This window comes from Hevea brasiliensis, chromosome 14 (genome assembly GCF_030052815.1).
Source record: "Hevea brasiliensis isolate MT/VB/25A 57/8 chromosome 14, ASM3005281v1, whole genome shotgun sequence".
Classification (NCBI taxonomy): domain Eukaryota; kingdom Viridiplantae; phylum Streptophyta; class Magnoliopsida; order Malpighiales; family Euphorbiaceae; genus Hevea; species Hevea brasiliensis.
In genome coordinates, this window is record NC_079506.1 from 13,089,058 (window position 1) to 13,233,236 (window position 144,179).

General features: G+C 29.5%; 8 protein-coding genes and 1 pseudogene across 15 annotated transcripts; 6 read left to right on the top strand and 3 right to left on the bottom strand.

Moving 5' to 3' along the window:
* Positions 1-5,383: 5,383 nt before the first annotated feature.
* On the top strand, positions 5,384-9,427 carry LOC110666532 (phosphoribosylamine--glycine ligase). Its single transcript, XM_058135813.1, has 4 exons — positions 5,384-6,148; positions 6,698-7,071; positions 7,296-7,826; positions 8,762-9,427. Exons 1-4 carry the CDS (start codon positions 5,869-5,871, stop codon positions 9,176-9,178), a joined length of 1,602 nt encoding a protein of 533 aa, XP_057991796.1. The 5' UTR covers positions 5,384-5,868; the 3' UTR covers positions 9,179-9,427.
* Positions 9,428-10,244: 817 nt separating this feature from the next.
* On the top strand, positions 10,245-10,893 carry LOC110666533 (translation initiation factor IF-1, chloroplastic). Its single transcript, XM_021827046.2, has one exon. It carries the CDS (start codon positions 10,375-10,377, stop codon positions 10,807-10,809), a length of 435 nt encoding a protein of 144 aa, XP_021682738.2. The 5' UTR covers positions 10,245-10,374; the 3' UTR covers positions 10,810-10,893.
* A 21,071-nt stretch (positions 10,894-31,964) lies between these two features.
* On the top strand, positions 31,965-89,556 carry LOC110652551 (KH domain-containing protein At1g09660/At1g09670). 3 transcript variants are annotated; one of them, XM_058133342.1, is made up of 9 exons: positions 31,965-31,976; positions 83,091-83,216; positions 84,165-84,250; positions 84,736-84,875; positions 86,823-86,957; positions 87,029-87,145; positions 87,401-87,439; positions 88,751-88,894; positions 89,000-89,556. In XM_058133342.1, the coding sequence occupies exons 2-9, from the start codon at positions 83,113-83,115 to the stop codon at positions 89,156-89,158; spliced, it is 924 nt and encodes a 307-aa protein (XP_057989325.1). In that variant the 5' UTR covers positions 31,965-31,976; positions 83,091-83,112; the 3' UTR covers positions 89,159-89,556. The 3 variants fall into 3 exon arrangements, with proteins under 3 accessions (XP_057989325.1, XP_057989324.1, XP_057989326.1); XM_058133341.1 differs by lacking the exon at positions 31,965-31,976 and adding an exon at positions 82,830-82,991; XM_058133343.1 differs by lacking the exons at positions 31,965-31,976; positions 87,401-87,439 and adding an exon at positions 82,830-82,991.
* On the bottom strand, positions 40,911-48,319 carry LOC110651473 (shaggy-related protein kinase kappa). 2 transcript variants are annotated; one of them, XM_058133340.1, is made up of 13 exons: positions 47,991-48,319; positions 47,033-47,274; positions 46,675-46,767; positions 46,508-46,567; positions 46,146-46,418; positions 45,404-45,478; positions 43,562-43,618; positions 43,341-43,481; positions 43,152-43,202; positions 42,405-42,500; positions 41,759-41,842; positions 41,549-41,651; positions 40,911-41,305 (listed from the first exon to the last, which is right to left on the bottom strand). In XM_058133340.1, the coding sequence occupies exons 2-13, from the start codon at positions 47,177-47,179 to the stop codon at positions 41,217-41,219; spliced, it is 1,269 nt and encodes a 422-aa protein (XP_057989323.1). In that variant the 5' UTR covers positions 47,180-47,274; positions 47,991-48,319; the 3' UTR covers positions 40,911-41,216. The 2 variants fall into 2 exon arrangements, with proteins under 2 accessions (XP_057989323.1, XP_057989322.1); XM_058133339.1 differs by having other exon boundaries at positions 46,675-46,791; positions 47,991-48,272.
* Positions 69,082-78,678, bottom strand: LOC110652111 (regulator of nonsense transcripts UPF3). 5 transcript variants are annotated; one of them, XM_021807624.2, is made up of 14 exons: positions 78,534-78,676; positions 78,249-78,400; positions 77,450-77,556; positions 77,128-77,223; positions 76,888-76,986; positions 76,641-76,720; positions 75,984-76,091; positions 74,204-74,351; positions 72,906-72,979; positions 71,175-71,625; positions 70,788-70,886; positions 70,560-70,675; positions 70,417-70,468; positions 69,082-69,891 (listed from the first exon to the last, which is right to left on the bottom strand). In XM_021807624.2, exons 2-13 carry the CDS (start codon positions 78,386-78,388, stop codon positions 70,430-70,432), a joined length of 1,557 nt encoding a protein of 518 aa, XP_021663316.2. In that variant the 5' UTR covers positions 78,389-78,400; positions 78,534-78,676; the 3' UTR covers positions 69,082-69,891; positions 70,417-70,429. The 5 variants fall into 5 exon arrangements, with proteins under 5 accessions (XP_021663316.2, XP_021663317.2, XP_021663318.2 ...); XM_021807625.2 differs by having other exon boundaries at positions 71,193-71,625; positions 78,249-78,678; XM_021807626.2 differs by having other exon boundaries at positions 71,175-71,604; positions 78,249-78,676.
* A 2,200-nt stretch (positions 89,557-91,756) lies between the features above and the next one.
* Positions 91,757-94,416, bottom strand: LOC110652597 (uncharacterized). Its single transcript, XM_021808213.2, has 3 exons — positions 94,175-94,416; positions 93,192-93,469; positions 91,757-92,083 (listed from the first exon to the last, which is right to left on the bottom strand). The coding sequence occupies exons 1-2, from the start codon at positions 94,257-94,259 to the stop codon at positions 93,231-93,233; spliced, it is 324 nt and encodes a 107-aa protein (XP_021663905.1). The 5' UTR covers positions 94,260-94,416; the 3' UTR covers positions 91,757-92,083; positions 93,192-93,230.
* Positions 94,417-112,644: 18,228 nt separating this feature from the next.
* LOC131172780 (secreted RxLR effector protein 161-like) lies at positions 112,645-113,112 on the top strand. The gene has a single exon (XM_058134306.1). The coding sequence runs from the start codon at positions 112,645-112,647 to the stop codon at positions 113,110-113,112; it is 468 nt and encodes a 155-aa protein (XP_057990289.1).
* Positions 113,113-123,375: 10,263 nt separating this feature from the next.
* Positions 123,376-124,149, top strand: LOC131172781 (high affinity nitrate transporter 2.5-like; annotated as a pseudogene).
* A 12,071-nt stretch (positions 124,150-136,220) lies between these two features.
* LOC131172782 (secreted RxLR effector protein 161-like) lies at positions 136,221-136,796 on the top strand. The gene has a single exon (XM_058134307.1). It carries the CDS (start codon positions 136,221-136,223, stop codon positions 136,794-136,796), a length of 576 nt encoding a protein of 191 aa, XP_057990290.1.
* Positions 136,797-144,179: the final 7,383 nt, after the last annotated feature.

Genomic DNA, 144,179 nt, shown 5'->3' on the forward strand with positions numbered 1-144,179 from the left:
ATGTGGCAAAAGGAGTTGGCACAAGGTGTTACGTTGCGTGGGAGGATTTATTTTTGAAGAAAAAAAAAAAAATATATATATATATATATATATATTTGTAAATTATAATTTTTATCTTTAAAATTTAATAAAATTTGTTATTTAATTTATATTTTTAAAATTAAATAATTTAATTATTATATTAAAAAAATTATAATTTTATTCGTCATTTGATTTTTTTATTTAACATATTATTCATTGTAATAAAAAATATTAAAATATCTTAATTTTATATATTTTTTAATTTAAATAATTAAGTCTTTAAAATTTTATTCTAAAAAAATTATTTAAATTAAGAGATTATTTTATTTTTAATATTCAAATTAAAAGACTATTTTATTTACAATATAAAACTTTAAAAATAAATTATTCAATTATAAAATATATAAATTAAAAATATTTTAATTTTTTTTTCATAATTCATAATTAATTAAATAAAAATAAATAAATTAAATTATAAATTTTATCAAATCCCTTACATTAAATTACTTGAGAATACTATCAGATTTTGCTTGTAATTTACATATGAAATATCTGTATTTACCAACTCTTGAACCTACAACAAGTGGGACCCTCTTGCCGCAAACGATGAGCTGGCCCAGCTATCAGCATTGTTTTTAGCATGATCTTGGGCTGAGAGGGCCCTCTTGGGGAATTACTTACTTGGGCCTATCTAAAAGCCAACCAACAAATCCCAATGTCTGGAAAAGGCTTATTTGGTATAATTATTATAATATGCTGTTAATAAAATAATTTAAATTAATATTATGTGTTTATATTACATAATATAAAATTTTATTATTTATGAAAAATAATTTATATATAAAAAATATATTTTATAAAAATTATTTTTTAAAAAAATATGTATTTTAATAAAATTATTTTGTAAGAAAATATGAAAAATTATTTTTAGACTAATAGTATATATTTTATGTCATAGTTTTATATAAGTGTTGTTACATTTTAATATAATTGTCAAATCTTAGATAATAAATTTTTATTTTTAAAAGAAAAAATTATCTTCTTTAAAAATGATTTAATTTTTTTATTAAAAAAATATTTTTCGTTGATTTATTTTCTAAAATACACCAATGTTAGAAAATGTGAAAAGTACTTTTCATAAAACAAACAGAGTCTAAGTATTTTTTATATTTTAATAATATTATTTTTTCATTTAATAAGAAAAATATTTTTTATTGATCAATTTTTCAGAATACCTCAAATATTCAAAATAGTAAAAAATATTTTTTATGAAATAAATGAACCTTAGTTATAATAATTTTAAAATAATTAAATATTTTTAATAATATTTGAAATAATATATTTATAAAATAATTTTTTTCTCCTCTTAATTCAATTCCAAACGAGCTTAATAGAAAGTATTATCATAGGAGGTGAAAAGTAAATAATTTTTATTGATTGATTAGACTCCTCTAATTTCAAAATACTAATTACATAAATAGGATATCTAATTAATATATTTTAATTAAAAATATAATTATATAAATATAAAAATAGAAAATTGATAGGACAAAAGCATAAAACCAAGAAGAAAAAGGAATAATGAAGCATAGGTTCTGAAACACTGAAAATGACTAAACAGAAATAATATATAAGATATGGAGTATTGACAAAGAAGTGAACATTTTCTGTTTGAATTGTCCTTGAGGACACACACAAATTATTTAAAGAAAATTAAAAAAATTGAAAAAAAAAAAAGAAGCTCACCCTAATAACTTAGAAAAGTGAGACATGTTAGGCAAGTTGGCAGGAATCATAGGCAGAAGGTGTTGGGCAAATTGAGAAATCCAGCTTGGAATTTTGTTTGCTTTATATACTCTACCAAAACTTGGAGTGCCAATGCAAAGGCATCCTAGGCAATGGGAAATTAATACTACTAAATGTTGATCCAATGTATTCCCACTTAGATTTGGATTTTTTTTTTCTTTTAATAATTAATATAAATGTATTTTGAGCATGTTTATTAGTTTTAAAATAATTTATATTATAATTTTATCATGTTGACACTAGCGAGGATAACTCAGTGAGCTAGCATTCTGTTTAAATTCTTTCAGCCCATAATACTTAAACTGCTATGATATAAGTTGTGCTTTTGTTAACAACTTAAATTTTTTATATAGTACTAAGCGCTCGATTTTATAATTAATATTAAAGCCGAAGTCATTTAACATTTAATCCTTATTTTTTAACCTCCTAAAGTAATATGTGTATGGAGGCCTCAACTTTACATGTTATGACAAACAACAAGAGTTATGTAAGTAATAATTGGGGAAAAAACAGATTTAAGAGAATATATTATAATTTGATGATGAACATTGGAACTGTGTAATATGCATAACTGCTCCTCATCAAAAGAATGGTAGAGGATGAAAAATAAATCACACAAAGTCAGAAATATAACAGTAGAACCTGCCCTTTATGCACCACAAGAACACAAAAGTAGATTTATTGAATAGATACAAATCTCTACTTGTTCACTGCTATCTTTCAAGCATTACAGTTTCCAAAACTTTACTTTTTTTCTCCAATCAACAACCCAATAATTCAAAAGCACAAAGGAAAGTAATGTAATTCAACATTACAACGCCAGGGGAATTTCTTTTCTTTTTTTTTTTTTTTAAGTAGACAAGAAAGTTACAATCCAATAAGTTTCTTACAGGCTCTAATGATTCTGCCTCTGCTTTTCTTTCTCTTCACAGATCTTGTTGGAAAACCATCATCTTCATCATGTGTTGGTGAAGGTAAAGCTAAAGATTGGTCATGGATCCTACAATACCTCTCAGAAACAGAGGAGGATCTTCTCATAGAGAAAGCATTCTTAACAGCAGAATGAAGTGCAGAAGCTGAAGAAACTGAGGAAACTGAGGAGTTCCTCTTCAGCTTACAAGTAGTAAACATGATCTCTGCATTACTGTTTTCTTTATAATCATCTTCAGCTTGTAGCCATGAAACTGAATCCTGCAGGCCCTTGATGTTGTTGCTGTTGTCGGTGGTGGTGGTGGTGGTGGTTTTAGTACTAGTGTTGTTGTTCTTGAGGTTCTTGAAGCTCTGCAGCTGGCTGGCTATTTTTTCTTGGGGCTTTATGTCTGTGTCTGAGTGAGAATTGGCATTTTTGGGTTCAAGAGAAGTTAAAGGATCTGAGAGGTCCATGGATCTTGATCTGGCAGAGCGAGTAAAGATTTTGATCTTGGAATACCCTTTCATTTTGATATAATTCTATTTTCCTGGAAAAAAAGGATAAAGAAAACAAAAGGTCGGTCTATGGAACTAGGGATTTGGCTAATCTTGAATGGTTTAGAGATGGAGATTGGAGGGTGATATATATGTAAACACAATGAGAAGTTTATGAAGGTGGGACCTAGTAATCTCTGGTCCAAGACTTTCCAAGAATGGGACACAAATGGTTTATAATTACTCCCTTGGCCTTGAGGAACACATGGACATGGTGTGGCTTTAGACTATTTGCAATGAGGGTAGATGCAGACTCAGTGGAAGAAGTAACAAAATTAACAAAGTGGATCCAAGAACAAGTCAAATTTATTGAACTATGCAATGGTAATACATTGTTCTTATCAACTTCTATTGATAATATACTTTATTGCAATGAGAAATTATTATATATTCTTATAGTACATACTCATTTTATATAAAATTATGAATCCCACTTCTTATTAATATGAAAATAATAAAAATATATACAGTATATTAAAATTTAGTGCTCCTGATAAATTATATAATCAGCCTTTTTATAAATATTGCTCTTTATAGAACAACCTTGTAAAGTATAAATTGCACATAAAATTTTGTTTTAGATAATTTTTCTAATAATAACATATTTAAAAATGTGTTTTTTTTCCCAAGAATAATTTCAACAGTAAATGAAGGTGTGATTTTGATTTATTTTAGAAATTTTGCATATTCCCAAGTCCACTATAAATCAAATGGCCTTAATTATAATGGTCTTGAGCATGATGGGATAGGACTATTTGCAGACTTTATGCTTACCTTGGCCTTTGAATAGAAGGAAATTTCCATGGCAATTGCAGCCCCAAATCTCATCCATTTCTTTAAATAAAAAGGAGGTTGAAGACAAACTTAGCAAGTGCTAGGACCATCTCTGCAAATAACAGTCCAATGGGACTCATCTGTCTTTAGCTACAGCAATTGTCACATGTGGCTTCAGCAATAATTCCCAATCATTTTCCTCTTATTTTCAGGACAAGAAATTTTCTCATCTCTATATTTAATTGAATGGGTCCATGTTAGAACAAAGGATGAGAAAATTTTCAATAGTATGAAAAGAGAACAAAGAAAATTGAGACCCAAATGCATGCTTTTTTCTAACATTAGACCTTAAAAAAAACAAAACTCGCATGAATCAAAATCATCAAAAGTCCAAAATCCTTCTGCTGCTCTTGCACGAGGACGACCTAAACCTATGATCTATGAAAATAAGTCAACCTAAGGCCAAAACACAAGCGACCCAACCCAACCCAACCTTGGGGATTTTAAGGGATTATTGGGTTGTCTTCAAGTACGTGTCCTGCCCTCTTAATATAAATAAGAAAAAGTTAAATATTTATGTCTAAAAGATTATTATTATTTTTAATGCTATCAATGTATTTAATAATTTTTTTGATGTTTTAACCTTTAAATCACTAATTAAGAGATAATTTATTAGTTTTCATTATTTTAAAAGGTGAAAAAAATAATAAAAATATTAAATTTAAAAATATTAAATTTAAGTGTTTTTATTTATTAATTTTAAAATTTATTATTTTTATAGTAAATAATAAAAAAAATTGATACAATTTTAACTTCTTTAAAAAAAGCAAAGAGAACTTAGAATATAGGCTTCCCTTGTAATAAATCATTTATAAAAATAAAATTTAATTGAATTTTTATATAATTATGTTTGATTAAAATATTTTTTTATTTAAAAAATTAAAATTTTTTATTTTAAATATTAAAACTAATAAAAAATTAATTGAATCAAATGCTTAACAAATTCTGACTTTCAAACAGGAGATAGAGATTTTTTAAAGAAGGTAGAGACATATTGAGATTAGAGTAGTTACTTAAAATATTCTCAAATGTTAGAATATGAAATCTGTTTATTATAATTTAAAATTAATTAATAATATATTTATTTTTCTTGTGATTTCATTGCTTATTTTAAGATAAGGCTTCATTGATGTAAGTGGGTAGAGATGTGAAACATGTGAAGAGTTAATTTGCCTACCTTTCATTTAATTTCAAAAAGAAATTAAATTAAAATAAAATAAAATATATTCATGATAATTACAATACAACATTCCACAATGAATCTAATAACACTAGATCGAACTCGAGGATTAGACTATACCACCTCATCCAATTTATCATCAGGCCACCACTTTTCTTGAAACAAATGCTTAAGACACCATAAAATCAATAAAATTTTCTCTTTATCAATGCCCAGTGACCTTAAACTGCCAGCATGGTCATTCGTCACCCCGGAATGGATCGGGCTGAGAAGTGAGGACCACAACATCAGCAATCCCATTCTTCCATGGCCGCCCAAGCACCTTTCTAACGTGTTCTTGATTTTGTCTTGCATTTACTTGCCATTTCTTTCTCCTCCCTTTTATGCATACTCGTCACTCCCTCACTCGTCACTGCTCCTTTCTGGAGGTTTTGTCCATAAAAGGCCTTAAACGACAGCCTAAAAATCCATGTCTTTCTTTTTCCTTCTCGTCCTCCAAATTCTAGTGCCAGAGCTGAGAATTCTTGGGATTCCAGGGGGTATTTTTTGAGGACAAAATAGAGATGTCTTGTGCTACTGTAAACCGGATACCTTCTCTGAAACTCAATGGCAACTCCACCAACGCCAACTCTTTGCCATTATCAAACAGTCTCTCTTGCTTCTTTGGCAACTCCTCTTCTTCTTTCTTCTTTCCGGGGCCCTTGATTTCCAGTCACAGCAAAAATCATTGTTATTTCCGCCATGTAATCAAGGGCTATAGGTCGTTTTCCTCCGTGTTTAAGTGTGTTTCCCAAAAATCAGAGCCGTCAGTTTCGATTAATGCCCATGGAAACGGTGCTTCTGGTAAGAACAGGGATTTTATTGTTTGGTATTTCTTTTGTTATTTTTACCCAAAAAATTGATTCTTTTAACTCTAATTCACTTAATTGTGGCAACTTTTATGGTTTTTGGTGTTTTGTGTGGGTCTTGAGCTTTCTGTTTGCAAGAGAAGATGAAAAATTTTGTGCAGAAATGTATATTCAATAGTACTTAGAGAGATGAAAGTGCATTGTTAAGAGTACGAGTTTTAATACTCTGAAGTCATTTGAGTATTGTTAAATTGCGAGGTGGTTCATGTTTGCTTACTTAAGTGGTTCCACTGATTATCTCATTAAGAGTTATATAATGAATGCAATTTGTGGAATTCTTGGTTTTTTCCAAATGATTGATTACATTGGTGTTTATATTTTTTTTGTCTTGGAAATGCACCACAGGAGCGTCTCTAGTGCACGAGGCTGCCCATAATTTTTTGTGTAGATTGATGGTATGAAGTGTTGGATTGAAGTGGTTGTGATGATTCTATCCCCTTATTTTGTTAATTACTGATAGTTATTTTATCTTCTAATGTTGCAGAAGAGAGAGTGATTGTGTTGGTTATTGGTGGAGGGGGAAGAGAACATGCACTTTGTTATGCATTGCAACGATCTCCCTCTTGTGATGCTGTCTTCTGTGCTCCTGGCAATGCAGGGATTTCCAACTCTGGGCATGCCACTTGTATTCCAGACCTTGACATTTCTGATAGCTCAGCTGTGATATCATTCTGCCGCAAATGGAGTGTAGAACTGGTTGTTGTTGGACCGGAGGCACCTCTGGTTGCTGGCCTTGCAAATGATCTAGTGAAGGCTGGAATCCCTACTTTTGGCCCATCTGCAGAGGCTGCAGCTTTGGAAGGTTCAAAGAACTTTATGAAGAGCTTGTGTGACAAATATGGAATTCCTACTGCGAAGGTTTTTTTCCCCCTTTACTTTTAGTTTTGATTACCATATGGTGCATGCTAAGAAAGTTAATTGCTTGTGCTGAATTCAACCAGCTGGGAAACATAATTTAGATTTTACTGTGCTCATAAAAGGGTCTTTGGTCAAACAAATATTTTTGAAGTCTTAATTTTCTCTGCATTCCTGTTTCTTTGTAGTAGAACCTCTCCTTTTGATGTTCTATTCTTTTGTTGCAGTACCAAACATTTACAGATCCATCTGTTGCAAAGCAATATATTCAGGACCAGGGAGCTCCTATAGTTATCAAAGCAGATGGATTGGCTGCTGGGAAAGGGGTTATTGTCGCTATGACGTTGGAGGAGGCATATCAAGCTGTGGATTCAATGCTTGTGAAAGGTGTTTTTGGTTCTGCAGGTTGCCGTGTCATTGTTGAGGAATATCTGGAAGGAGAAGAAGCATCTTTCTTTGCACTGGTGGATGGAGAGACTGCTATTCCTTTAGAATCTGCTCAGGACCATAAGCGTGTTGGGGATGGTGATACCGGACCTAATACCGGTGGGATGGGTGCGTACTCTCCTGCACCAGTGTTAACAAAAGAACTTCAATCAGCAGTTATGGAAACTATAATTCTCCCAACAGTGAAAGGAATGACAGCAGAGGGTTGCAAGTTTGTTGGAGTTTTATATGCTGGGTTAATGATAGAGAAGAAGTCTGGCTTGCCTAAGCTAATTGAGTATAATGTGCGGTTTGGAGATCCAGAATGCCAGGTTAGTTACAAACCCACAATATGCATTACATAATCTCTCTCTTGAGGGAGCTGGAGTGGGTAAAATTTACTTATTATGGAATTAATTAATGGCATTGCGAAAGCTCATGGGGGTATATCCGTATTTGGCAGACTCAGGTCACCTATGGCCTTCAATGAGTGCTGTATCTAGGTGCACAGTTTAATGAGGAATGGAATTTGGGACCTCTCATATAGCATAAATTAGTATTTTTTGAAATTCATATCATACATAGACAGTTATCTAGGTCCTTACTAATATTATTGGTCAATTAGCGAAGAAATCTTGGATTATCTAAATCTAAATTTAAATTAGTCAGTGAGATTAAATCTGTTTGAAGTAGTGATCCTGCATCTTTATGTAAAAGAGAATAAACAATGAAGAGGAAAGCCATGAGGCTTGTCCTCATCTTCGTAAGTATTCTGTAATTTGACTTTCTGTTTTCATATTCTTGTTCTTTCTTATTCATATGAATAGTACGAGTTGTATGTTTTATGGCCAAATATTTATTGCATGATCTCAAGTGCCACTTTTCTGTCCGCTGCCATGCTTCTGACATCTCATGTATCTAATTTTGTGTCACTGCTGCATGGTTTTGTTAGCCACATTTTATGTAGGAGAGTTCAAAGCTAGAATGTTGCTGCTATTCAGGCTGTGTAAAATACTTGATTAAAATTTTAACTAGAGATGTGGTTTCTGTGTCCTCTTCAAATTATGATCATACTGTCAATTGACATTATTGCCTTCGATGTACTTGGGGTTTAGACTATATGCATGTTACAATAAACTGGATGAGAATTACAGAATTACATTTTAGTTGTTGTGATTGTTTCTTAAATACTGCAAAAAATATAATATTTAAGTAGTTGTGACCTAAATTTTATGTGGGGTTTCTTTTGGTTCATCTTAATATACAGGTTCTAATGGTTAGGTTGGAATCTGATCTTGCACAAATTCTGCTTGCCGCATGTAGAGGAGAATTAAGTGGAGTATCACTGAACTGGTCCCCAGGGTCTGCCATGGTGGTGGTAATGGCAAGTAAAGGCTACCCTGGATCCTATGAGAAAGGGACTGTGATTGGAAACCTTGAAGAAGCTCAAAATGTTGCTCCAACAGTTCAGATATTTCATGCTGGAACTGCTTTGGATGCAGATGGCAACTTCATTGCGACTGGGGGCCGGGTGCTGGGGGTTACTGCCAAGGGAAGAGATCTTCAAGAGGCAAGGGATAGAGCCTATCAGGCAGTTGAGGAAATCAACTGGCCGGGAGGGTTCTACCGCCGGGACATTGGATGGAGAGCACTTCCCCAGAAGCAATTTGCTACAAGAAAATAAATTAACACTGAGGTAATGAATGCTGCCCATTTGAGAATGCAAACATATTGTAGGATGTTTTGAATCATCCATGGAATAGAAATGGTGACCCATCAGAGGCCATACAGGCATACCTTAAATTTGAAATAGTTCTATTTGTTAAAGGATACTCTTCAGAAATCTTTGTTTTCCATTGAACTGATAAAATGGTTACCTGGTTGCCATTTTTTTTTAAAGAATAACAACAGAAATCATCAGCTTTTCAGATCATGTACTTGCATGGATGGATAGATATCTCTAATTAATTGCTAATCTTAAATAATCTTGGGATTTTTAAATTTGAGGGAATGTCTATAATTGGTTTGTTAGCCATCGAAAACACCTAAAAAATATTATTATCTTTATAATTAAAATCAAATTTACAAAATATATAATGGACAAAAATGGACTAATGGACAAAAATGTTTTCAAGGTTCGAATTTCCGAGCCTTTAATTTTTCATATTACCTGATAATAATACAGATATTAAATTATTAATTTAATGATCAATAATTATTAAATTATTAATTCAATATCTACTAAATTATATTTTTTCAGCTTGGAAACACGATATTCAAACAAGAAAAGAATTTACCCAAAAAATACAAAAAAGTTATAAAAAAAATTAGGTAAATTACCATTAGTTCCTTTAATCTATTAAAATTATTTACTTAATCTATTTTTTTATAATTAAAACGTTTTTATATTTTATAAAATCAAATTTTTTAATCATTCTTTTAAAATTTTGTCAAAAAAGACATTAATCAATTTGTTTTAAGCTTATCAGAAGAATTAAATAGTGTGAATAATTAAAATTATATGGATTGAATAGTATAAATATTTAATGTTAAAACATGTTGATTAGTGTTTTCTTTGATAGAATGATTAAAAAATTTAATTTTATAAATTTTAGAGATATTTTAATTAAAATTTTTAAAAAATAGAGATTATGTTATTAATTTTGATAAAGTATAGGGACCTAATTGTAATTTATACAAATACCTTTGAAATAATCCCTTCAAAAACCAACTGCTTGGCTAGTTTTGGCTTAGCTATTCGGCAGGCTCAGTTCCTCCCTCTTTCCACCACACATCGCTCCTCTTCCAAAGCCTGGGTGTCTCCTCCTTCCCCAACTCTCTTTCCCTCCAATTTTAACTTCCGATTTGCCTCTCAAGAAGATGACCTCCACCACCGCCCAAGTCCACATCCTCGCCGCACCCGGGTTCTCTTCTCCGTCCTCTACAAAACCGACCACTCTTTCTCCGAGAACAGTCTTCTTTAGCCAGGGAATCGTCATCAAAACGACGCCGCTCAACCTCTCAATTTCACCTCCACCTCCAAGATTCGATGTTTCAACACATGCAAAGGGCAATCCAACTGGGGAGCAGAAATGGACCCATGAAGGTTCAGTGACCGAATCGCTCCCCAACGGTATGTTTCGGGTTCGCTTAGACAATGCAGATGTGATTATAGGGTATATTTCGGGCAAGATAAGGAAGAATTTTGTGCGGATATTGCCTGGAGATAGAGTTAAGGTTGAGGTCAGTCGATACGATTCCTCTAGAGGCCGTATTGTTTATAGAATGCGTAACAGAGATCCCAGCAATGATTAATTTGTTTCATTTTGCCTCTAATTTTCATGCAATTTGTGGGAAATTTGAAATCAAGCTTTAAAGTTTGCATCTTTTTTGAGTTTATCTTCTTAATTGTATAATTTTTAGTTCTTGTTTGGAAGGGTATTTGTGCATTTGATTGTGGGAAATGCTGTCTTTGAGCAGAATGCACCTTTGAGAAAGCAGAGGATCAATAAGACCCCTTGCATCCTTAATCTCACTGCATTAACTAATTAATTTATTAGCTCAAGGAATTGACTCAGACCAAAGGCAAAAAGATTCTTTTATATTATTCTTGATAAGAGGCCATTGGAGGCTGTTGTGTGTACTTGGAGCTTTCTGCATCTCTTCTACAAGTCTCCAACTTTATAAGTTAAATTCCTTTAACCATTACATTACATCCCCAATTTCTTTATCCCTTTATTAAATGCACAAAGAATCGTGTTTGCAACTTCTAATTTAGCAATTGGAAGACCAAACAAATCCAAGTGCATCCCAAACAAGCTCTAAGAGGGATCACATTACTAATCTTGACAACTACTTTACTTTAGGACTCTTGTAAAGATCACAAATGTAGTATGCATTTACAGTTGCTTAGAGCACTGCATAGAGAACCTGTTTGGGCAGTTGCTCATCCTGTTTTTGTAGTTGCTTATTCTTAGAATCCAGTAGTTGCTTAAACACTGTCTGCTGGTTGCCTGATCACTTCTTTCCTCGGCTGTTTCCCTACATAAACAAACTTTATAGCATGGCAGAAGCCAGTAACCAGTTTCTTGAGTGGCCAAAACAGAAGCTTTAAGGGCTAGAGGTATGACAATAACTACTAGCAACCCAACCCGAACACTGCTTAGTAAAAAGGAATTTCATTCTCAAGTCTTTCCTCTTTTTCCTGCTTTGGCCCTTCAACCAAAATAACTGAGATATGTAAGTGGAAGCCATGAAAATCACTGTGATACACATGGCTATAAGCATAATCCACATGGAAAACCTGTGTTTGAGAGGAAGTACCTCAAGCAGAAGGATTATGCTCAGAGATGCAGCGAAAGAGAGTGTTGAAGATGGCAAATTCTTGGCTGTTATATTCATCAATACATGTTATGTGGAGCTTGAATATCCATTTTCTGTCTATATCGAGTCATGAGTCATGAGTCATGTATTGTTGATGAAGCCAAAAAGTTGACATATCAAACCTGGTGGTGAATTTGATGCTATATTCCCGGACGTTTGCAGGAAAATCCTATGCTTTTGCCTGTTTATAATGTTTATAATCTAATTGCAAATTTCAATTTTCATTATCATTAGTTACTTTTTATTTATTGTGTAATTGCAATTAACCATCAATCGACTACAATATCAATTTGAAAGCAAAGAGAGAAATACTTGTACAGTGAAAATAGAAAGATGACAGTAATGAAATTGAAAAATATGAATCCTATGTGTTGTAGAGTTGTACCGGTGAAAGAAAATTGACTACCTAACCTCAAACCCCTATCAAAACCTTTATTCAATACAAAGGACACAACCAAGCCACAACTATCACAGCCATGCCCATCATGTATATCATGCCCCTTTTCTTCTTGTTGTTGTCGAGCTTTTGGCGGCGATCCTTCGTTGCGTGCTTTTTCTTCTTCGAAATTCGTTTAACGGGAAGGGTTTGCTCTTTCTTTTCCTCCAAAACCCTGTCACAATACTTATCGACGAGTTTCGATAGGTCCTCGCCGTCTTCATCAGCCAGGACAGCGAACATGTTTTCTTCCGGTTGTGGAGCCATGTCTTCATTAGCCAGGATAGCGAACATGTTTTCGTGCAGTTGTAGAGCCATATCTTCATCAGCCAAGATGGCGAACATGTTTTCATCCAGTTGTAGAGCCATTATGGAAGCTTTTGATCGTAGAGTTGAAAAAAGAAACAAAAGCTACACTGCAAGAATTGAAGTGTATAGATGCATGGTGCCTTACATAGAGAGACGTATATATATATATATATACTGGGAGACGCAGTTTGTGTCCTATTCATAGTTTTAAAAGGATTTTGATTTGGAATTGGAAATCCTGTGAACTTGAGAAGTCTTGACTATCAATAAAATCTCAGTTAAAAATCACTGCGTACTATTATTAAAATATATATTTTTTATTTAAATTATTAATTAATTAAGAATCTTAATTTTATTGACTAATTTTATTAATTTATTTCTAAAAATTTGTCTATAAATTTAGAAATAATAATTTTATCAAATTTAATATTTAAAATTAGTTTCACCAACTAAAAAATCTAATTTTTTGGCATAAAAATTATTTATTTATTTATTTATTTATTTATAGATTTAAAATTTTTAGTTATTATTTATTATAATAATTATATATTATTACTTTAAAATATTAATTAATTTAAAAATATCTATACATACACTTAAACTCTTAAAATTTAAATTTTTGTTTTTCTATAACAATTTAACACTTTAACTTTCAAACCCTAAATCAAATTCTCTAAAAATTAATCTCTAACAACTAAAAAAAAATACTGCAATGAATATTAATTATTATTTGTGAATATTTTATTAAATTTTTTTATTATTTAAAATTAATAAAATATATTATCTATAAAATATAATGAATGTGCTGATTATTATTTTTTGATAAATTTGTAATTTGTAAATTTTTATTAATTATAATAATTATAAGATTATTTATATTTTGACCACTTAATGTACATACACACATACAATGAGGGCTGAACTTGTGAACTGAGTAAAATATTCTTTAACTTTTTAAAATTTTAATGTTAATAATAGAAATTTTTGCTATAATTTTATTTAAATATTAAAATTGATGGTTGTTATTTTAATTGAATAAGTAATTCTAAATTTAATTTTAAAATAAGTGGATTTTTTTATATTATTTATGATATTAAAAAATATAGTTAAGCTATAAATTTTAATTATGTAAGCATTTAGGTTATATAAAACAAGAGAAAAAAAAATCCTATCCTAATTTAATTAAATAAATAATATAAACAATTATAAAACAAATGAAATTTTATTTACAAATAAAATTTATCAATTTAAATTTATATTCGTTAGATTCGATAATTAATTTTGATTGCAGCTGTTTTTGGCTTGTGGCTCACAGCATTTCTTTGCTCGAATTAATTTTGATTTCAACTAATAAAAAAGTCAGACGATTCATTAATTAAAATTATAAGATAAATATAGTATAATATTTTTATAAAAAAATAAAAAATACAAAAATATTATGTTCAAGATCTATACGGAAAATAATAATCTTTTGAGTAGTAATTGATTATTTTTATTTTAGGACTTTCTTTGTCGATGATAATTTGAAAAAGTAAATTAATTAATAATAATTAAATTTAATAATAAATATTCATATATGTAAATTTATGTAAAATATACATGGAATAATCACAAATTATAAATTTTTAAAGCTTATATTCTATAAAAGTGATTAATGAATCATAATAAAATTTATTTAAAATCCTTATAATTAGTTTATAATCATAAAAGTTTAATCTAAACCTAATAATAGAAGAGTAATGTATTTATTGTAAATTAAATATTATTATATATTACATATAAAGATTTTGGATAAAATATCTCAAATTAAATAAAAAATATTTTGAATCGAGCAAAATATTTATTTACTTGATATTCAAAAATTTTAATAATAATAATAATAATCAAAATAAATTATATATTTTTATTTTTAATCAAAATAAAATTTCATGAATTATATATATATATTAAGGCCATACTCGATAATACTATTTATTTTAGTAACCGTTAACTGTTAAATGATAGATGTTAGTGGTTAGCTATATAAAGAGATTATTATATCGCTAACCCGACTAAAAGTTCAGTAAAAATAACTGTTCATTAACAGTTAAATGTAAAAATAGCGATATAATCTTATTAATCTTAGTCAAAATAATCTATCAACCTCTAAAAATTAAGAGAAATAATTTTTCATGAATTACTATCTTAATATCTAAATAGTAATATAAACATTTATAAATAAAAGAGATAATGTTTTGACCCGCTCAAAGCTACTTCAAAAGCTACTGTCCATCAAAGTGTTAATTGCTGAAGCAGCAGAAGTCCACTTCTTCACAGCATCTCTCTCTCCATTTATTCTCTGCAATCTGTTTCTTTCAGCTTCTCAGCCGTAAGCCAACGGTTAACTCTCCCCATATAAGCATCTGATTTCACCATCTTGGCAGTATAATTAGCAGGCCTAAGAAAAGGGAGTTCTGTTGACTCATGGCTACAAGCATATTCCACATGGGACACCTATGTATGAGAGGATGCACTACTAGCAGAAGGATTATGCTTAGAGATGCAGCAAAAAAGAAAGCGTTACGTTGAAGATAACGAATTAATTCTTGGCTGTTATATTCATCAATACAGGTTATTGTGCAGCTTGAATATTCGTTGGCTGTCTATATTGATGCAAGAGCTACATGAGTCATGTATTCTTGACGGTGAAGTCATCTCAAAGTGGCGTCTTAAGAAAATAGGTCGAGTTTAACCTAATTTAAGGAGAAGGAGTATCTAAAATCATATAAGGGCACATGCTTTTATTCTAAATCAATATTGGATTTTAGCACATCCTTCTCATGTCGAGAACCAAATACGTAGAGTGTAAAACACTTATAGAATGCCTAAATATTATTTGAGAGGCTCTAATATCCTCATAAAAAAAATAGGTCGAGTCTAATTCAATCTCAAAAGTTAATTCAAGAAGGAGGAATGATTGAAACCATATAAGAGACGCATTATTTTTATCCCAAACCAATATAGAAATTTCAACCCATATTCCTGGAGGTTTGCCGGAAAATCCTATGCTTTTGCTTGTTTATAATCTAATTGCAAATTTCAATTTTTAAAGTTTATTATCATTAATTACTTCTTATTTATAGGGTAATTGCAATTAACCATCAATCAACTCCAATGTTAACCTTTTTTTTATAAGCAATAATAGGCTTTATTGAATTAAGAGACTCCAACAAGAGAAAACAAAATAAGGAGCACGATTAAAATAAATCAGAAAATAAAAGCAAAGTAAACCCAAAAGCAAATGTGTAAAACAAACAAACTGCTATGACTGAAGCAACAGACAAAATTGACTAGCAGTGACAACAAAATTGACTACCGTATAAAAAATCCCAATTAAAAATCCTACAGATTATGACTAAATAACCCTTATTCAATACAAAGTACACAACCAAGCCACAGCTATCACAGCCATGCCCATGACATATATTATGCCTCTCTTCTTCTTCTTCTTCTTCTTCTTCTTCTTCTTCTTCTTCTTGTCAAGCTTTTTTGCCATCTTTCTTTGCACGCTTTTTCTTCTTCGAAATTGGCTTAAACAGAAGGGCTTCTCTTTCTTTTCCTCCACCACCTCCAAAACCCTGTCAAGATTTATCTCCTCAGCTTGCACCGCTTTATTTACCTCTTCCAAAGCCACAACTTTTCCAAGAACAACTCCTTATATTCTTGAATATTACCTTTAGGTACTTTAGTCACCTGAACCCACTCATCACTGCCTTGGCGCTTGTTATGGCCATTCTTGAATTCTTCCTGCTGCTCCTTATCTCCACCATGATCAGGGAGAACCAAAGGCTTTGCCTTAAATATCTCAGCACTGATCAGGCCATCAGCTTGTTCTTGTTTCTTCTTTGGTTGTTGCCGCTTCTGCTTGTTCTTCTTCTCTTGAGGTGGAGAAGCAGTGGAATTTGCAAGGTACTTGTCGACGAGTTTTGACAGGTCCTCGCCATCTTCATCAGCCAGAATAGCGAACATGTTCTGATCCTGTTGTAGAGCCATTGGAAGCTTTTCATCGTAGGGTTGAAAAAAGAAACAAAAGACGTAGTTGGTGTCCTATTCACAGTTTCATCGTAGCGAACATGTATTGTTGATGAAGCCAAAAAGTAACATCTCAAACCTGGTGGTGAATTTGAACCTATATTGCTGGAGGTTTGCAGGAAAATCCTATGCTTTTGCTTGCTTATAATCGAATTGCAAATTTCAATTTTTATTGTCATTAATTACCTTTTATTTATTGTGTAATTGCGAGTAACCATGAGTCAACTACAATATTAATTTGAAAGCAAAAAGAGAAATACTTGTACAGTGAAAATAGAAAGATGACTGTAATGAAATTGAAAAATATGAATCCTACAGATTTGAATGTTTTAGAGTTGTACCAGTGAAAGAAAATTGACTACATAACCTCAAAACCCTATCAAAACCTTTATTCAATGCAAAGTACACAACCAAGCCACAACTATACCAACCATGCCCATCATATATATCATTCCCCTTTTCTTCTTCTTCTTGTCAAGCTTTTGGCGGCCATCTTTCTTTGCACGCTTTTTCTTCTTCGAAATTCGTTTAACCAGAAGGGTTTCCTCTTTCTTTTCCTCCAAAATCCTGTCGCGATATTTATCAACGAGTTTCGATAGGTCCTCGCCGTCTTCATCAGACAGGATAGCGAACATGTTTTCGTCAACTTGTAAAGCCATGTCTTCATCAGCCGTGATAGCGAACATGTTTTCGTCAACTTGTAAAGCCATGTCTTCATCAGCCAGGATAGCGAACATGTTTTCGTGCAGTTGTAGAGCCATATCTTCATCAGACAAGATAGAGAACATGTTTTCATCCAGTTGTAGAGCCATTATGGAAGCTTTTGATCGTAGAGTTGAAAAAAGAAACAAAAGCTAAACTGCAAGAATTGAAGTGTATAGATGCATGGTGCCTCACATAGAGAGACGTATATATAGGGAGACGCAGTTGGTGTCCTATTCATAGTTTTAAAAGGATTTTGATTTGGAATTGGAAATCCTATGAACTTGAGAAGTCTTGACTATCAGCCAAATCTCAGCTAAAAATCACTACGTACTAATATTAAAATATATATAATTTATTTAAATTATTAATTAAAAATCTTAATTTTATTGACTAATTTTATTAATTTATTTCTAAAAATTTGTCTATAAATTTAGGAATAATAATTTTATCAAATTTAATATTTAAAATTAGTTTTACCAACTAAAAAATCTAATTTTTGTGGCATAAAATTTATTTATTTATTTATAAAGTTAAAATTTTTAGTTATTATTTATTATAATAATTATATTTTATTATTTTAAAATATTAATTAATTTAAAAATATCTATACATATACTTAAACTCTTAAAATTTAAATTTAGTTTTTCTATAACAATTTAACCCTTTAACTTTCAAACTCTAAATTAAATTCTCTAAAAATTAATCTCTAACAAATAAAAAAAAATATTGCAATGAATATTAATTATTATTTGTGAATATTTTATTAAATTTTTTTATTATTTAAAATTAATAAAATATATACAACTAAACTCAACTCAACTAAGCCTTTATCCCAAAAATTTGAAATCGGCTATGTGGATTCGCTTTCTCCACTCTGAACGATTTTGGGTTAAATCCTCAGAAATGTGTAATGTTTTTAGATCATGTTGTACTATTCTCCTCCAAGTCAATTTAGGTCTACCCCTTTTTTTCTTTCTATCCTCTAACCTAATGTGCTCTACTTGTCTAACTGGAGCCTCCGTATGTCTACGCTTCACATGACCAAACCACCTCAATCTCCCTTCTTTCAACTTATCTTCAATTGGCACCACTCCTACCTTTTCTCTAATACTCTCATTACGGACTTTATCTAGTCTAATATGGCTACTCATCCACCTTAACATTCTCATCTCTGCAACTCTTATCTTAGATGCATACGACTCTTTCAGTGCCCAACACTCACTACCATATAACATAGCCGGTCATATGGCTGTACGGTAAAATTTTCCTTTCAATTTATTGGGAATCTTACGATCACATAAAACTCCCGTGGCACGTCTCCACTTCAACCATCCGGCTTTAATCCTATGACTAACATCCTCCTCACATCCCCCATCTACTTGAAGGACTGAGCCTAGATATTTAAAGTGATTACTTTGGGGCAGTATCACTCCATTCAAACTACTCCTTCCCTATCACCGGTTTGGCCTTCACTGAACTTGCAATGCATGTATTCTGTCTTCGTTCTACTTAACTTAAAATCCTTTGACTCTAGAGTACTTCTCCAAAGTTCTAGCTTTCTATTGACTCCTTCTCGTGTCTCATCTATCAGAATAATATTATCCGCAAACATCATGCACCAAGAAATACTCTCTTGTATATGTTTCGTCAGTTCATCTAAAACTAATGTAAAAAGGTAAGGGCTTATGGCTGATCCTTGGTGTAATCCAATTGAGATCGGAAAATCTCTTGTGTCCCCTCCCACTGTACGCATAATAGTAGTTGCTCCTTCATACACATCTTTCAATACTTGTATGTACCTAATAGATACCCTCTTTTGTTCTAACACATTCCATAAGACCTCTCTTGGAACACTATCATAAGCCTTCTCCAAATCAATAAAAACCATGTGTAGATCTTTCTTCACATCTCTATATTTCTCCATCAAGCTTCTAATGAGAAATATCGCTTCCATAGTTGAACGACCGGGCATGAAACCAAATTGATTGAGAGAGATAGAAGTATCATGACGTAGTCGATGCTCCACAACTCTCTCCCACAACTTCATAGTATGGCTCATGAGTTTAATTCCCCTATAGTTTGAACAACTCTGTATGTCTCCCTTATTTTTAAAAATAGGTACTAAAATACTCTTCCTCCATTCATCAGGCATTTTCTTTGAGTTTAGAATCTTATTAAATAATTTAGTTAACCATGCCACTCCCATATCTCCCAAACACTTCCACACTTCAATTGGTATTTCATCGGGTCCACAGGCTTTATCCACTTTCATTCTCTTAAGTGCTTCCTTTACTTCTAAAGATATAATCCTTCTAGTATAATTCACATTCTTTTCTATTGTTCTATAATCTATATTCACGCTATTACCATTTTGACATTATTAAAGAGATCATTAAAATAATTTCTCCATCTTTCTTTAATGTCCTCATCTTTCACCAACACTTTTCCTTCTTTATCCTTAATGCACCTAACTTAATTGAGATCTTGACATTTCCTTTCTCTCCTCCTTGCTAATCTATAAATATCTTTCTCCCCTTCTTTAGTTCCAAGTTTCTCCTATAACTTTTCAAAGGCCTATGCTCTTGCTTGACTAACTGTCTTTTTTGCCTCTTTCTTTGCTATCTTGTATTGTTCATATGCCTCATTATTATCAAATTTAGGTAATTTCTTATACCATTCCCTTTTTCTCTTCACTGCCTTTTGTACTTCCTTATTCTACCACCATCTCTCTTTTGAGGGTGGTCCATGTCCTTTAGACTCTCCAAGTACTTTTCTAGCTACTTCTCTAATCTTTGATGCCATCTGTATCCACATATCATTGGCCTCCATATCCAGCTTCCATACTTTGGACTCGAGAAGCTCATTTTTTAACTTCACTTGCTTTACTCCTTTGAACTCCCACCACTTTGTTCGAGCTACACTATTTCTTCTGACCTTACTTGAATTGTTCCTAAACTTGACATCCAAGACCACCAGCCGATGTTGACTTGTTAAAGCTTCTCCTGGAATGACCTTGCAATCCTTGCATAGAGCTCTATTTGTCTTCCTAGTTAAGAGGAAGTTGATTTGGCTTCTATGTTGCCCACTTTTGAAAGTCACTAAATGTGACTCTCTTTTTATAAAGTAGGTATTTGCTAGTATTAAGTCGTATGCCATAGCAAAATCCAAGATGCTTTTTCCCTCCTCATTTTGACTGCCAAAACCAAAACCTCCATGAACATTCTCATAACCTTGTCTATCACTTCCTACATGCCCATTCAAATCTCCACCAATGAAAACATTCTCTTCATTCGGTATGCTTTGCATTAAATCATCCATATCTTCCCAAAACCTTTGTTTACTCTCACTGTCTAGTCCTATTTGTGGGGCATAAGCACTAACTATATTTATTGTTTCTCCTTCTAGTACTAGCTTTACTAGTATAATTCTATCTCCTACTCTTTTCACAGCTATTACTGCGTCTTTCAATGTCCTGTCTATGATTATGCCCACTCCGTTCTTGTTTCTCTCCTTTCCTGTAAACCACAGTTTGTACCCTGAATTACCTACTTCCTTACTTTTCTCTTCTACTCATTTAGTCTCCTGAATGCAAGCAATATTCACCATTCTCCTTTCCAAGGTATCCACAAGCTCCATTAATTTTCCTGTAAGTGATCCAACATTCCAAGTACCAACCCTGATCCTCCGCCTATCCTGTTCCTTCCTAATTGGTCTCCTTCTATGATATCTTCTATTGTTTTCTATCTCTATCTTGTGTTCTGTTCCACTATTTATTCTACTATCTGTCCTATGGACTAACTTCTTTACCCAGACCGGTCCATGATGTGGGAACCCTTGCTCACTTAACACCACACCCGAGCGCCAGCATGGCGCGTCGCTTTCGGTGAACGCCCTACACCCTTGCATATTTCTCACTACACCCGAGCTCCGATGTAGCGCGTCGTTAGTAGAGGACGCCCCAACGTTTATATCATTTGAATCCATATCATAGGGTGTGACGAAATTTTTACGCTGGTTGTCACCTACCGCAACCCTCTTCCTTTATCCGGGCTTGGGACCGGCTAAGCGCAAACTACCTAGGCGGAGTTAAAATTAATAAAATATATAATCAATAAAATATAATGAATTTGTTGATTATTATTTTTTGATAAATGTGTAATTTATAAATTTTTATTAATTGTAATAATTATAAGATTATTTATATTTTGACCCCTCAATATACATCCATACACACGTACAATGAGGGCTGAAGTTATGAACTGAGTAAAACATTCTTTAACTTTTTAAAATTTTAATGTTAATAATAGAATTTTTTTTTTGCTATAATTTTATTTAAATATTAAAATTGATGGTTGTTATTTTAATTGAATAAGTAATTCTAAATTTAATTTTAAAATAAGTGGAATTTTTTTTTATTATTTATGATATTAAAAAATATAGTTATGCTATAAATTTTAATCATGTAAGCATTTAGGTTATATAAAACAAGAGAAAAAAAAATCCTATCCTAATTTAATTAAATAAATAATATAAATAATTATAAAACAAATGAAATTTTATTTACGAATAAATTTTATCAATTTAAATTTATATTCGTTGGATTCGATAATTAATTTTGATTGCAGTTGTTTTTGGCTTGTGGCTCACAGCATTTCTTTGCTCGAATTAATTTTGATTTCAACTAATAAAAAAGTCAGACGATTCATTAATAAAAATTATAAGATAAATATAATATAATATTTTTATAAAAAAAATACAATATATAAAACAAAAATATTTTGTTCAAGATCTGTACAGAAAATAATAATCTTCTGGAGTAGTAATTGGTTATTTCATTTTAGACTACTAAAAAAATTTTCTTTGTCAATAATAATCGGAAAAATTAAATTAATTGTTGTGCACTGCGGAAGCGTGTAAACTGTAAAAAAATAAAGCAAACATACAAAATATCAATGTTTACATGGTTCACCTTATTAACATAGAGCTACATCCACAGGCATGTTATCTTCCACTATCATCAATAAATAAATCATCATTACAAGTTCATAGTTATACTATCCATCAACCTAATTATATCTAAGAGAACCCATACAACATCAAACTGCTCATAGTAAATATATTAGTTAGTATCTTTCAGTCTCCTCTAGACATAACCCAATATATTTACTATTACAACACTATACCACAAAAAGTGTTTTCAACTATATGGGCAAGATCCCTCTCACCAATGGATAAGAATTTATTTCGATTGAATTCTATGTCCTTACTCCACCTTAGGCCGAAGTCTCTCTCCACTGCAATAGACAAATGCCCCTCGTCAATGGGCAAAGCAAAATCCTCAGCAATTGGCAAGGCCCCTCTTTACAATAAGCAACAGCCTCACTCTATGAACTGAAATCCAAATAGCTTTTTTCCACCATTCTCCTATTTATTGTATTAATTCCCTCAATCCTAATCTAATTAGAAGTCTCACTCAATTTAGGAATAACACTAAAACAAGAATTCTACTCTATATAGAAAATATTCATCTATAGGAATATTTTTTCTACTCAATTTAAGAAAAGGTCTCTTCAAATCTTATTAGGATTTTGAGTCATAATTCTAACATTGATTAATAATAATAAATATTCATATATGTAAATATATGTAAAATATACATGGAATAATCACAAATTATAAGTTTTAAAAAATTCTATTCTATAAAAGTGATTAATGAATCGTAATAAAATTTATTTAAAATCCTTATAATTAGTGTATAATTATAAAAGTTTAATCTAAACCTAATAAGATAAGAGTAATGTATTTATTGTAAATTAAATATTATTATATATTACATATAAAGATTTTGGGTAAAATATCTCAAATTAAATAAAAATTATTTTGAATCGAGCAAAATATTTATTTACTTGATATTCAAAAATTTAAATAATAATAATAATAATAATTAAAATAAATTATATATTTATATTTTTAATCAAAATAAAATTTCATGAATTATATATATATATATATATATATATATATATATATATATATATATATATATTAAGGGCATGTTTGACAATATTAGTTATTCTAATAGTCATTTTAGCAGCCGTCAGCTATTTTACTAATTGTTAGCTGTTAAATGTTATAAGTTAGTGATTAGTTATTTATATAACTACTAAGGTCAAAGTGTTCGATAAAAATATCTGTTAAATTAATGGTTAAATGTAAAAATAGTAATATAATCTTATTAACTCTAGTTAAAATGATCTCTCAACCTCTAAAAGTTAGTTAGAGAGCTAACTTTTCATGAACCACTCTCTTAATCTTTAAACACTAATATAAATACTATATCACCAAATAATATAAATAAAAAAAATAACGTTTTGAACCTGATCGAAGCTGCTTCAAAAGCTACCGTCCAACAGTATCTAAGTGTTAATTGCTGAAGTAGCAGAAGTCCACTTCTTCACAGCATCTCTCTCCATTTATTCTCTGCATACTGTTTCTTTCAGCTTCTCGGCCATAAGCCAACGGTTAACTCTCCCCATATAAGCATCTGATTTCACCATCTTGGCAATATAATTAGCAGGCCTAAGAAAAGGGAGTTCTGTTGACTCATGGCTACAAGCATATTCCACATGGGACACCTATGTATGAGAGGATGCACTACTAGCAGAAGGATTATGCTTAGAGATGCAGCAAAAGAGAGAGTGTTACGTTGAAGATAACGAATTAATTCTTGGCTGTTATATTCATCAATACAGGTTATTGTGCAGCTTGAATATTCTTTGGCTGTCTATATTGATGCAGCAGCTACATGAGTCATGTATTCTTGATGGTGAAGCCATCTCAAGTGGCGTCTTAAAAAAATAGATCGAGTTTAACCTAATTTAAGAGAAATGAGTGTCCAAGATTATATAAGGGCACATGCCCTTATTCTAAACCAATATTGGATTTTAGCATATCGTTCTCATAACGAGGACCAAACATCTAGAGTGTAAAACACTTATAGGATGCCTAAATATTATTTGAGAGGCTTTGATACCATCGTAAAAAAATAGGTCGAGTCTAATTCAATCTCAAAAGCTAACTCAAAAAGAATGAATGATTAAAACCATATAAGGGACACAATATAGAAATTTCAACCTATATTCCTGGAGGTTTGCAGGAAAATCCTATGCTTTTGCTTGTTTACAATCTAATTGCAAATTTCAATTTTTAAAGTTTATTATCATTAATTACTTCTTATTTATAGTGTAATTGCAATTAACCATCAATCAACTCCAATGTTAACTTTTTTTTTTATAAGCAATAAGAGGCTTTATTGAATTAAGAGACTCTAAAAAGAGAAAACAAAATAAGGAGCACGATTAAAATAAATCAGAAAATAAGAGCAAAGTAAGCCCCAAAAGCAAATGTGCAAAATAAACAAACTGCTGAAGCAACAGACAAAATTGACTAGCAGTGACAAGAAAATTGACTACCATATATAAAATCCCAATTAAAATCCTACAGATTATGACTAAAAAACCTTTATTCATTACGAAGTACACAAACAAGCCACAGCTATCACAGCCATGCCGGTGACATATATTATGCCTCCGTTCTTCTTCTTCTTCTTCATGTCAAGCTATTTTGCCATCTCTCTTTGCACGCTTTTTCTTCTTCGAAATTGGCTTAACCAGAAGGGCTTCTCTTTCTTTTCTTCCACCACCTCCAAAACCCTGTCGGGGTCTATCTCCTCAGCTTTCACAGCTTCATTAGCCTCTTCCAAAACCACAACCTTTCCAAGAACAACTCTTTATATTCTTGAATATTACCTATAGGTACTTTAGTCACCTGACCCACTCATCACTGCCTTGGCGCTTGTTATGGCCATTTTTTAATTCTTCCTGCTGCTCCTTATCTCCACCATGATCAGGGAGAAAAAAAGGCTTTGCCTTAGATATCTCAGCACTGATCAGGTCGTCAGCTTGTTCTTGTTTCTCCTTTGGTTGTTGCTGCTTCTGCTTGTTCTTCTTCTCTTGAGGTGGAGAAGCAGTGGAATTTGCAAGGTACTTGTCGACGAGTTTTGACAGGTCCTCGCCTTCTTCATCAGCCAGAATAGCGAACGTTTTCTGATCCTGTTGTAGAGCCATAAGAAGCTTTTGCTCGTAGAGTTGAAAAAAGAAACAAAAGATTAACTGCAAGATTAAAGCGTATAATTGAGATTATGTAAGTGGAAGCCATGAAAATCACTGTGATGCACATGGCCACAAGCATAATCCACAGGGAACACCTGTGTTTGAGAGCTAGGAAGTACCTCAAGCAGAAGGATTATGTTCAGAGATGCAGCGAAAGAGACTGTTGAAGATAGCAAATTCATGGCCGTTATATTCGTCAATGCAGGTTATTGTGCAGCTTGAATATTCATTGGATGTCCACATTGAGTCATGAGCCATGGGTCATTTATCCTTGATGAAGCCAAAAAGTAACATCTCAAACCTGGTGGTGAATTTGAACCTATATTGCTGGAGGTTTGCAGGAAAATCCTATGCTTTTGCTTGCTTATAATCGAATTGCAAATTTCAATTTTTATTGTCATTAATTACCTTTTATTTATTGTGTAATTGCGAGTAACCATGAGTCAACTACAATATTAATTTGAAAGCAAAAAGAGAAATACTTGTACAGTGAAAATAGAAAGATGACTGTAATGAAATTGAAAAATATGAATCCTACAGATTTGAATGTTTTAGAGTTGTACCAGTGAAAGAAAATTGACTACATAACCTCAAAACCCTATCAAAACCTTTATTCAATGCAAAGTACACAACCAAGCCACAACTATACCAACCATGCCCATCATATATATCATTCCCCTTTTCTTCTTCTTCTTGTCAAGCTTTTGGCGGCCATCTTTCTTTGCACGCTTTTTCTTCTTCGAAATTCGTTTAACCAGAAGGGTTTCCTCTTTCTTTTCCTCCAAAATCCTGTCGCGATATTTATCAACGAGTTTCGATAGGTCCTCGCCGTCTTCATCAGACAGGATAGCGAACATGTTTTCGTCAACTTGTAAAGCCATGTCTTCATCAGCCGTGATAGCGAACATGTTTTCGTCAACTTGTAAAGCCATGTCTTCATCAGCCAGGATAGCGAACATGTTTTCGTGCAGTTGTAGAGCCATATCTTCATCAGACAAGATAGAGAACATGTTTTCATCCAGTTGTAGAGCCATTATGGAAGCTTTTGATCGTAGAGTTGAAAAAAGAAACAAAAGCTAAACTGCAAGAATTGAAGTGTATAGATGCATGGTGCCTCACATAGAGAGACGTATATATAGGGAGACGCAGTTGGTGTCCTATTCATAGTTTTAAAAGGATTTTGATTTGGAATTGGAAATCCTATGAACTTGAGAAGTCTTGACTATCAGCCAAATCTCAGCTAAAAATCACTACGTACTAATATTAAAATATATATAATTTATTTAAATTATTAATTAAAAATCTTAATTTTATTGACTAATTTTATTAATTTATTTCTAAAAATTTGTCTATAAATTTAGGAATAATAATTTTATCAAATTTAATATTTAAAATTAGTTTTACCAACTAAAAAATCTAATTTTTGTGGCATAAAATTTATTTATTTATTTATAAAGTTAAAATTTTTAGTTATTATTTATTATAATAATTATATTTTATTATTTTAAAATATTAATTAATTTAAAAATATCTATACATATACTTAAACTCTTAAAATTTAAATTTAGTTTTTCTATAACAATTTAGCCCTTTAACTTTCAAACTCTAAATTAAATTCTCTAAAAATTAATCTCTAACAAATAAAAAAAAATACTGCAATGAATATTAATTATTATTTATGAATATTTTATTAAATTTTTTTATTATTTAAAATTAATCAAATATATAATCAATAAAATATAATGAATTTGTTGATTATTATTTTTTGATAAATGTGTAATTTATAAATTTTTATTAATTATAATAATTATAAGATTATTTATATTTTGACCCCTCAATATACATCCATACGCACGTAAAGTGAGGGCTGAAGTTATGAACTGAGTAAAATATTCTTTAACTTTTTAAAATTTTAATGTTAATAATAGAATTTTTTTTTTGCTATAATTTTATTTAAATATTAAAATTGATGGTTGTTATTTTAATTGAATAAGTAATTCTAAATTTAATTTTAAAATAAGTGGAATTTTTATATTATTTATGATATTAAAAAATATAGTTAAGCTATAAATTTAAATTATATAAGCATTTAGGTTATATAAAACAAGAGGAAAAAAATCCTATCCTAATTTAATTAGATAAATAATATAAATAATTATAAAACAAATGAAATTTTATTTACAAATAAATTTTATCAATTTAAATTTATATTCGTTAGATTCGATAATTAATTTTGATTGCAGTTGTTTTTGGCTTGTGGCTCACAGCATTTCTTTGCTCGAATTAATTTTGATTTCAACTAATTAAAAAGTCAGACGATTCATTAATAAAAATTATAAGATAAATATAGTATAATATTTTTATAAAAAAAAATACAATATATAAAACAAAAATATTTTGTTCAAGATCTGTACAGAAAATAATAATCTTCTGGAGTAGTAATTGGTTATTTCATTTTAGACTACTAAAAAAAATTTTCTTTGTCGATAATATTCGGAAAAATTAAATTAATTATTGTGCACTGCGGAAATGTGTAAACTGCAAAGAAATAAAGCAAACATACAAAACACCAATATTTACGTGATTCACCCTATCAACATAGGGCTATATCTACAGGCATGTCATCTTCCACTATCATCAATAAATAAATCATCATTACAAGTTTATAGTTATACTATCCACCAACCCAATTATATTTAAGAGAACCCATATAATATCAAACTGCTCGTAGTAAATATATTAGTTAGTATCTCTCAGTCACCTTTAGACATAACCCAATATATTTACTATTACAACGCTATACCACAAAGGATGTTTTCAATTATATGAGTAAGATCCCTCTCACCAATGGATAAGAATCTCTTTCTCTTGAATTCTATGTCCTTACTCTACCTTAGGCCGAAACCTCTCTCTGCTGCAATGGGCAAGTGCCCCTCATCAATGGGCAAAGCTAAATCCTCAGCAATTGGCAAGGCCCCTCTCTACAATGAGCAACAACTTCACTCCATGAACTGAAAGTCAAATAGCTTTTTTCCACCATTCTCCTATTTATTGTGTTAATTCCTTCAATTCTAATTTGATTAGGAGTCCCACTCAATTTAGGAATAATACTAAAACAAGAATTCTACTCTATATAGAAAATATTCATCTATCCTATTGAGAAATATTTTTCCTACTCAATTTAAGAAAAGGTCTCTTCAAATCTTATTAGAATTTTGAGTCATAATTCTAACATTGATTAATAATAATAATAATAATAATAATAATAATAATAATAATTGTAACACCCCTTACCCAACTACAGTGTAGCCGAGCAAGGCATGTCACACTCGGTGCCGGAGCACCCTATTTTATCTTACTTTATTCCTTTAAAAATTTTGTTCTCGTTATATTTTAATATCAATTATTTTTCTATGGAGAAACCAGCGGAGTTTCCCCTGTTTCTATTACCATTTGGCGTATTTTAATATTCACCTGCTTGAAATTTCAACAATATTTTCACAGTAAAATCGCATCCATACTAATCATAATTATCTCATCACACATTCAATTCTTGCAACTCATTTGCATACATGTCCATTCATACTCAATTTATGTATCAAAATTCTCAAACTTTATAATTTACATGATTTACAATCTAATTTCATAAATTCACAATTTACATGATATACAATTAATTACAATACCATAATTTACATTACAATTAATAACTAATTATAAATACATAAAATAAATTTTGTGAGCCCTATCTACATGCATTGCTGAGGAGGTGACAACTTAAATACTTCTGACACTTCTGCAGATCTGGACTTAAAAAATCCCAGTCAAATGTCCACTAGGTTTTAACTTCAGTACCTACGCGAAGGAAACAAATACATCGCGCTAAGCATTTCTGCTTAGTGGTGCAATAATATAACAAGAAAATAATATATACAAATAAAGAAAGACTAAAGTATAATACTAAAGTATAATTTAGATCATCGGGTATCAATCAAATTTAGTATAATATTTCTAATATCAACTATCTTATATTCTATTTTGTCCCTCTTTAGAAGTGCTGAGTTTATACAATAATAATATTTAATATACAAATTAATTCTAGGAGTATTGTATTTTTGGTTCCTACAATTCTGAAAATTTCATTTTTACTACTTGATTCAGTTATGTTTCCATTGCTAATATTTTTTCCTCATTTCATTCAATACTTTCTAAAGTTTTTAATTACTAATGTTCTTAAATAATTTCAATAATTTACATTGCCCAGGTAACCTATTATAGGCTTACTAAACTGGATAATGGGTCGTTGGCACTGGACACCTCGGTGCCTCGGGCCGTCATACCATGGGACGCGGAACGTGTGACACCTCTTACCCGTCTATAGTATAGCCGAGCAAGATATGCCACACAGTGTACCGGAACACCATATTTTATCTCAATTATCTTTCTCGTGCCTTAATTTATTTCTTCATGGTTATGAAGTGCAATTTGTGAAATTTAACTCATTTAAGTCATTTATAGAAATTATAAATTCATTTGAGGTTCCGAAAATTTTATAGAAAATCCGGCAGAGTACCGGTTAAAAATGGAGAAAACAGTTCTTCGGAACCTGTGAAAAACACTCCCAAATATTCATCCATATTCTCAAACTCCAATAACCATCAACATGGTTTCAACAATTTTCAACAATTTCTCAAACTTTCCAATCATTCAATTCACATCATATTTATACTCAAATCATAAATAAATACTCAATTTTCATTTATGAACACCATTTGTAGATACTTTCATTAATACATAATCACATGAGTTTCAATAGACATGACAAAATAAAAGTTTAATTACAAAGTTTACAAAGATACAAAACACAAAATACAAAATGAAGCCTAGCATCCTACCAATGCACTGTAGCTGAGATGTTACACAGGACACTAGCAGATCTGGCTCTCACCCTGACTGGGGTCTACTAGGATCACGCTCCGTATCTCCAGTACCTACGCGTAGCAAAAAGCAACGCCCTAAGCAATAATGTTTAGTGGTGCCAATAATAAAATAAAAAGAACTAAAAGAAAATAAATATGTAGTGTGTATATTGATATCTCATGCAGATAAATTTTTGGTAATTATTTGTACTCTTATTTATTGGTACTTGTTATATCCATTATTTCATTAAATTTATCAACTTCCATTTTTGGTTGCCTAAGTAACCTATACTGGATGACTGGACTGGATAAACGGGTAAACTGGCACTGGGTACCAAGTACCTCTGGCCGTCACACTATTGGTCACATAGTGTCTCCCAGTGTGCAACAGAACAGCTGATAAGCTGTAATAACATTAGGCATAAGGTCAAGTATTATCATAATATCAGAATGGCTAAAAGCCATAAAATCACAGAATGGTATAATGCCATGTGCAATACTGCTAACTGAACCCTATTGGCATGCCAACCTATCAAAACCAATCTTACTAGGTGTACTAGGGCACATTACAAAGTTAATGATTAAATTTTTATGCTTTACATGTAAGGTTACTATTCATTTTACTATTTAGGTCAAATTATTGACTTTCCAATGCATAATAGCTACATAAGTCTTAATCACATAAATTTACCACATTTTGGTTCCCAAAAGTGTTGGTATTAGTTGTCAATCCATACTTCTAACCAATGATGAATAAATTAGAAATTTCAGTTTTGGGTGTTAGAGTTTACTATTCTATTAGGCCATTTTACAGTGAGAATTTGACTAAATGTTCTTTATCAAAGTTGTTCCTTATTGTGTCTAGTTACATTTCCTTTTTTAAATCACTCCATTTGGAGTTTTGTAACTCAAGTTATGGCCTAAAAACCATAACTGGCTGGATTGCAATTTTTCTAGATTTTCTGGGCAGAATCAATTCTGCAGTTTTTGTATACTGACTGCAGGTTAATTTTTGGACATGTTATGATCAAAATTCGGGTTTGTTTTCTTCATGAAAGTTGTAGGGCTATGTCTCAGCTTTATTGGTAAAAATTCAGGTCAATTGGACCTTTCTACACTGAGTTATGACCAAATGAATGAACACTGTTCATTTGGTCATTTTGCCCAGGCAGAATGTGTGTTACCCGGATTTGGTCAATTTTTAGGGCATCCTAAGTTTGGTTTCTGGACAGGGTTCCTTCATCAAAGTTGTGCCATTATGTGTCTAATTTTATGTCCAATTGGCCTTGCACCAATTAAACCTACACAACTCAAGTTATAGCTGTCCAACCTTGCTGGACTCCCATCCAGACCTGCAGGTTACTCAAGGCAGCACACCCAACCTCAATTCCATTGGCACAAATCACTTCAATTCCTCATTAATCATAGCCAAATGGTCACTAATTGACCATTACAACTTTAGTTTATGTCTATTTTCATCCACACCCAAAATTTAATTTCAAAACCCTAACCCTAATTGACCAAGCCTCAAATTCATGCATCTTACTCCTAATTTGCTATACTAATCATATAATTTATACTAGGGATAGCTAATATGTCACTTTAAATCAAAGAATTCTCCTAACCCTAACTCATGTCAAGGCTGCCAAAATTTCATGGAACATAATCATGCCTCATTAATTCAATTTTTATCAAATTTTCAACTTAACTTAGCTTAATTTCATGTTTAGAAATATGTAAAAGCAAAGAATATGGCACTAACCTTATGAGCAGAATTTTCCCTTAGCTAACTTCAATTTTTCTTCACTTTTTTCTCTTCAAATTGCTGCCTCTAACTTGTCCAAGGTGTAAGATCAATTTTTCATGAAGAGGTTATGAGGTTTTATGGTGTAGTTGAGTGAGAAATGGAGCTTAGGTGATGCTTTAATGGAGGAAGAGAGAGGGAGGTGTGTTTTAACAGGAAGAAGGTGATGGATAGCAGATTGTTGTTTTAAATTTTAACTCATTTTATCCCTTTTTAATTAGTTTATAAGGTGTGTGTTGCAATATGATTGGTGGAGGTTTTTTAATGACATCATAATGATGTCATAATTTGAGTTTTATTTCATTTTTTTTCTTTTCTTTTCTACTCATTTTCAATTCAATTTTTAGTAATATTTATTCATATTTTAGATCATAATAATTATTTACTTAACTGGACAAGTCAGTAAAAAATCATCTCTGAAGACGAAATGACCAAAATGCCCTCCGTTTGGCTTATTGAGCCAAAATCGTCTGTACCGATTAAAAAATTTTTCTAAGCCTTTTCATGGCATTCTAATGCCATAGAAACCTCAATGACTCTTCTCTGTAGTCCAAAAATTATTTCATGAATTTTCTCCCAGGTTTAGGGCTTCTAGCTGCGAAGACCGCAACTTCCTTCTAGATTACCCATCGCTAGGGTACCAGCTCATTTAACTTGGTTGTATTTTATTTCTAAAATTTTTCCTAAATTTTTCTTATTATTATTTGAGTTAATTATGGCTCCTCACTTTAGTTTAAATGTTTTTCTAGACGTTCTAGCTGTCCGGACCGACACCGATCACTGAAACAGTAGAATGTACAGAATTACTACAGTGATGGTGTTACAGAACGTCAACCATGTATGCAGTCAGTATGGCTAAAAAGCCATGATAACATATAATCGGGCATAAAAGCCATGAGTGCAAGCATATAGCCATGAGTGCGGGCATAAAGCCTTACGCAGTACTGCTAAAATAATACCCTATTGGCATGCTAATCTATCCAATCTGACACACATGTCTAGGCAATATAAGGGTACATAATATCATTAAATGTTAATATATTGTGTTTTATGACTTTATTATTTCATAAAAAATTTCATAATTTATACATTCATTTGATCATTCATATGATCACAATTCTCATCAATTATCCTTATGTGCCATTGTACTCAAAGTATTAGTCCTTTCTACAATAATGAGAATTAATGTTTCATTTATACATTAATATAATTCATTTATTCATTCATTAAATCATTCATATGATCACAATTTATAACAATTATTTCATTATATATTCCATTATATATATTTGTTATAACATTCTAAACTTTATTTCCTAGTGGAAATACAATATCTAGACTCATTTTCATCCAATACATATATTCATGAATTTCATTTATATAATTCACAATTTATCAATTATATCATCTATTTTTCCTTTATAATTCCTTATTTAATTTATTACATTATTTTACATGTCCCTAGGTTCAATATTTTCATTTATATTGATTTCTAAACAACATTTCAAAATATATTAACAATGTCTCCTAAGTTCTATTTGTGATAAGAATACAATTCCCATCTACCTATTCTCATAATTTAGGTATACATTAAATCCTTTAAGTGGGTACCATTGACCCCATTTGCAACTTAAGTTTTTTGGTAGTTACTATTCACTTGACCATTTCCCTTCAAAGATTGACTTTTTAATTCATAATATATACACAAATGTTTGATACATATTTATACGACATTTTGGGTTCTAAGTTTGTTGGCATTGATTGCCAATTGCAATTCAAAGCCTCCTAAAAGTATTCTCAAAAATTCAATTTTTGTATCTTATGTTTACTGTTCCATTGGTCTAAGCTACAGTGAGAATTTGGCAAACTTTTCTTCATCAACGTTGTTCCTTTGTGTGTCTTCTTTAATTTTCTTTTTGAATCACTCCATTTAGAGTTTTGTAGATCAAGTTATGACCATTTTACCATAACTGGCCGGATTGACCTGTACCTAGAATTTCTTGGCAATTTGGTTTTGCCAGATTTAGTGTCCTAATTTGGACTAGCAATTTGAATTGGTTAGGTTCAGAATTTGAGTTTGTATTCTTCATGAAAGTTGTTCTAAATTGTTTAATCTTTCCATTGATATAAAATTGAGGTCATTTGGATATTTCTACACTGAGTTATGGCCAAATGAACAAACACTGTTCATTTGGTCAATTTTCCAGGGTAATATGTATGTTACCCAGATTAGGTCAATTTTTAGGGCAACTTAGATTGGTTTTCTAGGTCAGGTTTCCTGATCAAAGTTATGTCATTTTATGTCTAGTTTCATTCCAATTGGCCTTGAACCAATTGGAGTAACATAGCTCAAGTTATAACCCTAGGAATACATTGTACTCAAGTCTAGTATTCTGGGACAATGGGGGTAGCATACCACTTTCAATTTCAAGGCCACGAGTACTTCCAATTTAGGGTCAAACTTCATCAAATGGTTACTAATTGACCATTAGAACTCCAATTAACCATTCAAACACAACATCCCCAATTTTCATACTAACCCTAATTAATCAAATCTCAATCTCATGCAAACTCAAAAAGATTCAACTCCATTCAACTCCAATTCATATGTATACATTAACTGACATTAATATATAAACTTAATTGCAACTAAACGATCAAAACCCTAACCCTCTCTTGGCTGCCACAATTCATACATACTCCTACATAAGTGTTTTGTTCAATATCTTAACAATTTCTCATTCACTTTTACTTCCTAACATGAAATAAAAAGAGAGATGTAAGAGTTAGCACTAACCTTATGTTGATCACTCTTCCAAGCTTGTAAAAACTTCTTAATTTCTTCTTTCAATTGCTGCCTAGAGGTGGTTTAGGGCATAAAGAGGAGTTTTAATGAAACAACCTTTGGAATTTATGGTGATTTTTCGAGAGAATTTCTAGTGAGAAGTTTGCATGAAAATGGTGTGAGGAGAGAGAAGGGAGAATTGGCTGAATGAAGGAGATGAGATGCAGATTTTTGTTTCATTTAATCCCATTTTATCTCTTTTTAATGACTTTAAATATGCTTGTTGTGTTGTGATTGGTGGAGGCCTTCTTAATGACATCATAATGATGTCAAAATTCAAGTTTTTTTTTCATTTTCTTTTCTTTTCTTTTCTTTTCTTTTCTTTTCTTTTCTACTCATTTTCAATTAAATTTTTAGCAATATTTATTTATATTTTATATTATAATAATTATTTATTTAACTGGACAAGTTGGTCAAAAATTATCTCTGAAGACGAAATGACCAAAATGCCCTCCGTTTGGCTTAAGGAGCCAAAATTGTCTGTACCGATCTTAAAAATTCTCCTAACCTTTTCTTGGCATTCTAATGCTACCTAAGGCTTCGTAACTCTTCTCTGACGTCCCAGAAATTATTTCACGGAATTTCCCTCGGGTTTAGGGCTACTAGCTGTGAAGACAGCAACTTCCCGTTAGGGTCACCCATCATCGAGGCACCGGCTCATTTAACTTCACTGTATTTTATTTTTAAAATTTTTCTTTAATTTTTCTTATCATTATTTGAGTTATTTATGACTCCTCACTCTAGTTTAATTATAGTTCCAGATATTTCGACTGTCCAGACCAACATTGGTCACCAGAACAGTAGAACGTATGGACTATCTAAAGTGAGGGTGTTACAATAATAATAATAAAATTTAATAATAAATATTCATATATGTAAATATATGTAAAATATACATGGAATAATCACAAATTATAAGTTTTTAAAAATATTATTCTATAAAAGTGATTAATGAATCGTAATAAAATTTATTTAAAGTCCTTATAATTAGTTTATAATTATAAAAGTTTAATCTAAACCTAATAAGATAAGAGTAATGTATTTATTGTAAATTAAATATTATTATATATTACATATAAAGATTTTGGGTAAAATATCTCAAATTAAATAAAAATTATTTTGAATCGAGCAAAATATTTATTTACTTGATATTCAAAAGTTTAAATAATAATAATAATAATCAAAATAAATTATATATTTATATTTTTAATCAAAATAAAATTTCATGAATTATATATATATATATATATATATATATATATATATATATATATATATATATATATATATATATATTAAGGGCATGTTTGACAATATTAGTTGTTCTTATAGTCGTTTTAGCAGTTGTAAGCTATTTTACTAATTGTTAGCTGTTAAATATTATAAGTTAGTGATTAGTTATTTATATAGCTGCTAAGATCAAAGTGTTCAGTAAAAATATCTGTTAAATTAATGGTTAAATGTAAAAATAGCAATATAATCTTATTAACTGTAGTTATAATGATCTCTTAACCTCTAAAAGTTAGCTAGGAGAGCTAACTTTTCATAAACCACTCTCTCAATCTTTAAACACTAATATAAATACTATATCATCAAATAATATAAATAAAAAAGATAATGATCAAAGCTGCTTCAAAAGTTACTGTCCAACAGTATCTAAGTGTTAATTGCTGAAGTAGCAGAAGTCCACTTCTTCACAGCATCTCTCTCTCCATTTATTCTCTGCATACTGTTTCTTTCAGCTTCTCGGCCATAGGCCAACGGTTAACTCTCCCCATATAAGCATCTGATTTCACCATCTTGGCAATATAATTAGCAGGCCTAAGAAAAGGTAGTTCTGTTGACTCATGGCTACAAGCATATTCCACATGGGACACCTATGTATGAGAGGATGCACTACAAGCAGAAGGATTATGCATAGAGATGCAGCAAAAGAGAGAGTGTTACGTTGAAGATAACGAATTAATTCTTGGCTGTTATATTCATCAATACAGGTTATTGTGCAGCATGAATATTCGTTGGCTGTCTATATTGATGCAGCAGCTACATGAGTCATGTATTCTTGATGGTGAAGCCATCTCAAGTGGCGTCTTAAAAAAATAGGTCGAGTTTAACCTAATTTAAGAGGAATGAGTGTCTAAGATTATATAAGGGCACATGCCCTTATTCTATACCAATATTAGATTTTAGCACATCCTTCTCATGTCGAGGACCAAACACCTAGAGTGTAAAACACTTATGGGATGTCTAAATATTATTTGAGAGACTTTGATACCATCGTAAAAAAATAGGTCGAGTCTAATTCAATCTCAAAAACTAACTCAAAAAGAATGAATGATTAAAACCATATAAGGGACACAATATAGAAATTTCAACCGATATTCCTGGAGGTTTGCAGGAAAATCCTATGCTTTTGCTTGTTTACAATCTAATTGCAAATTTCAATTTTTAAAGTTTATTGTCATTAATTACTTCTTATTTATAGTGTAATTGCAATTAACCATCAATCAACTCCAATGTTAACTTTTTTTTTTATAAGCAATAGGAGGCTTTATTGAATTAAGAGACTCTAACAAGAGAAAACAAAATAAGGAGCACGATTAAAATAAATCAGAAAATAAGAGCAAAGTAAGCCTCAAAAGCAAATGTGCAAAATAAACAAACTGCTGAAGCAACAGACAAAATTGACTAGCAGTGACAAGAAAATTGACTACCATATATAAAATCCCAATTAAAATCCTACAGATTATGACTAAAAAACCTTTATTCAATACAAAGTACACAAACAAGCCACAGCTATCACAGCCATGCCGGTGACATATATTATGCCTCTGTTCTTCTTCTTCTTCTTCTTGTCAAGCTTTTTTGCCATCTCTCTTTGCACGCTTTTTCTTCTTCGAAATTGGCTTAACCGGAAGGGCTTCTCTTTCTTTTCTTCCACCACCTCCAAAACCCTGTCAAGATCTATCTCCTCAGCTTTCACAGCTTCATTAGCCTCTTCCAAAACCACAACCTTTCCAAGAACAACTCTTTATATTCTCGAATATTACCTATAGGTACTTTAGTCACCTGACCCACTCATCACTGCCTTGGCGCTTGTTATGGCCATTTTTGAATTCTTCCTGCTGCTCCTTATCTCCACCATGATCAGGGAGAACAAAAGGCTTTGCCTTAAATATCTCAGCACTAATCAGGTCATCAGCTTGTTCTTGTTTCTCCTTTGGTTGTTGCTGCTTCTGCTCGTTCTTCTTCTCTTGAGGTGGAGAAGCAGTGGAATTTGCAAGGTACTTGTCGACGAGTTTTGACAGGTCCTCGCCTTCTTCATCAGCCAGAATAGCGAACGTGTTCTGATCCTGTTGTAGAGCCATAAGAAGCTTTTGATCGTAGAGTTGAAAAAAGAAACAAAAGATTAACTGCAAGATTAAAGCGTATAATTGAGATTATGTAAGTGGAAGCCATGAAAATCACTGTGATGCACATGGCCACAAGCATAATCCACAGGGAACACCTGTGTTTGAGAGCTAGGAAGTACCTCAAGCAGAAGGATTATGTTCAGAGATGCAGCGAAAGAGACTGTTGAAGATAGCAAATTCATGGCCGTTATATTCGTCAATGCAGGTTATTGTGCAGCTTGAATATTCATTGGATGTCCACATTGAGTCATGAGCCATGGGTCATTTATCCTTGATGAAGCCAAAAAGTAACATCTCAAACCTGGTGGTGAATTTGAACCTATATTGCTGGAGGTTTGCAGGAAAATCCTATGCTTTTGCTTGCTTATAATCGAATTGCAAATTTCAATTTTTATTGTCATTAATTACCTTTTATTTATTGTGTAATTGCGAGTAACCATGAGTCAACTACAATATTAATTTGAAAGCAAAAAGAGAAGTACATGAAAATAGAAAGATGACTGTAATGAAATTGAAAAATATGAATCCTACAGATTTGAATGTTTTAGAGTTGTACCAGTGAAAGAAAATTGACTACATAACCTCAAAACCCTATCAAAACCTTTATTCAATACAAAGTACACAACCAAGCCACAACTATCCCAACCATGCCCATCATATATATCATGCCCCTTTTCTTCTTCTTCTTGTCAAGCTTTTGGCGGCCATCTTTCTTTGCACGCTTTTTCTTCTTCGAAATTCGTTTAACCAGAAGGGTTTCCTCTTTCTTTTCCTCCAAAATCCTGTCGCGATATTTATCAACGAGTTTCGATAGGTCCTCGCCGTCTTCATCAGATAGGATAGCGAACATGTTTTCGTCAACTTGTAAAGCCATGTCTTCATCAGCCGGGATAGCGAACATGTTTTCGTCAACTTGTAAAGCCATGTCTTCATCAGCCAGGATAGCGAACATGTTTTCGTCCAGTTGTAGAGCCATTATAGAAGCTTTTGATCGTAGAGTTGAAAAAAGAAACAAAAGCTAAACTGCAAGAATTGAAGTGTATAGATGCATGGTGCCACACATAGAGAGACGTATATATAGGGAGACGCAGTTGGTGTCCTATTCATAGTTTTAAAAGGATTTCTCTATAGTTTGGGAAGGATTTTGGTTTGGAGTTGGGAATCCTGTCAACTTGAGATGTCCTTACCATCAACAAAATCTCAGCTAAAAATCATTACGTACTCGTATTAAAATATCTATAATTTATATATCCACATGCAGCGGCTCACCGACGTTGTGCCATTCTTTTTTTCAAAAAAAAAAAAGGCCTTTAGGAATAATAATTTTATTAAATTTAATATTTAAAATTGTATAATTATAAAAATAGATTAACTATTGAAGAAAAAAAAAATTAATTTGTGGCATAAAAATTTATCTTTATTTGTTTTATTCACATAGAGTCAAAATTTTTAGTTATTATTTATTATAATAATTATAAATTATTATTTTAAAATATTAATTAATTTAAAATAACACACACGCTTAAAATCTTATCAGTGTGTTTAGATGGAGTGTAGGAAGATTTTTTAAAATAAGAAAAGATAATAAAAAACAAAGTTTCAACCCTAACATCACCATTTTTATGTCGAATTTTTAAATTTTATGTGGAATAATTATCCTGCTAATCAAATAAAGCGTGGAGAAATAATACAGCCATGGCACAGCAATGTTAATGCTTGTTCACAGTCCCTTCAACCCTAACATCACCATTTATATCGGGTATGGTCTGAAAGATACACCACTAGAAAATCAAGTGAATTCTTCCATAAACGATTATTTCATCTTGAGCTCATCAACTTTCTTTCAAACACCTCATTTAGAACACAATTCATACTCCGGACCATGGCCGTTATTTAAAAGCATTTTAATTTATCATTATATCATTACCATTATTATTTAACGAATTTTTACAATTAGAACGATAAACATCATTATGGCTATTATATAAAACAATAGATGTAAGCTATTTTCTCTCAACTAAATATTCATTTTGGTAGTAATAAGATTTGAAACAATAAATTTAATATTTTTATTTGATATATTTATGCTCATTATTTAGTTATACAACTTAGTTTTATCTATATCTTTAAATATTTTGTCTTTATCCTGTTATGATCGTTACATGCCTGTTTTCGTTACCCGCAACTGTAATTACTATTTAAAATCATGCTCGGGACAACCTTATTTCACATGATGAAATAGCACATATGTTTTTCCATGAACATTATAACATACGATTCATTATGTTGTATGCAGTGATGCAAAAAGGATTAAAAACTGTTAGGGAAGAATAAGTGTCAACATAAAACTACAGCACAGGTTGAAGATACATTATGTTCTCAGATATTTCACCTTACTAAAATCGCTCATAATAGAGTAGCTTTTATAAATATACATCATGATCTATTGTTGTCTTAGATAAACAACCACAAAAACACCTTTAGGCACAGCAAACTCAAAAGTCAAAACCTCAGGTTCCCAGAATGTCCTAAAAGAACTCCTCTTTGCAACATTCTCTCACAAGAAAGAAGATGGCAATGACAAAAGCAGAGAATTTTTACAATGTGTTGATACAAGACAATATAGCATAGAAGACGCTGCACATGCAAAGATTTTGGAACAGGCGCTAGGTGTGCAAAGCCATGAATAAGTTCTGCTTACGAGCATGGTCTGGAATAAGTCGATTGACAATGTCTGCTGGTATGCCTGACAGCTCTGCCAGATATAAGGGCGTGTGATGAGGCATAAATAGCAAAGGTAAAAATACTTCAGTTAAAATGCATACAAAAAAGATGCAGTGACAAGACAGGCTACTTTATTCTAGCAAGAAAGTTCCACATAACTTTTCTAAAGTTGAAAGGGCATGATAGTTATACCGAATCGGATCCTTCTTTCCATCATGCCTGTCTCCCAATTAAATGCACCAATATGTGATGGGAATGTCAATCAACAACTTACCTTGAGGTTTAAAATTAAATAGTGGAGGGAGAGGGCGGCCATTGGGAAGGCGAGTCTCTGGATTCCTCAGTTCATCAAAGAAAGGATGCACACAAGCTTCCAACTGCAGGGCCACCAAAGCAGATAAAATTGATTAATAAATGAATAAATTTGATTAATAAATGAACTTTACCTCTCAGGAAAATGAGGATGAAATAAACATATACTTACAGCAGTGCATCTCAAATTGGGAGAGTACTGGAAAAACCTACAGACAAGATCCACTGCTTCTGGGGGTAAACACTTTTGGAAGACCTAGCAGATGAGAATAAATGTCAGAATGAATCTCAAAAGCTAATAGAATTCTCAGGATTGTAAACAGTTCAATCCTGAACTGGAACTGGACCCAGCTATAGGGGACCTGTATCAATCCCCCCTCTCCAAACCCTGAACCAGTACCAATGGTTCAAACTGTAGGTTCTAGCATGAGTCAAACTATATATATATATATATATATATATTTTAGAAAAAGGTAACAGCTTTAAAGGGCGCCATGTGAACCAAACCATTTTTGAACCAAAACCGAAATGGGAACCGGAATTGAGCCGGATCAAAACCGACTGGAACCATGGCTAACCAGTCCAGTTCTGGTTCATCCCCTGGCCAGGCCTGGTAGGATTCTACCAAGGACTCTTTCTAAAAAGCTTAGGCCAGCCATTACTGCACTTCTTTGAAAGATTTTAGGCCTTATAAAATTTACATTCCTAATTTAGATCATAAGAATGCATTTATTTCAGCACTGTTCAATTCAAGCTCAGACAGAGGAACAGCACAAACATAAGCAAAGGATTTAAGAGCAAGGAGGAAGAGCATAAACCTTGTGCCATGGGTGAGGCTTTATTTGTGGAAACTTAAATTCGGTATAGTTTGGATTCATGCACTTTATCTCCTCCCTTGTTGGAGTTCCCAAAACCTGAAAAACAACTTACAGATTTGCTATTAAGCACTCCCCTAATGGCAGTTGAAACAAGCTGTCTGGTTTCAAGTTCAGCTGGGGTACTCAGGCGGATCAAAGATGAAACATGAGAAAGTTGAGTGTTTTGATGTGAATTGTATTCTTAAGAATTTAAGTTTCATCTCCATGCTTTCTTGAAATAGAAGAGCGATCTGTTAGTTTTGGGCAAAAATTGCAAAGGAAATAATATGAAGCTACATTTGGATACACATGCATTTGGAATGATTAAGGATTTGAATATGTGTTTCAAGTGAAAATAAAATGTCAAAATAATATGAAATTCAAATACCTCATCACTTGATATTCACACCTATACAAATGGAGTCTAAACTAATATTAAAAAATGCGTAGTCCAACATTTAGCCATAGACTATCAAAATATATACTTATCAAGAGAAGATATTAAATAACAGCACTTAATTTCATTTTCAGAACATCTGAATTCAACCCAGAAATAGAGTTTTATAAATGCCTTGCACATACCAAAGCTTGATAATTTGAGATGTTTAAACTTTCAAGGGTTAAAATATAACTCTCAAAATCACATATTAGGAAAACTTAAAATCAAGATATTTCCAAAGGCACATGAGAATCAAAAGATAACATCACCTTAATGATCTCAACTAGTTGGTCAACTCCACTTTCACCAGGAAACAAAGGCTGCACAAACAGTTGGTACAAGGAAAACAGTTAACATTGAGAAGAAACAAGAAAATGATGCTTATCAAACCAAAAAAGACGAGTGGCAGAGAGAAAATAAGCAACAAAGAAATGGTAATATGAAGAGAATCAAACTACCTTCCCTAGTAGCAACTCAGCCATCACACAACCTGTAGACCATATATCAATGGCAGTAGTGTATTCAGTAGCACCAAATATCAATTCTGGGGCACGGTAGTATCTTGAGCAGATGTAAGAGACATTGGGTTCTCCTTTCACCTTAAAAATAACAATGGGAATATATTCAAGCAAAGAAATAATAAATGATCATTAGTGATCCCTGTTGCATGAAAACTTACCAGCACTTTGGCACTCCCAAAATCACAAAGTTTCAGTTGATGCGTGCTTGGATTCACCTGGAAAATGAAGAATTAACTTTTGACGACAGTAAAAAAAAAAAAAAGGAAGAAGAAAGGATGGAACAATAACACTAGTAGCAAGAGCACTCCCTGACAACACAAACAAAGGAAAAATACAAGTAACAAGGAGGATTTAGATACGGATAAATCCTCTACCATTTAAGCCCCACTGACGCATAAACAAGTGCTACTGATAACAAGCTACAACAAATGAGTAAAAACCACAGATCCCAGTGCGACATCATTTCAGCACAAGGGCCAAAGGTCCCAAATGAGTGTTCTGATTTTGCTAGTGTAACATGGGTTGCAAGGTAACTCCTCAAATAACAATTCCTCTAGTGGACAAAAAAAATTAAGATATCAACAATGCACCAATCTCCCCACCTCCACTGATATAGAGTATCATAAAGTTTGTATAAGCATCTCAAGGTTAAAAGATGATGGGCGACAAGCCAGATATAAAACAAATGACATATAACTGATACACCTTACAATTTGAGCCCAGCAATAGCACAAAAGAAAGCATCACCATAAAGCTACTGATTTGTATAAGCTAGCAGCATTGAGGCACAAGAAGAGGGTAAGACGAATGTGCAATAATACCCTCTGAACTATCAACACCAAGTCAAAAACAAAAATTTGAAAGTTCTTTTGTGTTTAACAAATAGGAATTTTAACACTTTGAGTAAGTCAAGCCTCCAACATATCCTCGCCAATGGAGTTGACCCCCCAGGTACACTCATTAACCCCAATTATTAGAACTTAATCTAAACAAAAAACAGTATGAAATATATTTTTATTAAAAGAAAATAGAACATATTTCCGAAAGCGAAGCTTCCCATCATTAAATTCAACATTGTTCTCAAGGTTGACTGGAAGTCATTGAAACCACAATAAGAATTCTTGAAAATCTTGTTTTTCTCATTAAAATGCCTTGAATTTCAAATTGTTCCAAATAAAAATTTTGGTAACCTTGAATACATACAAACCAGTAGGAATTTGATGACTTGTTAATAAAACAAGAAAAATATTAAAGAATTAGCCATATTTGTAAATTTATGTACCAAAAATATGACAATCAATCCTCGAAATAACATGAGTTTCAATTCCATCCTTATTTTATATATATATATATATTATTCAGTTCATGCCTCCTTTAAATCTACCTTGCTATCTTGTGCTCTCTACTTTATCTAAGGGGTCCTTTAAATTTTTCTTTGTAGCAACTTCTTCAATTTCCTTATTCTCACATTTTACTTTTGGTTGACTCTTGTTATGACTTAGCTCATTTCTCCTCGAACTTTCAAAAGGTGCTACCAATTAAACTCTAATTCTAAAGTCTAATAAAGCTAAAGAGTTGAGAGCTTGAATTCCAAAATTACTTAGGAACAACTTGATCTTATGTCAACTGAAAGGAAACTATCATATTGACTGCTTAAATTTCCAAGAAGATAAGGATTTAGGAAGCATAACTACTTGAAGAGAACAAAGTCTGAAAATTAACTGTTTCAAGGAATCCAAGAAGGTGTTTTTTCAGATATTCCTTCTCTTAGTTCCTAAAAAGCCATATGGTATTACTATATATAGCATGCAGAAACCGCAATCAATTAACTACTTAGGAAAACACTTGATATAAAAAGGAACTGTAGCTAATTCCAATAGGAATAGAAGTACATATTTTAAAATATTCCATCAAAATTTTAAACCAAAAATTAAAACACTGCCATTAAAAATGTTAAACCAAAAATAAAATGACTGGAGTCCCTCACATAAATGTCTTACCAGTAAGTTTTGAGGCTTGATGTCACGGTGACAAATACCAATGCAATTGTGTATATAGGCAAGTGCCCTACAGATCTGCAACCAAAACAGCAAAACACGAAAATTTTAAATAATAATCATAATTACTATTGTTATTATTATTATTATTATTATTATTAGAATTGTTGGTGAGTTGTGCTATCCAAAGAATGCTATTTAAGCCATATTGGTCAGCTTTGACAACCTAGAGTCCCAGACTATATTTTCTGGTGTTGTTTGTGAAACAAATTTAGATATTTTAAAAGATAAACCTATGAACTTTTTATTGTCCTCTTGATCTTGAGTCGCCCCCACCCCCATATTCCCCCAAAGAATCCTAGGTGTAACATGACAAATTCATTTAAAATGTACTGCAAAAACAACAAAATAATAGAGTCAGCATGTTAAAAATCAATAAAAAAAATGTAAGAATAAGAGTGATAAAATCACCAAAAGGGGACCTATAGACCTAATTTGTCATAGACATTATATTTCATTAATTCCTATAGCACATGATAAAAATAAGTCCAACATGGCATTAAAAATCAATGGCATCCACAAAAAAGAAATTCCCAGTTAGGAGAACAAGTGATAGAAATTCTTGGTTCTAGAGAATTATATTGCCAATTATGTGAGCACAGTTGCCACAATCCATATTCTTACTTATTAAGCAACATCCATCCATTTGTGAACCAAAGAAGAAAGCTTACAAACTGATACCAACCTGATAGGTATAGAGTTTAACATATATTAAAGGCATTCTTTGGTTGATCCTGCTGTAGCTCCTTGCAATACGATTGACAGTTTCGGGAACATATTCGAGTACCAGATTTAGGTAGAGCTCTTCCTTTTCAGTTGTTGAAAAGAAACAATTCTTAAGGGAAACAATATTTGGATGATCCAACATCTGCATAATCTGTAACTCTCTATTCTTGTAGCGCTTGTCTTGGAGAACTTTCTTGATAGCGACAATTTCTCCAGTTTCCCGACATTTAGCCTGCAAAAAGAAATTTAAAATATTTAAACAATATAACTTAATGGAGAGAAAAAGATTTGATAACTAATTCAGTGAACAGCTCTACTTACTTGGAAGACAACACCAAAAGAACCAGTTCCAACCACATTCTCCGCTATATAACTTATTGTCTGTCAACCCAAATAACACAAATTGCAGAAGATGTAAATTATTCACTGATAAAAATACCTCCAATATAATAATTTTATATTCCAGATTTTAAATATAATTTTCCAACCTGTCTAGATTGACCATTTCGACCACCAATAGTGGTTCTTATGACATGTCCTGCTTCTGTACCCACACCATCAATTATATCTGGTTCACTATCCTGCAACAAGGAGGAAGTAGGGGCCTATACATATAAGCACAAATTTGTATAGTTTTACCCACTCTTAAAAACTAGAGAAAACATTTCTCAATCAAGTGATGCGCCCTTCTAAAAATCAAATCACAGTGGAACCACCTTGCCAAGGAGTTTCTCAATACAAGAGATACTCAAAAGAACAGATGCCAGTTTCAGGATTGTTAACAACAACTGAAAGGAAACTTTAAACATCAAAGCATAAATAAAAATTAAAAAGCCTCCAACTTACTCTGTCTTCATCATGGTCCGCCTTGTCCCTCAATCTCATCTCAAACATCTCTCTCCCCAGCCAGTCAACTGAGCTTGATGAACTCTTGAAGCCATTAACAGACCTAGAACTTCCAACTCCCCCATTTCCAAGGCTGGCAGACGCCATAATGGTACACGTTAGAAGTATTACAGTTGCTAATATTTACCAACCTTGTGATAGTTTGCAGTTCTGCCTTCCATCCACTCCAAACACCTATCTTCCTATTAGAATTACAAAATTCGAAGTCAGAAAATAAAAATGGAAAATAAATAAATTTCAAGAATTACAAATAAAAAATTTAGGAACTAAAAAAAAAAATCATAGAACTTCATTATTCAGGTAGTTTCAGATCATAAAATTCCGAAACAACACAACTATGCAGAAATATGACCAATGAAAAAAGCCACAAAAATATACAATGGGTAATTGTTTAAACTCGGTTATCAATGATTAAACAAACAAAGAATCAAATTCCATGTTGTTATTAAGTTACAAACAAGTCAGAACTATATCTAACACTGTTTACGTACAACAGAAAATTAATGTGTTTCTATTTACCAAAAAAAAAATTAAAAGTGTAAATTCAACTAAAATTCGCTGCTTCCAGCCGTGATCTAGTAATGACAAACAATAAGCATAAGTCTATCGTAAAAAACAAAAAAGCAAAAAAAAATCATGCACTAAAATTGACTTGAACCGTTGAACGAGACTGATCAGATCTAAGTCTAAATTAACAAAAATTTCCTAGTCAAAATAAGCCCAAATTCAAACTAAAAACACCAAAAATCTCTACTAATAAATATAAATAAGCAAAAAATTTCCAAAATAATCAAGTCATTCAACAAACAAACAAACATAAAAATAAACTCTGATTACAAATAGCACAGAATCAAAACAGATCGAGAAGCAATTATCTTCATCATGAAATCAGACTAACCTGGAAACGCTTCAAGACAAAGCGGAAACACATTTCTAGCATTTGAAGCTTCCAATTTCGGAACAACTTGATGCGAAACTGTTGCTATTGATCAAATTATTAGAACAAGAAACAGATGAGAAGATGAGGAAGGAGAAGGAGGAGGAAGGAGGAGGAGGAGGAGGAGGAGTGGAAGTAGTTGTTCTGTTTTGTGTGTTTTAGTTTTCTGATAATTGAAATTTGGATTTTTTTATTTAAAAAAAAAAAAGAAAAAGAAAAAAAAGAAAAATAGGGTTGGATTTTATGGTTTTTCTGCTTCGAGTAAGTACTGACAGTAACCTGACAATGTTCAATCACCTCTAGTTTCTGACATTAATCAATATATTATCCGCTGCTTTCCTTTCTCTTCTTTCTTCTTATTGGCCCTTCTTTATCTACATTTGTATTTTTATACTCTCATCTTTTTTTATATATATTCCTCTCATCAATTAATTTTCTTTTTCATATACATGTGGTTGGTGCTTACATTTTTTTAACATATATTACAAAAATTTTTAAAAATTTTAATTTTATTTTTTATTATAATACTATTAATTCAAAAAAAAAATTTAATGAAATTATTTTTTAATAAAATATTTTTATTTTTTTATTATAATTAAAAGCTAATAATATATATCAAATTTTAAAAAATAATTTTTTAAATTTTTCCGTTAAATTTTTTTTTTCAATTTCATTAACTTATTTTTTAAATTTTAGACTTCATTTATTTTATGAAAAATAATTTATATTAAAAAAATATTTTTATTAAACTATAAAAATATTTTTTATTATTTTATTATAATATTAAATTAATAATATATATTTATTTTATATATATAAATATTTATATTTTAATAAAATTATTAAAATTTAAAAAATAAAAAACGACTTCCTATTTTAAAAAATGAAAGTTATTTATTTTAAAAATAATTTAATTTTTTTCTTTGATCAGAAAAATATTTTATATTGATAATTTTTTTGCGGCTCTCAACTATTAAAAAATATAAAAAATATTTTTTATTTTTTTAATATTTGAAGTGCTTAAAAAATAAGTTAATAAAAAATATTTTTCTAATTAAAGAAAAATCAATAATTTTTTAAAAATTTGACTTTCCTGATAATTAAGCATTTTAAGTTTTATAAAGATAAATAATATAAAAATAATCTTAATTTTATTATAGAAAAAATATTATTAGTATAAAGAATTAAGTAGACAAAAGTTTGAAATCAATTTTGCATAAGGCAAATTTCTCACCAACAAGATTCTTAGTGTAAAAGAAAGAAAAATAATCAAAGATGTAAAAAAGAAAATTTATATTCATTTTGTGAATCAATAAACCTCATAAATTATGTAAATTATTTGAATTCAATAATTAAATTAAATTTAATAAGATTAAAATGAATAAAAAATATTTTAATTCAAACCTGACTTTTATTAAAATTAAATTAATTTAAAAAATTACAAAATAAATATAAATATTAAATTATCTGTATATTTAATTTATAAAACAATTTCCCTAATCTTTAATTAAGTAATTTAATTTAAATCTTTTGTAACTTTAAGTAATTGATTTCTGTATTATTTTTGTTGATGTAATACTTAATAAATTAAAATTTTAGATTTTCTCTCAATTAATTTAACACTTATTAAGAAAATTTTAATTAATAAAAGATAATATTTTATAATTAATTTCCTTTCCATTTTTTTCTCTATTATTCTTTAGTTCCAGTGATTTAAATTATATAATAATTTATGAAAATATAATTTTTTTAATTTAATATATATCATATTAATATAAATAATATAAAAATCGACTGCTAAAATCATAGTGAAACATTATATTACTTAAATTAAATATCATAAAATTTTATATTATAAATTGAAATTAGATATGTTTGTGTAATAATGCGATGGAGATTTTAAAATTTGTCGATTGAAACTTTGGATTAGGTAATAGAGAGAGTCTATTAATTAAAATATAAATTTATTACTAAATATAAATTTATCTCATTAATAAGTTGCATAAATATATAAAAATAAGTGAAATTATTAATTAAAATAATAACATTTTATGCTGGCATTAATAAAATTTATTATCTTTTAATTTGAATGGTTATATCATTCCATCCTTAAACTTTAATTTATATTATAAAAATTCTTGAATTTTAAATTAAATATTATTAAAATTTTTTATTTATTATTATCAACTTATGGGCTATCTATTATTATAAAGAAGGAAAAAAAAAAGTGATTGTCGGATGATAAAAAAAAATTAATAAAATAAATAAAACTAATGTTATAGTTTTTGGTGTGTCAATATTTTTTTTTTCTTACATCAGGGAATTCTCTATATTTATTTTATAATTCACAAAAAATTAATGGATTAAAATTTAATTTCACTCTTATACTTATTAGAAGAGTTCAATTTAATTTATTTTTAACTTTTTATTTAATTTAGTCAAAAAATTTCAATTTAAACTCAATTTAGCCTAAAAATCAAAAAAATCCTAAAAATCAAGAAAATAAATAAATTGAATTTCTCAATTTTTGAACTTAAATCAATAAATCAAAAAATTCAATCATAAAATTAAAAAACTGAATTTCTTAATTTTTGATTTAAATAAAAAAAATCAAGAAATTTAGCTCATCAATTTTAAGTTTTAGGCTAAATTGATTTTAAATTAAAATTTTTAAACTAAATTGAACAAATGTTAAAAAAAAAAAAACTAAATTTAATTTTCCCAATAAATACATGAGCTAAATTGAGCATTTTACCAAAAATTAATCCCTTCAAAGTTTAACAGTCCCTCCTAATAATGCCTTATTCAAGAAATAGAAATTGAGTTCTCCTTTTAAAAGTGTAATAAGTTTTATCACTGTAACCAATATTTATTGGTGGTATGTTAATATATTTAAGAAAAGCATACTAATAATTTATTTAAATAAAAATTTATTAATTAAAAAGTTAAACACATAATAATAAAATAAAAAATAATGTTAAAATTTAAAATAAGAATTAATTATGAATTCATATGCATTTAACAATTAATCATATAAATATGGTTGGTAAAAGGGCCCTTTCTTGTGTTCATTAAAGGGGGCATCATGAAGGAAATTTTTACCAACTCTCTTTAATTATTTTTGTTGATTTCGTAGGAATCAAAACTTGGATTAAATAGATTTACGTAATGAGAGGTCAGTTCATGTTTGGTATGAATTTAATTTTGAGAAATTTACTATTTGGTCCTTAAATTTTATCATATATTATACTTTAGCCTTTAAATTTTTAAAATTTAATTATTTAGTTTATAAGTTTTACAATATATTATAATTTAGTCTCTAAATTATTAAAAATAATTATTTAGTCTCTAAAATTTGACTATGTCACACTTTGGTCACTGTAATTTTAATATCAAAACAATTTAATTCTTATATCTATGGATAAAATTATTGTAAATATTAAAATTATAGGAATTAAATTATTTTATATATTAAGATTAAAGGGACTAAATAATTTATTTCTCAAAATCTAAAAATTAAAGTGTAATATAATGTAAAATTCAGAGACTTCATAATTAATTTTTTATAATCTAAAGATTAAAGTGTAAAATAAAACAAAATTGAGAAATCAAATTATAAATTTCTATTTAATTTTCATAAAGAGCTCACTTATAAAATAAAATAAAATTATTAATTAAAAAACAATGCAGGATTTTAATGGTTTAATAATATTGGAAATTTTATATATAAATATGAAAGAAAATGTAATAAATACCAAGTTTAATTATTATTATTATTATTATTATTATTATTATTATTATTATTATTATTATTTTAACTAAAAAGCATTAAAGGATTGCTTCAGCATATGTTGACTTTCAAATGGAAAAGTTTGACAACCACAACGACCTGGTGTTCATTTTTGACTATGTATTTGACTTTTTTTAATTTCATTCTTTGTTTTATCTTTGACTCTATTAAAAAAAAACTTTTTTATTATCTTCTAGATATTCTTTGAAAAATTAGTGGTTTTTATATTTTTATTTTAATTTATTATATTATTTTTCAATATTTATTAATTTTATGACAATGCTAAAATATATAAGAATTGTTATTTAATAATAAGAACATAGTAAAAATAAATAAATAAAGTAAAATAATTTAGTTTTTTACTGTATTAATATATGTGTAATAAATGGAAATATTTATTTAGTTAATAATTTAATAATTTTTCAAAAAAAAATTTTTTTTTTGAGAAAATCAATTAAAGTTACCATCATAATTTTCAAAATTTTGTTTAAGATGGTGCAAGGTTATTCAAGTGATGTAGAGAGGTGGGACTCAAGATGACCTGTGAAAATGGGTCCGAAAATATAAATGTGCCACGTGCCAAATGGAGTTGCTTTGGAAATGAGAGGTCATTAGCAATTGAACCTAGGTGCGCCCATGTGACACTGCTTTTGCTTACAATTGTGTGTGTATATATATATATATATATATAATTAGATTTTTTTCTGCTTTCAAAAAAAATTATATAAAATTACAAAATAAAAAAAGAGGAGACCCATGAAAAGGAGAAAGAAGGAAGAAGATGTTGAGTTTGAGCTTAGATATGGTCTTATCTTATACATGAGCAAATTAGAAATGGTAATGGAGATCAAGGTTAGGATGGGAGTAAGGATGCAGATGAATCAAGTCACTCGTAAGCTATTCAAAGTTTGGTTCGATAAAAATTTAGTTCAGCTCGATTCGATTTCTAAACAAGCCAAACTCAAATTCGAATTTTAAATTCGTTTAACAAACTAGCAGAGCTAGACCTCAGCAGTATTCGACACGAGCTTGAGTTTGAGCTCGGTTCGTTTATAAGCTTGCGAGCTAGCTTGTTGAACAGGCTTGTGAGCTAGTTCGTTTATAGGCTCGTTTACAAAAATATTTATATTAATTATTATAATTTTATAATATTATAAATATATTTATTTTGTTTATAATTATTTTTAAAATAATATATTCTTTAAAAATATGATATAAACAATTTATAAAATATATTTATAATTATATAGTTATTTATGCTTTAGACTTATTTTTTTTAAATAAGTTAATTTTTATATGAGAATAAATTTAGAATATTGGATAATAAATACATAAAAACTATTGTGAATTATTTTATCTATATTAAATTACTAAAGAAATTAAAATTACATACTTTTCACGTTAATGTGATTTGAAACACGAAGCATACATTTCTTTCTTCCTCTCTTCCTTCTCTATTAAAATTTTAAACTTTTAAAAAATTAAGTTTCAAAATTAATATTAATATATCTAATAATTATTATTACTTTCTTTCTATATGTAGTCTCACTTCCAATCTCTTGATTAATTTTTTTTTATGTGAACTTTAAACTTTTAAAATATTAATATTCAATTTTAATACTAAACTATTTATCCATTATTATTATTATTCTCTCTCTAAGCACTTTCTCTTTATACATCTTTTAAAAAATTTTCTCTTTTAAATCTTTTCATACTTAATATTATCTACTTATTCCCTAAAAATTAAATTGTTAATATGTTAAATTTAAACTATAATACTATTGAGTTTAGTTAAGAACCATGAAATTATATTTTGTGTGTGTGCATATATATATATATATATATATACACACATTTATGTAATTGAGTTTATTATAATTGTCATTAATATATTGATATCATATAATATATTGTATTTATATTACATAGTAATATTTTTAATTAAATCATAATAACATTGAGTTTAATTAGGTGTCATGATATTAGATTATGTGTGTATATACATACACATGTAATTGAGTTGATTATAATTATAATTAATATATTGCTATCATATAATATTTTGAATTTGTATCACAGGATAAGCTTTTTAATTAAATCATAATACTATTGAGTTTAGTTAAGAGTCATGAAATTAAATTAAGCATTTATTTTAATTAAGATTAAATATATTTTAATTGCAATTAATTTAATTTTTAATTTATTTTTATTTAAATTAAATTTTATTTTAATATAATTATATTAGCGAACTTGAGTCGAGCTTGAGTTTAGTTTATAAACGAGCCGAGCTTGAGTTTGGTTCGTTTATATTATAAATGAGTTTGATACGAGGCGAACTCCAATCGAGCTCGAGTTTAATATATATATAACGAGCCGAGCTCGAGCGTGAAAAAAAATATAACGAGCTGTGTAACACCCCAAAATTTTATTATTTATGAGTATTTTTGGTATTTTAATTTTATTTGAATTTTAGGAATTTTTTTGAGATTTTTCGGATTTTAAAAATCGGGTTCGATTTTCCGAAAATATACACTTTGATGATTTTTAAAAATTAATTTAAAGACCACGTGGCAAAACTAAAAGTATATTTGGAGTCTACGTATTTTTCTGAGTTTTCTGGAATTTTTTCGGAATTTTTGGACCTCGTTTTCGGTCCCGAGGCAGAGTAAAAATTCAAAATTTTGTATTTCGAATCGAACCGGCTGAATCGAATCGATCGATCGGACCGGCCGAATCGGACCGGTCTCTTCTCTTTTCTTCCTCTTCCTCCGCGCGACGCCTCTCCTCTCTTCTCTCGCTTTCTCTCTCCTCCCCTCGCCGCCACCGCCTCCTCGCCCTCCCCTCACCGGCGCGCCTCCCGGGCCCAGTCACCAAGAAGATCCTGCATCCACGGAACGCGCGCGATCTCCAAGGCCAAGGCCGCTGACTTCCTCGGCCAACCGGCCGATCCGCCACCGATTGGACCGGGTCTTGTGTCCAAAACCATCTACTCGGCGAGCTTTCCATAGACACCAAGAACGCGAAATCCATCGAGCGGATTGTCCGATTTTTGCTCGGGAAGATTTTAGCCCATTTCGACTTTTGGGCTAGATTTCAAAACCGTGAATCCACGAGAAAACCGAGGCCACCAAAGACGCTCCATTCGCCGAGAGCTTCGCAACGCGACATAAATTTCGAATTTTTCCGACACCATTTTTGGTGGGTCCCACGGAACTTCGCAGGTGTATTTTCGAGCATTAAATGAGCTTAGAAAATTCTGAAAAATTTATGTACTAACCCCGTGTTATGGGCTTCGTGTAGGTATCCTCGATTCGCGAAATTCGGCTTGATCGGTTCGCAAATTTCGCCGCATGCACTGCATCAAAAAGTCTCCGAATTGGGCCGAGGTTTTGGCTAGCCCCCATTGTCGACGCCCGAGCGCGTTCAAGTCGAAATCGGCAAAGGTAAACCCGAACCTAGTTTTTACGTAATTTTCTAGTGCTTAAATAGAATTAAAAATCCATAAAATATTCGTGTTAGCTTAGAAAATTTCGATTCTTTTTGCAATAGCTTAGTAATATTGCTAAGGACCGCAAGGCAAAGTTTTATAATTTTTAGAGCTTGTTTGGGCAGTTTTTGCAAAAATGATCAATAATAAGGACTAAATTGAAATTTTGCGTATTGTGATGGATGATTGATTTGATGGGCCCAGGAGGGGCTGTGTGATATGATTGAACTGTTGATGTATGGATTGTGAGTATAGAAGTGCGTTTTTAGCCCTTTTGCAGGTTGGGTAGGTCCTAGGTATAGGGGAGACTCTGCCGGATTTTCGGCACGACTTAGGACGTAATTGATATTTTTCTTTGTTTGTATTGAGTCAAATTTATTAAATAGATGTAATGTAATTATCAGGTGAGCCGGGACAGCCTTCTTCCTCCGCCCAGCCGCCACAGTAATTTGTCGTCAAGTTTGTGAGTAAAATATTAATTTTAATTATAATTTCGATATTATTATATGTTCAGCATGCCCATGCATCACTTATATGCATATATTTATGTAGTTAAACTCTAGGCACGATTTATGTTGCATTCATAACTGTTGATGTACCATTGATGTTGTTGTGGTAATTTGGAGCGGCGTATGGCGTTGGCGTGCGTGATGTGGTGTGGACTATGGATAGGACGGGTAGTCACGCTTGAGTAATTGGGACCCGTTCCTTCGAGGGGTAGTCACGGCTTGAGTAATTCGCTGGGACCCTCGATTTGGTTATTAAGTGGAAGTCCGAGCTTGAGTAATTCGCTGGCACCAGGTTGGATTTAAGAGAGCTGTATAGGGGATCAGCTCCCATATATTATGATTGATGTTACAGGGTGCGTGAGTGCTCCAAATTACCTTTTTGATATTATGATGTGAAAATATTGTGTATGTTGCATTTCACTCTACAGGTTGCATTAGTTTCAGATAGTTATAGAGATTATAGTTAAGATTGATATTTTACTCTCTGAGTCGAACGCTCACTCTGCTCAAAAATTTTTACAGCCACAGGAGGATATTTTGTTCAGGTTAACTCGCTTTTTACCTCGCAGGTTGTTTATCAATATTGTGTAATTTTAATTACTCCTAGAATTTCCGCATGTGTTAGCAGTAATTATTTGAATTTGGTCTGTAATATTATTATCATGTTGGACCTGTAAACTTAATATTTTAAGTCTGTTTTGATGGATTGGATGAGGGAGCTGAGCTCCCATTTATTATTATGTTGATGAGTATGTGGAGGGTTAGCTGAGCTCCCCAATGGATTGTTTATTGTGTTTACAGGTCGGGTGAGTCGAAAACTCCCCGTTGGAAAGTCCATTTTATGGCCGGACTCTGTCCGTTTGTTTTCTTGAAATTGGGCCCAAATGGGCCTTAGAGTTGGGTTAATGAATAGTTAAGGCTTACTACGGGCCTCGGGGGCTTTAGGCTGGCCCAGGTCCTAGTGCCGGTCCGGCCCATAGGTTGGGTCGTGACAAGCTGAGCTTAAACCATTCAAAGCTTGGCTTGGATCGGTTCGTTTACACTCCGGTGAGACTACCGGTTTTATTGCGATTTTTTTAATTTTAATTTATTATTATATAATATAAATTTATTTAATAAATTAAAAGTTTAAAATATAAATTTTAAATTAATTTTTGAACAGTTTATGAAGATCGAGATAATGAGACTTTCTCCTCATTCTATCATATATAATATTAAACTTAGGTGGGATTAAAAGAAAATAATCAAATTTTGGAGTAAATCGGAATGGGTTCTGATCAAGTGCCATCCTCTCAGAGCCAATTGTTCTCTAATTACCATACACATTTTATTTGATTGATTAAATTGTAGGATGGGATTATTATTGAACTTTAAAAGCAACCCTTAATAAGAAAAATCAATAAAAACAAATCATATTTGTAAATTATCACTATTAAATTTATATTGGATTAAGTAATTACTTGATTTATATGTATTCCCTATATCCCATAAAGATAGACTTGATTGTTGTTTGTTATAAATTATAGGTTATTTTCTTTTTTGAAATAATAATTTATTTATTAATATATAGTCTGTTATATGCATTTAAAATATAAAATCATTAAATAGAGCAATACAAATAAAGAGTATATTAAAAAAAAATACTAAATAAAATTCATTATTTTAATTATATTAATTATTTTTTTAAGTTATAAAAAATAGAAATAAATCTATAATTATTGTGATGAAGGGAGTATAACTTTTATAATAAAGATCACTACAAGAAAATAGGATATTTGAAACCGAATATTCAGTTTCAAATCAATGAAAATCGATTTCTAAATACATTTAGAAAGTGATTTAAAATTGAAAATTTCGGTTTCAAATTCACATATTTCAAAATAAATTAAAAATAGAATATGACGTTCAACTTCTAAAACCATTTTGTAATCAATATTCCGTTTCAAACTTTACAAATCACATTATTTTGGTTTTAAAATTTGTTTCAATTTAGAAACTAATATTTTCTGTTTCATTTTTTCTGAAACGATTCAATTTAAATTTAAGCTAATTAAAATTTAATATTTTTTTAAGAATATATATATATATATATATATATATATATATATATATATATATATATTATTTATAATTTACAAATCCAAGCGATTCGATATTGTATCTCAAAAATAAAAAATAAAAAATAATTTATTAGTCAACCAAGAAAATCAAATATAATAATGAGAATAATAATTCAACATAGGAGAGGCTAAAATTCAACATCTCTTGATTTCTCAATGTTTTAATTTACATATGATCAAGATTTTCATGAGAAACAAAATAACTTGTCAAAAAGATTATGTAATGGCATATTGCATTATTGAAAATTTAAATCTCAAATTTATATAATAATGCTTTGTCATAATTTGTCCTTATCCCATATATCAAAATTTACCTGTGGAAAGAGATGATAGTGATATAATATATATATATATATATATATAGAGAGAGAGAGAGAGAGAGAGAGAGAGAGAGAGAGAGTTACTTGTAAAAAATGTTCAACTTCTTTAATTTCAAAATTGTCAATAATGTAGTTGTCATTGGTAAGAAGCAATCATCTTAATTTCTTCAATTCTCTTATCTAAATGAAATTGTAGATCACCTAGTGCCTGAAGTCATATTTAAAAAAATAAATAAAATATGAATTTTTTTTATATAATGAATTTCCATTAAAATTCAAGCTTGAAATTTTATAATCTCATGAACAACTCTATTATCACTAAGTGCCCATTTGAAATTGAATTTAAAAGTCTAAAACTACTTTTCAAGAAAAAAAAAACACTACTTTAAATGTTGTTGAAAAAAGTAAATTACAAAAAATGATTTTGTTATTTTTGTGTTATTATAATTAAATTTTATCAAATTTAATTTTAAAAAGCTCGTTGATGAAATATTTTTGAATTTTTGTAATCAATTTATTTATTTATTTATAAATAAGAGAAAAAATTTGATTAATATGCTTCACATAAGTCATGGAAGAGGTAAGTCAAACAACCCTAAAAGGGTTTTGAAAACAATGAATGCCTAAAGACAAATTTGCAGCATGATTTTGCCATTCAATCGATACTAAAAATAGTTTTCTCTATAGTAAATATATTTTATTTCAATAATATTTTTATAATCTAAATATTTAAATAATTATTTTTAACAATAATTGAAATTAAAAAAAAAAAAACTCAACAAATACGTAAAACAATTTCTTTTTACATATATAAAGAAAAGAATAAATGACAACTTGGTTTGCTAATTATGGGCATGCTTCAAACTTAAATTATAAATAGTTCTTTTCGTCTCTTTCAAGAATTTCCTTCATTTGCATGCTTCCTTTTATATATATATGTTAGCTTCATTTTCTTTTAGGTATTTTGTCAAACTCATCAAGTTTTTTTTTTTTTTAAATTCATCGAATTGTTTTTTTAAATTTAATTTTTAAATCAACAAAATAACAACTAAACCTTAATTTCAAATTATTTGAAATTAGTTATATGAATCATTTTTCATTATTCAATTTTATTAAATATTAAATTTATATTAATATTCAAAACTTATAAATTGCTTAATACTATTTGTTCTTGCTTATATTTCTTACTCCTCCTATTAACCTATCATACTTAAAAAAAAAATTCAAGAATTCAAATTCTTGAATTCATCATTTCATTTTCTTCCTTTCAATGTTTCTTGCATGTTTGTGCAAATCCCAATTCATTATTAAAAAAGAAAGAAAGAGAAATACACATCAAATCTCCCACCTAATTAACTAAAAAAATATGTGAAGGTGTGATGTGATTTTTTCTTCTTCTCTTCTTTTAATAACTTTATCAACCAAACAATAATTAAAATGACACTCTAGCAAGAATTAATAAATCACAATTTCCACATATGTTTTCACTTTCCCAAAAACTATAATCCAAAACCTATAACAAGAATTCAGATACATAGCTGACATAATTGTAAAAAGAAAAACTTAGGTAGTATTTAGAATAAATGAATTTCATGAAATTTTACAGAATTCATTTGTAAATTTAAAATTTTAATATTTATTTTAAATGAAAATTCATTTCAAATTCTTAATACTCAATTCTATTTTCTATAGAATTTATTGTAACTAAACCAAATTCTATTAAAATTGATAGAATTTATAAATAAATTCTAAATTTAAAATCATATATATTTCAAGTGATAAAATTATATTCTTATTATTTATTATTTTATTTTATTTTATTTATTTTAAATATAAAATTTATTTCATTTGAATTGAATTCAATATTTAATATAAAATATACCAAATAAAGAAATTTATTTATAAATAAATTTTATCATATAATTTATTTATACTCAACTCAACTAAGCCTTTATCCCAAAAATTTGGGGTCGGCTATATGGATTCGCTTTTTCCACTCTGAACGATTTTGGGTTAAATCCTCAGAAATGTGTAATGCTTCTAAGTCATACTGTACTACTCTCCTCCAAGTCAATTTAGGTCTACCCCTTTTTTTCTTTCTACCCTCTAGCCTAATGTGCTCTACTTGTCTAACTGGAGCCTCCGTATGTCTACGCTTCACATGACCAAACCACCTCAATCTCCCTTCTCTCAACTTATCTTCAATTGGCACCACTCCTACCTTTTCTCTAATACTTTCATTATGGACTTTATCTAGTCTAGTATGGCCACTCATCCACCTTAACATTCTCATCTCTGCAACTCTTATCTTAGATGCATACGACTCTTTCAGTGCCCAACACTCACTACCATATAGCATAGCCGGTCGTATGGTTGTACGGTAAAATTTTCCTTTTAATTTATTGGGAATCTTACGATCACATAAAACTCCCGTGGCACGTCTCCACTTCAACCATCCGGCTTTAATCCTATGACTAACATCCTCCTCACATCCCCCATCTACTTGAAGGACTGAGCCTAGATATTTAAAGTGATTACTTTGGGACAGTGCCACTCCATTCAAACTAACTCCTTCCCTATCACCAGTTTGGCCTTCACTGAACTTGCAATGCATGTATTCTGTCTTCGTTCTACTTAACTTAAAACCCTTTGACTCTAGAGTACTTCTCCAAAGTTCTAGCTTCCTATTGACTCCTTCTCGTGTCTCATCTATCAGAACAATATCATCCGCAAACATCATGCACCAAGGAATACTCTCTTGTATATGTTTCGTCAGTTCATCTAAAACTAATGTAAAAAGGTAAGGGCTTATGGCTGATCCTTGGTGTAATCCAATTGAGATCGGAAAATCTCTTGTGTCCCCTCCCACTGTGCGCACAATAGTAGTTGCTCCTTCATACATATCTTTCAATACTTGTATGTACCTAATAGATACCCTCTTTTGTTCTAACGCATTCCATAAGACCTCTCTTGGAACACTATCATAAGCCTTCTCCAAATCAATTAATACCTTGTGTAGATCTTTCTTCCCATCTCTATATTTCTCCATCAAGCTTCTAATGAGAAAGATCGCTTCCATAGTTGAACGACTGGGCATGAAACCAAATTGATTGAGAGAGATAGAAGTATCATGACGTAGTCGATGCTCCACAACTCTCTCCCACAACTTCATAGTATGGCTCATGAGTTTAATTCCCTATAGTTTGAGCAACTCAGTATGTCTCCTTATTTTTAAAAATAGGTACTAAAATACTCTTCCTCCATTCATCAGGCATTTTCTTTGAGTTTAGAATCTTATTAAATAATTTAGTTAACCATGCCACTCCCATATCTCCCAAATACTTCCACACTTCAATTGGTATTTCATCGGGTCCACAGGCTTTACCTACTTTCATTCTCTTAAGTGCTTCCTTTACTTCTAAAGATCTAATCCTTCTAGTATAATTTACATTCTTTTCTATTGTTCTATAATCTATATTCACGCTATTTCCATTTTGACTATTATTAAAGAGATCATTAAAATAATTTCTCCATCTTTCTTTAATGTCCTCATCTTTCACCAACACTTTTCCTTCTTTATCCTTAATGCACCTAACTTGATTGAGATCTTGACATTTCCTTTCTCTACTCCTTGCTAATCTATAAATATCTTTCTCCCCTTCTTTAGTTTCAAGTTTCTCATATAACTTTTCAAAGGCTTGTGCTCTTGCTTGGCTAACTGCCTTTTTTGCCTCTTTCTTTGCTATCTTGTACTGTTCATATGCCTCATTATTATCACATTTAGGTAATTTCTTATACCATTCCCTTTTTCTCTTCACCGCCTTTTGTACTTCCTCATTCCACCACCATCTCTCTTTTGAGGGTGGTCCATGTCCTTTAGACTCCCCAAGTACTTTTCTAGCTACTTCTCTAATCTTTGATGCCATCTGTATCCACATATCATTGGCCTCCATATCTAGCTTCCATACTTCGGACTCAAGAAGCTCATTTTTGAACTTCACTTGCTTTACTCCTTTGAACTCCCACCACTTTGTTCGAGCTACACTATTTCTTCTGACCTTACTTGAATTGTTCCTAAACTTGACATCCAAGACCACCAACCTATGTTGACTTGTTAAAGCCTCTCCTGGAATGACCTTGCAATCCTTGCATAGAGCTCTATTTGTCTTCCTGGTTAAGAGGAAGTCGATTTGGCTTCTATGTTGCCCACTTTTGAAAGTCACTAAATGTGACTCTCTTTTTATAAAGTAGGTATTTGCTAGTATTAGGTCGTATGCAATAGCAAAATCCAGGATGCTTTTTCCCTCCTCATTTCGACTGCCAAAACCAAAACCTCCATGAACATTCTCATAACCTTGCCTATCACTTCCTACATGTCCATTCAAATCTCCACCAATGAAAACATTCTCTTCATTCGGTATGCTTTGCATTAAATCATCCATATCTTCCCAAAACCTTTGTTTACTCTCACTGTCTAGTCCTATTTGTGGGGCATAAGCACTAACTATATTTATTGTTTCTCCGTCTAGTACTAGCTTTATTAGCATAATTCTATCTCCTACTCTTTTCACAGCTACTACTGCGTCTTTCAATGTCCTGTCTATGATTATACCCACTCCGTTCTTGTTTCTCTCCTTTCCGGTAAACCACAATTTGTACCCTGAATTACCCATTTCCTTACTTTTCTCTCCTACCCATTTAGTCTCCTGAATGCAAGCAATATTCACCCTTCTCCTTTCCAAGGTATCCACAAGCTCCATTAATTTTCCTGTAAGTGATCCAACATTCTAAGTACCAACCATGATCCTCCTCCTATCCTGCTCCTTCCTAATTGGTCACCTTCTATGATATCTTCTATTATTTTCTATGTCTATCTTGTGTTCTATTCCACTATTTGTTCTATTATCTGTCCTATGGACTAACTTCTTTACCCATACCCGTCCATGATGTGGGAACCCTTGCTCACTTAACACCACACCCGGGCGCCGGCATGGCGCGTCGCTTTCGGTGAACGCCCTACACCCTTGCATATTTATCACTACACCCGGGCTCCGATGTAGCGCGTCGTTAGTAGAGGACGCCCCAACGTTTATATCATATAATTTATTTATAAATAAAATAAATTTTATCATATAATTGAACAAACATATACTTAGTGAAAGACTAGTGGGTTGTGAAGGACCCATCACATGCAATTTCTTTTCATTTTTGTAATTAATTTGCTTGTTGCTTCAAATGCAAAAGAAAAGATTGATCTTTGGCTTGGGCAGAACTTTTGAGTTTCATGTCATGAATAGAAACTTTAGGTGGCCCTCTGCTTCATGCAATTTTTATATTTTCAAATGATTAAAATAAAAAAAAAAACAGTTGGTCATTTTTTACAGGTATAAAATAGTAATCAACCCAAAAAAGGAAAGCTTTTCATTAAAGAAAAGGGTAAAGGCAATTTATATTTAATGACTATGTCAGTTGAAAGGGGAAAAAATAAAAAGATTTTTTTTTAGTACTGTTTAATTCGAATCATTTTAATTTAATTTAGTTTTTAAAGTAATTTAATTTACTTTAATTTTAGATTTTAAAAATTTTAATTATTTTAATTTTATTTAATTTAAAAAAGAAAAATCAATTGAATAGAATCAAATTAAATTATTTTATTAATTTTTAAATTATTTTAATTTTTATAGAGAATTTATATATTTTATATATTTTTGTATAGATAAATTATTTAATTTAATTAATTAATAGTTATCGATTCAAATTACAGTTAAAATCAAACTAAATAACTTCAAAATCAAGTATATATAAAAAAAACTAATAAAAACCTAAAAACTAATCGGTTCGAATCGAATTAAAACAGTTCGATTTGAATATATATATATTCTTTAAATAAATTGATATTTATAACTTAAGATATGTTTAGTATTACTATTAAAGTTATTATCAAAAATTAATTAATCACCATATCAAATAGGCACTTACCCAAAAAAATTGATTAAAGGGAAGTTCATTTATACTCCCTTGAAATCAAAGATGATGGTGTCATATTTATCATGATAAGATAAACAACCAATGAAAATTTAGTAGTGTTAAAATTATTTTAAATCTCATATTTGAATTTCAATAGAAAAGAAACAAAAATACAAAAATCATGAACCAAATGGTAAGTATCAAGTAATGAACAGAACTAGGTGGTCCTCTCCTCAAGTCTACTTGCATATAATTCAAAACCTAGGAGGCCATTGATGGTAAAAAAAGAAAAAAAATAGTGGTCCACCAAAAGAAAAAAAAATTAAAGAAAAGGGCAAAGGTAGATCTAATCATGACTGATTAACTGGCTGAAAAAAAAGAAAAAAGATTATGCAAGGCAACTGTGAAGGCTTTTGCCTTTTTTTGATATCTCAATTCAAATACTAGCAACTTGGAGGCCTTTTAACTCTCTCTTTCCTTCTATGTGCATGCGTGCATTGATGTGAGTGCATACAATCTTGCGCATGCATCAGTGCCTCTGTCCACTCCCATTCTAATTGAAAATTGCTAATGGGTGTCTCTGATTTTGCTTTCTCCAATCACAAATTTTTAATATTTTTCTTGTAAATTTAAGTTATAAGCTGAATTGAATTTGATTAATAGTCGGTAATTAGTGGTTAGTAGTTGAATAACTTAGTAGTATAGCTTCTCAAAATATCTATGTACTTGAGTTGTTCATCTAAATTTCGAATACTCGCATCTCGAATCATATCCATGATTTGGATTATATAGATAATTTAAACTATTGTTTAGTTTCACATATCATAACTCATATACGGTATGACTTAATCATAGAATTTTAATGGAAGTATAACTCTATCATATTCATGTGAGATTTCATATCCTACTTCTAATAAGAATTCATCGATTCATCTTACCAGCATTCCTAGTAGTAGGAGAAGTTTATCTAATACCTATATGAGGAACTCAAGACTGTTTTATTTTCTCTTTAATCCATTCAAAGATTGCTCTAAGTGCCATTAATGACTCTACATTGAAAAGAGTCAACTAAATTTTAATTTTTGTAGCCTTTATGATTTTTAAAAATCTATTCAAGTTTCATATTGACGAACGGTAAAATAATTATTTTAAATTTTTTTAACAATTTCTAACGTGATATTTAAAAAAAAAAATGAAAAATCAATTTCTTGTTTGAATTCTAACTAGTAGGATGGAATAAATGGTTCCATTCACATGTTGGCAATTGGCAGAGGCCTACAAGAACAGTATCTGAGGAAGCATTTTACAGTATCTTCTTGTGACCAGACACTGCTTTTAATTGAGAAATAATTATACCATGAGGGGAGAGTTTCCAGCCATTGTAATGTGAATTGGCCAATTGCAACTTGTCAAAAATAAAACCTCCTCTCTCTCTCTCTCTCTCTCTCTCTCTCTCGATTTATCCATCTTAATGCTTCATATACTACCGAGTGATAGTGTGATACCTCTCTTTCAGGCTTGTCAGGGCTAATAATTGCTGACACAATAAAATTTAAGACCAACCTATGAAAATGAGAATGATGACACTTGTGAAAAAAGGGAATTTGGTAGCTATCTGTTTGGATCTTGAGGGCCACACCATCTCTCCTCAACCTCTTTGCAGAACTTAGGGCTTGAATGGGAAGTGATGACAGCTTCAATAATAACAATGTGACATGAAACATGAGAATCCAAGAAAATGAAAGTAAAACTAAGAAAAAGGCTGCATGGTATTAATGAATTATGTAATTGCAGATTCATTCACTAATCCCTTGTAACTTGCATCATGATACATGACAAGCATGGAAAATATATGCACAACATCAGATATGATAAAGAGAGAGAGAGAGAGAGAGAGAGAGAGAGAGAGAGAATTAAAGAATAGAGATGAACATTAATTTGGCCAATTATAATCTAATGCATGAATGCTCTTGATGAACAAGTCAAATGCATTGTTCAACTGTAAGCAATTCAAGAGCACTTTTAATCAAGCATTTCCTCTGAATATGCATAGAATCTTTGGCAAACTCTACTACATATCCTTGGTTTGGACCTGATTGATAGTTGAAATTTCAACTTTCTTCTCTCAAATGTCAAATAGGAAACAACAATGAGCATATATACTCATGTTGGTTGAATCATCAACAATGATGGAGAATCATCAATTGACAGCATGATTTGCTTAATTTCTCAGTAGACAAAGGGATTTCCCTAGAAAAAGCGAAAAGTGCTTGGCTCCAAAGGATGACTTGTGTACTTTCGTTAAGCTCCATATACACTGTCACCTCTGTTGTGACAGCTAAAGATTTTTGGTTTCATGAATGGCACCACACAAAGTGAAATCAGCAGAATGTGAACACTGCAAATCAGTGAATCCTGGGGAAAAAAGTAGACAGGTTTTGGACTGGTACCAGCCTCTGCAGCTGCTAGATGAGCAGTGCTAAGGCGAGACAAGAAAAATGACATCACAAACTCTGTTGTCTGATAATCCTTCTGTCCCAAAAAGGCTGTCACCTTCATTTTCTCACACAGTTTAAGAAAACATAATTAATACTATGCTGCCTCACCTTTTTTTTTTTATATATATATATCCTTCTTCCTTTTATACCCCTCGTAATTTCCTACAATTTTTTTTTTATTTTTCTCTTTTCATAGAGTTATTTGCCTTTAAACTATCCAAGTTGCAATTAGTATCCCATTTTACTATGAAGTTAATGAACGGTAGAATGGGAAACCCTTTTTTTTTTTTCACTTTGTGAGAGAACCTTTCTAACTGTATTAGGAGTAATTATAATATTATATAAGATATTTTACATAAAATAATAAATAAATAAGAATTGAATATATATATGTTTTTAAAATTTAATAATTATTTTTACTTATATATCACTCATTTATTGGATTGTTATTCAATGTGATTATGTTTTCATAATATAATTATGTTAACATATAATTTCTCATATTAGGAGAAATTATTAATAATATTGTTGCTATGTAAGAATGGCAACGGATTGAATTGGGGTGGAGATTGCTCTTCCACCTTCGTTTCATAGGAAATTGGAATCAGGGTACAAGCTTCTTTACCAGGAAGTGGGGAGAGACTTTTATTTATTTAAAAATAGATTATAAGTTAGAAATATAAGTTTTAAATATAATTTTAATAATATATATATATTTTGTTAAATTATAATATTTAAATATATAATATAAAAATTAAATTATTTTAATAAAAAATAATATATAATACTATTCGAGACAGATTACAAGAATTCAGAGTTGGAGAATTTCTCTTCATCCTTGTTCCATATAATATCGGAATCTGAATTAGATGGACGAGAATTAATCATGTGGGGCATATTGAATCGGGTTGGTGAATTTTTGCCATCCCTACTGCTATGATTAAATGAAAGAAAAACAGGAAGCCTGTAATCAACAGTTTGGTAAAAAAAAACAAGCAACATTCAATACAGTGGATGCATGTGTCAAACCAAATGATTGGTACTTGTTTTGCTGTGTTGACTATGTTCACAAAAAAAAAATTGCTTGGTTGTGGAGAATTTACTTGTGTTAAGAAGCAATTGTCAATGAACTGGAAAAGGGAAAATTCATCAAATAATATTTATTTTCTCGCTTTACTCACTTCTGCATCAAAGCCCAAATGAATATGCATAGATTCAATGCTAAAATACAGCTTTTCTAGCATGTACAAACTGCAACACAACATAATTAGTATAGAAAAATCATTGCAGTGGTTTCTCATTTACAACTTCTAGATATTGGTGCGGATTTAGTGTTGTAGTTTCTCATTCATCACTTACCACTTCAAGAATCAAATATACCCACTTGGCCACTTCTCAGCTTCACTTCAACTGCTCTTTTGTTTTCAACATCAATCTTTTCCACATGACTTCTTAAAGGAATCTGTCCACCAAACTTGTGGACGAGAGCATTAACAACAGCCTACTTCCATGAAGAATGGCGTAAACCATTCTGGAGGGCTCGTTAAACCTATTTTGATTCATTGTTCTGGTTATATTAATATTGTAAAGTTTGGTTTCGATTATATTATTTTTATGTTTCTTGTGAGTAAAATCGGAGGGGTCAGAGACAATGCCATGGCCAAATGGGAAAGATAATCTATTGCCTTAGCTGAAAAATTTGGGTAAAGTAAGTAAATATGTGCAAAGATGAAGCATCAATAGGGAATGGTATAGCTATTGGCATTTGCAGCTCTCTCCAAAGGTTAGTAGTGTTGGAGCTATCGACACCTAATATAGTTTCTTTGGTCATGTCCTTTACAGTTACGCAGTGGGATATTGTATCTGATTGGGCATGAGACATGATTTGCAGCATCCCTGGTCCATCTTTTTTCTCTAATTCTTTTTTCATAGACAATTCTCTTTGTATTATTTTAATAAATTTTTTTTTTTATTTTTATATAAAAAACAAACCACGTAGACGAAAAAGATATAAATGTACCACCACGGCTCGCGCAACATATCAATATACTAACTGATATTAAATGCTGTCATCGAATTTAAAGGTCCAAAATTACATTTTATTAAAAAAAAAAAGTATTTTAAATGTTATTAAGAAATAGTTTAATAAAAATTATTTTATTATTTTAATATTATTATGACTAAAACTTATAAATTAAATTAGGACAAACGCTTTTCAGCCCAGAGCCTCGCCTCAGGATAAAACACAGGTTTGGGACAACATTGAGAGCTAATGACGTGAGCATAGCATTCCTGAAAATAGATTTGAAGAGAAAAGAAAATTAACATAAGTGGAATATAAATAGGAATTGCAATCACATAGCACCAAAGCAACTTTCCATTAACAAAAGTTTCACAGCCACTAACAAAGACCCAACTAGTTCCTGGCCGTCTCATAACATTCATCCACTCTTCTAAAAACACTCCATTTAACCATCAGTCCATTCACATACTCGAACTTCTACCATCACTACTACTCTCAGCACAGCTAAACAAAGATCTTCCCACCTTTTCTTCTCTTTGACAAGTGACAAGAACCCAATTATAGATAGCCCTGCAAAATACATGGGGCTATAAACAAATTCTCACCAAATCGAGTAATGCTAGACTGCTTAACAAGACGCATATTAAGAAACATGGGAAATCAAGTAAGGCTCTTGCTTTCGATACTTATATACAGTTTCAATCAGAGTGAGGGATCAACCTATAGAACTAGAATATCCCGATTTGCAGTCGGTCAAAGGCAACAATGAGGACATCAATGGCTTCCTCTGGTGAGTAGAACCCCACAAAGGGTCACCCTGGAGAAATCTGTGGTCCTATATAGGATTTATAATGAAGATATCTTTTTCCTTTTTTTTTTTTAATCTTTTTCCTTCCTTTCTTCCTCCTATTTTGAGCTGTCTTTGACTAAAGATCGGGATTTTCTGCAATCCACCAAGTATATAATTACACAATTATCCGGCATCATTGACATTATCTTTCCCTTCTAGGTTTCCCGAAGAAAACCCTTCTCTGCTGAAACTTCTTCACACCTGACCATCTGTTCAGTAAAAAGAGACAGCCAACCGCGTACAGCAAGTGCATGCTCCAAAATTTCATGGGACTATGCATTCCAATGCAAAATAATGACTGCACAGCATCATCAGAAAAACCAGAAGCAAAATAGTCAAAACATCAGGCAACTTCAGAAAAATGAAATGTTGAATCCGGGTACTGAAAAAATTCTTTTGTAAGAGTTGCAATGTCAGAGTGCAGAGATTATCTATTATGAAATAACATCACAACGCACACCAACTGATTATGAAATAAACAATGCCATAACTGTTCATTTTTTAATAATTTTTTTTTTAAAAAAATTAAAATTTATGTGGGGCCCACAATATAAAAAACAATAACTTCATCTTAATTAACTGCCACATAAGTAGTTAAGCACCCTAACTACAATTTTGAGCATCGGACAAAATTACAACTAACCTTTGAAATTGGGACTATTTAGCTAAAATTGAAAGGATAGAATATAATTGCAAAAACTTGGAAAAGTTTAGCTTTTTTAACCATTAAGAAGAAGAGTTGGTCACAATGGGATTATGAATAAGAAATGAATTTCAATCCAACAACATGCAAAAAAGAAATGAAAGCAGAATCTAGGCATACCTTTTCAAAAACTCTAAGAACCAGAATTTGGTTTTTGAACCCAGATTTGCTTCTGTGAATCCAGTGAACAAACCTTCAACTGATTAGTAAAAAATAACACAAACATGACAGAAATTTTAGGATTCAAATTTCAATGTTAGCACCTCATGGGAACCATAACCAGAAGCAACACCTCTCTTTGAAAGCTTCCCTTCACCAGATGAGCCATCCGCATCTCTTCCTGTATGAGGTCCCCTCCGACCAATATGTTTATGTGATCCTGTGTAAGATCAAGCATTCAAGTTGAGACACACAAGTTATATGAATGATCCATGCATGTGTATCAGCATGTTGATGTGGATGCAAAATCTAGATTTAGTTCCCAAACCAACCATTATCTAAAGAAGAGTGACCACCACGTCCACTTCCAAGGGTTTTAACTTCTCCACTCCTTGAATTTAATGGATCAACTTTTGTATCTCCAAGATTTCCTGGCACATCATAGACAGAAGAAATATCAAAACAAATTGCTCATGTATAAAATAAGCTGTAAAAAAACTTATGACAAGGTGGTTTTTCACAGACTAGGTGTCAGAATTATTGTACACACATGAATGTCTTCAAATATTTGGTTATTGAGACCATTTCAACTGGTCACGCAATAAAAAATACCATGATGTCCCAACAACTCATTAAACCAACATGTTCAATATTAAATTACAGCGTCCTAAACATCACCAATCCCTGAACATAAGTAAATTACATCAATAACGGTGTACCTTGAGAAGAATCTACACCTGATTGTGCAGATTGAGATGCAGATGACAATATGGATTCATCACTTGCATATGATCCATCCGATCGACGAAGAGGAGCCCATATACCACGATCAGGTCTATCCTTGCTTCTTGTGTGCTTTTCCTGCTTCTCACCAGAAAAACTATGCAAGTCATTACCCACAACCTTGTCATCTGAATCACCATTTGCATCCTTCAAAATCAGCTGCACATGCTGAGGACGAGGAGGGCGCTTGTCCTTTTCGAAATTTGAGGTTTGATTTTGCTGCTCAGACTGGACCCCAGAAGATTGGTTTTGACGTGAGTCCTTGTTTAAAAGTATGCTTCTGATTATCCTGCCACTGGCCTCGCGTCGCTGGCTCTGTTTGAGAGCAGGGCTAGTCTGATTTTTATCAAATGATGCTGCATTCTGCTGTGACATGCCACCAGACAACTGCACAATTAGTAAACACATATAATATAATCTTGGCAAGTAAAATGGCTATATACATAATTGCGGGAATTGGAGATGATCTACAGAAAAAGAGGTGAAGCATAAATCAACAAATGAGATCTAAGCATGCTTGAAGTATGGTTTTAAACCAAAAAAAAAAAAAATGAATATATCCCAAGGCTAATGCCTAAAATGAGACGAGGAAAACTAATAATCTTTATCAATAAAATGTGTAGGATGCACATAGTTAATTCAATGACTACTAAAAAGAAACTTGGATCATTTATGGTGCAATTGATTTGTGGAAAGCAAATGGCAGGAAAGTTAACTGCAGAACACTCTCCAAAAAGTGCTGAAAAACTGAGGCACTACTATAACTGCATTAGGATCTTTAATGAATTCTCTCAAGTTTCTATTGATTCCAAAGTCAAAAAGGATATTTACCAGGTGGCTTAAACTGTACTTTCCAACAAAGAGAAAGCAAGTTCATTGTAAGAGAAAGCTGTTGATGACCAGGAGAAAGTGACATATGTATTACCAGCAACAACCATGATAACAATGACACGGGTGGCAGCAGCAGCCCCAAAAACAACCCCGACGATAAAAGCATCAGGGTGAAGATGCATAAGATAGCAGTAGCGGTTTCTACAGTAAAATGACAACAATGCAGAGAAAAGGAAGCAGTAGCCTTTTTGCACTTTTAGAGTGGGGTTGGGAGTATTACAAGTGGCAGAAACAATAGTGGTCATTACACATTTGGCAGTGGTGGCAAAATTCATCCACAACATTCATTGGAAAGTCATAACATACACATCTTCTAAAAAAATAAAATATCATACACGAAAATATAGCATATAAGCAATATAAACAACTTTTTCATCAGAGACATACAGTAAAGATAGCATATCTCAGTTCACCTATTTCTCTTGGCCAGTTGGCATGTAAATTTCACTCACTTTTATTACCGCATTTCCATGAAGTTACCTTCAGAACATTAAACAAAGCCTTCATTTGCACAAAGATGCAGGTAAGTAACTTTTTCATACATGAGAATGTAGCATATAAGCAATATAAACAACTTTTTCATCAGAGACATACAGTAGAGATGGAGTATCTCAGTTCACCTATTTTGCTTGGCCTGTCAATTTTTCTCTCAATTTTATTACAACATTTCCATGAAGTTACCATCAGAACTTTAAAGAAAGCCTTCATTTGCACAGAGATGCGGGTAAGTCAACTAAAGAGCCAATAAAAAATGTAAAGAGGAATGCAAGACTTACTGTTGAAATTTCTTTCTCTTTCCCTTTCAGCAGCAGGATTTTCTTTTTCCTGGCATCAGCAATTCCAGAAATTCCTAAAACAAAACCATCAGCAACAAATCATGCTTTTACCAATGGAATAGCTAAAACAGTGCAGACAGTGAAAAGGTATATTGAGGTAAAAACATGGATAAATCATGCTAAAATATCAAAAGCAGATAATAAGAAGTTTGGCCTAAATAGATCATTAAGGACCAGAAGGATTCATGTAGTTGATTCGATTTGAAACTAATTTTTAGTTTAGTCAAGCTTAGTATATGCATAAGAAAATGCAAATTACACGACATAAATATCCTCAAAAGGAAAAAAAGATACATGTTTAAACATGCAATATTCTTTCCTGATTGCAAAATTTTGTATCTAACACATTATATATTTATACAAAACAAGAAAAAGAAATGCACATTTAAATATCCTATCCTAATTGCAAGATTTTGAATTTAACATCTAAAGTAAAGCAGATAATAAGAAGTTTGGCCTAAATAGATCATTGAACCAGAAGGATTCATGTCGTTGATTCGATTTGAAACTAATTCTTAGTTTGGTCAAGCTTAATTTATGCATAAGAAAATGCAAATTACATATGACATAAATATCCTCACAAGGGAAAAAAGATGCTTGTTTAAACATGCAATATTCTTTCCTGATTGCAAAATTTTGTATCTAACACATTATATATTTATACAAAACAAGAAAAAGAAATGCACATTTAAATATCCTTTCCTGATTACAAGATTTTGAATTTAACATCTACACTGGAGTAAATTGAAACACAACAATCTCAGATAAACATAGGGTAGCAAAAACAAAGTTTTCTTCGAGAATGATATAAAATCTTGCAGCAGATTAATCAAATTGACACCAAGTTAAAAGACAGTCTCAGTACTTAAAATTCACTCAGATTCACTAAATTCCACACTCTTTCTCAATTCATACAGAAATTTTGATCTCATAAAGGATGTAATAAAGGCCAGCATTCAGTAAAAAATAGTCCTTGTTATACAAGATGTTGTTTCACAGTGCACAATAACAACACTAACAGAATTGGCATCTTAGCAATGCCCAAATAATGAATGCCACACCATCATTTGAAATTTCAAATTCAGTTTCCTAAACCTAGTATCATATTTTATTGTGTTTCTGTGTCTGCATTAAATTACAAGTAAAACAAATGCATGCATAGTTACAATTGAAATGATCCAACAAAATAAGAAAATTGCACCATCATCCAACATTTTAAATTTATTTCCTAGCCATACCACTTTCATCTTCTAATACTTCAGTTCCTGATGCAGAAGCTAAAGTTACAGCTTTATCAGAAAGATGCTGATCATCTCGCTTAGGAACCAAAATGTACGTTGATTTTTCTTTTCCACTTGTGCTTTTCGCAGAGTCCCTCAACACATACTGCCATCAGAAAGGACAAATTATTAATATTCTCCAAACATAAGAGATATCAGCCTATAAAAGTTATGGCTTCTACAAGATAATTAAAAACAAAAATAAAAAATAAAAACCAATCACTTAATAAGCATATGAGAATCTAAGTGTGGGTTGTGCGTCATGCATAACTCAATGACAAGCTTCATGGAAAGAAGAATCGACCTATGAAATTCCAATCAGGCATGACATTTATCACATTCTAAGGTATTGTTTGCCAACCAAGATGCTGTCCATGTAGAATCAACAAATATCTCACATGCAACTTATAGTTTGAATCAACAAAGCAAATATATAGAACTCTGGTTGTGCCTAACAGTCAATTATTCCACATTCCAATTTCTCTATAATTTCATTTCACTCTCTTCAGTGAACACATGGTCACCCAACTTGTAAAGTAACCCCACTCACCATCTACAACAAGGGGAAAAATACATGACAATCTCAGTATGTACCTAAGAGACAGAAGACATATTGATATCACACTCTGTCTTTAAATCATCAAGACACAAAGTACACTTAAGCTTATATCAATCAAATGTTTAAAGCATAAATGTGAACCTATTTCTTAAACATCTTGATTAAGATTCTTTGATCCCTATATTTTAGCACTAAATGGTATCCAAGTCCCCGCAATACATTTCACTTGTACAATAGAGTTTGTGATAGCTTCCATCCCAAGCATTGATCTTAGCAAATGCATTTGTATGCAAACAAAAGATTGGATTTTAGTATCAATCAGGGATAACTAGTAGAGGTACGTCTAAATATTTACACATTGATACTTGTTCGTGCACTTCCATAAGAAAATATTGTAACAAACATCAAACACTAAGCTATAATAAGCGTCTTCACTATCTCCCAAGCTCATAATAACACTTGACTATGCAGATAGAGGCTCAAAGCTATATAATGCTACTCGCCTAAACTAAGTCAAATAGCCAATGCTTGGAACGAAAGATCCAACGTGGCAGTCAAAAGTATCTACGCTCGGTCAAAGGGTTTAACTGAGCAAGAGTCTGCTCAGACCGAACAAGATCAAGCCGAGCAGCATATAACAGAACGATAGGAGATGCAGTGTTAATGCTCGCCTGCCACGCCTAGCATCATATAAACCAAGCAGCAACATTGCCAAGTTAAGATTAAATCCTAATTTATAGAAAGTATCTCGAGATATAAACCCAATTTCCGAGATTGTGGCAAATAGCTATAATAGTTATTTTGCTTACCACTATAAATATTAGAAATTGCCATTAACCAAGGACGAAACTCAGCCAAATTTACCATTCAATTGCTTTCTCTTTTTTTTTTTTTTTATCTACACTCACTATCTGCAAATGCTAACTTGAGCATCATAGTGGTTGGCCAGAAGGCCACCGATCTCACATTTTCTTGGTTTTACAGGCTTACGTGGCACTAGGAGTAGATTTCATAAACTCACGGCAACATCACTATCTATCATCAATAACGCAAGCTATAAAAAAAATAACACCTAATATCATGCATAACATAAATTAGCTAATGAAGTACCTCTAAAAATACATGAATCTCAGTATGCCCTCATGAACATAATATACTGAAAGTTATAACCATGAATACCATTGTGGTTGAAAGCCTCTTCTTGTCAGAACTTCGTTTGGATGAGGATGAGCTAGGACTTCCACTTGCACCAGCCCTTCTGCTAAGTTTCCCATTAGCCAATATTCTCTGCCACCGAAATATATTACATTCTAATGGATTTCAAATAAGATAACCAAAATAATGAGGAAGTTTATCTAAAGAGAAAAGCCACAAACTAAAGAAATACAAATCAGTCAGATCAAGATTGACATTTGAACAGGGACGTAACTTCTAGATTTAAACTTAGTTTCCAAATAATGCTCATATAACTTGAGGAAAACACATATAGTGCAAGTAAGCCTTAGCCTATGTTTGATACAAGAAAACAGATAAATGCCTCCCTTAATAGTGCACTAAATCATCAATGTAAAACCTTTGCATCATAAATTTTACAAGATGAATCCTTAGCTACCACTAAGAGGAGATAGGTGAGATAAAGGAACGAAGAAGAAGAAGGGAAAAAGAAAAGTGGAATTAGTTATTCCCTTAAAAGCCCATTTTGCTTTTCCTTCAAAACTGAGGGAATAAGAATGCTCCTCTGCTGATATTAACTAATGAAGTTCTAGAACACATTGATATTAATTTCTTTGAACATTTTGAACCTTTCAGCTGTAAATATTCAAATTAAATAATTACCCGAGATCCACTTTTCGCAGCTCTTTTCTGTCGGACAAAGTCCATTAAGGGTGTAATAATAGGAGCATCTTTTGCAGCACCTGTAGATGCATCAGAGAAGAATATAAATTGAAGTAATGAACAATGATTAATATATACAAATACTAATTTTCCAACTTTATTTGTATTATAATATTATCACGTATTGTCCCTTTTATTAGAACATTTGTTCATAAAGCTGCATGTGCCCAAGAACTTTGTGACTAACCAGCTCTTTCAGCTTCTCTTCTTTCCAATTGTATCTCTGCACTGGGAAGATTCTCGGCAGGCTTTGATATTGATTCTAGGAACTCCAAATACGCATGATCTATATGTTCAACAGGGAAATACTTGTATTTACAAGCATGAAAATGATGGCATACATAAGTTCACAAGCAACAAATATTCATGTTCACTTTCCAGAAAGAAGAATATTCTTAAAAAAAAAAAAAGTAAAACAAAACCAAACCTTTTAATATTGTGCACTCACGGCCATCTTTCTTAGACCACTGCTTTGGAACACGCTGCGAAGGAGCATATTCAACAATAGCCCTAAACTGAGTGCCTGAAAGAAATGAATAATTACTTGAAAAATCCATATCTTGTATCAAAATAAAATCTTGCAAGGATTCCAAATTCAAGAACAAACAGAAAAAATGAATTAAACATGAGAAAGACAAAATTAATGTAACTTCTTGATCCAAAATAAAACAGTGATTTGATCGAAAACAAATTCATAGACATGATTTGAGTGCCTCATCAATCTTTTTGAATGAATGATCAAGAATTACCCTTCTCATTGACGAAGAGATGGCCATTAAAGAACTCTGCAAACTCAATAACATCTTCTGGCCTTTTGAAGTCAATATAGGCTCTAGAATAGGATTGATGTTTCTGGCTGCAATCATTTCAAAAAATAATTACAAGAGAATTTTCTAAACCACAAACTTTATTTTAACAAAAATACTAACTTATGAGAAACTGTCTTCATAAATTAATTTAATTTCATTTTTACCATTCTGCATAAAATCATGATTTGAGTTAAAAAAAACTAATGACATATAGAAAGTTGTGAATTTTCCATAACAATCAGTACTCTTTCACATAGAAGCAGCAGCAATACAACCACATCATGGTGAATGTCTTTCAAACCATCTTTAGGGAAACCAAAACTGAAATCACAACTGGAAAGAACCAGAACATAAAATTTCTTTTTTTAAAAATTCAAAACAAAAAGTTCCAAGGAAAAAAAATAACATAAAACTGCTAAATTAGCAATGCTATATCAATTTTAAAGCTAAAACTCAGTGCCCTCAGTTCATAATCCACATGCACTCACACCTCTAAAAGCCCCAACCTTGCTACAGGTTCGCATAGCAACAATCCAACATGAAAGCCAATGACCGCCCCGTGCATAGATCAATAAAAAAAAATAATAAACTGAAACAAATCCACCTTAAACAGACTCAAAAACACTAAAAATTAACCAAAAACCGGTCAAAAAGTCATTCAAAAATGGTTAAATGGACCAAAATCCTAGACAAAAACCCTAAAAAATGTCTCAAATCGGGAAAAAAACGAAACCCTAACCTGTTCTTGCCAGGACGGAACGAAACCCAGTTATAACGCCCAGCAAAGGCAAAGTCGATTTGCTCCATGAACATGACCAGAGAAATCGTCGGTGGCAAGTGGCGCACCACCACCTTCGTCTTCTCAGATTGACCCTTCATGCCTTAAAAAACCTAAAAACCAAACAAAAAAACAAACAAAACAAACCCTAAAAATCCCAAATCCCCAAATCGAAACTATCTTTCGCAATTATCTATCCCTTCTTCCAAATAGATTTGAAAAGCTCGAAAATCTGTAACAGTTTACATCTTCTTCATGAAGCAATAGATTCGATCGAGAGCGATTTTGACGCCTAATTGCGGAATTGTGCCCCAATCGCCATGCAAGAGAGTTATAGAGAGGAAAAGAAGAGCACAGAGAGAGTGAAAAGAAGAAGAGGTTGAAAAAATGTATCGTATATATATATATATACGGTTGGTTATGTAGAGACGTATTTTAGCGTAGAGTATTGAGAAATTGAGATTATGCGTGTGAGCTCGTGTGGTGCGCCGAGGTGCGAAGATTTCGTCGCAATTAGCAAACTGCCGAAAACGTGACCCGTGTTTGGTCCCGGTCGAATTGAATTTCAGATTAAAAATGTAATTTTTAAAAAAATTATTTTAAATATTATTGAAAAATAGTTTAAAAATTATTTTTATAATTAAAATTCATTAAAATTAATTTTTAATACTCTAATTATTATATTTACAAAATATTTTTTTTATAAAAAAATACCATTGTGTTTTAGATAAGAATAGACAAAATGGATATATGATTGATTTGAGTTTTACTAGTTTAAGTAATTTTGGAATGAGAATATTTTGTTGGAATCTCATTCTTTCGAATGGATTTATTTTGAATTATTTTGGGTTATAAATTTAGATTATTTATTAAATTATTATAATGAAAAAGTCAATTTAAATGTTTTAAAAAATAATAAAAAATATAAAAATGTTATATAATTTTACGCTTTAATATTTCTTTTTTTAATAAATATAAGACGTGTTATTTGATTATAATATTAGATTAATAATATTTATTTATATAATATATTTATAAATATTTTTATATTGTAAGAAAGTTATCAAAATCTAAAAAATTAAAAATTATTTAGACTCTTATTATTTTTATAAAATATAATTTATAAATAACAAAAATATTTTTTACGAAAATATTTTTTATTATTTAATTAAAATATTAAATTAATAATATATATTTATGTTATATATATATAAATATTTTTATATTTTAATAAATTCATAAAAATTTAAAAAGTAAAAAATAACTTTCTTTCTTAAGAAGAGGGAGCCATTTTTTTTAAATAATTTAATTTTTTTTAATTATAAAATATCTTTTATTTTTAATTTTCTAAGCAATTGAAACGTTAGAAAATATATAAAATATTTTTTAAAAAATAAATAGAGTCTTAATAGTTTTTTTTATTAATAAAATATTTTTTATTAAATACTCTAAATATTAAAAAATATAAAAATTATTTTCTAAAAAATACACGGAACCTAAATTAAAAATAATATATATATATAATCATATGACTAATCATTTAAACTTTTACATTCAATATAGTTAAAAATTTAAAATTTAACTAAAATTGACGGCAGAGACAATAATTTAAATTAGTGCGGTCAAAAAATTAATTAATTAAATATTTGAGATAAAATAAGTTTTCCTATAATTAAATTAAAAAATAATTAAAGCTAAACTAATTAATATAAATAAATAAATATATATAATTAAAAATAAAATTTTTAATAAATCTAATTAAAATTTTGTGGCTACTTAGCTTTTTTTTTTTTTTTTTTTTTTTTTTAATTTGTATGCATTGTGCAATGGGTATAACAATAAATTTATGTCAAAGTCAGCATTATCTTCTCCAAGGATGAAGATAATTTTTGCATCAGGTTCATCTTATTCTGAAAATAGGGATTCAATGTTATCATATTTCAATGAGATATAAGAGATTTATTAAATGTACTATAGAAACTTAACAATTTTATTTAGATTATTTAAATAATTTTTTGCATAATATTCATGGTTTTCACAAATGTAACAACCGATGATATTTCATTGTATCCATTCTTCTTTTTCTGAAATATCAAATTGATTTCTTGCCCTTTCGATGCCTTAAATAGTTTGATATTTTAGTTCGTTAAATTTATTTTATTATTTATAATGGCATTTTTTGAAAATTTAATAAGTTAAAAATATTCTATTAAGATTTTTCTATTGTCAACCGGCTGAGAAACCAATGCTCGAACGAAGGAAATTTTTCTAATTTGCCACATTTATTTTTTATTATTATTTTTAGTGGGGTCATAATTATATATATATATATATATATATAATTAATAGGTCAATTGACCCATTATAAATGTGTCCTTGACCGAGATTGAACATGGTTTAATCGTATAATATTAAATATATAACAAAATTAATAATTTATTTAAACATAATAATAAATAATATATTATTATAACTATTAGTTTGATATATTTTATAAATAATAATTTAAATAAATTTACTTAAATTTTAATGTGTAATGATTATTTAAAATAATTTACAATTTCTAATGAAATTTTAAATGATAATGGTTTACAATAAAAATATTTATAATAATAAATTTATTTGTACCAATAAAAAGAATTTTTAATATGTTAAGATTTCTTAGAAAAATAAAAAAAAATTCATATTAACACACTAATAGCATACATTATTAATACTATTAAAATAAAGAAACCTTTATTTCTCTAGTCTTTATTGCCTATCCACTGTGAATTCTCCTTCATCACCTTATTGTTATCACAGACTTTGTGTGCATTCCTTCACCTGCCTACCTACTTAACCTTTGCATGGAAATATGGTGTCTCACCTGTGCAGAATGCAGATTCTATGCTACAACTTCTCTCTTCTAAAGCTTTCCATCTATATATTACTGTAAACATCCATCAAGGATAAAACCATGAGCCTTCCTCTTCAACAATCATTTCCCAATACAGTGCATATATTTCTCAACTCATATCATCTAGCTATGAGGTCCATTCAGCTACTGAGAAGAAGCATTATCATTTCATAAGGTCAAGTATTTTGATAGAGATAAGCTACATTTGGCTCTTTCTTATGTCCAATCTTTATTAGCTATTGAGGAAGAGGATTAAATATTAAAATAATATGAAAAACTGATAATGAAATTATTTTCTAAAATAATAATTTATACAAGAAAATGTCAAGTCATTTGGTATTTTCTGTTGGTATTTTCTGTGCAACTTGACATATCATTTGGTATTTTGATCATATGTTAGACTGCATTGGAAACATTAAAAGAATTGACTTTTTTTTTTTTTGTGTGAAGCATTATTTTGATAAATAATTTCGTTTTCACATTAGTTTTGTAATTTATATTTTACATTATTGTGATAACTAATCCGATAGATGAAAAGAAAAGCATAGTTAATCTTAATAAATTTGGATGCAAATGATTTAATAGTTAAAATTCAAATTAATATTAAAATATTAATAAGTTTTTATTTAATAATATTAAAGTTATTTACAAAATTATGATAAATTTAAATTTTAACCAGACTTAAATGAAAAACTAATATTAAAATTTAAAATAAATTAATTAAATAAAATTAAAATTTTGACTAAAATAAAATATATTTATAAAGATTTCAATTTGTAAATAATTTGAACTAAAATTTTTATTTATATATAAAATATTTTTGTTTTGTAATTTATAATAAATAAAATCAAATGCATGCAAGAAATTCCCACACAAATGGCAAATCGTAAGAGGATATGATTGTGAAAGGAGGACATTTTGCAGGAGGAAATAGCTTTTCTCAAAGGCATTTTTTAAGCCCTGTTTGGTGTTGAATTTTAGAGTTTGAAATTATTTTTTTGAATAAAAGTATTATTTTAAATATTGTTGAGAAAATCAATTTGAGAAAAATTATTTTATTATTTTAACATTCTCATAATTAAAATTAATTAAATTTAATTTTTAATTATTTTTTAATACTCTCTAATTAATATATTAAAAAAATAATTTTTTTAATAATAATTTTAACAATAATAGCAAACAAGCACTTAATCCCTAAAAAAATGGCCTTTATACTTGTAATGAATATTTGGAAAACAGCTTTTTTCTGAAACCTAGAGTTAATGCTAATAGCCCAAAATTCTTTGCATTATAATGCTTTAAACTGAAGTGGCCTATATCCATGGGAACTCAAAGTCCAATAATAAAATATTGGTTGAGAAAATTGTAGCCCAGCATAGTTTTGGGCCACATCTGTGAGCAACTTGAGTCCCAGCAAATCACCATTTTGGTTTTTGGAGATGGGTTTCACAAATTGGATGGTGGGAAAAGGATATTCAAGCAATCATAAACGCATCTGTCTTATCAAAAAATGAAGTCTACAACCGATATTTACCCTGCCACCATCAATCTGACAACGATTGATTTATTTTCCATTTTTTTAGAAGAAAAAAAGAAAAACAAAAAAAAAACTTGAAAGATCCAAATATGTGGGTATAAATACAGCGAAGCAAAAGGTCTTAAAGACTCTCTTTGAGTAGGGCTTGGTCTTTTGACGCTCCTATGCTCTTACAATAAAGGGTAGAGACTGGGGAGGACTTAGGAGCAGTCTTTGGCTCTCAAAGCTCCACCCTTTTCATCTGTTTTCTCTCTGCTTGCATCCACACCCGGTAAGTTTCTGTTTTTCTGTATGTATGTGTGTTTTTGTTATTTATTTTTCCTGGTTTCTGATGTTTTGACTTTTGTTACCTTAATTTTTGTGTTTGCAGTTATTAATTTTTCTGGTGTGTGATGGGGGAGAGAATCCTACCTGGGAGTTACTTTCAGTACCCTCCCTCTGGAGCCCATCAAGCTTCTCCTCATAGGTCCAATTCTCTTCCCTCAGATCGTGAAAGGTCAGTTTGAAGTCCTTAAATATTCCATGCTTATGCAGTTTTGTTTGTTTTTTAATTTTTTGATTACAATTAAATATTAATAGTTTGTCTTTGATGAGCTTTTGTTAGATTGGTTTTATGTTTGATGTTTTATAACTTTGATTTGTTCATATTGTCATCATGGCATGACAGTCTAGTAGATTTGATGGGATTCAATTATTTGTTATTATCTTGATGTAATTATCATTCTTATGCCTTGGATTTCTGCATTGTAATTGTTGATTTCTATTTTATGTATGCTTATTTCTGGTAAGACATGAACTGAAAATGTGGGAATTAACGTGTTAGTAGTTTTCCATGTCTATCTTTAAGACATTGGTGGGAATTGTCAAGAGACATTAATATTAGGACTATTTTAATTTGGTAATATATTTTGTTTTGTTCCCCTTAGCATCACCCAGTGTGCAGGAGGTGTTTCCTCTCTATATTCACTTCATTCATTACAACAATGGTTCATTTTACCAATAAAATGGAAGACTTTGGGTATAAAAAATTCTCTAGTTTGAAAAATGTTTCGTTGTAAAAACCAAAGTAGCAATTTCAATTCTCTCAAGAAGGTGAAATCAAAAGTTAAAAGGATTAATCTTTTTTGCCTCATAAGTCATAAGTAATTTGTTGTGCTTTTTGGAGATTAAGGAACTGTCAAGTAATTCTGAATTCTTTTATCTGTACTTGATTGCACACAAAATTTTACCTTGTGTGTGGCACAACAGAAGGCTTGATGCCTATCACTGAAATAGATAATCATTACTAGATCTTAGGCATTTGGCATAGCTGCTGCTCCAAGTTCCAAAATTTTAATTTACAGAAAACACTCAAAAGTTTGTTTTCCTATTCTGCATGCTGTTAAGCATGTTATTGTCCTGCTTTTCATGTATGGTTTGAGTTTGACTAGCATAGTCATGGCAGATACGTGGCTGAATTATTGGCAGAGAGGCAAAAGTTGGTACCATTTATACAAGTTCTACCACAATGTAGCAGGCTTCTTAATCAAGGTAATTGGACTATGACCTATGCTTTGCTTTACAATGTGGTTTATTGACATGGGCCAATGTTGGTAGCATCACAGGTTTGCTCTCTGCTTTTGGATTAATGCTATTATGGTGGGTTATGTTTGTGTGTGTGCATGATACTTAAAAGCATCATTTACACACTGTTTCTGTAATTCAGAAGCAGTTTGGTTCTCATTTATGCATTATTGTTTCGTCTTGATGCTTGTACCAATGTACATGCCTCAATTCAGTAGTCTTCTTTTCCATGCATCTGTCCTTGTCTGGTTGGAGTCATAAGTGTGCATGCAAATAATAGAACATGAAAATTAAAATAAGTCTTTTATTCTCTGGCAATATATCACTGATCACTCACTGCCATGTGATAGTCAAACTATGTGAGGAGTAAAATGATGTAATACTTTTCTGTACATTAACTATTAGCCATTCCTAACTGTTTCATACTACATTGTTCTGTGATGTCAATGCAGAAATCAGACGAGTATCAGGTTTCAGTCAAAGTTTTGTAGATCATGAAAGATATGAACACGAGAGTCCATATAGGTCATTAGGCCAACAGCCAAATGGAAGATCAATGGATTTGGAGGCGTGGTCTGGGATGCAAACAGAGGTTGTGCTAGTTATAGTTTCATACCTGGTGTGGATGTTATTATACTCTATATGATTGCATCTTTAGCCTCCATGTGGTAGTCTTGAGCTTACAAGGTGCTGGCCTAGTTTTTAATGTGCATCATCTTCTATAATTAAATCTGAACTTCTGAAATTTGACATTTGAATTGCTATATTCTTCCTCGTACCAATTTTGGAGCTTCTTCTTTGTTAGTTGTGCTTATTAAGCAGAATAATGTGTTCAATTTCTTGTTTGTTCATTTCAATCAGTCTTTGCATCATATTTTCATGTATTCTCACAACCATCTTGTACCTATTCATGTGCTTTATAGTGAGAAGGCTAATCTAGGGCAGGAGTTGTTCCATTAGGAGTTCATTAAATATTTTTACTTGGATTTCTTTTTTTCTTAGTGTAATCAATCAATAACATTTGTTGTAAACTGAGTATGCTTGAGGAACTTGCAATCAAAAAGAATAAAGTGACTAAAAGTTTATTTGGCTTCTTTATAAATTTGCTCAATTTGTTGTACATTGTGTTTCATTGTTCTCTCTGATGTTTGTGAAATCTTCAGAATTTGTGTTGCATTAAGAGACCATGTAAGAAATTGCTATGAAGTTGTTCCATTGTGTCTCCAATTAGACAGTAGGAGGCTATTTCCTCCAATTGAGAAGCAAATTTTATCTGTATGCAATTTCTAAATCAATTCTTTTTTTGTTCTCGTAAATATTGAATTTTATCTAATTGATAACTGGAGGAACATTTTCTATTTTGAATCTGTGGAATATTTGGACTTTGGACGAAGAATAATTTATGGCTTTGAGGCTATCCCCCTTACAAAAAAATACCAACTGAAAAAAAGGGTAAAATTTGATAGGTACCAGTTATCCATTGATATTAATGAGATGGTCACTCAAACTTGCAAAGTTGAATGGTGCCAGTGTGGATAAGTAGAAGACTGAGTTAAAAATTTGCAGTCTTCTAAATATTTGAGTAATTTGTCAATAATAAGAGGATAGTTGTTAGGCCTCACAAGGTTGGGTGACAGACAAATCGGATAATCCATTATGAATGAGTGGAGGTAAGATAGAAAGAACATCGCTTGACTGACTGCATCCCTAATCAGCTTCTACTATTTCGTTTGGTTAAATTATGCATATTGATTGACTGAAGTCTTTGGGATGGGACCCTCTTGGGGGTGGATGTATGTTGGCATGTTCTTTGTGGCTAAGCTGGGGTCCCCAGGTGATGACAGAATAGATGAATATGGAAATTTTCACCATTTATGAGGTCTTTTTCAGTGATGTTGATGGGCTACTGGTGTTATTCTTTCTAGTGTATATATATTGTTTGATGCTGGACAAATGTTAAACACCGATATTCTGATTCTGGAAAGTGCTAATTTAAATAACAACTGTTTATTTGAAACCTGTAAGTGTATAATTAGCCCTTATTTTCACTGTCTGTTGATATCCCGCTGAGAAGTTGAAGTTGGATTTGCTTGAGTATCGCCATGCATTAGGCAGTTTGCGGGTGGTTAGACCCATTGTGTGATTGTCCAAGGATGTCTCCTATGGAAGATCAATTCATTTACAGCGTTGTGGTCTGTTTGGTAAGGAAAGAAAGAAAAGATTTCTTCAAGGGATGGAAGAAGTTTGAAGTCACATATTTGGGTTGTTTGGCAGTAGATGGTGGTGGGAATCAGCTTATTGGCTTCTTGAGCTAATTAGTTGTGCATTTATAGAATTCTGTTCTGCCTTTCCTTTTGCATATCTCATGCATGATCTTTTCTTGCTGCACTTAACGTACGATTCTCCTCTTTCCCACAACTCAAAACTAAAAAGACAACTATATTGCTGTTCATTATCTCTCTTTAGAACTGAGAAAGTTTGTCTGTAATCTTGAACAATATATTTGGAATTTCAATTGATGTTGCATTTCTTTTCGTAGGAAAATGGGCATCTTCAAAGAATGGCCTCATTTCAGGCTGCTTCAATGGGCTGGCCTGGGGTCCCTGGAGTCCAAACCACACCTGTCATAAAGAGAGTGGTCAGACTTGATGTCCCCGTTGACAAATATCCAAATGTAAGTCAAGTGGTTTCTGTTGATTTTGAAGTTGAGAATCATTAACCATGTCTAATTCAAATTGTTGGCAGTATAATTTTGTCGGCCGTATATTGGGACCACGGGGAAATTCCTTGAAAAGGGTTGAAGCCATGACAGAATGCAGGGTTTACATACGAGGCAAGGGGTCTGTAAAGGATTCTTTAAAGGTATCATTGGTTATGATATATTCATAATTTGTTAAAGGAGTCTTCTTTGAGTTGCTAATGGATCAGGTTGAACATGGTATGATGAGTTTTGTCATTCTAAACTGCTTGCCCATGAAAATTTTCTGTTTGGTTAAGTTGCATCCAGTCAAATGGATAGCTGTACTTTTTTCATTGATAATTGAATAATTACTTGTATTATTCTTTTTCCATTTCCTTTTACTCCAGTTTTCTAAAGGAAGACATGTTAAACTGTAGGTTTTGCCACAAATAGCTCTTCCCCAACTTTCTTCAATGGTGATGTGCATCTCCTTTTGCATATTTATATTCAAACTTCAAGTCTCATCTGTATAATTATGGAAGTTTGAGTCACTATATTAACATCAGCAATTTTATCTATTGAAGTTATGTCATTATAGAATTTCCTTGGATGGACTTGTAATTGGATAATGTTATTGCTCATGGATGGTTAAAAAGATTATGTTAGTGACACATGAAACAAGGTAAGTGAGGCAAAATTTGGCCTATGTAGCCTGTACATGTTTTTTCTTATTGTTCATACCATTGTAGAACTTGAGAATGCATGTTTTTTCTTATTGTTCATACCATTGTAGTACATGAGAATGCTTGTCCTTTTTCGTCTTCCTATATGAAAATAACCAAGTATATGGATAGTAAGGAGACTGAGTTGGGTTGGGTTAACTCCTTTTAGCAGAGGTTTTGTTTTCCTCTGGATTTAGATGTTTAATTGGTCATTTTATTCATTTCATATTCTCTCCTCATTGGCTTCATCTGTTCTTAGCATTCTCATTGGTTTGGGTTTCCTTGGGTATGGTGTTGTAATGATGGCTCCTTTGTGCAGATCTCAGTAGCTTTTCAGTTGGTTGGTGATTGATTGGGTGTTTACCATGAACTGTGAACAGTGCCATTTAAGGACAAATAGGGAAAAAAAGAGTTTTTTTTAATCTTTGATTTGTTGTATACGAACTTTGAATAGGAAGAGAGTGATACTGATTGTTATTTTCTGACGGGAATAAAAAAAAAGAAGAAATAAAATCTGTTAAAATCTTACTGTTTCACTCCTGAAGTTTATGGATGTGACTTGACTTCAGGGTTTCTCATCAGGTTATTACCTCTTATTTTTTATTTTCCTGTGATTTCTTTTCTATGCGGTTGATTTTTTTTTTTTTTTTTTCTTGCTGGAGTTCAAGTCTGACACTGTTTGATGTGTGAGGGGGGAGAGAGAGAGAGATGGTGGTGGTGGTGGTGGTGGCACTACTTTAGGAATGCCTTCCACATCAAATCATAGGCTTCAGTGATGATGTTAACTGCACAACTTAGCAATTGAACTTATTTGTCTGTTAAATAAAGTTGGAGGGCCAAGTTGAGCAGAGTAAAATTATAGGGGATCAGTTGAATGTTTCAATAAATATGTTGGAATTATTTGGCCTCTTCCCTGCTTATTAAAATCTATTTATTTATTTAAAGAAGATCTTGCTATGATTGGGATGGCTCTATCTGAAATCTTAATTTCTGCTAGGTTCATTTGGCTACTTTTGTACCCGATAAGTTCTCTAAGTCTTATAATTAGCCATTTTTTTTCTTCAGGAGGAGAAACTAAAAGATAAACCTGGATATGAACACCTGAATGAGCCACTGCATGTGTTGGTGGAGGCTGAATTTCCAGAGGATATAATAAATGCCCGCTTGGATCACGCTATAACAATACTAGAAACTCTCTTGAAGCCTGTGGTATGGAAACGAACAGACTAATAGATTTTTCTATGATTTTTCTCAGTTTCTGCTGCTTACATGCTTTCTTTCACTTGTACTAAGTACATTGCTCTCTCTTTGAAGGATGAATCCTCAGATCACTATAAGAAGCATCAACTAAGGGAATTGGCTATGCTTAATGGTACCCTAAGGGAGGAAAGCCCAAGTATGAGTCCAAGCATGAGTCCTAGCATGTCACCCTTTAACACTGCAGGAATGAAAAGGCCCAAGACAGGAAGATAACCTTACATTATGTAGATGGATGATTAGTTAATTGCTGGATGACAGCAACTGATTGATACAAGTCCCTGATAGCTTCTCTTCTTTATGCATTCTATTTCTCACCACCTTGGGAGCTGACTATTCAGGAAAGGCTAATCGCATGGAATCTCAGTTGGGTTCGTTTGGTTTGCTAGATTTGTTCAATATGGTATTGCATTTATCTATAGTATTTATTCTTTGTTTCTTGTATTATTATTTCTTTGAACATGAAATTAGTTATTTCATTGGTTAAATCAGATAATGTGGTGTATTTTCTTAATCTTTTCAAGTCCTGTAACCTCTTAAATGTATTAGGAGACTTGCAGAATTCATGATTGTGTTACTGTTTAATTCTGAAACATTTCTATATTCATTGATCATTGTTCATTGTTCTCTCGAGTCAGTAGCTGTGCAGCTGGCTTCCCAGAGCTTCTGGTTTTTTGTAGTTGCTCATAAACCCTATACCCACTTGTTTATTCAAAATTTATGTGGATATTCAAACCCGTAAATCTTAATTAACCCTAATCCGCATATTTGCCTTGTTAATGCTTACATTAGTAAATAGTAATACCATCATCACCCTATCACTGTTGCCACATCACAAAATTAAATCATTTTTCGGAAAAATAATTTTCTTTTAGAAGTTTTTTTTTAAATTTTAACAATCTTATATTAAAAATACAAAGACACTTATATACATATATATATGGCACAAATATATATAATTAATTTAATATTATAATTAACTAATAAAAAATATTTTTATGAAAAATATTAAATAATTTACAGGTATATATTTTCCATATAAAGTTATTTTTCACAAGATAAACAAACAGAGCCTACACTAAGGTCTGATATTTTTGAAATTGAACTAGTAATATTTAATTTAATATAGTATGAATAATCCAAAATTCTCTGCAAGAACAAAAAAGAAATCGATGTGTTTTGGGATGCATAACCTAAAAGAATTTGGGCGAAATTTTAGTTATTAAACATTAAAATGGTAAAGCAGTTTTTTTAAATTACTTTTTTTTAATAACATTTAAGTTTCTATTTACTTAATGAAAATTATTTTTCTGTAAAATATTTTTTGCACTGGTATTTGTAACACTCAGTAAAATTGGTAAAAAAAAATATATATTTTTTTGATCAAAGAAAAAATTAAATTATTTTTTAAAAAAATTTCTATTTTAAAAGAGAAAATTATTTTTATTTTTTTAAATTTTAATAATCTTATTAAAATATAATCACACTTATATATACTTGAAATGAATATATATCATTAATTTAATATTATAACCAATTCATAAAATATGACATTTTTTTCCTTAAAAGCTATTTTGGCCTTAATGACAAACAGACGCTTTACGGCTACTTTGCAGAATAGCAAGCAAGTCTATCTTATGGTTAAAAGGTGCATTATTCCCTCTCTTCTTCCTCTTTTTTTTTTCCTTCTTTTTAATGACAAACAGTTACATGACTTAGAAGCATTACACATTTCTGAAGATTTAATCAAAAATCATTCATAATGAAAAAAGCGAATCCATTTAGCCGACCCCAAATTTTTGGGATAAAGGCTTAATTGAGTTGAGTTTAATGACAAACAGTTGATAAAATTGTTTTTAAAAAAGAAAATGTCCATAGATTAGCACGGCTGTTAGATTTGGCCATGTTTGAAATTACAATCAAATTGGTTCAATTAAAAACCTAAATCAAATTAAAATAATCAAAATTAGATTGATTAAAATAGAACTGATCAAAATTTCAACGTCAAAATTGAACTAAACCAAGGCCAGGATGAAACTTTTAGTCAAATTTCAATTAATCCTAGTTATTAAATAATGTTAAATCAAAATAGACCCGAACCAAAACTTTGGGCACTTCTCTTTTTTATGGATAGTTCTTTTTTCCATATTATACTCAATTATCTTGAAGGATAATAGAATATTCTTTGATTTCAAAGGAAAACCAGATTTATGACCACAGAATAATCTCTTTTTTTCCTCTCATCTCAAAGAATATGCTTCGGTCAAGCTTCATCCTTTCTATTAAATAAAATATCAAATTCAAGGGAAGTATCTTCAACAAGTTGAGCATGCAAGAAACCACCAACCGGCGGCTGCGCAGCAGCCAGCAGAACATTGACCGGTGGAGGACCCATTCAAGTAGACTAGAAAACGAATTTGAAGAAGTATTTGATTCTCTTTTACTTTTCTTCCTTTTGATTTTACAAGGGAGATTAGGACCAACCCTGCTTAGTGCTTCGCCAATTCAAAGTTTTCCTAATATCATTCAACGGAGAACCCACAATTTTATATAAACTTCAAACTCAATTTGAACATGAAAGAAGACAGCGATAAAAGGAAATTCAGTGAACAATGTACATCACAATTACTCAGCAAAAAATGCAGCCGTGATACATGCCAACAAAAAAAAAATCCTTCACTAAACAAGAAAAAGATCAAGGGTGTGCCCACAAACTCACACTGGTAGAAAATATTGCTTCAAATATAATTTAGCAGATACCGAAATCGTGAACCTGACCTCCAAAACTCAGGGTGAGAGTTGCATCACTTGTCCTTTCCAGTAATAAGAAACGTATACTGCTATTCAAGAATCCTCAGTCAAATCTCTTAATTCTTATACAACTTCAATGTCTATCAGAATAAAGATTTCATTTTTACAATCTGGAGCTCAGACCCCTCATACATCTTATACAAGATAGTATCCTTCTCTTCTCTAGATACTCTAAAGAATCGATATCGATTACAAGTTCTAATTTTGAAAATTGATTACAGATATCACACTATGTAATTGAGAAACATCTAACCTCAAAGTGGGACATCCCCAAATCCCAATCATGGCCCTCAGGGGAAGGAGTTTTCCTAGTAATAATTCCATTTTAGCCTGCACATCAAAGACAAAAATGGAAACCATTGGTAGCCACAGAGGTAAAATACCATCACTAAATCAAGTATTCAACAGCTCTTGCTAGAATGGAATGCCAAAAAAGTTTAAGTGTAGGATAACAAGGAAAGAAGTAACCTCTTATAAATTTGAATCACAAAATAGAATAGCTTGTATTTAGCAGAAGCTTCATTACATGTGATCATTGATAACAACAAAATACTCATTTGTCTCCTTATTCTTTCTTCCATGTTGGGCCGTAGGAATGGAGCAAAATGATAGATATTAATACAAAATGTGCAAAAATTGTTATGCTGACATCGCAAGGACCTTAGTGATTGAATATACACTCACTATTCATAGAAGTACAGGAAAGAATATTTTTTTTGGTGAGAAAGCTTGTTCACAGTACATTTTACCAATTCCTTAACAAAAACAAAACAAAAAAGAAGAAAATCTTAACAAATAAAACCAGATATGTCTATAAGAACATTAAACAAGTGAAAGGGAGAGAAGAAAAATTCCAGAAGCCATCAGGCTTCTGTGCGAAAAGACAATGGATAAAGGAGTCAGAGGCTGGATGTTGTAGGGGAAAAGTGATCGATGGATAAATCCTGGAACTCAGATCTAATGGGAAGATAGATAGACATGGAGCAAATATGAGGAAGAGACGGATTGGACATTCATACATATTGCTAGCAACCCCTAATAATGTTATTAAGCATAAGCTTCCTCTCCCACATATTTATACTTTCATTTTGTTCATCCATGTTCAACAATTAATGCTATATGGGTAAAAAAAGGAAAAGATAAAAATATAAAAAAAAAGGGACATGATCGCATGCACAGATTAATTCATGAAACAATTTGAAGACCATCAGACTTTTTGGCGTGCATGGACTGCAACTTTGAGTGACTAGAAGACTAGGCCAGGTCTTCACCAAACCCAAAAGTGCAAGCTCCCTCCACACATGCATTTTAGTTTTACTAATTTAATTCAACAGTTTAAGCATCAATCCATAAACAAACTTTATGCCTAAAGCATATTAACAAAGAAACTATAAAATCTCACAAACGGGAACCAAACGCATAAAATTAATAATCGCACCTCAAACTACAATGAATGTAATTTTCAACACTTAAAGCATCAATCCCGCAGCCCAAGTTCAACCTCAAGCTCATCATCCTCTTCAAACAACTTCAGAAGACGAGCATACTGCTCTTCTCTTTTCTTCTTTTGCCAAAATTTGAAAAGGAAAAATGAAAACAACCCTACTGCCACAAACACAAGAAGTATGATGACAATCTTTCTCCCAGTATTGCTACCAGAAGTATGGGCATTGGCCTTTGTGCCATTTTTGGAACTAGATGGATCACCAGAAATGCCTGAAAAGAGGAAATTTGGAACCAAATGAGTTTATCAGAGATACCCGGAAAGAAGGGAGAGATATCTGAAGCTGCTCAAAATGGTAGCAGCCAATTAAGCATTGTTCCATTTAAGCATATACCTCAATGAAATATCAAATTATGGGGGAAAAAAGTTACCAGCTACCAACTGATCTAAGTCCCAGCTGGAAATCAAATATTATTCAAATGTTAATATTAGGGGCCAATAGATCATTCCTACCAGTGTATATAAGAAAATGATAGATTTAGCAATAAGGATTTAGGATCAAACTAGTGATTATAGTCAAAGAATATCTCACAAAGTATTGTCATGGTCCTAAAGGAAACCCATTTGATTAATGCCATTATAACCCCCATCCCAAATACAATTATGCCATTCCAGTTAACCCATAAATAGCAACTTCTGAATTCAGACAATTGGATAGTTTCTGGTTTGCTCAAACATATCAGCCGAACTTTTCCTTTTTCATTCACTCAATCCAATCTAAGAAACCCAAAAAAAAAAAAAAAACATTTTGTTGTTTTAATTTCCCCTGATCAAATTTCTAAAAAGGGCATGACAAAATTAACCAAATAACAGATTTTGATTGAAAAATAAGAAAACTGCATAAAATTAATGAATCATCAACGTGAACATATTAAAAAAAAATTAAAAAGAAAAAAAAAGAGATCTAAAAGACAAACCTGAAATAAATTGCAGAGAAATTGAGGCGAAAAATAATATTAAGGAACGCAAACGCAACGATCTGGTTATTGAGATTGAACTCATCCTTCCCTCCCTTTGTCTCTCAAAGATCTTTTCTTCAATAAATTTTCCCTCGGGGACGGTGGAGAGATCGATGTCTCCTGCAAGCTGCAACTTGAAGCTATCGATTTTTCGAAAAAACAAAATTATATTATATACGATGTTTTTATGCCGTCGCCCACAATCCAAAAAAAAAAAAAAAAAAAAAAATTATATATATATATATATATATATATATATATATATATATATATTAAAATTAAGCCTTGAAAAGTTTTATAAACGTGTGCCGCGCATTTTAAAAACTACCGCGTTATCTCTTTTTATCTATATATTACATATTCCGGAAAAAAAAATCTATATATTATATATCTCTTTTATCTATATTTTTAAATTTATATATAAAAATTAAATTATTATATCAAATATTAATTTTTATCAAAATATTTTTAAATTTAATTATTAAAATCTTATCTCACTTATTAAAATTTAAAATTTTTATAGGTTTATAAATTTAAATATTAAAAAAATACTTAAATATTTTTAAAAATATTTTTTATAATTAAAATATAAAAATTTTAATAATTTATATAATATATAAATGTGTGAATGGAGGGAAAATATTAATTTTATCTAAATTGCCTTTATTATTTATAATATTTATAATTATATTTTTTATTATTTAATTTAATTTTAAAATTTATATAAATATTTACATAATTTTAGAGTTTATATAATTTTAAAATTTTTAATTCTGTTTATTTAAATTCTACTTAATTAAATATTTATTATAATATAATTTATAATAAAATTTTATAAAAATACTTTTATGATTTATATTATTTATAAAAATAAATAATATTTTATTTTTATGAATAATTTTTTTAATGAATCTTAATAAATTTTTATCTCTATCTTAATTATAATTATTTATAAAAATATTTTATATAAAAAAATTTATATTTTTAATTATAGATATATTTCTAAAACCTTTTATTATTGTCTTAATATATAAGTTAGTACATGTGTGTGTATATATAAACATTAGAAAAATATTATAAAAAATTAATATTCATTGATTTATAAAAAAATAATTATAATATGAAATATGTAATAAAATTATGTGAATTTAAAATTTTTAAATAATACATAATCACATATATAAAAAAAATTATATATATATAAAAAATTTAAATAAATAAATATATATTATTTAAAAAATTGAGTTTAATTATAAAATTAATATAATTCATAGGATCACTAGAATTTATAATACTATTTTTTTTATTTGAAATAGTGCATTATTAAAAATTTAAAAATATTAATGTGTATATATATAGAAAAATATAATAATTTTTTAGTATTATAAACTTATGTTAACTTGATAAATAGTAAACATATATAAAAAGAATTAAGAATTATATTTTGAATATAGAATTATTATTTTAATTTAATAAATTTATATTTAAATATAAATATAAAATAATATTTGATGTAAAAAGAGTCTAATTTTTATATGAATATAAGTATTATATTATTTAACAAAATTTTTATTTTTTTGGATTTAACAACTTTTTTTTATTGAAATTTAATGTTTATTGTTAGAAAGATAATTATAAAAATTTTAATTTTAAAATACAATATAAGTTAGTTTGATAAAATATTTTATTTTAAATCAAATAATTATTTACAATTTTTTACTATAAACATTCCACTTAAAAATAATAATATACTAATATTAGTATTTTTCATTATATTAACATGATTTTTTTATTTTTTATAAAAAAAGAAATTTTACTTATTAATTTATTGGTGTTAATATATTTGTCAATCTTATTTAATTTTTTTTATATCATAAGAAAATATGAAATTATGTAAAATATTATATATCAAATAAAAATGAATAATATTGATATTTATTAATATGAGTATTCACAATTAATTTTACCAAATAAGATAAGAATAGAAAAATAATTAAAAACAAAAAATATCAATGAAATTATATAAAATTAAATTTATTTTACTATTATATTTATAAATTATTAAATAAAATTGAAAAAACATTTAAATTTTTTACACTGGTTTTATATGTTTTATAAAAATTATAAAATGTTAAAATCTAATTAATAATTCATGAAAATATATGAATTAATAAAATAATAAATAATTAAATTTATATATTTATAAAACACTAATTATAAAATTATATTATAAAATTAAAATTTTCACACTGGTCATATATGTTTTATAAAAATTATAAAATATTAAAATCTATTAATAATTCACAAAAATATATGAATTAATAAAATAATAAATAATTAAATTTATATATTTATAAAACACTAATTATAAAATTATATTATAAAATTAAAATTTTCATAATAAATTTTATATCTATAATTTTTTTAATTTTCACTTATGTACTTTTATTTTTATTAACTTAATATAAAAATTATAACATATATTAACTTAATTTTTTTACTTTCACATGCAACATACATATCATATCATGAAACATGAAAAATTATATAATAATAATAATAATAAAATTAATAATAATAATAATATTATTATTATTATTATTATTATACGAAAATTAATAAAAATTTTAAATAAAAATATTAAAATTATGAATATATATGATAAGTGCAAAAAATATGCATTGCACGTTTTAAAAAAACTAGCGATATATATATATATATATATATATATATATATATATATATATATATATATATATATATATATATATATATATATATATTAAAAAACAATAAAAAATAATCATTAATCAACTTGTTTATTTATTAAATTTGAAATATAATTATAATTAATTAAAATTTTATAATATAATGATGAATAAATAAAATATTATAAAATAAAATATTAAATTATATATTTAAAATAAAATAATAAATAATCCACTTAACGGGTGTTTCTATTATTTTCAACTTGTACTCTCTTATTTTTATTTCATTTCATTTTTTATTTATTTTAAATTAAACTTTTCATTTTTTAACCACAATTTCATTTTTTTTAATATAATAATAATTAGAGATTTCAAATAATCATGATTCATAAGAATTAGCAATTTGTGTTTTTTTTTAATCTATTCATTATTTTCAATTTGATTTTAAAATTAATATTTAAAAAGTATATTTTTTTAATTTTATAAGAATTTATATAATAAAAAATAACTGAATTTAATGCTAATCATCGATCAATTGTTGCTAAATATAAATAAATAAATTTGAAAATAAGACATAATTATTACTGTCATAAATATTTTTTTTTATTGAGCAATTACGGGTTTGCGGCTTTTACATTTTGAATGTTTTATTTATGTTGGTTGGACAGTGATGGGTTGGCATTGGGCATATTTTCCTGTCTTCTAGGCAAAAAAAATTCATGATTCATAATGTGAACAGAATTTATTAGAAATAGAATTAAAATGCAAAAATCTTCAATTGGTTCAACTGACACATTTTACATGTTTAATTTAGAGTCTATTTAATATTATTGTATCTTTTGTTAAAAAAATAGTTTATTAAATCTATTAATTAAATAATATTTAAATTTAACAGGTTTTAATTATGAAAATTTAAATAATTAAATTTTTATTAATTTTGATAATATTTAAAATGATATTAAAAAAATAATTGAAAAAATAAATATAATATAATTATTCATATAAAATATATTTAAAATAAGTCACTATAACATAATAATAATTTAAAAATTAAAGAACTAAGGGATTGAATACTTAAAACATCATTTTTTTATCTTTTGAAAGTAATGATTTAACAAAACGACATCATTTTGAATAAATTGACTAAATGAAAAAAATAATAATGAAGATCTATCCAATTCATTAAATTCACAATGGGTCAAATGAGTACCCTGTTGAATAAAATTAGTGGTTTGTTTTCTTTTGTCCTAGTTCTTAGGATATTCAGTTGTTCTATTAGTATTTATCTACTCCATAGGAATCTGTTATGTAGTTCCTTCTTTCATGCTATTGTTTGTTACATATCAGCCTATATAAAGGCCATTTATTAAATTAATAAGATGTGCAGACATGTCTTTTCTCCTGTTCTATTTTCTTTTAGCTTTTCTACTCTTGACAGTAACAGTGGTATCAGAGCCTGAGTGAAACACGTGAAAGAAAAAAAAAAGAGTTTGCAGCAGCAACGCAAGTGACTTATGGCTTCAGAAAATTTTGTACAAGCAGCAATTCCTCACTTTGATGGTCATTATGATCACTGGAGCATGTTGATGGAGAATTTCTTGAGATCGAAGGAGTATTGGCAAGTTGTTTCCAATGGAATATCAGAGCTAGCAACTGGCACAGCAGTGTCAGATGCACAGAAAGCTGAAATAGAAGTAATGAAATTGAAAATTCTCAAAGCAAAAAATTATCTCTTCCAGGCTATTGACCGTCCAATCTTGGAAACCATTCTTTGCAAAGATACTTCCAAGCAGATTTGGGATTCTATGAAGTAGAAGTACCAAGGAAATGCAAGGACAAAGAGGGCATAGCTTCAAACTCTTCGTGGTGAGTTTGAGACCTTGCGCATGAAGTTAGGAGAGACAGTTTCAGAGTACTTTTCAAGGACGATGGCCATTGCAAACAAGATGTGAATTCATGGTGAGAAGCTGGAGGATGTCACCATCATGGAGAAAATTCTACCCACAATGACAGCAAAGTTCAATGTTGCTTGCTGCATTGAAGAATCCAAAGACATTGATGCTCTCTCAATTGATGAATTGTAGAGTTCTTTGTTGCTGCATGAACAAAAAGTTGAATCAGCAAGACAAAGAGGAGCAAGCATTAAAAGCATCAGCATATCAAAAAGGACATGATCGTGAGAAAGGAAAAAGGAAGGGCAAGAGTGGACAACATAAAAATGAGAAAAATAGAGCTGGTGATTCTCAAGGAAAAGAGAAAGGGCACAACAAATCAAATGTGGAATGCTTTCGATGCCATAGGTATGGACATTATCGTTTTGAATGTCGAACTAATTTGAATAAATATCGTGGAGGTAGATCTAATTTTGCAGAGGCAAAGGAAACAAAGACATATGAAGAAGAGGTTTCTCTTTTGATAGTGTGTCATCCCAAGGAAGAAACTTCCTCAAATATATGGTATCTTGATACGGGTTGCAGTAATCACATGTGTGGGAACAAATTAGCTTTCTCTAAATTGGATGAATCTTTTCACAACACTGTGAAATTTGGAGACAATTCCACTGTCTCTGTCATGGGAGAAGGGAAGGTACAAGTCTCAACTAAGAACAACTCCATTCACACTATTAATAATGTTCTCTTTGTTCCAGATTTGAAGACAAATTTGTTAAGTGTTGGGCAGCTTCAAGAAAAGGGATATGAGGTTAACATTAAGGGTGGAGTTTGTCAAATTCGAGATTCAAAATTGGGCTTAATTGCTCAAGTTAATATTAGGGTAAATCGAATGTTTCCTTTACATCTTCACAACACCACTCAATTATGTTTCTCTGCAAAAGTAAAGGATGAAGCATGGCTATGGTATTATCGCTATGGACATCTAAGTTTTGGTGGATTAAAAGCACTACAACAGAAAAACATGGTGTCTGGCCTCCCGCATTTTGAGTCTCCATCAGATATTTGTGAAGAATGTGCCGTGAGCAAGCAACATCGTGACCCTTTTCCTAAAGGGAAGTCATGGAGAGCAAAAAAGGCACTGGAAATAGTTCATTCAGATCTTTGTGGCCCAATAAATCCTGCATCTAATGGAGGTAAACGGTACTTTATATCCTTCATTAATGACTTTACCCAAAAAACATGGGTTTATTTTTTACAGGAGAAATCTGAAGCTTTCTTAGCCTTTCAAAGTTTCAAGGTGGTTGTTGAAAAGGAAGCTGGTTGTCTAATAAAAGTACTTCACACAGATCGTGGTGAAGAATTTAACTCACAAGAATTTGCAAATTTCTGTGAGAAGCATGGAATTAAAAGACAACTTACTGCAACCTATACACCTCAACAAAATGGCGTATGTGAAAGGAAAAATTGCACAATTCTTAACATGGTGCAGAGTCTCTTGGCAAATAGTAATGTTCCTAAAACCTTCTGGCCTAAAGCAGTACTTTGGAGCATTCATATTCTTAACAGATCGTCAACTTTTGCTGTTCAAAATATGACTCCTCATGAAGCTTGGAGTGGACACAAACCAAAGTTGCTTACTTTAGAATTTTTGGGTGCATAGCATATGCTCATATTCCAGATGCAGCAAGAAGAAAATTGGATGACAAAGGGCAAAAATGCATTTTTCTTGGTATTAGTGATGAGTCAAAGGCTTACAAATTATTCAATCCTATTAGCAAGAAAATTGTTATTAGCCGAGATGTAATTTTTGATGAAAAAGCAACCTGGAATTGGAGCAGTAATGGTCTTCATCATCAAATTACAACAAGATTAGAAGATGAGGATGAACAACAGCCTATGGAAATTAGTCCACAAGTTGGTCTAGCAGTACAAGAACATGGAGGGGCTATAATTGCTTCAAATCCAACAACAAGTGAATCAAATGATGCCCAGTCTCCCAATGAACACCCTCGACAAAGTAGACGATCACTTGCTTGGATGGAAGACTATGAGTTATATGGAATTGACCAATCTGAAGATCCTCTCTCTCATTTTGCTCTATTTTTAGATTGTGACCCAACAACTTTTGAAAGTGTCGTCAAAGAAGCAAAATGGAGAAAGGCTATGGATGATGAAATTGCAGCCATTGAGAAAAATGATACATGGGAGCTGACTGATCTTCTAAAAGGGCGTAAAATGATTGATGTAAAATGGGTCTACAAAACAAAACTGAGAGAGAATGGAGAAGTTGACAAGTACAAGGCACGTTTAGTGGCTAAGAGCTATAAACAAGAGTTCGGTGTGGATTACAAAGAAGTTTTCGCCCCTATAGCAAGGCTTGATATAATCAGATTGGTGATTGCATTGGCTGCTCAAAGCTCATGGTCCATCTACCAACTAGATGTAAAGTTGGCATTTTTAAATGGAGAATTGCAAGAACAGGTATTTATTGAATAACCTCCAGGCTATGTGAAAATTGGTGAAGAGAATAAAGTTTATAAATTGAAAAAAGCTCTATATGGACTAAAACAAGCACCTAGAGCTTGGTATAGTCATATAGATACTTATTTTCAAAAGGAAGGTTTTCAAAAATGCCCATATGAGCATACTCTTTACACAAAATATGAAGATGGAGGGAAGATGTTAATTGTGTGCTTGTATGTAGATGATTTGATTTATACAGGAAATTGTTAATAGTATGCCATAGAGCATATCATTTAGTATGTATCTTGTACATATTTTATTAATAAAAAGCAATTTCACTTTTCCGTTTACATAATGTATTTATGTGTAATAGAAAATATCCATTGATATTTTGTTAGAAATTCTATTCTTAAGTTGTTAAGAATATGAGTGACAGTATTTCTAGCACAAAGTATCATAAATTGGTTTACAATTGATGATACTTCACAATAAGGACATGACTTATCCAGAAAGATTATAATCATATTTGTTCCCAAAATATTTATATAAGATATAAATAATATGAAATAGTGAGTCTCATGTCATATAATAAATATGATAGACACTTATACATAATAAGTATGCTGAACCATTGACGCATATGACAAGCACACGAAGTTTACTCTTATCAATGCATTGTCATATATCATATCAGTGCATATAATCTTTATACCTAAGATAACCTAAAATGAATTGCAGAGAAATTGAGGCGAAAAATAATATTAAGGAACGCAAACGCAACGATCTGGTTATTGAGATTGAACTCATCCCTCTCTCCCTCTGTCTCTCAAAGATCTTCTCTTCAATAAATTTTCCCTCGGGGACGGTGGAGAGATCGATGTCTCTTGCAAGCTGCAACTTGAAGCTATCGATTTTTCAAAAAAACAAAATTATACCATATACGATGTTTTTATGCCGTCGGCCACAATCAAAGAGTATATATATATATATATATATTAAAATTAAGCCTTGAAAAGTTTTTTAAACCTGTGCCGCGTCTTTAAAAAACTACCGCGTTATCTCTTTTTATCTATATATTACATATTCCGAAAAAAAAAATCTATATATTACATATCTCTTTTATCTATATTTTTAAATTTATATATAAAAATTAAATTATTATATCAAATATTAATTTTTATCAAAATATTTTAAAATTTAATTATTAAAATCTTATCTTAATTATTAAAATTTAAAATTTTTATAGGTTTATAAATTTAAATATTATAAAAAATACTACCATATTTTTAAAAATATTTTTTATAATTAAAATATAAAAATTTTAATAATTTATATAATATATAAATGTGTGAATAGAGGGAAAATATTAATTTTATCTAAATTGCCTTTATTATTTATAATATTTATAATTATATTTTTTATTATTTAATTTAATTTTAAAATTTATATAAATTTAAAATTCTTATAATTTAAAATTTAATTATCTACATAATTTTAGAGTTTATATAATTTTAAAATTCTTAATTCCGTTTATTTAAATTCTACTTAATTAAATATTTATTATAATATAATTTATAATAAAATTTTATAAAAATACTTTTATGATTTATATTATTTACAAAAATAAAAAATATTTTATTTTTATGAATAATTTTTTTAATGAATCTTAATAAATTTTTATCTCTATCTTAATTATAATTATTTATAAAAATATTTTATATAAAATAAATTTATATTTTTAATTATAGATATATTTCTAAAACCTTTTATTATTGTCTTAATATATAAGTTAGTACGTGTGTGTGTATATATATATATACAATAGAAAAATATTATAAAAAATTAATATTCATTGATTTATAAAAAAATAATTATAATATGAAATATTTAATAAAATTATGTGAATTTAAAATTTTTAAATAATACATAATCACATATATAAAAAAAATTATATATATGAAAAAAATTTAAATAGATAAATATATATTATTTAAAAAATTGAGTTTAATTATAAAATTAATATAATTCATAGGATCACTAGAATTTATAATACTAATTTTTTTTTATTTGAAATAGTGTATTATTAAAAATTTAAAAATATTAATGTGTATATATATAGAAAAATAAAATATTTTTTTAGTATTATAAACTTATGTTAACTTGATAAATAGTAAACATGTATAAAAAGAATTAAGAATTATATTTTTGAATATAGAATTATTATTTTAATTTAATAAATTCATATTTAAATATAAATATAAAATAATATTTGATGTAAAAAGAGTCTAATTTTTATATGAATATAAGTATTATATTATTTAACAAAATTTTTATTTTTTTGGATTTAACAACTTTTTTTATTGAAATTTAATGTTTATTGCTAGAAAGATAATTATAAAAAATTTAATTTTAAAATACAATATAAGTTAGTTTGATAAAATATTTTATTTTAAATCAAATAATTATTTACAATTTTTTACTATAAACATTCCACTTAAAAATAATAATATAATAATATTAGTATTTTTCATTATATTAACATGATTTTTTTATTTTTTATATAAAAAATAAATTTTAGTTATTAATTTATTGGTGTTAATATATTTGTCAATCTTATTTAAATTTTTTTTATATCATAAGAAAATATGAAATTATGTAAAATATTATATATCAAATAAAAATTAATAATATTGATGTTTATTAATATGAGTATTCACAATTAATTTTACCAAATAAAATAAGAATAGAAAAATAATTAAAAGCAAAAAATATAAATGAAACTATATAAAATTAAATTTATTTTACTATTATATTTATAAATTATTAAATAAAATTAAAAAAACATTTAAATTTTTCACACTGGTTATATAAGTTTTATAAAAATTATAAAATGTTAAAATCTAATTAATAATTCATGAAAATATATGAATTAATAAAATAATAAATAATTAAATTTATATATTTATAAAACACTAATTATAAAATTAAATTTTTATAATAAATTTTATATCTATATTTTTTTTTAATTTTCACTGGTGTACTTTCGTTTTCATTAACTTAGCATAAAAATTAACATATATTAACTTAATTGTTTTACTTTCACATTCAACATACATATAATAATAATAATAATAATAATAATAATAATAATAATAATAATATTATTATTATTATTATTATTATTATTATTATTAAGAAAAAATTAATAAAAAATTTTAAATAAAAATATTAAAATTACGGATACATACAATAAATGAGAAAAATGTGCATTGCACATTTGAAAAAAAACTAGTGATATATATATATATATATATATATATATATATATATATATATATATATATATATATATATATATATATATATATATAATTTAAAAAACAATAAAAAATAATCATTAATCAACTTGTTTATTTATTAAATTTGAAATATAATTATAATTAATTAAAATTTTATAATATAATGATGAATATATAAAATATTATAAAATAAATATTAAATTATATTTTTAAAATAAAATAATAAATAATCCACTTAACGGGTGTTTCTATTTTTTTCAACTTGTACTCTCTTGTTTTTATTTTATTTCATTTTTTATTTATTTTAAATTAAACTTTTCGTTTTTTAACCACAATTTCTTTTTTTTTAATATAATAATAATTAGAGATTTCAAATAATCATGATTCATAAGAATTAGCAATTAGTGTTTTTTTTTAATCTATTCATTATTTTCAATTTGATTTTAAAATTAATATTTAAAAAGTATTTTTTTTTAATTTTATAAGAATTTATATAATAAAAAATAACTGAATTTAATGCTAATCATCGATAAATTGTTATTAAATATAAATAAATAAATTTGAAATTAAGACATAATTATTACTGTCATAAATATTTTTTTTATTGATTCTAGCAATTACGGGTTTGAGCTTTAACATTTTGAATATTTTATTTATGTTGGTTAGACATTGATAGGTTGGTATTGGGCATATTTTCTTAGCTTGTAGGCTAAGAAATAGAATTAAAATGCCAAAATCTTCAATAGGTTCAACTCACACATTTTACATATTTCATTTAGATTCTATTTAATATTATTGAATCTTTTGTTAAAAAAATAGTTTATTAAATATATTAATTAAATAATATTTAAATTTAACAGGTTTTAATTATGAAATTTTAAATAATTAAATTTTTATTAATTTTAATAATATTTAAAATCATATTAAAAAAATAATTAAAAAATAAATATAATATAATTATTCATATAAAATATATTTAAAATAAGTGACTCTAACATAATAACAATTTAAAAATTAAAGAACAAATGGATTGAATATTTAAACGTCATTTTTTGGTCTTTTAAAAGTAATTCAAAGGAGAAAGAGCAAGGATTACATCAGGCAAGCTTAAAATTTGCTGATAACAGCAGAAGTGAAAGGGGCAGAAGAGCAGGCTCTGAAACCATGCCACCAAATGAGACCCTATCTACAAATGTATAGTCTATATCCAGTAGGTTCTCAAATTATCTACCATGAGCTTAGCAAGTAAAGGTAATTTGCATTGTGATATCCAAGTTTCAGATTGCAGGCTGTCGTATGTAGCAATAAATGATCTCAAAGACCTCATGCATCAAATATATGAATTAGAAAATTAAGTTTAGCATCTTTGGTATTTATAAAGATCCAGAAAATCAAATTGAATATAGATAAAATATAAAACCTACCGAATAGGGAAAAAAAAAAATATAAAACTAAAAAGGCTTAACACAATTATTTTAATTTAATCAAATGCCTCAAATACGTAAGCTACTGAAAATCTAAATAATAATCTAATCTTCCTACGATATATAGCCAACTAAGATCCTGAAATATAAATATATTCTTTAAAGGCATTCGGCTACAAATTAATATTAATTGACTAATGATGAGCTGAACAATATTGTACCAAAGTAGGAGGCACAAAGTAGGAGACAAGCTTAGGAATTTCCTCGTTTCCACCAAAACAATCGTCAGCCCATTGTGTAAACATATTGCAACATCCTTCAGCCATTTGAAGGTTTTGAAAAACTGTACCTACGGCAGATCGAGCCCAACACAAACCCACATTAACTGAGGATGCAGCACAGGCTGGAGATAAAAAGAATTGGGGAGAAGGTGCTCCAGGGACTTGAGGGGTTGACGGTCCACTTGGAACTTGAGGAGTTGATGGTGCCTTTGGATCTTGAGGAGTTGATGGTGCCTTTGGAACTTGAGGAGTTGATGATGGACAATGGCATACACATATACATTGTGTCCCGATTACACCTCGCCCAATTTGAACCTGCCTTACCTCATAAGGGCAGCCGGAACAAGTAGCAGTACAGCCACAATATGCAACAGCCTGTTCACTTGCAGAATCTGAACTAAAAGGATTTGCTAACCCATCATTAATTAACCCTGCCAAGCAAGCAAGAACAAATACCAACCAAATTGAGCGCCTCATTTTTGCTAATGATAACTAATTTTTCTTTCTTCTTTTAACAAACAATCGCTAATTTGTCTTTTGCTCTAGGATATGTGCCTATTTATAATATACCCAAAATATAATTTTACCTTATCTCATTAGCTCTAAGTTGAATTTTAATATGATTCTTTTTTATCCGATATCATGAATCTCTAATATAATTAAATTATAATACCTACCTTGTCATCACGCAGGGAAAGAATATCTGCTTCAAATTTATCATTAATTAATTATTTTAAAATAAAAATTTACAATATTAGACCTTAGTTTAATTGAATACTTCATTTATTAGTTTATAAATTGTTTCTGCAAATAACGTCTGTTACAATATTTGCCCTTGTTCTCTACCTCTTTAATTATGAGAATTCATTAATTATTTATTTTATAATCCAATTTAATTTTCTATGTCATATTTTTATTATTTATATGTTTCTTTCAATTTTAAATTTTTGTTTAATCTATGCTATGGAGATAATGTAAATGCATCAGTCATCCAATTCCATTCTACAAACATTAAATCACAGGTGTAATCCAATCCAATCCTAATATATTTGAAAAATTAATGTAAATAACTTCTAGGCTCTAAATTATCCATTAAAATTTTTCATGAAAATTGATGCTAATCATATATGAGATTAATTCCTCATTTTTGCAGCTTCTCTTGTCAGTTAATTGGTTAGTGGTTCTAACATTTAAGGCTCTAAATTATCCGTTAAAATTATCCATGAAAATTGATGCTGATCATATATGAGATTAATTAGCTTAAACATAAACACACACAAAAAAGAGCATTAAACGTGAAGTAATATTTATTTCTTGTCAATTAAATCAATCATTAGCCAGCCATTAAAGCATTTATACATTGCATTCCTGTAAAAATAAAAAATAAAAAATAAAAAATAAACGGTATGTTAAGCCCAGCAAAGAAAATTTTATTACTGTCATAAATTTTGAAATTAAGCTTTATATTTATTCATGATATTCAATTTGGCCCAATCTGAATTTAATAATTAAATTAGAATAAATCATTATTTTCTTATTTTTAAGTAATGTATTTATTAATTTATTTTTTTATAATTTACCCATAAACTTTGAAGAATATTAACCCATACAATCAACAACCTACAACATAAAAATAAAAAAAATTCAAAAATATCGAAATCACAAGCTCATATAAAACAAAAGTATCAAAACTCAGAAAATCAACAAACTCACAAAATTAATAAGACATAAAAATTAACAAAAATATGAGGGAGTTGTTACTAACCATTAATCTTGATAAGTTTCTATTTTTGAGCTAATTGCATTTTTCACACAACCTTCAAATTTTATTTCGTTATTCTGTTTCTTAATTTCGACTTGTAAATTTTTGTGTATTAATAAATTTTTAAAATATATTACATTATAAGTTATAAATTCATCACATATCGGAGTGAAAGCTCCATCGTTAACTAATGTCCATCGTTGTTTCTTGAGCAATCATTAACTTAATTAAAAAAAAAAAAACTCATCACTTATCTCTAAAGGAGTCAATTGCATCACCTGTCTTATATTGCACATCTTTCGAAAATTATATAAAATATTATATTTAGTTTCCTCCTATATTTCATAAATTTAATGAAAATTAAATTATAAATTATAAAAAAAAGTTAGATAGTAATGAGAGATTTGCAATCACCTCCATGATTTGTTGCCAATGTTCATCCCAACGAAATGTGGATAGAGCATATAAGAGAGATGAGTTCAAATTCATGAAGACCTTATTGGTTTGTCAATCATTTATAAGACCAATCCATCATATTTTTGGTGCCTGCAAGATTTTCTAGATATTTAATTTATTTAATAAATAAATTATTATTTCATCTTTCTTGAAAAAAAAAATCATCTTAAATTTTTTTTTTCAATTGTTTATTTTAAAAATAAATTACTTGATTATGATTACCTTTTTTGACTTACATGGGTATTAATATTTATCTATAAAAATAAATTTCTTGCAAATGGATAAATGCATTTCCGGAAAAAGGGATTCAGTAAATTTTTTTGCTCAAAAAAATATGAATAAATTGTAATCAAGTCCTTGAGATTTAATAAATTTCATTGATTAATCTCTTATGTAAATTTTGTAATAATTTAAACCTTCAAATTTTAATTTCATTAACAAATTGGTCTTCACATTTTACTTCTATTAACAAATTAATTTTCATGATCAGCAAATTTTGAGGGCCAATCTATTAATGAAAGTAAAATGTGAGGATCAATTTGTTAATAGAAATAAAATTTGAGGATCCAGTCATTATCAAATTTATATTAAAGATTAATTTGTGAGTTTTGTTAAATTTTAATTTTTTTTTTATAATTTGTACAAAAATATTTATGTAAGTACATACATTGCTAATATAAATGGATTTTATAAAATCTAGACACAAAAGATTTTTTATTATTTATATGGATTTCTTTAATTGGTTTCATCTTATTTAAGTTAGATGATAAAAAGTTATCATTTTTGAATGATAGTAAGAATCATTTACCGTGGGTTTTACATTTCTGAATTTCTAGTTTACTTGTTCTTTTTAATATTCAATAATTACTTTTTAATATATTGAGTGTACTCTATATTTTACTTAAAAATTTTATTTATTAATAAAAAATTAAAATAAAAAACTAAATAGTGTGGTATCATCGGTAAACAAAAGTAAAATTTATGAATGATATAAAAAACATGTTTGATTGAACTCTATGATAGAATTTATTTCATTTGCAAATGAATTTCATGATAGAATTCATTTACAAATGAATTTCTTTATGTAGTATATTTTATATTAAATATGAAATTCATTTCAAATGAAATGAATTTTGTATTTGGAATAAATAAAATGATATGTAATAGCAGGATAATTTTGTTTCTTGAAATATATATGATTTTAAGTTAAAAATTCATTTGTAAATTCTATTAATTTTGATAGTATTTGGTTTATTTATAATAAATTACATGAAATTAATTATTAATAATACTAAATGAATTTTTATCTAAACCAAATACTAAAATTTTAGATTTACAAATAAATTCCACAAAATTTTGTAGGATTCATTTATGCCAAACATTATCAAAGTTTAAATTGAATTTTATATTTATTCTTATATTCAATTTAGGTGAATATGAATGCTATGGTTAAATTAATACAAATAATTTTCTTAATTTTTAAATAATATAATACATTTTTAAATTTTAAATAATTTTAATTTTTTTTTAAATACACCAATTATTATCAACGTTGAAAATAAACAACTCAATATATATATATATATATATATATATAAATCAGAAAAATCAATAGGTAAATACTCCAATTGCTTGCTAATAATTGACTTCATTGGCAATGAAATTTATCATATCCATTAGATTATTGGTGCAAAAACATATAGATGTACAATCATTAGAAAAATTTCCGGAGACAACAATTTAGCAGCACTAAATTCAATTGTTAGATTTGGGATTAATAGACTAACACTATAGGAATACTGTGTAAAGGTTTTCAACTTTAATCCATTGCAATTCTATGAAACAAGAGAAATTTTGTTTTAAGGTAGAAAAATGGCATAGAATTCAAAATGAAGGAATTCTTATTTATAGCTCTTGCACATATGTTTGAAGACTACTGTAGTTAAAATTGTAAATATTTTGAGTTATTTTTGGAGGAGAATGAGAAGAATGTGAGATTCCTTCTGAATGTCTTGGGTTTATGAATAATATAGTTTTAATGTTGTAATTATAAATTATTTGAAGACAGTGAATGTAGATGTAGCTTCATGTTAAAAGAATAAGCCACATAATATTTACCTTCTTTCTTTGTTTCTTTGTGATTCTGCGCTTCCACAAAACACATCATTATATTCCTACAATACAATATAAGAAAATTAAGTTAAAAACAAATTAGATTATCGAAAGAAATAAACTAGTATATTTTTTCAAGAAATCAACTAACCTTGACAGCATTTTTTATGACTTTAAGAGCATTCAAACACCATATTTCATAAAATTGTTGGTGAGAGTAATCGCTTCATTAATCTTTGATGGCAACTTTGCAAGTTGAGTTTGGATGAAACTTTGATTTTGACTTGGATTTATTATTCTTTTATTATTAAAATTTAAAATATGCATTACATTGTTAGATATGCACATCTTTTGGAAATAACATTAGCATAAAATATTATATTTAGTTTCCTCATATATTTCATAAAATAAAATTTTATTTTAACAAATGATTTATTATCATTATTATTAATATTAATGCCAACTCATGCTATAGGGCTATGATATTTAAAAAGAAATTTTCATGCAAAAAGGTTTTAGTTAATTAAAGCCTTATTTTATCAAAAAAAATTAAAATCTGATATATATATATATATATATATATATATATATATATATATATATATATATATATATATATATATATATATTAAGTAAACTTTAATTCAACTAAAGATCATAAATCAGAGCTTTAATAATAAAAGGAAGTGGCACTCGAACGACTATCTCAAGTCTAACAGAGAACGAGTCGCTCTAGTAAGAAGGTGAACAACTCACATTCGCATACCGACGAACAAAATTTAAAGGAAACAGAACCTTTTCATTCATTTAAATGCAAACTTAAATTTAATTATACTATATAAAAAGTTAAATAATAATGAGAGATTTGCAATCACCTCCATGATTTGTTGCTAATATTCACCCCAATAAAATGTCATTAGAGCATATAAGAGACATGAGTTCAAATTCATATAGATCTTATTGGTTTGTCAATCGTGGTACCGATCCATCATATTCTTGGTGCCTGCAGAATTTTATAAATATTTAATTTATTTAATAAGTAAATTATTATTTCACTTTTAAATTAAAACATAAACGTAATTTGGTCATTTCACAGGGTGACATGTGGCACCATGAGATGGTGACACATGACACCATATAAGTTTGTCATTTGTCTTCCTATCATGTAAGATGATCAAAGTCAAGATTAAGTCTAGCTTTGACACTTGGCTTAATGTGATTAAGTCAATTAAAATTTAGATGCAATGTGGTAATGACATGTGGCAAGGGTTTTAAGTGATGACCTAATTATAAAAGGGAGAAGAAAGAAAAATAAAAAACACACTCTTATTTTTCTCTAAAGGTGCCGCCACATATCTCTTCTCTCTTCTCTTCTTCTTTTCTCATCAATTAAAAGAGAAATCAATTGTTTTCTTTGAATTAAAATTGCTAGAAATTGTTTCTAGTGTCCTATACACACATACAACCTCTCTAAAGGCAAAAATCCAATTTATATTTGGTTGGCAAGGCTTGAGAAGTAAGATTGGGGGCAGCCCATTGGTGATCTTGGTGTGGACAAACTAGAGGGACAATATTTGGGGTCCTAGGTACTTACTAAAGGTGCCAATTACATTAATAGTGCATCAAAAGGTTAATGCACATATTCTTCTTTTAAACTAAGGTTCAATTGAATTACTTTGTTAATTCAAAAAACTTAAATAGCAAATGTAGATCCTAATACATATTAAAAGTGTTTTAATATGCAATTGAGCATTGAAATTAATTAGACACATAATGGATGTGGCATGATGCATGAAACCCTAGAAGAAAATTTTTAAATTCAATGCTCTAATTTAACAATTTACATGCTTCTGCTCTTTCAGAAATGATGAAGCCATGTTTGAGAATTTTAAAAGGTCAATGATGCGTGAATTTGATATGTCTGATCTTGGATTGATACATTATTTTCTTGGTATAGAAGTAGTGCAATCTGCTGGTGGCATATTTTTTTTTCAAAAGAGATATGTAAAACAAATTTTAGACTGATTTCAAATGAGCAATTGCAATCCTGTTACCACACCATCAGAAGTTGGGTTGAAGCTTAACAAGAATCCTGAAGGCAAGAAGATTAATGGCACTCTCTACAAACAAATTGTAGGAAGTTTGATGTATTTGATTGCTACAAGGCCAGATATCATGCATGCTGTGAGTCTTATTAGCAGATATATGGAAAATCCAAAAGAATTGCATCTTCTAGCTGCCAAAAGGATCTTTCGATACTTAAAGGGTACTGTTGATTTTGGGTTGTTGTACAAGAAGGGAGAAAAATCGGATTTAATTGGGTTCTCTGATAGTGATTATGCTGGAGATGTGGATGATCGAAAGAGTATTTCAGGATATGTTTTCATGCTAAGTTCAAGGGCTGTTTCATGGTCATCAAAGAAGCAATCAATTGTTACTCTATCAACAACTGAAGTTGAATTTGTTGGAGCAACAGCTTGTGCTTTTCAAGCTATATAGTTGAAGAAAATTCTTAATGAGTTGCATTTTTGGAAAGAAGGACCTACTGCAATTTATTGTGACAACAATTCATCAATAAAACTCTCCCAAAACCCCTGTTCTACATGGTCGAAGCAAGCATATAGATGTAAAATATCATTTCTTGAGGGACCTCACTAAAGATGGAGTCATTGATTTAATTTACTGCAGAAGTGAGGATTAGATTTCTGAAATTCTAACCAAATCCCTTAAATTTCCAGCATTCGAAAAGTTTAGAAAGTTGCTTGGTATTTGTAGTTTTGATGTTTTAAATTTAAGGGATGATGCTTACAGGTATGCTTAAACTGAATGTTGCATGTGAGACATCAGTTTAAGGGAGGGATTGTTGAATAAAATTAGTGGTTTGTTTTCTTTTGTCCTAGTTCTTAGGATATTGAGTTGTTCTGTTAGTATTTATCTACTCCATAGGAATTTGTTATGTAGTTCCTTCTTTCATGCTATTGTTTGTTACATATCAGCCTATATAAAGGCCATTTATTAAATTAATAAGATGTGCAGACAAGTCTTTTCTCCTATTCTATTTTCTTTTAGCTTTTCTGCTCTTGATAGTAGCATACCCAACTAATTCACCAAATTTTTTCAGTTTTGGTAATATATGGATTTTGAGAGTAAACCGAATTATTTAGTAAATTGAGTTAAGATTTTCATTGTTCGACTGGTCAAATAGGTTCAAATTTCAAAACCATGGGTAATACCATTGAAAGTTAATATTGCATCTTTGTTAGTGGAAGTTTTTGGATATTGCAAATAAAACCATAATTTATAAGCTTAGTATTTAATAATATTTTATATCATTAATTTTGACTTGAGTGCACAAACCCTCAAACCTGAAAATTCCAATTTCACAAATTATTATTTCTTAAAAAATTAGAATGAATAAATCAAAATTAGGCCAAAATTAATAGAAAGAAAGTAACCTCCCAACTTAGGTCTTGATATTAATAAAAGAAAGTAACCTTAAAAAAAAAGAAAAAAAAAACTTCTCTTAAGTCAGAAGTTGCCTAACACTACTGGTGGCATGATGATTGTCGTTGATCTGTTTTGCTTTCAATGAAATTAGGTATGTTAACTTGAACATGCCATAAATTAGTATTTTTGAATTAAAATCTTAATTTAAAATTATTTTTAAATATTGTTGGCATATCACCATTAATTAGATCCAAAATAAATAAAAAATTTAAAAATTTATTGAGTGCACTCATATTATATATATATATATATATATATATATATATATATATATATATAGCGAGTTTCACATTTCTAAATTTATAATTTACCTGTTTTTCTTAATATCTAATAAATTACTTTTTAATACATCGAGTGTGTTTTATATTTTGCTTAAAAAAAATTTATTAATAAAAAATTTAAAGGAAAAATATATCATCAGTAAATAAAACTGAAATTTTCATTATATAAGGTGAGCAGTATTTTTTTTTTAATTATAAAAAATAGGACCTTGCGGATGTAACAGTCATAATTCTCTTAGTCTCAGAGTCACCGGTTATGTTCTTGATTGAATTCAATCCTATAAAAAAAGAACTTACTATTGAACTCAAGATGGTATCCAATGAGATGAACCATTGAGTAATTTGTCATCTTTTTTCATTACACTAATAAATATAGATAATATTTATTATGTAATAAATCAAATAAAAATAAAATAAAACTATTTTATTAAGTTAATCACTAAGCTATAAAGACAAAATGAAATTCGGTATATGTGATTTAAAATATTTTTTAGAACAATCTTAGCATATGGCCATCAATCAGATCAAAAATGGACAAGGATCTTCTTTAGAAAAAAGAAAGAAAAAGGTTAAATGATGTGATATGATCAATAAAGAAAAGTAAAATTTATTAATGATATAAAAATTTAAATTGGACTTTATATTTATTCCTAATATTCAATTTAGGTGATAATAAATTCTATGATTAAATTAATATAATCATTTTTTAATTTCCAAATAATATAATACATTTTTAAAATTTAAATAATTTCATAAATTTTTTTTAAATACGCCAATAACACCAACCCATAAAATCAACTATCCAAACATAAAAAACACAAAACTTAGAAAATCAATGGGACCACTAGGGCTCGAAATACCATGGCGCTAACACGTTTTGGAGTTTTAAGTACAAGGAGCAAGGTGTAAGTGTGCATCTGAGCGTGATAAGGCCAAATAAATAAATAAATGTAAATATTTTATTAAATTTTAAATAAAATAAAATTAAAAATAATAATAACTTATAAATATTTAAGCGTTAATATATATCAAGTAATTATAAAATAATTACTTTCAATCTTAATATATATTTTAAATTAAACTTTTGTTTTTTAACCACAATTTCATTTTTTTAATATAATAATAATTAGAGATTTCAAATAATCATGATTCATAAGAATTAGCAATTTGTGTTTTTTTTTAATCTATTCATTATTTTCAATTTGATTTTAAAATTAATATTTAAAAAGTATTTTTTTTAATTTTATAAGAATTTATATAATAAAAAAATAACTGAATTTAATGCTAATAATCGATCAATTGTTGCTAAATATAAATAAATAAATTTGAAATTAAGACATAATTATTACTGTCATAAATATATTTTTTATTGAGCAATTACGGGTTTGCGGCTTTTACATTTTGAACGTTTTATTTATGTTGGTTGGACAGTGATAGGTTGGCATTGGGCATATTTTCCTATCTTCTAGGCCAAAAAAATTCATGATTCATAATGTGAACACAATTTATTAGAAATATAATTAAAATGCAAAAATCTTCAATTGGTTCAACTCACACATTTTACATGTTTCATTTAGAGTCTATTTAATATTATTGTATCTTTTTGTTAAAAAATATATAATTATTAAATCTATTAATTAAATAATATTTAAATTTAACAGGTTTTAATTATGAAATTTTAAATAATTAAATTTTTATTAATTTTAATAATATTTAAAATGATATTAAAAAAATAAATATAATATAATTATTCATATAAAATATATTTAAAATAAGTGACTATAACATAATAACAATTTAAAAATTAAAGAACAAAGGGATTGAATATTTAAACGTCATTTTTTGGTCTTTTAAAAGTAATTCAAAGGAGAAAGAGCAAGGATTACATCAGGCAAGCTTAAAATTTGCTGATAACAGCAGAAGTGAAAGGGGCAGAAGAGCAGGCTCTGAAACCATGCCACCAAATGAGACCCCATCTACAAATGTATAGTCTATATCCACTAGGTTCTCAAATTATCTACCATGAGCTTAGCATGTAAAGGTAATTTGCATTGTGATATCCAAGTTTCAGATTGCAGGCTGTCGTATGTAGCAATAAATGATCTCAAAGACCTCATGCATCAAATATATGAATTAGAAAATAAAGTTTAGCATCTTTGTTATAATCAAACTGAATATAGATAAAATATAAAACCTACCGAATTGGGAAAAAAATTATATATAAAACTAAAAAGGAACACAATTATTTTAATTTAATCAAATGTCTCAAATACGTAAACTACTGGAAATCTAAATAATAAACTAATCTTCCTACGATATATAGCCAGCTAAGATCCTGAAATATAAATATATTCTTTAAAGGCATTCGGCTACAAATTAATATTAATTGACTAATGATGAGCTGAACAATATTGTACCAAAGCAGGAGGCACAAAGTAGGAGACAAGCTTAGGAATTTCCTCGTTTCCACCAAAACAATCGTTAGCCCATTGTGTAAACATATTGCAACATCCTTCAGCCATTTGAAGGTTTTGAAAAACTGTACCTACGGCAGATCGAGCCCAACACAAACCCATATTAACTGAGGATGCAGCACAGGCTGGAGACAAAAAGAATTGGGGAGAAGATGCTCCAGGGACTTGAGGGGTTGACGGTCCACTTGGAACTTGAGGAGTTGATGGTGCCTTTGGATCTTGAGGAGTTGATGGTGCCTTTGGAACTTGAGGAGTTGATGATGGGCAATGGCATACACATGTACATTGTGTCCCGATTACACCTCGCCCAATTTGAACCCGCCTTACCTCATAAGGGCAGCCGGAACAAGCAGCAGTACAGCCACAATATGCAACAGCCTCTTCACTTGCAAAATCTGAACTAAAAGGATTTGCTTACCCATCATTAATTAACCCTGCCAAGCAAGCAAGAACAAATACCAACCAAATTGAGCGCCTCATTTTTGCTAATAATAACTAATTTTTCTTTCTTCTTTTAGCAAACAATTGCTAATTTGTCTTTTGCTCTGCAATATATGCGTATTTATAATATACCGATAATATAATTTGACCTTATCTCATTAGCTCCAAGTTGAATTTTAATATGATTCTTTTTTATCCGATATCATGAATCTTTATTATAATTAAACTATGATACTTACCTTGCCATCACGCAGGGAAAGAACATCTGCTTCAAGTTTATCATTAATTAATTATTTTAAAAAAGAAATTTACAATATTAGACCTTAGTTTAATTGAATGCTTCATTTATTAGTTTATAAATTGTTTCTGCAAATAACGTCTATCACAATATCTGCCCTTGTTCTCTATCTCTTTAATTATGAGAATTCATTAATTATTTATTTTATAATCCAATTTAATTTTCTATGTCATGTTTTTATTATTTATATGTTTCTTTCAATTTTAAATTTTTGTTTAATCTATGCTATGGAGATAATGTAAATGCATCAGTCATCCAATTCCATTCTACAAACATTAAATCACAGGTGTTATCCAATCCAATCCTAATATATTTGAAAAATTAATGTAAATAACTTCTAAGGCTCTAAATTATCCATTAAAATTATCCATGAAAATTGATGCTAATCATATATGAGATTAATTCCTCATTTTTGCAGCTTCTCTTGTCAGTTAATTGGTTAGTGGTTCTAACATCTAAGGCTCTAAATTATCCGTTAAAATTATCCATGAAAATTGATGCTGATCATATATGAGATTAATTAGCACACACAAAAAAGAGCATTAAACGTGAAGTAATATTTATTTCTTGTCAATTAAATCAATCATTAGCCAGCCATTAAAGCATTTATACATTGCATTCCTGTAAAAATAAAAAATAAAAAATAAACGGTGTGTTAAGCCCAGCAAAGAAAATTTTATTAATGTCATAAATTTTGAAATTAAGCTTTATATTTATTCATGATATTCAATTTGGCCCAATCTGAATTTAATAATTAAATTAGAATAAATCATTATTTTCTTATTTTTAAGTAATGTATTTATTAATTTATTTTTTTTTATAATTTACCCCATAAACTTTGAAGAATATTAACCCATACAATCAACAACCTACAACATAAAAATAAAAATAAAAAAATTCAAAAATATCGAAATCACAAAATTAATAAGACATAAAAATTAACAAAAATATGAGGGAGTTGTTACAAACCATTAATCTTGATGCAGCATCCCACGTTTGAGTTGAGTTTGGATGGTACCGCTAATCTTTAGTTAAGTTTCTATTTTTGAACTAATTGCATTTTTCACACAACCTTCAATTTTTATTTCGTTGTTTTGTTTCTTAACTTCGACTTGTAAATTTTTGTGCATTAATAAATTTTAAAAATATATTACATTATAAGTTATAAATTCATCACATATCGGAGTGAAAGCTCCATCATCAACTAATGTCCATCGTTGTTTCTTGAACCGTCATTAACTGAATAATAATAAAAAAAACTCATCACTTATCTCTAAAGGAGTCAATTGCATCACCTGTCTTATATTGCACATCTTTTGAAAATTATATAAAATATTATATTTAGTTTCCTCCTATATTTCATAAATTTAATAAAAATTAAATTGTAAAAAAAAAGTTAGATAGTAATGAGAGATTTGCAATCACCTCCATGATTTGTTGTCAATGTTCATCCCAAAGAAATGTGGATAGAGCATACAAGAGAGATGAGTTCAAATTCACAAAGACCTTATTGGTTTGTCAATCATTTATAAGACCCATCCATCATTTTTTTGGTGCCTACAGGATTTTCTAGATATTTAATTTATTTAATAAGTCAATTATTATTTCTTCTTTCTTGAAAAAAAAAATCATCTTTAAATTTTATTTTTTTTCAATTGTTTATTTTAAAAATAAATTACTTGATTATGATTACATTTTTTGACTTACATGGGTATTAATATTTATCTATAAAAATAAATTTCTTGCAAATGGATAAATGCAGTTCCGGAAAAAGGGATTCAGCAAATTTTTTTATTAAAAAATTATGAATAAATTATAATCAAGTCCCTAAGATTTAATAAAATTCATTTATTAATCTATAGTGTAAATTTTGTAATAATTTAAACCTTCAAATTTTATTTTCATTAACAAATTGGTCTTCACATTTTACTTTTATTAACATATTAGTTTTCATGATAAGCGAATTTTGAGGACTAATCTATTAATAGCAGTAAAATGTAAGGATTAATTTGCTAATAGAAATAAAATTTGAGGATCAAGTCGTTATCAAATTTATATTAAAGATTAATTTGTGAGTTTTGTTAAGTTTTAAAATTTTTTTTATAATTTGTACAAAAATATTTATGTAAGTACATACATTGCTAATATAAATGGATTTTATAAAATCTAGACACAAAAGATTTTTTATTATTTATATGGATTTCTTTAATTGGTTTCATCTTATTTAAGTTAGATGATAAAAAGTTATCATTTTTGAATGATAGTAAGAATCATTTACCGTGGGTTTTACATTTCTAAATTTCTAGTTTACTTGTTCTTTTTAATATTCAGTTACTTTTTAATATATTGAGTGTACTCTATATTTTACTTAAAAATTTTATTTATTAATAAAAAAAAACTAAATAGTGTGGTATCATTGGTAAACAAAAGTAAAATTTATGAATGATATAAAGAACATGTTTAGTTGAACTCTATGATAGAATTTATTTCATTTGCAAATGAATTTCATGATAGAATTCATTTACAGATGAATTTCTTTATTTGGTATATTTTATATTAAATATGGAAATCATTTCAAATGAAATGAATTTTGTATTTGGAATAAATAAAATAAATAAAATGATATGTAATATATAGGAGGATAATTTTATTTCTTAAAATATATATGATTTTAAGTTAAAAGTTCATTTGTAAATTCTATTAATTTTGATAGTATTTGGTTTATTTATAATAAATTACATGAAATTAATTATTAATAATACTAAATGAATTTTTATCTAAACCAAATACTAAAATTTTAGATTTACAAATAAATTTCACAAAATTTTGTAAGATTCATTTATGCCAAACATTATCAAAGTTTAAATTGAATTTTATATTTATTCTTATATTCAATTTAGGTGAGTATGAATGCTATGGTTAAATTAATATAAATAATTTTCTTAATTTTTAAATAATATAATACATTTTTAAATTTTAAATAATTTTATTTTTTTTAAATACACCAATTATTATCAACGTTGAAAATAAACAACTCATAATTAAAATTATTTAAAATTTAAAAATGTATTATATTATTTAAAAATTAAGAAAAATCAATAGGTAAATACTCCAATTGCTTGCTAATAATTGACTTCATTGGCAATGAAATTCATCATATCCATTAGATTATTGGTGCAAAAACATATAGATGTACAAAAATCCTCCAAAATATATAGATATACAATCATTAGAAAATTTTCCGGAGACAACAATTTAGCAGCACTAAATTCATTTGTTAGATTTGGGATTAATAGACTAACACTATAGGAATACTGTGAAAAGGTTTTCAACTTTCACCCATTGCAATTCTATGAAACAAGAGAACTTTTGTTTTAAGGTAGAAAAATAGCATAGAATTCAAAATGAAAGAATTCTTATTTATAGCTCTTGCACATATGTTTGAAGACGACTGGTAGTTAAAATTATAAATATTTTGAGTTATTTTTGGAGGAGAATGAGAAGAATGTGAGATTTCTTATAAATGTCTTGGGTTTATGAATAATATAGTTTTAATGTTGTAATTATAAATTATTTGAAGACAGTGAATGTATATGTAGCTCTATGTTAAAAGAATAAGCCACATAATGTTTACCTTCTTTCTTTATTTCTTTGTGATTTTGCGCTTCCACAAAACATATCATTATATTCCTACAATACAATATAAGAAAATTAAGTAAAAAAAAAAAAGATTATCGAAAGAAATAAATTGGTATATTTTTTCGAGAAATCAACTAACATTGACAGCATTTTTTATGACTTTAAGAGCATTCAAACACCATATTTCATAAAATTGTTGGTGAAAGTAATAGCTTCATTAATCTTTGATGGCAACTTTGCAAGTTGAGTTTGGATGAAACTTTGATTTTGACTTGGATTTATTATTCTTTTATTATTAAAATTTAAAATATGCATTACATTATTAGATATGCACATCTTTTGGAAATAAGATTAACATAAAATATTATATTTATTTTCCTCATATATTACATAAAATAAAATTTTATTTTAACAAATGATTTATTATTATTATTATTATTATTATTATTATTATTATTATTATTATTATTATTATTATTATTATTATTAATGCCAAGTCATGCTACAAGGCTATGACATATGAAAAGAAATTTTCATGTAAAAAGGTTTTAGTTAATTAAAGCCTTATTTTATCAAAAAAATTAAAATGTGATATATATATATTATGTAAACTTTAATTCAACTAAAGATCATAAACCAGAGCTTTAATAATAAAAGGAAGTGGCACTCGAACGACTATCTCAAGTCTAACAGAGAACGAGTCGCTCTAGTAAGAAGGTGAACAACTCACATTCGCAGACCGACGAACAAAATTTAAAGGAAACATAACCTGTTCATACATTTAAATGCAAAAAATTATATATAAAACTAAAGCAAGAATGTTTCCTAACACAATTACTTTAATTTAATCAAATGTCTCAAATACGTAACAACTACTGGAAATCTAAATAATAAACTAATCTTCCAACGATATATAGCTAGCTAAGATCCTGAAATATAAATATATTCTTTAAAGGTATTCGGCTACAAATTAATACTAATTGACTAATGATGAGCTGAACAATATTGTACCAAAGCAGGAGGCACAAAGTAGGAGACAAGCTTAGGAATTTCCTCGTTTCCACCAAAACAATCGTCAGCCCATTGTGTAAACATATTGCAACATCCTTTAGCCATTTGAAGGTTTTGAAAAACTGTACCTACGGCAGATCGAGCCCAACACAAACCCACATTAACTGAGGATGCAGCACAGGCTGGAGACAAAAGGAATTGGGGAGAAGGTGCTCCAGGGACTTGAGGGGTTGACGGTACACTTGGAACTTGAGGAATTGATGGTGCCTTTGGAACTTGAGGAGTTGATGATGTACAATGGCATACACATGTACATTGTGTCCCGATTACACCTCGCCCAATTTGAACCGGCCTTACCTCGTAAGGGCAACCGGAACAAGTAGCAGTACAGCCACAATATGCAACAGCCTTTTCACTTGCAGAATCTGAACTAAAAGGATTTGCTAACCCATCATTAATTAACCCTGCCAAGCAAGCAAGAACAAATACCAACCAAATTAAGGGCCTCATTTTTGCTAATGATAACTAATTTTTGTTTCGTCTTTTAGCAAACAATCGCTAATTTATCTTTTGTTCTACTTTATATGCGTATTTATAATATATCCACAATATAATTTGACCTTATCTCATTAACTCCAAGTTGAATTTTAATATGATTCTTTTTTATCGGATATCATGAATCTCTATTATAATTAAACTATGATACCTACCTTGCCATCACACAGGAAAAGAATATATGCTTCAAGTTTATCATTAATTAATTATTTTAAGAAGGAAATTTACAAGAATGCTTCATTTATTAATTTATAAATTGTTTCTGCAAATACTGTCCATCACAACTTCTGCCTTCGTTCTCTACCTCTTTAATTATGAGAATTCATTAATTATTTATTTTATAATCCAATTTAATTTTCTATGTCATATTTTTATTATTTATACGGGTCTTTCAATTTTAAATTTTTGTTTAATCTATGCTATGGAGATAATGTAAATGCATCGGTCATCCAATATATTATATTATTAAAATAATATATCTCACTAATTTTATAACTGAAATAAGAAAATAATTAAATTCTTTAAAAATAATTAAATAACTTTAAAAGTTTGCTTCATGTCCAACGCCTCATCACCTGTATCATTTTTTCTAGTACTCACAGGCCACTTTTGTCTCCACTTAATTCTGGATGAGCTCCATGTTTTCAGCCCCAGTCGTTGGCACCGCTAATGGTGTTGCAGGCGGGTGGGGCAATCTTGGTGGTGGGGCGACGCAGCTGATCATGCCCTTGTTTTTGGCCTAATCCGTGACATTGGAGCAGTGAAATTTACAGCTTGGAGAATTGCATTTTTCATTCCTGCCCTGTTTCAAATGTTATCAGCATTTGCAGCATTGATCTTCGGCCAGGACTTGCCAGACGGGAACTTCGGTAGGCTACGAAAGTCAGGGGATAAACCCAAAGATAAATTCTCAAGCGTCTTCTATCATGGGGTTACAAATTACAGAGGGTGGATCCTGGCATTAACTTGAGGATACTGTTTTGGGGCGGAGCAGACAATTGACAATATAATAGCTGAATATTGTTATGACAGATTTGATCTGGAAATCCACACAGCAGGAATTACTGCAGCAACTTTTGGACTAGCAAATAGTGTTTCTAGACCAGCTGGAGGATTGATTTCTGATGTCGTAGCAAAGAGGTTTGGAATGAGAGGTAGGCTATGGGCTTTGTGGATAGTGCAGACATTAGGAGGTGTACTGTGTATCATTCTTGGGCAAGTGGGATCCTTAAGTGCATCCATTGTAGTGATGATTGCTGTCTCTTTTTTTTCCTGCCAAGGAGCATGTGGGCTAACATTTGGGGTGGTTCCTTTTGTCTCAAGGAGGTAATTAAGATTTCTACTTCCACTTGATTCCATTCCTTTTCTATCTCGCAGAGGATCAATTCTAATATTTATGCATCCATACGTTTAATTCAAAAAAATAAAAAATTGGCCAGTGATTCAATCTCTCTTTTCTTATTTATGGATTTCAATGATGGTTTTAGTTCAATTTTTCTAATGATGTGATAGCTTTAAATTTCATAACAAAACCTACTCTGTTCCATATAATGCCACGGAAACTGCTCTCTTTATTGATGTTTTCTTGTTTAATAAATTTTACTGAAAAGTGCTTCTGCAAATGACGATTTTTTGAATAAACAAATTTAATAAATAATTTCATTTCACACTAATTTGGTAAGGATTTGATTAGGTGTATAAAAAAGTACAAACGGCGATAATTCAATAAATTTTAAGCATTTTTTAAATATGTATACGAGGATGTTCAGTTCATTTAAAAAAAATAAAAATTGGAGCTTGGTTAACCTGAACCCTGTGCTTGAGGTGTGCCTTTAATAATTATGCACAAAAATAAAGTAGTAGAGTCACTAATTACAAAATTCACCCATGTATTTGTAGAGTCTTACAGTAAAATAACTAAACCAGAAACATAAACAATTGGATTTCAAAGTGATAATCGAACCAAATTTGGCTATAAGAGAGGGCAGAAGTCGACGTCCACCTATATGGTCAACTGATTATGTTTCCGGTGAAGGTTTGTTTGAAGAAGATGATATTAACATGGCGTATTTGACGATTTCAGATCCTGTAAACTTTGAGGAAGCAGTCAAAAGCTCAAAGTGGAGATTGGCTATGGATGAGGAGATTAAATCCATTGAAAAAAACCAGACTTGGCACTTAGTAGTTCTACCCGCTGGTGCAAAGAAAATAGGAGTAAAATGGATTTATAAAACTAAGCTAAATGAGCTTGGAGAGGTTGATAAATACAAGGCGAGGTTGGTGGTGAAAGGCTACACACAAGAGCATGGAATTGATTACACTGAAGTTTTCGCGCCTGTGGCCAGAATGGATACTGTAAGGATGATCATAGCTTTTGCGGCTCAGAAAGGCTGGAAACTTTATCAGTTAGATGTAAAATCAGCTTTTCTACATGGAGAATTGAAAGAAGATGTCTTTGTAGAACAACCGAAAGGCTATGAAAAAAAGGGGAGTGAACAAATGGTGTACAAGCTCAACAAAGCACTCTATGGGTTAAAACAGGCACCTAGAGCCTGGTTTAGCCGAATTGAATCCTACTTCATCAAAGAAGGATTTGAAAACAGTTCTAGTGAGCATACGCTCTTTGTTAAAAGGAAGAAAGGTAACATTCTTATTGTAAGCATTTATGTTGATGATCTTTTGTTTACTAGCAATGATGAAATATTGTTGGGAGAATTTAAATGTTCTATGAAAAAGGAGTTTGATATGACTGATCTGGGTCAGATGAGGTTCTTTCTCGGAATTGAAGTAATACAGCGATCAGATGGCATTTTTATATGTCAAAGAAAGTATGCAGCTGAGGTTTTGAAGCGATTTGAGATAGAAAATTACAACTCTGTTTGTAATCCCATTGTTCCAGGACAAAAAATTGGCAAAGACGAAAATGGCATTAAAGTGGATGCAACTTTTTTCAAATAGATAGTGGGAAGCTTGATGTATCTCACTGCCACTCGTCCTGATCTTATGTTTATTGTAAGTCTAATAAGTCATTTTATGGCTTGTCCGACACAACAACATTTTGCAGCAGCAAAAAGGGTCTTGAGGTACTTGAAAGGTACTGTTAACTATGGTGTATTCTACAAAAGGGGAGGAATTAGTGAGTTGATTGGTTTTACTGATAGTGACTATGCCGGAGATATGGAAGACAGCAAAAGTACTTCAGGCTATGTGTTTATGATGAGTGAAGGAGCAGTGGCATGGTCAACTAGAAAGCAACCTATAGTCACCTTATCAACTACAGAAGCGGAGTTTGTTGCCGCTGCTGCATGTGCATGTCAAGCTGTTTGGATGAGAAGAATACTCAAAGAGATCGGTCATTTACAGGTAGAAGGAACCAAGCTTATGTGTGATAATGCTTCAACTATTAAGTTGTCAAAAAACCCAGTTCTGCATGGTCGTTCCAAGCACATAAGGGTAAGATTTCATTTTCTTAGAGATCTTACTAAGGAAGGAACTGTCAACTTATTGTTTTGTGGTACTCGAGATCAACTTGTTGATTTGTTGACAAAGCCTCTCAAGTTGGAGGCATTTCAAAAACTGCGTAAAGAGCTTGGTGTATGTGATGTTTCAGACATAAACTAATTATTGTTATAAAATCCAAAAAAAAAAAAAAAGGGAATAAGTTTAAGGGAGGGAATGTTAGGAGTTCTTGGTCCAGTCAATTTCTGTTAAAATAAAGTCCTATTCTTCAGGAAGTCCTATTCTTTTGGGACTGTTAGGATTTATCTGCTGTTATTTGTGTTTATCTATCTTTTGTAAGGCTATATATTGCCATGTCTAATTTCAATATATAGCCTTACAAAAGATAGATAAACACAAATAACAGCAGATAAATCCTAACAGTCTCAAAAGAATAGGACTTCCTGAAGAATAGGACTTTATTTTAACAGAAATTGACTGGACCAAGAACTCCTAACATTCCCTCCCTTAAACTTATTCCTTTTTTTTTTTTTTTTTTTTTTTTTCTCTTAGCATCTAGAATATGAACATATCCCACACATCCGAAAACTCGAAAATAGTCAACTGATGGTTTTTCTCCACTCCAAGCCTCTTCTGGTGTCATATCCTTTACTGCAAGTGTCGGTGATCGATTCAAGACATGATTCGCCCACATGACAGCTTCAGGCCAGAATTTCTTAGGTACTTTCTTTTCTGTCAACATAGCTCTTACCAAGTTCATCACTGTACGATTTTTGCGTTCAGCTACTCCGTTTTGTTGTGGAGTATAAGCTGTGGTCAGTTGTCTCTTCACTCCATGTTGCTTGCAAAAGTCATTAAATTCTGCAGAATTGAATTCTCCTCCTCTATCTGTTCTTAGGCATTTTATGGGCATTCCAATTTCTTTTTCCACCAAAATTTTGAAACATTTAAAATGGTAAAATGTTTCTGATTTTTCTGGGAGAAAGTACATCCATGCCTTTCTAGAAAAATCATCTATAAAACATAGCAAGTACCTTTTTCCGCTGCTTGAAGGCGGTGTAATAGGACCACATAGATCCGCATGAACAAGACCCAATTTTTCAGTTGCTCTCCACTGACTTCTTTTTGGAATGGGAGTCCGATGTTGTTTGCCCTTCATACATGCTTCGCAAGTGATGCTTGGATCAACAATTTGCGGCAAACCTTCCACCATGTTTTTATGTTGCAAGATACGAAGGCCTTTGTAGCTGAGATGGCCATAACGATAGTGCCAGAGTATTGACTGATCCGAATTTGAAACTTGGAGGCATCTCCCTTCATGTGTTGTGATTGATGACTCTGCAAGCAAAATGAACATCCGGTTTGCACTCATAATTGATTCTGCCATTTTCCCTTTTTGTGGATGATAAATACTGCATACTCCATTTTTGAACAGCACTGCTACTCCCTTTTCTTGAAGTTGTCCAACACTCAAAAGATTATTTTTGAGTTCAGGTGCCCAATATACTTCTCCAATGGTGTAACAATTTCCCTGTAAAATCAATTTCACAGTACCTTTTCCAGACACTTTCATTCTTGTATTATTTCCAAGCTTGACACTATGAGTGAAAGTTGTGTCTAAGCTTGAAAACATACTTTTATTACCACACATGTGATTTGAGCAACCCGAGTCTAAGAACCATGCGTCACTTCTTTTTGCTTCATGGAGTTCTACATAGGCCATTAGCAGCAACTCATCTTCTTCGTCGAGCTCGGCATAATTTGCTTCATTTTTCCACTTTGGACATTCATACTGAAAATGTCCTAAGTCGTGACACTTATAACATTCAACAGTTACTTTGTTGAAATTTGTTCTCCCTCTTCCACGCCCTCTTCCTCTGTAAGTTCCTCTTCCTCTATTATTTGTACTTGATCGACCTACAACATTCAGCACTTGATCCTCATCATTGTTGCTAGGACGTCGAAATTTCTGTTCATGCACCACTAACGAACTCTGTAACTCATCAATGGACATAGTATCAGTATCCTTTGATTCTTCGATGGACACTACAACATATGTAAATTTGTCAGTTAGAGTGCGTAGGATTTTCTCTATAATTTTCTTGTCTGGCATTTCTTCTCCATTGCTCCTCATCTTATTGGAGACCATCATTAGTCTTGCAAAGTAATCAGTGATGGTTTCATCCTTCTTCATCTCTAGAACCTCAAACTCTCTCCTTAGTGCATTAAGAAGAGATTTCTTCACCTTTAGATTCCCACCAAACTTCCGTTTCAGTGAGTCCCAAACACTCTTGGCTGTGCGACGGTCCAAGATTTGCTCAAAGACAGTTCGATCAATCGCTTGAAAGAGGTAATGCTTGACTTGGTGATCTTTGAGTCTAGCATCATCGAACTGCTCCCGTTGTGCCTCAGTTAGTATCGTTCCTTCTATTGGTTCTGTAAAACCAATTTCCACTAAACTCTACAGACCCTTTGCTCTAAGCAAATTTTCCATCAGTTCACTCCAATGATCATAGTGACCGTCGAAGTGAGGAATTTTTGTTAGAGTTTTATCTTCACTCATACTCTCTGTGTTTGATCACTCGAAGATTGCTACTTCCCTTTTTTTCAAAACCCAGTGGGGGCTCTGATACCAATTGTAGAGTCTTACAGTAAAATAACTAAACCAGAAATATAAACAATTGGATTTCAAAGTGATAATCTTATTGAAATTAGACATGGCAATATATAGCTTTACAAAAGATAGATAAACACAAATAACAGCAGATAAATCCTAACAGTCCCAAAAGAATAGGACTTCCTGAAGAATAGGACTTTATTTTAACAGAAATTGACTGGACCAAGAACTCCTAACAGTATTTTGCTGAAACTTACACTCAAATATGCACGAAAAAGGAAATAGTAGCCGATTTTGATATGAAAATACAAGTATAATTTAATTAGCTTAAAATAAACACACACAAAAAGAGCATTAAACGTGAAGTAATATTTATTTCTTGTCAATTAAGTCAATCATTAGCCAGCCATTAAAGCATTTATACATTGCATTCCTGTAAAAAAAAAATAAAAAATAAACGGTGTGTTAAGCCCAGCAAAGAAAATTTTATTAATGTCATAAATTTTGAAATTAAGCTTTATATTTATTCATGATATTCAATTTGGCCCAATCTGAATTTAATAATTAAATTAGAATAAATCATTGTTTTCTTATTTTTAAGTAATGTATTTATTAATTTATTTTTTTATAATTTATCCCATAAACTTTGAAGAATATTAACCCATATAATCAACAACCTACAACATAAAAATAAAAATAAAAAAAATTCAAAAATATCGAAATCACAAACTCATATAAAACAAAAGTATCAAAACTCAGAAGATCAACAAACTCACAAAATTAATAAGACATAAAAATTAACAAAAATATGAGGGAGTTGTTACTAACCATTAATCTTGATGCAGCATTCCACATTGAGTTGAGTTTGGATGGTACCGCCAATCTTTAGTTAAGTTTCTATTTTTGAGCTAATTGCATTTTTCACACAACCTTCAAATTTTATTTCCTTGTTCTATTTCTTAACTTCGACTTGTAAACTTTTGTGTATTAATAAATTTTTAAAATATATTACATTATAAATTATAAATTCATCACATATCAGAGTAAAAGCTCCATCATCAACTAATGTCCATCGTTGTTTTTTGAGCCATCATTAACTTAATTAAAAAAAAAACTCATCACTTATCTCTAAAGGAGTCAATTGCATCACCTGTCTTATATTGCACATCTTTTGAAAATAATATAAAATATTATATTTAATTTCCTCCTATATTTCATAAATTTAATAAAAATTAAATTATAAATTATAAAAAAAGTTAGATAGTAATGAGAGATTTGCAATCACCTCCATGATTTGTTGCCAATGTTCATCCCAACGAAATATGGATAGAGCATATAAGAGAGATGAGTTCAAATTCACGAAGACCTTATTGGTTTGTCAATCATTTATAAGACCAATCCATCATATTTTTGGTGCCTGCAAGATTTTCTAGATATTTAATTTATTTAATAAATAAATTATTATTACATCTTTCTTGAAAAAAAAAATCATCTTTAAATTTTATTTTTTTTTCAATTGTTTATTTTAAAATAAATTACTTGATTATCATTACATTTTTTGACTTCCATGGGTATTAATATTTATCTATAAAAATAAATTTCTTGCAATGGATAAATGCATTTCCGGAAAAAGGGATTCAGTAAATTTTTTTGCTGAAAATAATATGAATAAATTATAATCAAGTCCTTGAGATTTAATAAAATTCATTGATTAATCTCTAATGTAAATTTTGTAATAATTTAAACCTTCAAATTTTATTTTCATTAACAAATTGGTCTTCACATTTTACTTTTATTAACATATTAATTTTCATGATAAGCGAATTTTGAGGACTAATCTATTAATAGCAGTAAAATGTAAGGATTAATTTGCTAATAGAAATAAAATTTGAGGATCAAGTCGTTATCAAATTTATATTAAAGATTAATTTGGGAGTTTTGTTAAATTTTAAAATTTTTTTTATAATTTGTACAAAAATATTTATGTAAGTACATACATTGCTAATATAAATGGATTTTATAAAATCTAGACACAAAAGATTTTTTATTATTTACATGGATTTCTTTAATTGGTTTCTTCTTATTTAAGTTAGATGATAAAAAGTTATCATTTTTGAATGATAGTAAGAATCATTTACCGTGGGTTTTACATTTCTAAATTTCTAGTTTACTTGTTCTTTTTAATATTCAGTAAATTACTTTTTAATATATTGAGTGTACTCTATATTTTACTTAAAAATTTTATTTATTAATAAAAAATTAAAAAAAAAACTAAATAGTGTGGTATCATCGGTAAACAAAAGTAAAATTTATGAATGATATAAAGAACATGTTTGGTTGAACTCTATGATAGAATTTATTTCATTTGCAAATGAATTCCATGATAAAATTCATTTACAGATGAATTTCTTTATTTGATATATTTTATATTAAATATGGAATTCATTTCAAATGAAATGAATTTTGTATTTGGAATAAATAAAATAAATAAAATGATATGTAATAGGAGAATAATTTTGTTACTTAAAATATATATGATTTTAAGTTAAAAATTTATTTGTAAATTCTATTAATTTTGATAGTATTTGGTTTATTTTTAATAAATTACATGAAATTAATTATTAATAATACTAAATGAATTTTTATCTAAACTAAATACTAAGATTTTAGATTTACAAATAAATTCCACAAAATTTTATAAGATTCATTTATGCCAAACATTATCAAAGTTTAAATTGAATTTTATATTTATTCTTATATTCAATTTAGGTGAATATGAATGCTATGGTTAAATTAATATAAATAATTTTCTTAATTTTTAAATAATATAATACATTTTTAAATTTTAAATAATTTTAATTTTTTTTAAATACACCAATTATTATCAACGTTGAAAATAAACAACTCATAATATATATATATATATATAACTCAGAAAAATCAATAGGTAAATACTCCAATTGCTTTCTAATAATTGACTTCATTGGCAATGAAATTCATCATATCCATTAGATTATTGGTGCAAAAACATATAGATGTACAAAAATCCTCCAAAATATATAGATATACAATCGTTAGAAAATTTTCCGGAGACAACAATTTAGCAGCACTAAATTCAATTGTTAGATTTGGGATTAATAGACTAACACTATAGGAATACTGTGAAAAGGTTTTCAACTTTCACCCATTGCAATTCTATGAAACAAGAGAAATTTTGTTTTAAGGTAGAAAAATGGCATAGAATTCAAAATGAAGGAATTCTTATTTATAGCTTTTGCACATATGTTTGAAGACGACTGGTAGTTAAAATTGTAAATATTTTGAGTTATTTTTGGAGGAGAATGAGAAGAATGTGAGATTCCTTTTGAATGTCTTGGGTTTATGAATAATATAGTTTTAATGTTGTAATTATAAATTATTTGAAGACAGTGAATGTAGATATAGCTTTATGTTAAAAGAATAAGCCGCATAATATTTACCTTCTTTCTTTATTTCTTTGTGATTCTGCGCTTCCACAGAACACATTATTATATTCCTCCAATACAACATAAGAAAATTAAGTTAAAAAAAATTAGATTATCGAAAGAAATAAACTAGTATATTTGTAACGGCCTCACCGTAGGTAGTCTGTACATTTTACTGTTCCGAAGACTAATGTCTGTTCGGACAGTCAAGATGTCTGGAACTACACTTAAACTATAGTGAGGAGGCATAAATTAATGAAATTAATGTTAAGAAAATATAGAAAAAATGTAGAGAAAAAAAAATTAAAGTTTAGAGAATTTATAAATTGGTATAAAAATAATAAAAATAACCTAATATGCACTACTAAGGGCATTTTGGTCATTTCACCTCCAAAGGTGAATTTTGACCTAAATGTCAAAATAAAAAAAATTAGAGAATAAAATAATTAACATTAATTAAAATTTATGAAATAGATTAGGAAAATGAGAAGAGAAAAGAAAAGAAAAGAAAAGAAAAAGCTTAGGAAAATTAAAAAAAAAATTATAAATAGGCATTAGAGAACAAACTCCCATCCACTTCCATCTTCTTCCTCCATTTCTTCTCTCTCTCTTTCCCTCATTTCCTCCATTGTTGTCAAGCTTCCAAGCTTGATTTCCCAAGCTTCTACACATCAAAACCCATAGCCCACTTCACAAAAAATACTCCCCACACCCTAAAGAAGCTATAGACACCCATTAGAAGTAAGAAATTTGAAGTTAGGGAAGCTCAAGTACGGTAAGTGCACTAATGCCTCTTCTTCTCTTTATTAAACATGAAAAGCATGTTTAGCCAAGCATAAATATCATTAAAATAAAAAGAAAATCTTAAGGAAAGAACCCTTGAATTTTTGGCAGCCATGGAACTTGAAGTTTATTGCTTTTAAGTGATAAAAAATGGTTCCATGAGAATGTGTGATGAGTTGAAATGTTTGGGTGTTTGATTATGTAGTGTTTGTGAAAATTTAAAAATTTGAAAACTAGGGCTTGTGTAAATGCTTGAGAACTTAGTATAAATGTTGAAATTGACCTATTGAGTTGAAATTGTTGCTTATAGAAGTGTATTGCATGCAAATTGAAGTAAGGAAGTTGAAGGAATTGAGATATTGAGAGTGTTCAATTTTCTGCAGGTTTGGACTCAATGAGTCCAGTGAGTTTATTGACCCATAACTGAAAATGTGTGACTCCAATTGGTATGAGGCCAATTGGAGATGAAAATAGACTCAAAATAACCCATTTTTCATGTAGAAACCATGCTCAAATTTTGCCAAAATCATGACCAATTCTTTGCCCAAACCTGGATGACCAAACATTGAAACCTAGAAAATGACCAAATAAACAGTACTTGTTCATTTGGTCATAACTCTCTCTATACTGGTCCAAATGACCTAAAATTTACATCAATGGAAAGCTTAGACATAGGGCTACACTTTTCATGAAGACTACTTGACCCAGTTTTGTTTTTAACCAAATCAAATTGTTAGCACAATTTGAGTCACTAAAACTGCCAACCCAGAAAATGACCAAATGAACAATACTCATTTGGTCATAACTCTCTCTATACTGGTCCAAATGACTTAAAATTTACATCAATAGAAAGCTTAGACATAGGGCTACACTTTTCATGAAGACCACTTGACCCAAGTTTGCTTTTAACCAAATCAAATTGTTAGCACAAGTTGAGTCACTAAAACTGCCAATCCAGAAATTGTCCAAAATACTGTTCCTTTAGTATGCTTGACCAGTTTTGGCAAAAATTCCATAACTTGATCTCCAAAGTTGTAAATTGAGTGAAACTAGTGCCAAAAGTTTTATAAGACATAGCACAATAATTTTTATGTTTTGACCAAGCTCTAGAAACCATTGCATCCTAGGAAAAATATTAGCCAAAATTAGGAATTGAAATATGGAAAATGTTAAGTGGAACCCAGAATGCCATTTGATACCCGTGTGTTCATTTGGCCATAACTCGCACTAGGAAATTCCATTTGAGATGTGCCAATATGATATGGAAACATGATACTTAGGGCTACAACATTGATTTAGACACTTTTGCCAAATACTAAGGGTAAAGACCCTAAAAAGAGGATCAAACATACTGCCCTGAAGTTTGGTTATTGCCTTTATAGGATTAAGAGTCCAGGTTAATACATTGACTATAACTTACTATACCAAGCTTGAAAAATTATGAAATTGTACCTGGGAGTCCCTAAGACATAGAGGAACATATCTTGTGAAGGAACCTAAGTCTAAAAATAACCATAAAATGATCAAATGACTGGTCAAAGTTATTGACCAGGAATTGTAAATTCTGGACAGTTTTGAGGCAAAGGGACCGGTTATGGTATTTTGACCATAACTTGAGTTCTATAACCCCAAATTCAGTGATTAAAAAGCTAAAATTCAAGTCTAAACCTAGAGGAGCAATTGTTATGGAGAAAGTGTGACTAAATAGACATCCTAACCTAGTCAAATTCCTAGATAAATATAACACATCAACATGAACCTAAAGAAAGATTCATGGAAAAAATGCTATATATGATAATTAAAATACTCATAAGGATAATTAAATATTAAAAATGATATGAATATGTAAATTGGGACTAATGTCTTATTAATATGAAATTAATGGTACCAATAAACAGTACCAGAAAATAGTAACAGTGAATAGTGCTAAAATAATTAAAAATATTTAATTGCCCATAGTATACCTAGACTTATTTATTTAGTTTGGATAAATTGGTATACCAATTAGGGACTACAGATAGCAGTACTGCCTACCAAGAAAATCATGAACTGACAAAATATGTCTTGTATGATTGTTCTACAGGCTATATGCCTACTTACTGGCCATTGTGCCTACTTTATTTCTGGCTTTACAAGCCTGACAGCAGGTCTCGTGCCCGACAGCTGGCCTCGTGCCTGACAGACGTATACTGGATAGACATATGGCTGTCTAACCAGTATACACCTGTGCATCCAGCTTTTATAATTTGTTATAGGTTTCTTGGGCACTGATAAAAATTAATTAAGACTTAAAATACAATAAGCAATCATAAAAGATCCCGATAATGTTAATTGCTTCCAAAGAGCAATAAAAAATATAAAAGACCCAGAAATTATGATTTGCAGATATTATTTCAATTGTTAAATTATTGTTATTATAAATTATGCACCACTAAGCATTATGCTTAGCGTTTTAGTTTTCCATCGTGTAAGTATTGGAGATCAGTCCCATCAGCCGCAACAGCAGCACCAGTAGTGCACTGACAAAGCTCTGACCAGATCTACCACTGTCCAGAGTCACATCACCGGTCTTTTGTATTTTGGTAGGGCCCATGTATAGACTAGTATTTTGGTTCATTATGTCTAGTCATGATATATTTCATTTTGGACTTGTAATTAAACTTTGAGATTAAAATGAAAACTTGTAATTTATTATCTATGAATTTCTATTTGAATGCAATAGATAATACTTCATTTTTAGATCTTATAAATAATTGTAAATGATATGATACACGAGAATATGATATGGAAATGTATAAAATGAATATGGACATGTTAACAGGTGATTAGTGAAACCCGCCAGATGCTAATAAAATAGGGAATGCTCTGTCCGGGTCTCCATAGAAATAAGATATAAAAAAAAATTTTTTCATACGTAGAATACATGTTTTAAATGACATCAAAAGTTTACAATAGATATGATAAAACAAGATAGGGTGCTCCGGCACCGAATGTGGCACTTCTTGCTCGGCTATACAGTAGACGGGTAAGGGGCATTTTCAAATGAGATATGTAAAAGAAATTTTAGACTGATTTCAAATGAGCAATTGCAATCCTATTACCATACCATCAGAAGTTGGGTTGAAGCTTAATAAGAATCCTGAAGGCAAGAAGAGTAATGGCACTCTCTACAAACAAATTGTAGGAAGTTTGATGTATTTGACTGCTACAAGGCCAGATATCATGCATGCTATGAGTCTTATTAGCAGATATATGGAAAATCCAGAAGAATTGCATCTTCTAGCTGCCAAAAGGATCTTTCGATACTTAAAGGGTGTTGATTTTGGGTTGTTGTGCAAGAAGGGAGAACAATCAGATTTAATTGGGTTCTCTAATAGTGATTATGCTGGAGATGTGGATGATCGAAAGAGTATTTCAGGATATGTTTTCATGCTAAGTTCAGGGGCTGTTTCATGGTCATCAAAGAAGCAACCAATTGTTACTCTATCAACAACTGAAGCTGAATTTGTTGCAGCAACAGCTTGTGCTTTTCAAGCTATATGGTTGCAGAAAATTCTTAATGAGCTGCATTTTAGGAAAGAAGGACCTACTGCAATTTATTGTGACAACAGTTCATCAATAAAACTCTCCCAAAACCCTGTTCTACATGGTTGAAGCAAGCATATAGATGTAAAATATCATTTCTTGAGGGACCTCACTAAAGATGGAGTCATTGATTTAATTTACTGCAGAAGTGAGGATCAGATTTCTGATATTCTAACCAAATCCCTTAAATTTCCAGCATTCCAAAAGTTTAGAAAGTTGCTTGGTATTTGTAGTTTTGATGTTTTAAATTTAAGGGATGATGCTTACAGGTATGCTTAAACTGAATGTTGCATGTGAGACATCAGTTTAAGGGAGGGATTATTGAATAAAATTAGTGGTTTGTTTTCTTTTGTCCTAGTTCTCAGGATATTGAGTTGTTCTGTTAGTATTTATCTACTCCATAGGAATCTGTTATGTAGTTCCTTCTTTCATGCTATTGTTTGTTACATATCAGCCTATATAAAGGCCATTTATTAAATTAATAAGATGTGCAGACAAGTCTTTTCTCCTATTCTATTTTCTTTTAGCTTTTCTGCTCTTGACAGTAGCATACCCAACCAATTCACCGAATTTTTTCAGTTTTGGTAATATATGGATTTTGAGAGTAAACCGAATTATTTAGTAAATTGATTTATGATTTTCATTGTTCGACTGGTCAAATCGGTTCAAATTTCAAAACCATGGGTAATACCATTGAAAGTTAATATTGCATCTTTATTAGTGGAAGTTTTTGGATATTGCAAATAAAACCATAATTTATAAGCTTAGTATTTAATAAAATTTTATATCATTAATTTTGACTTGAGTGCACAAACCCACAAACCTGAAAATTCCAATTTCACAAGTTATTATTTCTTAAAAAATTAGAATGAATAAATCAAAATTAGGCCAAAATTAATAGAAAGAAAGTAACCTCCCAACTTAGGTCTTGATATTAATAAAAGAAAGTAACCTTAAAAAAAAAAAAAAAAAAAACTTCTCTTAAGTCAGAAGTTGCCTAACACTACTGGTGGCATGATGATTGTCGTTGATCTGTTTTGCTTTCAATGAAATTAGGTATGTTAACTTGAACATGCCATAAATTAGTATTTTTTAATTAAAATCTTAATTTAAAATTATTTTTAAATATTGTTGGCATATCACCATTAATTAGATCCAAAATAAATAAAAAATTTAAAAATTTATTGAGTGCACTCATATTATATATATATATATATATATATATATATATATATATATCTTTATTTATAGCGAGTTTCACATTTCTAAATTTATAATTTACCTGTTTTTCTTAATATCTAATAATTAAATTACTTTTTAATACATCGAGTGCATTTTATATTTTGCTTAAAAAAAATTTTATTAATAAAAAATTTAAAGGAAAATATATCATCAGTAAAGAAAACTGAAATTTATTAATGACGTAAAGTTTAAATTGGATTTTATATTTATTGTTGATATTAAATTTAGGTGAATATGAATGCTATGGTTAAATTAATATAAATCATTTTCTTTGTTTTTAAATAATATAATATATTTTTAAATTTTAAATAATTTCAATTATTTTTTTTTAAACCAATATTACCAACGTTGAAATCAACAATTCATAACATACAAAAAAAAACTCGGAAAAATCAACAGGTAAATAATCCAATTGCTTGCTAATAATGGACTTCATTACCATTCATCATATCCATTAGATTATTGGTGCAAAAACATATAAATATTAAAAAATCTTCCAAAATAAATATATATACAACTAAATTCAATTGTTAGATTTGGGATTGATGGACTAACAATATAGAATATTCTGAATAGATTTTTCAGTTTTCTTCCATTGCAATCATATGAAATGAGAGAAATTTCGATTGAAGGTAAAAAATGGCATAGAATTTGAAAAGAATGAATTCTTATTCATTGAAAGAGCTCTTACGCATATACTTAAAAGACGATTAGTAGTTAAAATGGTAAATATATTGGGTTATCTTTTAAGGAGAATGAGAAGAATGTGAGATTCCTTTTGAATGTCTTGGATTTATGAGTAGTATAGTTTTAATGTTGTAATTATGAATTATTTGAATATAGTGAATACGGATACAGCCCCATAATAAGAGAATAAGCCGCATAATGTTTGCCTTCTTTCTTTATTTTTTTGTGATTCTACGCTTCCACAGTTTACAACAATCAATATATCTCTACAATACAATATAAGGAAATTGAGTTAAAAAAAAAAAAAGATTATCAAAAGAAATAAATTAGTATATTTTTTCAAGAAATCAACTAACCTTGACAGCTTTTTTAGATTCAATATCATGGATTTTAACTTATCAATGATCTAGCCTTGGAAGGATGCATAGTTATATTCATTACCTTCAATCTCTCCAACAATGAATAGATATGTTTTATATTTCTTAGTACAATCTGTAAATTATAATAAAGATGAAACATTAACCACCATAGTTATATCTATGTTGGATTTATTATATTAAAAAGCTAAAATAATTTATTATTATTCCAAAATTAATATCAAAAGCAATAAAATCCAAGAAATCACAAAATCATATAAAACATAAGTATTAAAACTCAGAAAACTAACAAACCCACAAAATTAAAAAGACATAAAAATCAATAAACTAAAAGAAAAACACCAAATTCCAAAAAAATCAACAAACCTAGAAATTAAAGAATATCAAAATATGGGAAATTCTCACAAACAATTTTATGAAGTTGGTGAGAGTATTAGCTCCATTAATTTTGATGGCAACTTGCTATAAGTCTATAATATATAAAAAGAAATTTTCATGTGAAAAGGTTTTAATTAATTAAAATCTTATGTTAATTTAAAAAAAATATATATAATTTTTTTTAACGTAAACTTTAATTCAACTAAAAATTATGACCAGAGCTTTAACAATAAAAGAAGATTGCAATCACCTTCCATGATTAGTTGCTAATATTCATCCCAATAAAATGTCATTAGAGCATATAAGAGACATGAGTTCAAATTCATATGGATCTCATTGGTTTGCCAATCGAAGTACCGATCCATCATATTTTTGGTGCCCGCAGGATTTTATAAATATTTAATTTATTTAATAAGTAAATTATTATTTCACCTTTAAAATTTATTATTTCTATTTTTCAATAATTTATTTTTAAAAAATAAATTAAAACATTCATAAAATTTAATTCTTTAATTTATATAATTTTAAAATTAAATTTCTCTATCATATGCCAATTATAATTATTATTTAGAACCTAGTTTTACCAACAATTATTTTTAGTGGAGAATCTGTAAATTTTATTGTGAAAAAATTTCTCCCACCTCAACTCTATTATTTATGTTTATCTTCCTTGCTTGGTTTGTGCGAAAATAAAAGTATAGGATTTAATCCAAGCAAGTCTGATATAAGGATGAATGTGTATTGCATCTTATGGATTAGTCAATAAATTGAGGAAGACCTCACTTTATACGTTTAACGCTCAATTAATAAACCTAAAAAAAGAATATAAAGTTTAACATAACACAATAAAGTTTAATATGATTTCAGCAATAATTCTTCTTCAATGATCTCCCAAAATTATATTTATTGAAACAAAATTTTTGTATTTATAAAGTAATTGATTATGATCACTTTATAGGCTTATTTGGGTATTACCATTTATCTGTAAAAATAAATTTTTTATAATGGATAATAGCATGTTGGCGAGGATTTTTCTTACCTATATCAAATTTAACATAAACTCAAAATATAAGATATATGATAGGATTCATCTATTAAATACATAAATTTCACATATATGTATCTTAGGTTTATGATGAATCGAGTTTAGATTTGTGTTTATAAAAAAATATTCATAAATTCAAGTTTTATATATTAAGTACTTATTATCTAGGAAGATTATAAAGTATTCATAGTACACATAAAAATAGTGTTCTCTCTCTTACAGAAAAGTGAGCCCTCCTTATAATGTGAAGTGTGAGTTTCATGAGATTGTGAGAAATAGTGCATGTACACCATATGCACGTAGTAATCTATAGTTAGAAGTGCTCAGTTAGTATATAAGCCAAGCTGGCGTCAAGTATTCAAGCGATATGAAATTTTTACTTCACACGCCCTATATTTATAAATTTTTATATAAATTATATTTTAAATAAATAAATGTTAAATTTTAAATATTTATAGAATTATTATTATTTTATTAATTTGATCTTGATAAATATTTATTTTATATATAAAATTTGGTTATACATTTTATATTTTATATGATGAGCCGTAAAAGATGACAAAATGAAATTAAACATATGTGATTTAAATCTTTTTTTAGAACATTGTTGGCATATGGCCATCAATCAGATCTAAAACAGAGAAAGATCTTCTTTAGAACAAAAAAAGAAGGAAAGAGGTTGATGGTGCATTTGATACTACTGTTAAAATTATTGTTGAGAAATTTATTTTTTTTAAATATATTTTTTTAAAAATAATTTAAAATTAAATTTAATAAATTTTAATCATAATAATATTAAAATAATAAAATATTTTTTTAAATTATTTTTTTAATTATATTAATATAATATTTTTATTAAAAAAATAATTACAGACCTCCAAATGCAATTCAACTATTCAAATGATATGATATAACTAATAAAGAAAAGTAAACTTTATTAATGACATAAAAATTTAAATAGGATTTTAATAATTATATATATATATATATATATTTTAAATACACTAATAACACCAACCCAGAAAATCAACTATGCAAACATAAAAAAAACAATGGGACCACTGAAGCTCAAGGCAGTAAGGCGCTAGAAAGTTTTGGAGCCTAAGCATACGGAGCAAAGTACAGACGTGTGTTTTGGCAAAAAAAAAAAAAAAAGTGTACAGATGTGTGTTTGAGATTAAAAATAATAATAATAAAATAAATTTTATTATTTCATCGAATAATAAAAATAATAATAACAAAATAAATTTTATTATTATGAGGCGCGAAAAAAAAAGTGAATATTTCATCAAATTTTAAATAAAATAAAATTAAAATAATAATAAATAAAAGGCATTCAATTATTAATATATTTAAACTTAAATAGTGCTTTAATGTTTCAAAATTAAAGTCAAGTAATTATAAAATAATTGCTCTTTAATCTTAATTAAGAGTAAGATTATAATCTTTTTCTACACTAAAGCAAGAATGTTGCTTAACACAATTACTTTAATTTAACCAAATGTCTCAAATAAGTAATAACTATTAGAAATCTAAATAATAAATTAATCTTCCTACGATATATAGCTAGCTACGATCCTGAAATATAAATATATTTTTTAAAGGAATTCAGCTACAAATTAATACTAATTGACTAATGATGAGCTGAACAATATTGTACCAAAGCAGGAGGCACAAAGTAGGAGACAAGCTTAGGAATTTCCTCGTTTCCACCAAAACAATCGTCAGCCCATTGTGTAAACATATTGCAACATCCTTCAGCCATTTGAAGGTTTTGAAAAACTGTACCTACGGCAGATCGAGCCCAACACAAACCCACATTAACTGAGGATGCAGCACAGGCTGGAGACAAAAAGAATTGGGGAGAAGGTTCTCCAGAGACTTGAGGGGTTGACGGTCCACTTGGAACTTGAGGAGTTGATGGTGCCTTTGGATCTTGAGGAGTTGATGGTGCCTTTGGAACTTGAGGAGTTGATGACGAACAATGGCATACACATATACATTGTGTCCCGATTACACCTCGCCCAATTTGAACCTGCCTTACCTCATAAGGGCAGCCGGAACAAGTAGCAGTACAGCCACAATATGCAACAGCCTCTTCACTTGCAGAATCTGAACTAAAAGGATTTGCTAACCCATCATTAATTAACCCTGCCAAGCAAGCAAGAACAAATACCAACCAAATTGAGCGCCTCATTTTTGCTAATGATAACTAATTTTTCTTTCTTCTTTTAGCAAACAATCGCTAATTTGTCTTTTGCTCTAGGATATGTGCCTATTTATAATATACCCATAATATAATTTGACCTTATCTCATTAGCTCCAAGTTGAATTTTAATATGATTCTTTTTTATCCGATATCATGAATCTCTATTATAATTAAACTATGGTACCTACCTTGCCATATATCTGCTTCAAGTTTATCATTAATTAATTATTTTAAAAAGGAAATTTACAATATTAGACCTTAGTTTAATTGAATGCTTCATTTATTAGTTTATAAATTGTTTTTGCAAATAACGTCTATCACAATATCTTGTTCTCTACCTCTTTAATTATGAGAATTCATTAATTATTTATTTTATAATCCAATTTAATTTTCTATGTCATATTTTTATTATTTATATGTTTTTTTCAATTTTAAATTTTTGTTTAATCTATGCTATGGAGATAATGTAAATGCATCTGTCATCCAATTCCATTCTACAAACATTAAATCACAGGTGTAATGCAATCCAATCCTAATATATTTGAAAAATTAATGTAAATAACTTCTAAGGCTCTAAATTATCCATTAAAATTATCCATGAAAATTGATGCTAATCATATATGAGATTAATTCCTCATTTTTGCAGCTTCTCTTGTCAGTTAATTGGTTAGTGGTTCTAACATCTAAGGCTCTAAATTATCCGTTAAAATTATCCATGAAAATTGATGCTGATCATATATGAGATTAATTAGCTTAAACATAAACACACACAAAAAAGAGCATTAAACGTGAAGTAATATTTGTTTCTTGTCAATTAAATCAATCATTAGCCAGCCATTAAAGCATTTATACATTGCATTCCTGTAAAAATAAAAAATAAAAAATAAACGGTGTGTTAAGCCCAGCAAAGAAAATTTTATTAATTTCATAAATTTTGAAATTAAGCTTTATATTTATTCATGATATTCAATTTGGCCCAATCTGAATTTAATAAGTAAATTAGAATAAATCATTATTTTCTTATTTTTAAGTAATGTATTTATTAATTTATTTTTTTATAATTTACCCCATAAACTTTGAAGAGTATTAACCCATACAATCAACAACCTACAACATAAAAATAAAAATAAAAAAATTCAAAAATATCGAAATCACAAAATTAATAAGACATAAAAATTAACAAAAATATGGGGGAGTTGTTACAAACCATTAATCTTGATACAGCATCCCACGTTTGAGTTGAGTTTGGATGGTACCGCTAATCTTTAGTTAAGTTTCTATTTTTGAACTAATTACATTTTTCACACAACCTTCAATTTTTATTTCGTTGTTCTGTTTCTTAACTTCGACTTGTAAATTTGTGTATTAATAAATTTTAAAAATATATTACATTATAAGTTATAAATTCATCACATATCGGAGTGAAAGCTCCATCATCAACTAATTTCCATCGTTATTTCTTGAACCATCATTAACTTAATAATAATAATAAAAAAAAAACTCATCACTTATCT

Bases quoted from the DNA above. Each gene is read 5' to 3' on its own strand.
- LOC110666532 (XM_058135813.1), top strand. From the start codon at position 5,869: ATGTCTTGTGCTACTGTAAACCGGATACCTTCTCTGAAACTCAATGGC. The intron at 6,149-6,697 runs GTAAGAACAGGG...CTAATGTTGCAG, and splicing joins CCATGGAAACGGTGCTTCTG to AAGAGAGAGTGATTGTGTTG. The intron at 7,072-7,295 runs GTTTTTTTCCCC...CTTTTGTTGCAG, and splicing joins ATGGAATTCCTACTGCGAAG to TACCAAACATTTACAGATCC.
- LOC110666533 (XM_021827046.2), top strand. From the start codon at position 10,375: ATGACCTCCACCACCGCCCAAGTCCACATCCTCGCCGCACCCGGGTTC.
- LOC110651473 (XM_058133339.1), bottom strand. From the start codon at position 47,179: ATGGCGTCTGCCAGCCTTGGAAATGGGGGAGTTGGAAGTTCTAGGTCT. The intron at 43,619-45,403 runs GTAAGACATTTA...TTCATTTTCCAG, and splicing joins TCAAGCCTCAAAACTTACTG to GTGAATCCAAGCACGCATCA. The intron at 41,843-42,404 runs GTTTATGCTCTT...CTCATCTGCTAG, and splicing joins AGCCTCACCCATGGCACAAG to GTCTTCCAAAAGTGTTTACC.
- LOC110652111 (XM_021807624.2), bottom strand. From the start codon at position 78,388: ATGAAGGGTCAATCTGAGAAGACGAAGGTGGTGGTGCGCCACTTGCCA. The intron at 71,626-72,905 runs GTAAGTCTTGCA...CTAATTGTGCAG, and splicing joins AAGAGAAAGAAATTTCAACA to TTGTCTGGTGGCATGTCACA. The intron at 70,469-70,559 runs GTGCTAACATTG...CTGGATTCACAG, and splicing joins CTGGTTATGGTTCCCATGAG to AAGCAAATCTGGGTTCAAAA.
- LOC110652551 (XM_058133342.1), top strand. From the start codon at position 83,113: ATGGGGGAGAGAATCCTACCTGGGAGTTACTTTCAGTACCCTCCCTCT. The intron at 83,217-84,164 runs GTCAGTTTGAAG...TAGTCATGGCAG, and splicing joins CTTCCCTCAGATCGTGAAAG to ATACGTGGCTGAATTATTGG. The intron at 88,895-88,999 runs GTATGGAAACGA...CTCTCTTTGAAG, and splicing joins AAACTCTCTTGAAGCCTGTG to GATGAATCCTCAGATCACTA.
- LOC110652597 (XM_021808213.2), bottom strand. From the start codon at position 94,259: ATGAGTTCAATCTCAATAACCAGATCGTTGCGTTTGCGTTCCTTAATA. The intron at 93,470-94,174 runs GTTTGTCTTTTA...TCCTCTTTTCAG, and splicing joins TTCTCTGCAATTTATTTCAG to GCATTTCTGGTGATCCATCT.
- LOC131172780 (XM_058134306.1), top strand. From the start codon at position 112,645: ATGAGCAATTGCAATCCTGTTACCACACCATCAGAAGTTGGGTTGAAG.
- LOC131172782 (XM_058134307.1), top strand. From the start codon at position 136,221: ATGAGCAATTGCAATCCTATTACCATACCATCAGAAGTTGGGTTGAAG.